The sequence below is a fragment of the Barbatula barbatula genome (assembly GCF_947034865.1).
Source record: "Barbatula barbatula genome assembly, chromosome: 17".
Classification (NCBI taxonomy): Eukaryota; Metazoa; Chordata; class Actinopteri; order Cypriniformes; family Nemacheilidae; genus Barbatula; species Barbatula barbatula.
In genome coordinates, this window is record NC_136780.1 from 11,450,638 (window position 1) to 11,594,816 (window position 144,179).

The 144,179-nt window shown below is 39.2% G+C and overlaps 2 protein-coding genes across 2 annotated transcripts; one reads left to right on the plus strand and one right to left on the minus strand.

Annotated features, from left to right (window-relative positions):
* Positions 1–24,029: 24,029 nt before the first annotated feature.
* Positions 24,030–53,477, plus strand: oprl1 (opiate receptor-like 1). The gene is made up of 4 exons (XM_079479043.1): positions 24,030–24,285; positions 24,663–24,853; positions 46,148–46,500; positions 51,485–53,477. Exons 2-4 carry the CDS (start codon positions 24,666–24,668, stop codon positions 52,003–52,005), a joined length of 1,062 nt encoding a protein of 353 aa, XP_079335169.1. The 5' UTR covers positions 24,030–24,285; positions 24,663–24,665; the 3' UTR covers positions 52,006–53,477.
* A 29,373-nt stretch (positions 53,478–82,850) lies between these two features.
* Positions 82,851–84,893, minus strand: npbwr2b (neuropeptides B/W receptor 2b). The gene is made up of 2 exons (XM_079478775.1): positions 84,846–84,893; positions 82,851–84,573 (listed from the first exon to the last, which is right to left on the minus strand). Exon 2 carries the CDS (start codon positions 84,443–84,445, stop codon positions 83,441–83,443), a length of 1,005 nt encoding a protein of 334 aa, XP_079334901.1. The 5' UTR covers positions 84,446–84,573; positions 84,846–84,893; the 3' UTR covers positions 82,851–83,440.
* Between the last annotated feature and the right edge of the window lie 59,286 nt (positions 84,894–144,179).

The window sequence follows — 144,179 nt, forward strand, 5'->3', positions numbered from 1 at the left end:
AACCAAACCTCAATCCATCAAAGCCTGGTTTGGCTGGGGGCTTTGGATAATAATCGCCTGGTTCAGGTAGGGTGTGTATACAGGGATGTGGTGAGGTATCCTTTAATGCCCGCCATTATACAATTCATTGACAGAATTGGGATGGACCTCATAAGTCCATTAGAGCGATCAGCGAGAGGACATCGATTCGCACTAGCCCTGGTGTATTGTGCAACCAGATAAGCCGTGCCGCTACATATGCGAAACAACACTGTTTCGCATAATCTCCCGCGTGGGGATCCCCGGGAGATCCTCACAGACCAAGGCATGGCGTTCATGTCACATACGATATGCAAACTCTACGAATTATTGGGCATTAAATTGGTTCGTACCAGCATTTTCCAACCCCAAACAGACGTCCTGGTCGAGCAGTTTAATCGCATATTAAAAAACATGATTCCTAAGGTCGTTCACGAGGACACCAAAAATGTATTAATGGTTGGAACCCCTCTCATTCGCTGTGCGCGAGGTCCCCCAAGCCTCCAGGGGGTTTTCCCCCATTTGAGCTTCTCTTTGGATGCCAGCCCCGAGGGGTTTTGGACGTCCTGAGAGAGACTTCGGAGGACGGACTCTCCCACAGCAAGAACAAAATTCAATATGTCCTGGACCTAAGAACAAAACTCCATACACTGGGGCGGCTATCTATGGGGAATTTGTTATAGGCTCAGGACAAGCAAAGACGGCTGTATAACAGGGGAACCCATTTGTGGAGATTTACACCGGGAGAAAAAGTCCTTGTATTACTCCCAACGTCGAGGCTCCAAATTACTTGCGAAGTGGCAAGGACCGTTTGAGGTCACACAGCAAGTCGGTGATCTCAATTATGAGGTAATACAATCAGATAGAAGCAGGGCACGTCAGATTTTCCACCTCAATCTCCTTAAAAAATGTCAGGAGGTGGACTCAGGGATGCTGGTGATGATAGTGAGTGGAGAGCAAGATCTCAGACCAAGTCACAATCACTCGCTCTGGCCCCAAGGGGATATGACCTTTCACCCTTCCAGCTCACTGACATGGCCAAGTTGCAGGCAGAGTTTGCAGACGTGTTCTCGCCCCATCTGGTCAAACGAATTTCATTCAGCACCATATCAAGGCTGTGCCAGGAATTGGAGGCAATGCTGGAAATTAGGCTAATAGAAGAATCCAACAGTGACTGGGCGAGCCCGATAGTTTCGGTCCCCGAAACTGCTGGCTCGGTCAGATTCTGTGTGGATACTGCAAAAAGAATGCAAGTGTCTAAAATCGACGCCTACCCAATGCCTCGGGTTGACGAATTGTTTTAATGGCTAGGCACGGCTAATTTTTATTCGACAATGGACTTAACGTAAGGATATTGGCAGAAACCCTTATCTCCAGTATCTAAGGAAAAAACAGCCTTCACAATGACGTTTCCGCTAACACCAATTCGTAACATTTCTGTTCGGGTTGTTCCGGGCACCGGGCCACCTTTCATCGTCTCATGGACCGTATCCTCGGACCCCATACCGCAAATGACGCTGCCTACCTAGATGATATTATCATTTATAGTGGAGGGTATCAGGGCTTCCACTTGGGTCAGGGACATGTGCGGCCCCAAATTAACAAGACTGCAGCCATTGCGACGTGTCTGAGACCTTACACCAAAAAGGAGGTAAGACTGGCGGGATACTTCAGGCGCTTCACGCCAACTATTTGGACCTCACCAGCCCGCTGACTGATCTTACTAAAAAGGAAGCACCGGATCCCCTGTTTGGACCATGCCAGTGGCTCCACCGCATGAAGGATACTAACGCCCGGATCACCTGTTGGGACCTGGCCTTACAACCTTTTAAGTTCCAGGTGGTCCACAGGCCGGGTGCACAGATGGCTGGGGCCGACTTCCTCTCCAGGAATTAGGGGGGGGTGTGCAGGCCGGCCAGCTCTCCGACCTGAGACGGGCGGTGGGGGTATGTGGCGAGGGGGGCATGGTTTAGCAAGGACCGCAGGGGGGGAGAGACAGCCGAGAGACGAGTGGCGAGTAAGTGGGGCACCTTCAAACAATCAACACCTGTATCTCGTTCCAGTAAGGGCACAGATATAAGGGCAAAGCGGCCCACACCCGAGGAGAGAGAGAAGGACTGACGACAGGCTCTACACCAGGAACTTTAACAGCATAGAAAGCTCTGCCAGGACTTTGCGCCAAAAGTGATTGCTCTCAGCGTGCTGGAGGAACAGCCGCCTGTGTTTGATCAGTTTTGCTACCTCTGTTTTGAATTAACAATAAAAGCCTGTGTCAGTCCAGCAATTGTCGTCCTGTTCCTTCCTGACTACCGAGATTGTTACAAACATGTTTACAGTTAATAGGATGAACTTCAGCTGTGACTGAGGGCTCAAGGAAACGACTTCACACGTCCTTTAAACTTTGACATCAGCTGGTTTCAGGGTGTGAAAATGGCAAGTAAACATAAGATCATTTCTGAAAAATGTATTCATTTGTTTACACCCATCACATTTTTTTAATCCAGTGACAGTTTTTGAATTTTTTTGGGGCACATGTTATGTTATGATATGTTATAAACCTATACAACCAAAACAATAAACAATGTAATGTCAAATTCATAGTTAGAGGCAAATGTCATTGCTGGAATTTGTGATATACCCTTATGAAATACATTTCTCTCTCCCTATCTGTCTATTTATCTGTCTCTCTCACCTTTCCTACACTGACTCACACAGAGGCTGCCTCTTCCTGTGTTAATGTGTCGATCTTGTTATCCTCTGGGGAATGTGTCATCTCGCATTTATCTTGCCACACACATAAATGTATTCATTACCAGTGCCTGAATGGAATATAACACTTATTACTTAACGTAGTGAACATGCACAAAAATACCGTAGCAACAAATGTGCTTAGTTTTACTGTGCAGAGACGTGTATACATTTATTTGTCTAAATAATTTATTGAATAAAATTCAACCAATCGTGTACGCTTTTGGCTCACCGTTTAAAGGTTGAGGGGGAGCACTGATGACATTTCTTGACATGACAAAACATTTTGATATTGTAATATTACAATACAGCGCTCTAATGAGGCTTTTTCAATTCCTAATTAAACTTATCATCTGTCTTTATCTCTTTCTGTCTCCATGGTGATCATCTTGCGCTTCACCTCACCCCCTCCTCCGTCTCTCTCTACCTTCGTGTTTGACAGATCTTTGTCACCTCTAAACCTGACAATCCCAGACCAGTCAATAGCTTACATCTCTTGCAACATCTTTCTCTATAGCTGAAAGCTAAAAGTTCACTGATGTCTCTGTGAGTTTCAGAATGTTGCACTTCGCATGGAACTACACTCAGTATTTTAGAAACAACAGAGGTACCTGTCATTGACAAGTGAAGAACCAGCTTCACCAGGAGGAGAGAGAAATTGGTGCTGCCCGACCCTGCTGATGTGTATCACGGATGTGTTACAAAAGCATTTCTGCCAAGCGGCAGCTCTTGTGGCAAGCTTTTTTATTGGGATACAGTGGAAGATAGAGAAAGAGGCTTTGACTTATGATCTGTCTGATTCTCTCTGTTTCCACCGTCTTTCTTCTGTTACAGATGTGATTACTTCAAGCGATCTCGCTCCCGACAGATTTCAGGTCTGCTGCAGTCGTGATATTGCATGTGCTGCTAGATCAGGCCGTTGCACATTCCCCAGCATATGGTGTGGATGACAAGCCATCATCTAGAGGGTAAGTGACCAATTGATTATGGAAATTTAGAGTAATTTCAACACTTATTTATCAATTAGCTAATATAATATTTAAATTTCCCAATGTGTCGTTTTTTGGAGGATCTATCGATAGAAAATCTATATAATATACATAACTATGTCTTCAGAGGTGAATAAGGACCTTACATAATGAACTGTTGGTTTTGTTAACTTAGAATGAGTTATTTCTATCTACATACACTGCCGGTTCCCATACATGAAATTCCCCATTTTGTTTCTAGAGTAGCCCTAAACGGAAAAGTGCCCAAAAGAGCGCATTTCGTAAATATGTTATCTCCTTTGGCAAAGAAGCATAAGATTCCATACACTCGACCTTTAAGGGTATGTAGATGGTTACTGAAAGGGGTGATTATATTGCATTTATACTACCTCATAGTGTGATTCCCACCTAGTTGTGAATATATATGCTGACCAGAAGGTTTATCATTGCAAACACGTAAAGTATGGACACATGAGAATAGGCCTCTTGCTTTGTAAGGAGAACTGCAAGTCAGTGGTTTGTTTAGGTACAAACATTCTTCAAAATATTAGCTTTTGTGTTCTGCAGAAGAATGAAAGATTGTACAGGCCATAGAGGTTTGGAATGACATGAAAGTGATTTAAAGAGGAAAGTATTTTAACATAGCAACACCTGATGGTCCATATTATCCCAGCATGATTTGACAATGTCCAAAATACCCTCTTGTGTGCTTGAATGAAAATAATCTTGAAAATCATGCAAATTTTATTAGTGGCATAAAGATCATTGGTCACTTTATATTAGTAGTTTACAAATATTCCTACAAGTTAATTTTTTCCAGGTTTAAAATACGTTTTGAATCTCTGATTTCTAATGTGATCTTAGACTTTGAACCCCGCTACAGTATATATTTGCACCTTACAAGCATTATGTCAGTATAAAGACCATTTCAAACCAATGCACTATTTCAAAAAGCTCATTATGACTCAGAAATGATCACCAGTAAATTGCGGAATCACATTCGCTACTTAGAAAGTAATTAAAATTTCCTGGGGGTAAAAACTGACTCTTAACACCCAGACAAAGAAAATACTGTAGACAGAGAAAAGCGTGGGAAAAGGTCTCGTCATGAAAAAACATACTGTGTACATGTAAAGAAAGGTTTCCTTTTTATATATAAGAAACGGTGATGGCAATATAGAGGCAACACGTACATATTGCACCTTTATAAGCTAGAGTATTTATTTTTATAGTGTTTCTGTCTAGGAATAATGATCGAAAAATGAAAGATTTTACTTGCAACTATAAAGGTCTTGTTGAACGGGCAGTTTCTGCTAATCTAATATTAATCTTGAGGACCTATAGAGTAGTTTTGTATACTTGGGGGAATGTATCGAGCACAAAAATACCAGTGGCTCAAGTGATGACCTGATGGATCGGATGGAATGAATCGATAAACACACCATAATCTACAGCCAAATTGATGGTTTCTTCTTTCATTTCCCTCAGCTGCGGTCAACAGTCATTTCCTTTAATCCCTCCTCACCCCTAATAAAGCTGAGTAAATCTCCTGTCATCTTCCAGACACTATGGCATCCAAAGTAAACAGTCATGCAATGTTAGTGTTATTAGAATATACAATAGACACACCCAAAACGAGACATCTGAAGTGAGGCTATATTTAACAACAGATCAAGCACCATATCTGTATGAAGGAACTGAGTGTCGAAGGAACCCACATTTCAAACAGTTGGTAGAAGATAAAGAAAAAAAAGAGAACTGAGCAAGATCAATTTCCACATTCAGCTGTTAAAAGCAAGTCAGCGTTCCGTGGTTTACCAAAATACAAACGACAGATATAGGTTATTTTTGCACAAACAGATGGTGTTGTGTTGGTAAGGGCTGGTTGATCTTAACAAATAAGCACAGTAGCACTTCAGCTAGCATACAGAGTAGAAGCTGATAGATGTCCTGCCTTCTCCTCTGGGATCACTGTTTGTTCTTTGATCGTTGAATCAATCGGGATGCGTGTGCGAACACAAAGACCTGAGGCGTGTGAAGAGTTTTGCATGCCTTGCTTGAAATATTTTTATTCCTTCCACGAAAAAAAGAGGTTTTGATTTGATAACCCATTAGGCCACTGAATCACAAAGCTAACAAATACCATTGTGGTTAGGTAAAAGGACAGTTCACCCAAACATAAAAATTCTGTCATCATTTATTCCCCCACACGTGGTTTAAAACCTGTATTCAAGTCTTTCTTCTGCAGAAAACAAATGAAGATATTTTGAGAAATGTCTTGTGGTTTTGTGGACCTACAGTTGACGACTAATGTAATCTTTTTACTTGGTGTACTGCAGAAGAAAGAAAGTCATACAGGTGTGTAAATGTTGACAGAATGTGTAAAGCTTCACTTTTCTAAAATGGCAGGTCTTTGGAGAAGCCTATAGAAAGACTATGTTGTCTTAAGCGCAGTCTAAATTAAGGTCTGAATCTACAGCTGGCTATGTTCAGGTCCGTGGAACATTCCGTAATTGGGCGCTCTCATTTCACATTCAAGAATGCCCATGCACACCCGTGTCTAGCTGAAATACCCTCAGTTTTGTTTTCTTTGTTTGGCAAGACCACCCAGACAACCGCATGATGACTAACTCTCTCATTTATGTCATATCTTGTGTCCTCTCTGTAAATAAAAGCAAGGTTTGCTCTAATTAGCCACAGTGCTGTTTTTCTGACTATCGCTGTGGCCCTGTTGCCTTCTTCTTCAGATCCTGTTTCTATGCCGTCCTCATTAAAGGTGGGTTTGTGTTCTCCTGCTCTCAGATCTGTTTTTGTTTAAAGCTTCTAGTTATGTTAGAGAATGGGCTTAAGATTGCAACCTCATTTTTCGAGAGTACATTTTCACTTAATGAAGGCAACATCATTAGTTGCTTTTATCATCAGTGATCATGCACTTGCAAGTTCTGAGCTTTGACTACCATTTTAACTTTTACTGCTCTGGAAATCAATGATGTCCCAGAAATGAAAATTGCTAACATTCTTTCAGATATCTTCATTTGTGTTCAGCAGAAAATAGAAATGTATAGAGATTTGGAGCAGCTTAAGGGAGAGTTATTGATGACAGAATTTTCATTTTGGGGTAAACTATCCAATACATTTATATATTTTTTAATGATGACTTTAATCAATTGAAATTTTTAAAAATGTACTGTTTTACAATAATGTCTGTAGGCATTGACAGGGTTGTGTGACTTCTTTTTGAGAATTGTATTATATTTTCCTTCCCGCTTTAGTGTAATATAGAATAATATACTGTTCCTCAAATATACTATTATAGGTTTGCTAAAATAGAGAGCGAGCTGTTCTATCCATTTTCAGTAAAAAGAACTATAATTATTGTTACGTTTTGCAGTTTGCTACAGTGGATCTGATGATTAAGGGAAAGAAAAAGATTCATGCGATTGTGGAGTATTTAGTACAATTCATTCCTCTGGGCAAATGCATAATTTACTAAATGCAATATTCTCATTGTCACGGAAATGGTAAATTAGCTGGCAAGGGAATCTGTGCTACTCTTATTAAGCATGAAAAGAAATCAGGTAATATCAAAGTAAGAGTGTTAGTACCAAACAAACTAATTTGTTTATGTTTGCCTCATTCTTGCATCAGTATCTGTTTTTTTTAGCTTTTCTCAATACTTTTATTGTACAGTCTGTAAAAAAAGCTAAAAAACATTTACAAAATCATATTGAGCATTGTAGACAGAGCTGGGTACATTACTTATGAATTGTGATAATTTACTAATTACAGATTACATGACAAAATTTGTAGTAACGTAATCTCACACTCTCACTATGAAGAAAAGGTTAAAAAAATGAACCTTTTGAGGTCCCTGGAGATTGCAACTGTGGGGAACCTTAAAGGTTCTTGAACCAGGGTTCCTTTTGGAAGCCCTTTCTAGTCACCATTTCCGTAGTATTTGTATTACTATTGTTACTGTTATTATTATTATTATTATTATATTACACATTATAATATAGCAACATTTCATAACACGGACACAACACTACGATTCTTCATTAAAATTTTTTTTTGTGTACAAGCACAAAATTAAAATACATTTTATTAAACATCTGATTGTGATATGTATAACAAACTAAATTTAATAAAGCGGCACCACCTCACTGCATATATACATTTATTTAAACAAACAAAAATGCCCATTTTAATCTGTAATATGTGAACATTTACTCAACATCATATTCCAAATATACATTTCTTTCCTTAGCAGAGCACAAGAGAAAATTTGTTGCTTTAGAATAGTGTTTTTGTATGCAAGTGAATGGTGACTGTCAGTCTGTAACATTCTTCCTAACATCAGCCATAAACCCATAAACAGAGAGAACGCCCATAAACTGATGTTTGCAGTGCAGAGCTGTGTAAATCCCAGCTGTATGATCCTTCAGTACTGCAGAGTGATAGTTTCAGGACCACAGTGTGTTTTTTTCTTTTACAAACTACAATAATAATACAAATACAACACTAAAAAAACATTTAAAATTACCTTTTGCCCATCAGCTGTCACATTGCACTGATGTAGGCTTAACTGACACCGGAGAGAAAGAAAAACAGACAAATTAATAAAATAGGAATTAACGAAGATTTGGACAAATTTTATTTTGACGGTTTAGCATCCTTGTTTCAATAACTACAATAAATATATCCCCTTAAAACTGATCAAAAATACAAAATAGAGAGAGGCAAGAAACCTGAACACAAATAATACGTTACTTACATGTGATGGTAATCCAGATCATCGAGGAAAACTTGCTCAGAGTCTTGCACTGACAAATTCTGCAGCACAGCCAAACCATATAGTGATGGCCTACTTAATGAAAAAGGTCAATTTAAATACACCTTTATACTCATACAGAATAGCAAACCACTTTACTCAGATCGTTACACAAGTTCACTATCGTATTCCATGATGTTTACATAACGTACAGTGGGCTTTAAAAGAGCAGAGCAGCAAAAGGCACAAATGCATAAAATAGGACACAGCTCTGGAAACAGATTACCACAGCTCAGTGAAACTCATTTGTGTTTTTACATGACAATACTGAATATTTAACCGACACCAATGGTTTCTTGTTCAAATTTACTGTGGCATATTATGGTTAAATCATTCAATCGTTTTTTCTGTTGAATTTGTGGATTTCCACAATTTATGCCTAACCACAAGGAACATAGAGGTAACGTTTGATCTAAATCGATGAATGCATCATCTGTGTTTTTAATAATATAATAATTATAAATTTTATCGAGACAGCCTTGTGGCCTGAAGGAGTACTGCAGAGGACACAACATTAATCTTAATTAAGATTAAACAAACGTTCACACTTAAAGCGATACAGTAATTGTGTCATGAATTACTCGGCCTCTGATTGTTCCAAACCTGTATACATTTCTTTGTTCTGCTGGAAGATATTTGGAAGAATGTCAGATCTCGTCCCCTACTGACTCCCATAGCATTTATTTTCCCTACTGCGTCAGTAAATGGAGGATGAGATCTGACATTCTTTCAAATATCTTCCAGCAAAACAAAGAAATGTTTACATGTTTGGAACAATCAGAGGGTGAGTAAATGATGACAGAATTGTTATTTTTTGGGTTAAGTATCCCTTTAAGAAAATAGACTATTGCTGACTTAATCTAGCTGACCGACACACAATGTATTAACATGTTAATATATTATGATGTTTAGTTAGTTAGAATCAATCATAATAGTCACTAAATCAGCAAATAAACATACTGTTTATATCTGCTAGAACAGTATGTTTGTTGTGCCTTGTAGACTTCAGTTATCAATTTTGGTTGTTCAATAAGAAGGCACAATGTTTTTAACGTTAAACACATGACTCTTCATTTACAGTACATTCAGAACTTACAGTGCATTCAGAAAGTATTCACAGCGCTTCACTTTTTCCACATTCTGTCACGTTACAGCCTTATTCCAAAATGGATTCAATTCATTATTGTCCTCAAAATTCTACAAACAATACCCCATAATGACAACGTAAAAGACGTTTTTGGAAATCTTTGCAAATGTATTAAAAATAAAAACAAAAAAGCAGATGGACATAAGTAAGCATCACCATGACACTCAAAACTTAGCTCAGGTGCATCCTGTGTCCAATGATCTTGTTCGAGATGCTTCTACAACTTGATTGGAGTCCACCTGTGGTCAATTCAGTTGACTGGACATGATTTGGAAAGGCACACACCTGTCTATATAAGGTCCTAAAGTTAACAGTGCATGTCAGGAAGAATCAAATATAAAAAAAATTATGTAGTCATATGCGCTGATTCTTTTTCAGCATTATGCAGTTTAAAAAGTGGTAAATCAGAAGCTAGAAAAGACATCCTATTTGACATATTACAGATACTACACAGAATTAATGCGCTATATACATATATTACATTTATATGCGTACCAGCTCACGTAGGAGTGGAAGTGAACGATTCGGTGGATAAAATGGCAAGGGAGGGATTGAAGAAGAATGAAGTTGATATCAAGATACAGTTAAGCAAAGCTGAAGCGAAGTGTATAATAAAGAAAGCTGTTTTAAGAACATGGCAAGAGAAATGGAACAAGGAGTTAAAAGGAAGACACCATTTTAGTATCCAAGACAAAGTAGGGAGTGAAAGGAGTAAATATGGAACCAGAAAAGATGACACTATTATATCCAGGCTACGTATTGGGTGAGAGATTTTCAAAGACGAATGGGAGAAACTGCACGAAAATAAGTGCGACAAGCATGTAGCATCATTCTCAAAAAGACTTGAGGCTGTAATTGGTGTCAAAGGTGCTTCAGCCAAGTATTGACCAAAGGCTGTGAATACTTATGTACATGAGCTTTTTTCGTTTTTTATTTTGAATACATTTGCAAAGATTTCAAACAAACTTCTTTCACGTTGTCATTATGGGGTATTCTTTGTAGAATTTTTATGAAAATAATGAATTGAATCCATTTTGGAATAAGGCTGTAAAATGACAAAATGTGGAAAAAGTGAAGCGCTGTGAATACTTTCCGAATGTATTGTACGCTCTGATTGTTATCCATATTGTGTTGCTAGAAATGCTGTTCATCCATTTTGCAGGTGCCTGCGTCTATTAGCATCTTTCCCCTTTCATTGATATGTTTATCGTTTTCTCTACTTAAAAGAAAGTGAAAGGGGGAAATTCATTCATTCATTCATTCATTTTCTTCCGCTTATCCGGGGCCGGGTCGCGGGGGCAGCAGTCTAAGCAGAGATGCCCAGACATCCCTCACCCTAGACACTTCCTCACGCTCTTCCGGGGGGACACCGAGGCGTTCCCAGGCCAGCCGGGAGACATAGTCCCACCAGCGTGTCCTAGGTCGGACGGGCCCGTCTCCTCCCGGTCGGACGGGCCCGGAGCACCTTCCGGGGAAGGCGTCCAGTAGGCATCCGTAACAGATGCCCAAGCCACCTCAACTGACCCCTCTCGATGTGGAGGAGCAGCGGCTCTACTCCGAGCTCCTCCCGGGTGACCGAGCTTCTCACCCTATCTCTAAGGGATCGCCCAGCCACCATGCGGAGGAAGCTCATTTCAGCCGCCTGTATCCGGGATCTTGTCCTTTCGGTCATGACCCAAAGCTCATGACCATAGGTGAGAGTAGGAACGTAGATTGACCGGTAAATTGAGAGCTTCGCCTTGCGGCTCAGCTCTTTCTTCACCACGACGGACCCTTACATCGACCGAATTACTGCAGAAGCTGCACCGATCCGTCTGTCAATCTCCCGTTCCATCCTTCCCTCACTCGTGAACAAGACCCCGAGATACTTAAACTCCTCCACTTGAGGAAGAAACTCTCCACCAACCTGAAGTGGGCAAGCCACCCTTTTCCGACTGAGGACCATGGCCTCGGATTTGGAGGTACTGATTTTCATTCCAGCCGCTTCACACTCTGCTGTAAACCGTCCCAGTGCATGCTGAAGGTCCTGGTTTGAAGTAGCCAACACGACAACATCATCCGCAAATAGCAGAGACGAGATCGTGTGGTCCCCAAACCTGACACCCTCCGGCCCCTGGCTGCGCCTAGAAATTCTGTCCATAAAAATTACGAACAGAACCGGTGACAAAGGGCAGCCCTGCCGGAGTCCGACATGCACTGGGAACAAGTCCGACTTACTGCCGGCAATGCGAACCAAGCTCCTGCTTCGGCCGTACAGGGACCTGACAGCCCTTAGTAAAGGACCACAGACCCCATACTCCCGAAGCACCCTCCACAGGATGCCACGAGGGACACAGTCGAATGCCTTCTCCAAATCCACAAAACACATGTGGATTGGTTGAGCAAACTCCCATGAACCCTCCAGCACCCTGTAGAGGGTGTAGAGCTGGTCCAGCGTTCCACGCCTAGACGAAAACCACACTGTTACTCCTGAATCCGAGGTTCTACTATCGGCCGTATTCTCCTCTCCAGTACCCTGGCATAGACTTTCCCGGGAAGGCTGATAAGTGTGATCCCCCTGTAGTTGGAACACACCCTCCGGTCCCCCTTCTTAAAAAGAGGGACCACCACCCCGGTCTGCCATCCCAGAGGCACTGTCCCCGACCGCCACGCGATGCTGCAGAGGCGTGTCAGCCAAGACAGCCCCACAACATCCAGAGACTTGAGGTACTCAGGGCGAATCTCATCCACCGCCGGTGCCTTGCCACTGAGGAGTTTCTTGACTACCTCAGTGACTTCGGCTTGGGTGAAGGACGAGTCCACCTCTGAGCCCTAAAATCAAAGGTGTCAAAAATCAAACCCTTTTCCCTTCCTTGAACCGCCACCTTAACGTGGTGGAGGGGTTTGAGTACCCGAGTGACCCTAGGAGCTATGTTGTCGGGGGCTATATGCCCCTGGTAGGGTCTCCCAAGGCAAACAGGTCCTAGGCGACGGGTCAGACTAAGGTGGTTCAAAAACCCTTTATGATGTTCAAAATAAGGGTGAAATAATTAACGCAAATATTGCCGTTGTAGCCCTATGCATCTCTCTCTAAATAGACATAAGGTCACTTTGAAATCTGTTAACTAACAGAGCTTCAGTCTGTATTTCAATGTACAGTTTAAATAGTAACCACGTCTTAACTTTAATGTTACGTTTCATTTGTTTTATTTTCATGTTTTCTTGAAGGTCATAGTCATTCTGTTAAGTTTTACTTCATTTATTCAAGCATTTCTTAATGTTTCGCATTAGTTAGCTCCGGGCAAATGTCACTGCAAATGACTGACTGAATTCATTGGTCATATGTCCGACTATGAGAGCAGTTTCAGATTTTTAGCACTGGCTCTTGAAATCAAAAGTCTATGTCATTTTAGAAACTAGGAAAAAAAAATCCTCAGTTTTTTTTCGTGGAGAAATTTCATGTTTATTGTTTGAGATGGTGGACTCTCAAATTGTTTGTGTATTGTGTAATGTAAATGTAAAGTAAAGCATCAAATTATATTAATAAGAATTAAAATAACAGCAACAACAAAACATAATAAATCTAGTCCGTATATCCTAGTCCATCTTAGAGAAGGCTTAAAAAGGAACCTTGGTAACAGATTCTAAAAAGGTTCTAAAAATAACTTCTCACAGTATACCAAATAACAAGTAACAAACAACTATTAGGGGTGTGACAAATTCTTGTGCCACAAAATCTCGCAAGATTAATGGGATTACTCACCCAAAACTGGAAATTGCATCATCATTTACTCACCTTCGAGTTGTTCCAAATCTGTTTACATTTAGTTTTTCTCATGAATACAAAGATATCTGGAAGAAAGATTTTGCCCACCATTGATAATAGTAGTAGGAACAAATGCAATGGTATTCAAAAGTGCCCCAGAACTGTTTGCTTTCCTACATCCTTCAAAATGTCTTACTTTGTGTTCAACAGAACAAAAAAATTATAAAGTATTTTTTCCTACTATTGGAGTAAATAATATTAACATCCAAACTGTGTGTCAAAAACGTATTTCCGAATCTCTAAGGGAACATAATGCCTGAAAAACAAACATCCACACAAAGCTATGCCTTTTTGTTTGCTAATCTATCAACAAAAGCACAGGGTGTTATTTTCTCCCATGCTGTTATGTTTTGCTTTTTATCCATCTCTATTTTTGCCTCAGTCTTCTCTCTGTGGGCAGTGAGAGGTAATCAGGCGAGGAATTAGAAATCAGTTCGCTGATATAACACCTCTGGCAACCTTAATCATCCAGCAACCGTTGTTCACAACATTCATGGCTACTGTTTTCTTTCTCTATTCAACCAAATTATCGGCTGTACAAAGCCAGGCCAAGTCTCAGGGAAGCGGACACAGAAGAAACAAATGGAATGTTTTGTCTACCTTTGTGTTGGACAGTCAGTCTTGATAAAGGCCCTCAGAATCATTTCAGTCGAAATCAAAAGCATTTTCTTCCTGTGTGTGTCTAATAGAAAACATCCTTTACAAGCGTAATTTGTTTTTAGAAACCCTGAAATTGGCGTTCACACAAAATGATGACCCATTACTTTAATAATTCAGTTGATCAGTTGGTTGGATGTAAACGATAGTTAATAGTTTAGTCTTGTTGATAGATTGTGCCGTATGATTCTTTTCTTTAGAATGACCAATATTACTCTACGATACAGTAGGCTTTGTTAATGAATTACATAACATGAACTAACATTGTCAATACAGTTGTTCATGTTGGTTCATTGTGCATTAGCATAACATTAAAACGTTTGATTTAAAAATGTATTAGTAAATTCTGAAATGAACATGAACTAAAATGAAATTCTGTAGAAGAATTGTGTTTATTGTGCAATTGTTTACGTTCGCTAATTCATTAATTAATGATAAAAAATTCAACCTAACCTAAGTGTTAAGGGTAGACCACAGACCAGACTGGTTCTCTGAAATGACGGCATATTACAAAAATAATGTATACAAACCCTTGAGAAATGTGTATTATAAATGTAAGCATTAATGTTATATGAGACAATGATTTCTTGGAACTTCCTCTCACATTCTAGAATGCTTTCATTTGCATTGATGATGGATGATGTTCTAAAAACCAGTCACAACACCGCTGAGTGCAGCCTCTGACAAGAGTTACTGAACCAGATTTTGAAGCCGTGCTTCTTGAAAGCATGTTCAAGAGTCTGTTATGCATATTTAGGACGCTAATTTTGTGCTTATGTAAATGTGAGATCTCATTAAATGGGCTTTTCCTTTGGTTATTAGTCCATATTGCAAGCTTTCTTGATTAGAAAGGAAGCATCACCTGGATTTCCTCTTTGATGTTTTTAATTCGCTGCAAGTAGAATTAAATGACACATTATCTCCAATGACTGAGGTGAATGCATTCGCTTTTCCTTTTATGTCTTTTTAACATGTATGCTGTAATTTTGTATAATAATAATAATAATGTATGCTAACTATCAGTTGCTCTCATAATAGAGCAGTAAATTAGACGTTGTTTCAGTCATTGTCTCCTTTGCACACAATGGTTATCAGTGGGCAGTGTTTATGTTAGAGTGGTGTGTTGATGTTCACATCTTACAAAATTTCCTGACCGTTTTCAGAGTCCATTACTTTCTGTTGTATCTCAACTGGCAATAAATATTTATGTAATATCCTACAGTATGTGAACAAAAATAAAAACTTTACATTCATTTAATTTAACTGGTGTCTCAGAAACTTACTGTCCGCTGTATGCATGTCGTATTCGAAACAAGTCCTAAACAACTTCAATAGGTTCTTGGAGTGCATTTAGAGGTTGGGAGAATTGAGAAGCTGATACATGGTTTGTTGTTTAAATAAAGGTCAAAGCAGAATGAATGAATCACTGTTGGAGAAGAGCTAATGATGGTGTAGCATGCGTGAAGGAGGTTGGGAGAAGAGGGAGTAAATGGAGAAACAGGGCCGTATCTGGGCAGACCTTTGTCATATAATTAGATCTTATTGTCTCAGACCCACATCAGAGCAGTAAAACACAATTTGGTGGTATTTCCTCACTATCTCTGGAAGGGATTGTGTTTGTGGGTTAGGTTTTGCTGAAATTTATTTCAAACCTATTTTTTTATAAAGCAGTCAATAGGCCCCACAGAAAAGCAGGGCCAAGAAAAAAAAAACATTAAGAATTATAATATATTTTAAGTTAAATATAAATAAATAGGCTACATGTAAATATTTCCTAACTATGTATACATGTACGTGTTATAGTCAAACACGAAAAAAGGGTTTAAGTATAAAAATAATAAGTGTAATACTGCTTTAAATTGTTGTCGTTAAAAAAAATGCATTTTGTTTTTGTTTTTCTGAGCAATAAAATAAATATCATAATTGTTCCCTTCTTTACAGAAGAAACTCACTAAAATGTAATTCAGTGTAACTATCTTGTCAGGCATATTTACAGCAAAAATCAGTTTATGACATATTAAAAGACTAATAACTTTCACCCCAAATGCTTATTAGTTGTGATTTTACTTTTTTTTATTTGCCACTATCCCAGATTTTGCCCATTTGTCAATAAGATTTTTTACTCATTTAAATCTCAATAAAATCTATACTCCCTTATTCTTTTATATATGTTAATACGTACAAGTCAAAATAAGCATGTTAACACATAAGCATGAAAAATGCCTCTAAATAGTACCAAAAAGGGTTATTCGGCTTGTAGCTATAGCAGAAACTTTCTGTGCTAAATAAAACTTTTTAACAAGGTTCCATTGAGATCCCTGACTTGAAAATTGTTATATAGAACCACAGTGGTGTTCTAAAGAACCCTTTCATTAACAGAATACAGGAGGGGTTCTCATTTAGGTATTTTTATTAATTAATTACTTGATTTATTTTAATATATTTAATCTACTTTTCTATTTCTGCTTTGTCATTTACAAAATAAGCAAGACTTGTAAGGCAAGTACATTCAACATATTTGTACATATTAATACATAATAATAGTATGGAAACCTGTCAGGGCTAGTACCTGTCTGTTTTGTCTGTGTTGTGTGTGAATGCCCCGAGCACGTGGGGATTGTTTTGACAGCTTCAGATGCTCACTGTCTGCATGTGTGGCAGTCCTGCCCTGGCCTGCCCTGCCCTGGTTCTAGGTCTTTTTCTTGCCCTGCCACCTCAGCTCCAACCACGGGCGGCAGCATGGTCTTTAACGGCCTCTGGACTCTCTGCTAGCTGGATCGGCTGCCTCTAATGGTCTTGGGGCTCTCAGGCTTTCCGCGGCTGAAACCGTGGCTATGGGACTCTTTGTCTGCCAGCATCACCATCTCAAACGGTCGCTGGCATCTCTCACAGAAGAGCTCAGGAAGCATAAGAGAGGAGCGACAGGAGTGTATGACGAGAGAGGACCGAGCCCGGACATGTGTTAAGTTTGTGTTTGTTTTATGGCTGGCAGTCTACCATGAGGTGGCTGCCGGTCTTTTACTTCCATGTTTGTTGTTTGTTTATGTAGTTAAAGTTTTGTTGAATGTTCGCCGTTTCCCGTCTCCTTCCTTCCCTTTTATGGAACTGTGTTACAATGTATTATTCTGTAACTCTTGAACAAGCCCCTCTGTGTTAAACTTCAGCAAATACTGTACAGCATGTCATACTGCTAATGTATGTGCTATGGTCATAATACATAACATTTTATTTGGCCCATTATAGTCAGTGCTGCTGTGTTTTGATTGACTTTTTTGGCTGGCAAACAATAAATTGAAGGAATGGGGATGAGCTTGGACAGTATGCAGCTGCCACATTACAGGGCCTTGGTGAACATCCATAACACCCTAGTTACCAGTGAAGGGTCAGTTATGTTGTTGAAGGGTTAAATTGATTGGAAAACAGACAGAATGATGCATTTTGTGAGCTTAAAACATGTTTATTGCAGTGCGCACTGCAGCATGTGACATTCATGAGCTTGAACAGTGGTGTGAGGAACGTCCATCGTGGCAGTCAGGGGGGATTCGTGGAATAAACTCCATTTGAAAGGTCAGTAGTTTATATCACTGCAATAAATTCGGTGGATGAAGTGACTCCCATCACTCTCACTGTCAGACTCACAGCAGCTCTGGTTTTGAGGTCATACAGGTATCACAGAAAGTAATTTGAATAAAATAAGTAAGAAGTAAAATAACATCCAAGGACGCAGTTGGTGGGATGCGTGTGAAAAAATGGATTGAATTGATGTCACCAATTCTTGTCAGACAATTAAAATCAATCATTTTTCCTTGAAGAACTTTTTGTAAGTGTCTGAACGTTTAAGCTAGTAACAAAGAAACCATTTAATCAAAATGACAAGTGAAAATATATCACTTCATTCTTCATGAATATTTTTCACATAATTTAGTCACTCTTAAGCAATATCCAATGTATTGATTCACTTTGTCAGCTGAACAATAACAGAAAACATAAAGAGACCGTTTCAAATTTTCATTCAATCAGCATTTCTAGATGTATTGTGGCCATTGCAGTCCATTGTCTGGTGAATTTCGATAAAATCCAACCTCAAGAGTGACATAAAGTCATCAAACAGCAAATGTGCAGTTTTTTGAAATATGGGAGAAATAAAGTAGTTCACAGAATAACACGATAATCATTTGACCTAAACGGTAAATGGTAAACTCATATCGTAAAATCCATGGCTTTATACATGGTTGTGACACTGCTACCAATAAAAAATTGTTAAAATTTGTTTTACCGAAATGTTAAGGACCACACTAAACTTTGAGCAGTCTGAAACCTTCTAGTAATTTCTCATTTAGTATAAATTCAGTAAATTAATGACTTGGAACAACGCATTGCCAAATGCAGCAATTTCACACACTCTCTTTCCCTTAAGCAAAAAAGCTCCCTTTTTGAATCCTTGTCATTGGAATTACGCTGCTGCTGTGTCAGTTACAAAAACAGGTCCATTTGTAAAGCTCACCATTATTCCATCTCAATCGATCCACGTAAACAAAATATATTTTTCACAACTACCCAGATCAGACATCCCACACAGTTCTCCAAAACTCTTACCATTCTAGACATGCTGTTCTGATCGAGAAAACACAGTCGTCAGTGTGAGCGTGCGTTTTTTGCACATTTGTGTTGCGGATTGGCATTTTGACCTTCACGGCTGTCCATCAAGCTCTGCGTCAGTGTAATTGCCTGTCTGTTCGGTCTCTCTCTCCCTCCACAGTTCTCCAGCAGGTCAGGCAGATGGGCAGGGGCTGACCTACCCACACGAGTGACGTGCGGAGGGTCTGTGCGTGACTGTCCACGTGTCATGCACGGTCATAATAAGCGCACACCCACAGGCTGAACTTCAATTCATTAGAAGAGGACGAGAGGATTTTAAATGCTCATATCTGGTCATCTGCTAATCACACTGTTTATGTGACTCTTTTATGTGTTTCTTTTCAGGAGTATCAATACAAAGATCATTTCCATTTTTTCAGTTTTTCTTAATTTACTATTCTTAAGTGTGTGATGGGGTAAAATTTAAATTTTTGTTTTATTTTGTGAACTACTAACAATATTTCTGCCAAATAAATTTTATTTTTGCTATTTGCCTTTTTTGCAGGAAATGAAAACTGGAGAAACAGCTCAAAATATCAGAAAATATGCGCTGTATTTTTCAGACCTCAAAAGCTGCAAAGAAAATAATGTAATATTCACTTTAAATCAATACAACAGTAATATTCTTGTGGTGCTGTCAGTCTTTCACATTGCTGTTGGATGACTTTATGTCACTCCTGGGTTTAATTTTGGATTGAAATTCAACAGAAACTGGACTGGCATGGCCACAAAACATCTAGAAATACTGATTAAATGAACATTTGGAATGGTCTCTTAATTGTTCTATATTACCCGGAGAAAGCGACTTCCCCATTCATCTTAATGGGAGCTGGCTCTCACGTGATCCCCCCTGAAAGTTCATGGTTTGGATTTTGCCATCCTTCAAAATCATGCATGCTCTGGACACGTGTTCTTTCATCCAATTGCTTTAGCTGTAGCGTTACGTGATGAATCACTATGGGGCAACAGGAAAATCGAATCCTGACATGTCAATAGTGCTAACTGACTGATGGGCAGCACAAGAATGTGTCTCAAGCTTTTCCTAAGCAGCTATGCTAAGCTAATTCACGGCTCTAGCGGTTCCATTATTTTAGATTTTCATTTTATCATTCAACTTCAAAACCAATTCCCTCCTAAACAAAACATTTCTAAAGGGCGATGTTTTGAAACAAATGTTCAGTGTAGCGTATTGGCTAAAATGAGAAGGAAATAATTAGTTATTGCTTTTCAGTCAGTCTCGCTCATGTTCTCATTTATTACAGGTCCTTATAATTGCTCCTCATAGTGCTTCCAGGAAGCTGACACAGACAATTTTCCGTTTCGTTTGTGTTACAAGAGGGACACATGATTTTTGAGTGTTATAATTGCAAAGAATCAGGTGTGTGTGTTTTCAACAGGATCATGGACAAATGAGACTCAGGGCTGCTACTGTAGTTAAGCATTGGTGGTGAGGTGGGACTCATTAGTGTGGAGTCAGACCTCTTTGTGTATGAAAAGGACACCCACTGGCAGGCTGGCTGTTTTGTTTGTCGTGTTTATGACTGGTACGAGTGTGTGTCTGTGCGCATTTGTCTCTGGATGTGTTTGCGTAGGTGTGTATGTAATTGGCTGAAATGGAAAGAAGCAACATTGGCTCGTGCCTATTTATTCCGTCTGACCAGTCAGAGGGAAAATATAATCTGAAAATGAACTCAAAACAATACAAACTCACTGTTTACCTCTGGGTATAAAAGTATACGTGGCTGTAAGGGAAAGTGACCATGGTCCTAAATTGGATTGTAGTAGTTGTTTGTTGTCTTTAAATGAACATATTAACAAAAACAGTAGTTCTAAGCGTATGTGTTTTGTGTTCACAATAAGGTTGAATTTCAACATTAGTTCATGCATAAGGTGACAGGAACTAACAATGAACAAAACTTTTTAAGCATTTACTAATACTTTACATTTATTATTTAAAGTCGGTTAACACTAGTTAATGCACAATGAACCACCATTGTATTAACAAATATTCATAAATGCTTTAAACCTATATTGTTCATTGTTAATTCATGTTAGCTTATGCATTTATTAATTGTTAACAAATACACCCTTATTGAAAATTATTACCATCACATTGCAATTGAAGTGATTCAACTCAGTTTAATGTGTCGTAAGTGCAACATTCTCAGATTGTTGTTATGTAGTCAATAAGGCAGTTTGCAACTTAAATTGAGGATAAAAATCTATACGAACTCAAACAGGTAATTTCTAAAAGAAATGGGTTAATGAAATTAATAAAACGATTAATGTGTAATGATCTTTCTCTCTCAGTGTCTGTCTTTTATTACCTACTTTCTTTTGTTTGTTGGATTGAAATGGAACTTAGGCCACACTTACACTCTGAACTCCAAAATTCTTTATGGTTTTTCAAGAAAATATTGCGTTTTCCCACACAATGTTCACTTGTCCTTGATCTGCTTCTAAGTTGCGATGCTACGGAGCATTTAGAGACATGATCGGTGGTCATTGACAAAATGACTGTTTGCTGTAGGACTAATTCATGACTGGCAGAAGTCAAGAATGCTGAGCTATGGCAAATAGATGATGAGTGCTTTTTTGGCGTTCTTATCCTGTTGTGTTAGTGTAGCATTACGGGATAGAGAATGTTTCTAGAAAATGTTTCTAGAAAACTCGGCAGGGATAAAAAAATGTGTACTGAATATGATGTATTTGGTTGGCTCTTCTTATCATCTACATTATTTGCTATCAGGTAGCATACTTTTCATGTCTTTGGATTTTTTTAATTTAAAAAGATGCTCAATTGTTCTGACTTCAAAACGACTTTATTTTCATCATTTTTATTTTTCAACCTCCAAGCATTCGTCCATGCACTGTCACATTAATGACAACAGAGAAATCCTGTGACAGATCGAAGAAATGTTCCTTCTACCAGGATTTCAGAGGCTTTGAAACTTTTGAAAGAAGCATTGCAATCCCAGCATACTTTCAATGTTCCGTCATCGTTTCTTCATCCTTCAGTGCACTTTACCTCCCCTGGTTCGTCTCATCTAATATTGGTCCTTTTCTGTTCCCACTGTGTTGCTGGCGGCCATTATTGTTATCACTCATCTGCTCCTCGCAGACTTCCACTCGATTCTTCTCATTTCAGCCCTGTAAATGCTCGTCACCCTCTCGTCACATCTAAATACTCCAAAATTATCTGGCTTCTGAGGGCTCTATCACTGTTAAAATTAATTGTCTGTTTTTTTACATTTATTTTAGTTTACTTTTATTTTGAAATATGGTAAAAATTTTGAAATAACATTAGATTTACAAAAAAGAACTCTATCTTGTATCTGTATCTGTTTTGTATTTTAATTTTATTTCTATTTCTGCTTTTATTGAATGTATTCTGCTGTTTTGTTTGTCAGTGCACTGAAGCATTCACTCCCCTAAAATGGCTGAATATCTATTGTGTAATAAAAACCCTTGTGTTAGAGAATGGGTGCAGAAATGATTTTATTGATTGAGGTGTTATAAAATATATGTGTAAAAGGATACATCTTATCTGAAACCTATTAGGTGAATCCTTATCGTATTTAAGGGAACTGATTCAACAGTTGGCATGTTGCCTTGTGTACACATGAGAAGGGAACATAGATATGATAGCTCATGACATCAGATATTACATCAGCACCGGTGAAAGTAGGGTTCCATTAGCAGTTGAATGTAGCAACATTTTTATATTATTAATCACAGAGACATTTATAATGCAAACCAGTAAGATACCCGTGATCAAATGAATCAGAACAGAACGTGCTGTAAATGTCCTGGCTTGTAAATGCACAGCAGGATATTTCATATTTACATTAACTGGTCTAATCCACTGAGATTGAAATAATGTGTGCTGCGCTGCAATTTTGGCGGTCTGGTACGGTTTGAATTATTTCTTGAACCTAAAATAGAAGAGAGGATTAGGGCAAACTTTTCCCAGTGAACTATTCCTTCAAATAGCCCATTACAGGTTGCCTTAACAGAGTGATAATGCACTCTCAGGATAATGTGGTTGAACAGCGAAGACCATTTTCAGTTATCTTATGCAGTATATGGTATTTTTTTTCATTCTTAATGTTTAAATGCTTTGTTTGGACAACTGGGAGCACGTTTGTTTCCAATTTGTAGATTTCAGGACCAAGGACAGCAATCACTCCAACTTCAATTCACTATTAACATTTTTTTAACCAGCATTGATTTTATTAATGTATGGAGCTTTTATTATTCCTCTGGCGTAAACATTGCACTGAAAAATAGCCCAGGAGAGAAATTATTCACAGAACAAAACGTTAACGGGACTACATTAATGCACCAAGTAGCCTAAGCCTTCAATGTTTCCTTTCGGCATAATGATGCACAAGTGAACCGATGCTTGCGCGACTGTTGGGTTTGACACGGTCTGTCAAAGTAATGACGCTGTGATTTATCACCGGTGCGTTTCTACCTGAGCAAGAGCACCCCCTGTAGCCAACACTCCCACTCATACACACATTAAAGTAGTGAATGCCTCAATGCTGAAACAATTAAGAGCACCGCACACACGTGCATTAGTGACCTAGAGTTGATAACGCGTTTATGCACTGGTCTATTCTGTCCCGTGGGACTGTGAAACACACGTGCATGCAAAATCAGCTGCATTGTGCAAATGTGGACTGACCCTTAGGAAATAGAACAACGGTTTTATTATAGCAAAAGCGTAGTTTGTATGTCGTTTGGCAGATTGATAACCTTTTGTCTTACCACGGTTAAGACCAGACCATAGTAAATCTGTTATGACTGGTTTTACTACAAATACAAAAACATGGTTACTACAGTAAACCCGTTTTAGTAAGGGGAGGCACATGTTGCATATCACAGTAATTACTCATTCAAACCAATTATTTAACCATCTGTTGTTCTTCGTTACCCAATGATGTCGTTGAATAACGTCGAATAAAAAAAACTGGAAACGAGAAAAGACCAAGAACTTGACATCTTTGTCAAGAGACAGACAAAAGCAAACATCATTAACACCTGTTCAGGCGCGTGCACACAACAGACACCTGCAGGAGCGCGCCACCGCCGCGTAGTCAACGTTTGGGTTAGCGCGCGTGCCAGGAGAGCGAGAGGAAGAGAGATGGGGAGAGCGAGAGAGGAAAAAGATACCTAGTGGAGATGCAAGTCGCTGCTGAAGATTCGCAACAACAAGCAAGTCCTATACCGCACCTCCCCCTCCCATTGCGCTCGCCCAAAATACGGTTGTGTTATGCCTGCGAGACACAGCGATGTGCGTGTCTCTGCTGTTGAAAACGCAGCTTTGAACAGAGAAGAATAACGGCAACACAGCGATTTGCGCTTGCTTACAGGAGTCTTACAGGACGCGGCGTTGCAAACACGCAAAAACGATCATACGGGATTTGGGGAATTTCTTCAAACAACGGTATGTGGTCTCAGTATATCCAACGCTTTAGTTGTGCTCCCTGAAGCGATGCTGGGAGAACATGATTGCATACTTTTTGCCGTGTCCAGTACCATGAATTTAGAGGTGATGTTTTGGGTTTGTCTCATGCGCAAACTGTTGACAGTACAGTAAACGGTTCACCGTGTGCTCTCGGATGGCATGCAACTTAGCTTTTGCATATCATATCCCATAGCATTAACTGCATCCACAATACATTTGCAATATATAATATAACACATCCTCGATATGAAACCTCGAACAAACGAATTTCTTCGTATGCGTGTTATCATTTTACACAGGTTGAAGTGCGCGCGTTTGTTTATGTGTTGCTGTTTTTGCCGTTTGGCTTTTGGTAGCTCATGGAGTTCCCAAACGACTCCAGCGTCTTCGCTGACCCCAGACACTTCCCTCTGTACAACTTCAGCTCCTTCAACGGGACTGACAGCTTCTTCCCTCGGGGCTTCAAAATCACTATAGTCGTGATCTACATGATCGTCTGCGTGGTGGGGCTCGTGGGAAACTGCTTGGTCATGTACGTCATCATCAGGTAAGTTCACCTGCTAGGTTGAACGTGATGATATTATTGAGCCATAAGGCCGATGAAAAGTATTGTAGAGACTTTGGCAAGGCAGTTTTAACACTAAACTAAGGCAAATATGTACTGGAGAAAGAACCACTGGGCATTCTGACAGCCCAGACAACACTGTATGACTGTAGGCCAGTGGGTCATGACCCCGTGGCACACGGACTGAAGTGTTTGTTTACTGTAGTGGACAAGATAATGACAGTTGTAAATACAACTTTTCTGTTCAATTGTTTATTTTTCCAGATCCTGTGTGTCTAATAACTAATAAATTATAAAATAGAAACGAATTTCAAGAATTTAGCTTCTTGCTCTTAGATAGAATTATTTTTTAGATACAAAATTATGTTGTACTTCCCCGGTTTCATTTAGTACGTCATTGTGGCTTTGTAGCACTATCAACAATGCTACTGTAACAAAACTTTCTATTTGCCATAAGCAGGGCTGATGAAGAATAGTGTTTTGTGGCACAACTAGTGCAACACTGCACCTTTAGGAAACATTGAAAGTGTGTTTCAACACATACTGTAATTATTGGGACGCTCACTTCATATTTATCTATTCCAGTAATTACAATCAAAACAAATATTATATAATACCATACAAACCATATTAAAGTATTTTGTTCCATCTTTATTGCAACAGTTTTGTAATGGCATTTTTCTGTGACTGAAGCTCTGCTTTTGAGTCATTGATAGGTTTGGGTGATAAATGTTTGGCTCAAAGGTGTTCAGCTAGGTTTTCAGGTCTGGACTCTATGCAGACCAGTCAAATTCTTCCACACTAGAGACTGAATCAATAATTTATTTTCAAATCTTGCTTTGTGCACAGAGGCATCGTCATAATGGGAACTAAAAGGGTCCTGCCTAAACTGTTGCTATAAAATTTGAAGCACACAATTCTCTAGAATATCATCAAATGCTGTTGCATTAAGATTTCTACTCACAGAAATAAGTAGTCAAAGCCATTAATTAGAAGGGGGTGCCCCAATACTTTTATCCACACATGTATAGTGTATATGGGAGAAGTTATAAACAAAGTAGGGTAACTATATGTATGTTTTTTTGTCTTTTGCGACCTTATGCTTAAAACGCATGCTGGACATTATAAGAGAAATATATAATGCACACATTTGGGAGAACAGTGCTGATGAATGCAATCGTCATGCTATTGAATATGCATATTTGAATTTTATTAGTAGAATGAAATAATAATTGTGCAGCTGTGAATAAAATAGGGTTGTCGTAGTATACCTGTATTGACAATAATCGTGATTCAAAAAGCCATGATTATCGATATTGTGTTAATTCTATACATATTGTAATATTTGAAGTTCAAGTTCAATTTATTTATATGCTATAGCGCTTTTTATAATGTTGCAATGTTTCAAGGCAGCTTTACGTGATAAAAGAAAACACAGAAGAGTAAAACTAGTGTGAAGAGTCCAAACAGAGAGGACCGTCCCATTAAAAGCTATTAATGGAATTTTCAGAAGTTAATCCAATATCCTAACCAATATCTAATGACTAATAAATGGAGAAAAAAACCCTCGGGAGAAACCAGTCTCAACCGGGAGTGCCAGTTCTCCTCAGACGCATTGCAGCTGCCGTCAGTGACTATTAAGTAAATGTTTATGATTAAGAGGGAGTGCCTTATTATTCATAATTATCTGAATTGACGTTTGTTGAAAACAGTTTTAAAATGATTTTGTTGAGTCTGTACCATTTCAGCAAATATATAAAACAAATTTTATGGTTTAAAGTTCAAAAAACGCGGTATTTTCCACATACCGTGCATGTTTGTATCTACTCTTTGCCCCGCCTCTCTGAAACGCACAGATTGTTTACAAAGCTCATCGCTCTGAAAAGCGCGGTGTGCTATGATTGGCCAGTTAACCAGTGCGTAGTGATTGGTCGAATAATGCAAGCGTGTGACGGAAATGTAACGGCTCTTTACATATTCGCAACATCAGGTTCCAAAGCAATTGTACTGACAGGTGATAAAATGTCTGAATCTGATCCGGAAAAATCAAGATGATACATCAACTTTGCCAGCACGACTTGAGCAGGATGTAAAGCTGTGGTAAGGTTTTATTAAAATAACATTATGTTAAATAGTTCAAAACTATAGCTAAATGTTTTACCTTTTATATATGACGTTATAAAGACTGCAAACAAACAACCATATACATCATACAGAGTTTGTGTGAGAGAGAAACAAGCTCGCATAACAGCAGGGAATAAATAACGTGCACGCTTTGGCCCCTTTTTCAAAGCATTCCATCACATTATCTATTCCAGTTCTTTGTAATATGTTTATATTACGGATGCTAGTTCAAGTTAGTCACTATCTGTTATTGTTAATGATTATCCCACTTATCCCCTATTAGTATGACAATGTCATTTTTTGTATATAATTACATTATAATGTGAGCCAATATGAGGGCAGAAATCCTTAAAAATCAACGTCATGGCAGGGTCACAATTGCGGCAGTTCATTTCATCCCATTTAGTTCTGGTCACCTGACCTGCTTATGTGGTTTGTCTGGTTGTCTTGTAATGACCCTCCACAAGACACATAGTTTCCGGAGTCTTTAGGTCTTCACCCACTCAAACCCAGTTAACCCACCTTCTCCATCTGTTTGCGTGCGTGGGGGCCACAAATTTTTTTACTGCCCCTCTTTCTCTGAAGGGAAGGCTTTAATTATAAACCCAATGTATCATTTCTTCTGCTCAGTTGACTGCTATCCCGTTTGATGAGTTCAGCTGTCAAGGTTGCTTTTTGTTTTCCTCACCGCACACAATACATTGCTCACTCTCCCACTCACATGTTGTGCAGCGTCTATGAATCAATCACACGTTGCATGTAGAAATGTAAATGCAAGCAGTTGACCGCAGCATTACTTCACCACTTGCTAGACCAGCGTTTTCAACAGTCTCAGCCAATCAGAACGATCGACACGCTGTGAGGAATGAAACTGTATGTGAGCTTGTGTTGCTAGAGTTGTTCATATACATGACTGATTACTTAGTTTACTGAGTTAGTCCAGTCCAGTCTGCCATCATTCCATCCATCCATCCATCCATCCACGTATCTGTCCAGCCTTTTGGCACAAGTGTGTGTTTATGAATGGACATTTCGTGCAGATACATTTCTAGTTGACTAAATTGAGGCCTGTTAAGTCGAAGCGTAATGAATACATCCTCTGCCAGTGATCTGCAGACAGTACATTACAAGGAGGAATGAATATGAAGCCACATAACAGCATTAGCACTGCCCTGCTGATCTTTGTGCAAATGCTTCTTGGCTGTTGTTTGTGGTATATTGTGGCCAATGTCAAATCAAAGTGGGCTCTGGTTTTCATGGCGGGCCCTCTTGCCATTATTTCTTTCTGTAAAATGGATTTAATATAAGATCCCTTTATGACTGCCCTGTATCTACTGCATGATCAAATCTTTCTGCAGTTACATCAAAAGAAGGAAACCACTATTGTTCTTCAGCATGACAACTTTAACCTCCCCATATCACATAGACACAATTTCTTTAGTTTTAGCAATCTGCCCTTTCTTTTTTAAGAAAACATGATCTTAAATCCGTTGTGTCTTTTGCAGCTGGCAGCAGTGAATTTGTTTGTTTATGGATTAGGGCTGTCACAATATCCAATGTGCCCGACACAATTATTGTGCCCCGAAAAAATCGTGATAACAATATTATCTCAATATATATACAAATGTTTATCAAAAAGAAATTATAATAGTGAAATTTTGTCTTTAATGTTGTGTTATGTCTGTTATTTGGTCAATGAATCACACTTAAAATAAAGTGTATGAATGCAGAGAGACCGTTGTCACCATTATAACTGTTTGAAATTTGTATTGGGTGCTGAAGTTTACGATATTATAATGTGTGTAGAATTAACACGATTTTGATAATGGAGGGGTTTTAATATGCCGTTTTTTGTCAATACCCTTTTATGGATGCATGCTCAACGCGCTAAGTCTGTACAGTATATGAGTTTATATGCAGATGAATGCTTTTAAACATTTATCCTTATTAAAGTGATAGTTCACCCAAAAATGAAAATTCTGTCATCTTTTACTCAAACTTTCAAACTTTTTTGACTTGCTTTCATCCGCAGAAAACAAAAGAAGATAGAACGTTGATAACCGAACAGCACTGGACCACATTCAGTTCTTTTGTATGGACACAAAACCAATGCAAAGTGAATGGGCTCCAGTTAACAACATTTTTCAAAGACAGAATCTTTGGAGAACTATCATTTTAAAGTTTGTTAACCTTTGAAAACAAATTAGCAGGACTTGCAAAGTCAATAACATACATTTTAGGGACTGAACATTAACTGTACATATGTGCTTATGTAGATAAAGCATTGCATTAGTCACGGGTTCCCAGGGGAAGCCAAAAATATCAATGTAAAGTTTTAAATATTCAAAAATCCTTACCGCTGAGTTATAAAAGGTCCAGTCACTGAAATCTAGCAGCAAGGTTGCGAATTGCAACCCAACGCATACTCCACCCCTCCCCCACACTACAACTGAAGAACATGGCGAATTATGTGCAAGGGGACCCACGGTGTATGTAGATAGAAATAGCTTATTCTAAAGGTAATAAAAAAATAACGCTTCATTGAGTAAGCTCTTTATACACCTGTGAAGACATAGCTATGTATATTATATACATGCATTTCTATCAATTGATCATCCCAAAAATCACACACTGGACCTTTGAGCTCAGAAGAATTCAGCTTTTACACTCTTTTCATAAGTGGGTCACAGCCTTATTATGGTCATTTGTCATCTAGATACACTGCTACAATATAATCTGAAATAAAAAACTGTTTCATTTTAGTTTTGCTCATTCAGGGAATTCAGTCAGGGATCGCAAGGGCGAAGAACCCAAGTGGAGGCAGCGGTGAAGGGGTTAACACAAGGATTTATTAAAACACAAAACAAATACCCACAATAAACACGACTAGAGACACTATAAACAAAACAAGACGCCAAAACAAACCACTTCCCACGAGGGGGCAAATATAGACTAAGACTAAATGAAAACACAGGACAGCAGACATGAGGGCATTAAATAGGGAGACTAAGAAAGGAGATAACAATGGGCAGGTGTGGGTAATGAGACACAGGTGGAAAGCTAACAAGGAAATGAGAAGGGCGGGGCCAGAGACGAGACCGGAGAGAACACATATTATGTTGTGACCGACGATAATATGTTTTTATCCACACAAAACACGTGGCTCTGTCATGATCCTGCCACTAGACTACAAAATCAAGTCATAAGGAGGCAGAACCATGCCAGAATTCATTCAAGTCTGTACATGAAAGGCCATGAGTGAGTTGTGCTCACTTACATGAATCCCAATGAATTTAATACATTTGATACAGAACGTAGAGAAAGTCACATTGTTCCCTTACTGGAGTTGGTTCAAGGCCTGGAGTGCTAATAATTTTCAAAAGTGTTTAAATGAAGCAGGTCTTAAGCCTATAGCAGCGGTTGGCCCGCGGGCCAAGACTGCCTTCAAAATAACAGTATGAGAATGAGATGTTTTATTTTGAAATGAATTGAGAGCTTTTAATTTGATAAGTTCTGAAAGATATTCAAAGGAGTCTGTCGATCGCTAGACACACTTCTAAAATAGCAGTCATGGAATATGGGGTTCAAACAGAGAAGCATTGAAATGTTTGCTTATAACGCGGGGCCTCAGCACCAACACATGAACAATCACAAAGCAAATTCAGCTTCCATTTTTTTTTTTTTTTCGTCTCGGGGTTACCTTCTAATAATATATTGTTTGCAAACAGCAAAAACTTCAATGCAGATAAGACACACTGCGTTCACAAACCTATGCAGGTTGACTGAAAAACTGTCTATATATATTTAATTAACTATATTTTTTAAATTAGGCATTGTTCATTTCTTAAATTATCCTTTGACTATGTTCTGGCCCGCCATCTGGTGCCGAATTCGTTTTTTTGGCCCGATGCCAAACTTATTTGCCGACCCCTGGGATATAGTGTCGACCTTGATTCGTTGCAATTTTGAGTTGTTCAGTTTCGTGCGATCGCTCTCAGTTTTACCGCTCTCGAATAAACTGTTTCTTGTTTTTCACTGACATTTCTCTCAAGTGTTGAGGACTAGTGCTGCTTTGAGCTTACATTCAGTATGAGTAAATTACTCAAGTAGGCCTACTGTTAAAATCATATACTCTAAGACTTTTACTCATGTTGTTTTGAAATTCGTGACTTGTAACTTGTAAGGGAAGGTGTCTGTGCTTTAACTCAGGTGTGGTTTTCAGGTACTCTTTACACCTCTGCCTAAAGACAGAGAGTTGCAACACACTAAAAGTGTGCATCTAATGGAGAGTGAAGAACGATGAAGACCTACAGTACAGAGTGACACCATGAACATCAACACCAGTCATATACATGTACCCTTTTTGAGCCTCATTCATGAAACACAAACGGAATGATTTTTTTGTGTAAATTGTTCGTAAAGTCAATTTGGCATACATTTTCTGATTCATGAAAATGTTCGTAATTTCAAAATATTAGTTGGTACGAAAGAAATGTACACCTGCTCCATTGCACGTGTAAATAGTGCGTAAAACCGCACGTAACGTTCTGTATTGTTTTAGACAAACTGATGACTGCATTTTGATGCACTTTGTATCATAATGATATTTCACAAGTTCTTTTGCCATTTTTTACTTTTTAACTTTGGCTAAAACGCAGAGCTCCTCACTACTCACACTACATTGACCAACCATCATACACAACAGTTGAGACGTTAATATAAATGGTTACAGCATTTTCATAGTCATATTCTTCTAAATAAAATACTAGTAACAAGTAGGCTAACTGTTGCGTATATTCTAAATCACAGCATCCAACGCATCTCCGGAATAAAGCACAGTGCTTCCAAAGCATTCTCAGGCGCCATCAGCTGGTCGTAAGCATATAGCCTATTAGTATTTTAAGCATTTATGCAATATAATATAGCCAAACCAGAGCATGAAGTCCAGTGGATTCCAGCATTCCTAGATATGTAATATGCATAGCTGTCATTCATAGGCAGGAATGATGTTAATGGTGAATGAGCATGCATGCGCGCCTTGCTTACGAATGATTGGAATTCATTAACATACAAACCATTAACTATGACATTTGACATTTACAAAGTATTTGTGAATCTGGAGGATCTTTTTTACTCACAAATTACTTGGAATTTACTCATATATTTACGAATGTTTCATGAATTGGGTGCATTTTTTCTGTGCATATAGTCATACTTCATTGTTATACATGTTGTCTATCTTCCTGCTGTATTCATATGATATAGCCAGAAGATAAATTTAAATAAATAATACATCTCATTATCAGAACCTAATTGGATATCTTTGGTACATTTTCATAACTTGCCTCCATTATAACTATGGAGAACATTCAAATGAACTTTAATAAATAAATACATTTAATTCATCTATGAGGTTGAAGATATATAATTTTAATGGGAGATTGTTACCGTGAAATATATCGTTACTACTCATTCCATGAAATCGATGTTTGGTCATTCCGCCCACCCCTACAACAGAGTATATAAATGCTATTTAATATGACTGAATCGACTTGACTTTATGAGGTTACTCAAGCAAAAGTAATTTGTAATGTTTAGATCATTAAAAATCTGTTCTGAAGGTTACATTTCTAATTGATCTAACCAAAATACATTTGTTGGTGTAACTTAATGTAGCCAGGTTGATTCAGTCAATTGTGGAAAAACATAATGCCATTTTCCTATGAAGCATAAAGGTAACCTGACCATTTTTTTCTTATTTGCTACGAGGAAAGAAATGATGCTTCACCTGAGTAATGTACTTCCAGTCTGAATTCAATGACGTGAGAGAAAAAGAATACAAAAACATCACAGCAACAAACATGCACTGCCAACCTGATTCGTGGATGAATTACGAGTCAATAAACGAGTCAAGAAGACAATAAATAACTTATTTTGAAATACAATCAACTTGATATAATGAGAATCACAGACTTGAAACAGATCGCCTGCATTCTCATTACAATTTCTCAACTGGTTCAGAAATCTTTTGAGTAAAAAGTAGCTTTTTGTGTTCCTCAGACGAAAGATTATACCTATACAGGTTTTAAACCACATTAGGGTGAAAAAAGGTGTTGACTTTGGAACACATTCCTATACATGCCTAATCCTCTACCCCATATATTCCTGATGTGAACCTCCACATACTCTGATAGATATAATGTATAATGCAATTTAAGTCCCTTTGGATAAAAGCGTCTGCCAAATGCGTAAATGTAAAACTCTCCAACCATAGGCCTCCAACACAGATGGTCTGCATGTCATTAATTGACGATTAAAAATTGTTGGCTTGCATAAGAACACTTTATGGCAGTCTTTGTGCAATGCCTCAATGCGATTACATAACAACTTTAATAACAGACCTAATTTCGGAGTGTAGTTCACGTTATTGTCTTTCACCTAGTTAGAAGTAAGGCTTTATTAACATCAAAACAGATATTCTTCTCTATCTGCATGTACCATTATGCAGACGCTTTTATCCAACACAAGTGCTTTTCAACACAAGGTGGATGGTGCTGTCAAAAGGCGTATTACCATTGGCATTATTAGTTCTACTTGATTGCTTCTCGGCGTATCGCGAAAAACAACAGGCTCTATGAGAATTTGAATGGTGTGCTCCTTTCACAACAATTCATTAGCTGTGATCCAGGCCGGAGAGCCAAAAAGGAACGACAGAATTGCTTGCGCGATATAATATTGTCTCAGATCAAACACAATTTTTCAATTCCTCCTGAATAAATCAACATCCTCTGAAATAACAGAAACGCACTTACCTGTGTAAGCACCTGTCACGTGACACTGAACATTTAGAAGAATGTATAATGACTGTGAACGTTTGTGGCTCACCCTGGTGGGAAAGATTTCGCTTAATGTCCGAGCAGCGGAGAGTCATTTCTACAAGAAAATGCAAGTCACTTAACATCTACTCAAGAACTAATTCACCCTTCTATGATAGAGACAGACAGATCAAATTGTGAGCAATGGTTCATCACATAAAAGATGATGACTGTATCAGGACTATTAACAGATGGGTGTGAAAGTGTATGTTATGTGACTAACAGTATGATGTGTTCGGCCTTAAAACTTTGCCAGTCTTTTGTTTATTTTTAAGAAAATGTCAAGCATTTATACAGACTCATTGGGCGTAAATAGTGTTTGTTTTCGTAGCTCGGTTGGTGGAGCATTGTGTTAACAGATCAAAGGTCATGGACATGAATACAGGGTCTATTTTTATTGAAGCAACTCTCACTACGCCACAACATTTTTAAGACCCAAGGATTCTAGTACTTCATATAGTGCGATATAGTATTTTTAAGAGGGTCCAGTGGTCCTAATAGGTGTACAGACAGTGTTTATGGAGGACATGAAGGACATTTCACAGAAAATGGCTGCTGTGAATGTGAAACTAAGCTGATGTTACGTTTTTATCTTCGTAACACACTGAGCCATTTTTGTTAATGCAGCATCAAGGAGCAATTTACCAGTTTTACGTTTTCCTCGAAGGGTGATACCTATTTTTACTTTTTAACAGAATTTTTATTCTATTTCACTGTTTTAACTTCACGCATCAACTACATGTTATATCACACAAACACACGGCCACACAAACACACACACAAAATGGCTTCTTCAGGCAAGCATTATTATAGTGCATTTTGAATAATTCACTATTATTTGTCACCCTTTATGTTGTGACTGGGTTTTGCAAATATGTAACCAATACAAAGTATTAAAAAGTGCATGTAAACTGTCAACACAGAATTTAATCATGCGTTTTTTTATTTCCTGAAAGACACGGAATTTTTTTTCTAATAACAAGACTAAGAAATGATTATAGTCATTATAGCATTGCTTATATATCATTTTCAACACAGAGCTGTATATGCATACTAGATATTACATATACTGTAATATAATATAATGTTTTGTGTTAGTCTAAAATTTATAGAAATAATTGTCACATAATCAAAAAGTTAAATATAATTCATAATGTATTTATATATATTAGTTAAAACATATTTAACAGAGTAAGAAAATGTAATCTACAGTATACATAACATAATATCAAAAAGTACACTTTCAATGTTACCTTCATGCAATAATAAGTGTAAACAGCTTTTAAAAGAAAATCAATCTCTGACGCATAATAGTGTCTGTAGTTGAAGAAATGTCAAAATGTGAATGTTTACGCACTTGCAGTACATACAGTTGATAAGGCAGTCTGATGCAAACACTTCAATAGACTTGGCAGACAGTAAAAAAGGTTTTCCAGAATCTTGCCAAATGAGACACATGTACAATTATCATGCTCTCTTTCTATTTGGATTTGTAAATCATTTATTTTGAACATTAAGGGACTAATTCAATTTATTCCCCTGTATTCGTATTTTCCAGCCTGTTTGTTTTGCAAGTCACTCAAATTGTTTTGCGCGTATTAAGATTCTACAGGTTGCCTTTTTGTTTGCAGTCTGTTTGTTATTGTTATCAAATGTGAACCTCGTGAGACTCGTGAAAAATTATTATTATTCATTATTATTGAAATCAGTTTACTTTGCTAAATTCTGCTACAATTTTGGTTACGGTGACCAGTAACATTATTTCAGAATAAAGACTTTTTGAATGTAACATCCATGAGTTAATACTAGATGTAGTGGTATAATTAAATCACAAACCATTAAAACAGTCGATATTTGCTGTTGCCATTGAGCTTTGCTATTATGTTGCATTGCATTGCTATCCTAAATGGCTTTGTGCAATACTCTCAACAATATTTATTGAATTTCATTTGAAAGCTCCATGCTTGTTTGATTTGTGCCCACGCAGAATGAATTGAGTTGTTTGTTGTAATTGCATTCTCCTGCGGTGCTTTCCCATGTGCTGTAATCCTCTCCGAGTGGCACAGGCTGGCATAAAACAAAATTTTGTTTTTGATTGTATTCAATCAAAACAGAAGCTTTACACAGGCACTGATGGGATTCATCAGGCACGCCACTAAATGTGTTCGAGCGCACTGTGCGAGTTTGGCATGTGATTCATGGTTACAGATTGGATTTGGAATCGTTTTTAGGCTGTGAGTTGGTGTTTCTCGACTGCTCCCTTACAGAAATGTCAGTCTCACCGTTTTTACGAACGTTTAATAGGCCTGAAACATTAAGTATAATGAATGCAGTTAAAAATTTGAGGTATTCAAGGTATTCAAGGTACTTTCAGTTATTTAGATTTTTATTTTTTATACAACAGGTATGACTTTGATCATATATAGTCATTACATTATGTGAGAAGCACCCACCTGAACGCCTGCCTAAAAGGCAGACATTGGTGAACATCTGTTTAGCCCTATGCCAGAGCAACTGACTGGATATTGTTTTTTTAATCAAATTTAAATGAATAAATAAAATAACTGTGAATTTAGAGACTACTATGGGTCTGCTAGGTAATCGATAAAGGTGCTATTTAATCATCTCCCCCAATTTTGTTATTCCGTCCCCCGGAGTTGCCACAACCCTGCATGTCATTATTTTGCTAGTGATGTCAGTCAGAAGATGTGCTTTGCCTTATTTACACATATGTCCCCTTCATGGCAACTAAAGTGAACTGCCAGTCATTGTGTGAATTTCATCCATCTCTGAGGTTTATTTAGTCTGTATTGAGATAATTAATGGGGTCCACAAGGACTGGCCCTCATGTTGCCTCATGTGGGCTCCTCTTCACAGGTAAATTGTCCTTTTTCATTACCTTAAGTATTTAATCTGTATATTTTCAATATATTGTGTCAATAATATTTTTGGATGGCTTCTGCCATCATCTCTATCACTATCTCAGTTTGGGTCCTTATTTGATTTTGAGGTGCGTAGATGTATGTTTTTCTATTATTTGTAGTTCAGATTGTCTTTTTTTCTAGATGACAAATTTACACCCAAATTTACAATATCTATTGTTTTGCTTTTACAAATCAAAAGCCGTTCATCATTTATGAGTCAAGCTGTCTTTTGGCAGCTGTGAGTGAAAGACGGTAATACTATATTTCACTGTCAAAGGGAAGGTTACACACCGATAATCGCATCATTCAAAACACCCTCGTATTTGCAAAGTGCTAACTGGTTTAGAGTGAGAGAAATACTGAGCTTTTGATTGGACAAAACATTTTATGTTTCCACATATGCAAGCAATTTGTATGTTTCCAGTCATTTTCTGGATGAGTAAGAATGAAAAACATTTTAAATTTATACGTCTACTTAAAATTGAGTTCAGTACTATATGTGGATGACTTTAAAGTCCCTGGGAACCGGAAGTAGCAATCAGTTTAACTTCCGTATTCTGACACATTTTTGGGTGAAAAGGAATTTCAAAGGGCGTGGCTTGTGTTTTTCACTGCGAATGGATTGGATGCAAAAACAGCTGATGCATATTTAAATGAAATTTGGCAGCAGACTGACAGTTGAAGGGGAGAGGTTAACGGATGCTCCACCCAGGACATCTAATTTACGTCATTTGAGAAGGATATGGAAATTTCAGGGTGGAAGTGCATTTTCAGATTTTAACTGAATATCATGAGGGTACATGAATTTTAAAAAGAATATGACCCACATTGATAAGCTATTTACAATAAAAGCTACAATTTTTCATGAAAAGATAAGAATTGTCATTTTTAATTTTTCTGGGACTTTAAAGCCAGCGAAAAACACACATACTTTTCTCTTAATTTGTCATGCACAAATAGTGTCTCTACCACTAACTCATCCTTTCACGTCTAATATATTATCCCCTTGCAGTCCTTGAAGAAACCGACAAATCTCTAACGTGTCAAAGTAAGAGTTTCTACACAAACGCTATTTTCTCTGTGTGACTGAAGGTGCGTCCCAAATCGCGCACTTATGCACTATTCTACGTCATTTTCACATTGAAAATGATCAGAAAAGAAGTGCACTTAAAGTACCCAGATGATGCACTTTTTCAACCGAAAATATTAAGTGTGGAACTGTGGACACTTCACGCACTCAGCGGTCGCAGTTTCGCTTACACCGCAGAAGGGAGGCGTCACTATCGGATGCTGCTCGAACAAAACTCTCCTGCAGAGTGATAACGCTTCCGTCTGATGATGACGTGTCATGCGATTAATGTAATTTGCGCTCGTCTGGGAGACCGATATATTTCCGGTTAGTATAAAACGGTTTAGTGTTCAATTTGGGACTATGCCACTCTTCTGAAATTCATTCACTGGGTGGTTGAGTGCAAAGTGCAAAGTTTAAGTGCATAGTGTGCAGTATGTCATTTGGGACACAGCTTGACACACACAACGTTGCTTTTATTAAGATTTGAAATATAACTCACCAGAAGATGAAATTCAATTCTGAAAACCTCCACCCTTCCCCTGGGGACTTTGTGGCTCCAAGACAGAGAAATGATGCAATTAACATAAATATATCATCATACATGGCAGGTCATGTAAAATTCATCCCACAGATCAAGTGATTTTTCATTCCCTTTTTCCGCACGTATATCTAATCTATTGAAAGGCTGTATCATAGACCAAAATTAGACTTGAATCACAGACGAAAACACTACTCTGTCGCTCTCCCTGTCAATCAGAAGAAATATTGTGTGGGCGTTTCTTAGGTTTTGAGAGAAAAATATACTGAAACCTGTTTCATCTAAACATATAATTTCATCCAATACTGTTATACTAACACCGACTGCATTGCATTACTATATTCTCTGCTAATTTTCATTATAAGGACTAAAAACCCAGATGCTCGTTTTGTGCTTATTCTCCCTTGATAATCTTTTCACCGTTTCCCATTATGGCATCAGTTGAAAGACTGAGATTAGCCTATGCTGGAAAAAACTATAGACACTCAAGCCAAAAATCTGTAAATGAGTCAAGATTATATACATAAAGAGAGAGAGATAAAGAGAGAGAGAGAGAGAGAGAGAGAGAGAGATAATGTGTGGGAATGTATTCTCGCTGCAGCTCTTCAGATCTGAACGTCCTGATCTCTCAACCCGCATCACTCTCTCCATCTCTCTACCTTATTGATCTCTCTCTTCTCCTCTACTACATCCCTCTCCAACATTCCAAGAGGGTCAGGGCCTTGTTTCAGCTTTGTATGATCTCAGCCTGTTTTTAAAAAGTAGATGAGATCAACCACAACTCTCTCAAGGCCCTTCCTCAACCGACCAGAACTATCAGAGCAAGCCTTCAGTCTTTACATTTCAAAGTAAACTTTCTGTGTCCATTGAGCTTTAACTTTTCTCATCCAAGTTTATTGATGTTTTGCTATAACCATGCCGCTGTGCAATGTTTCAATGTTTTTGTCTTCTCTGTTCTTTATTATTTGACTTGTCAAGCGATAAAAAAAAGAAATACCAAAATGGCTCAGCTGGAGAAGAGTCTGAATGACCAGACGATACTAAGAAGCAAGGAACTAAAATGCATTCTTTAAATCAGAAGTCCCCAACCACCAAGCCGCGACCCACTACAGGGCCGTCAACAAGTTTCAGTGCTAACATCCACTAAAAAACATGATGCGTGTCCCACTTGTACTACCTGGTGTTCCTCCTCTGCCCACCACCAACCCCCCGGTCCGTGAAAAATAATGTGAAACTGACACCGGTCCGTGGTGTGAAATAGGTTGGGGACCCTTGCTTTGAATTTCAGCCTCGATGAAAAATTTTCATTATGTTTTGCTACGCAAATATACCGGAAAACATGACTGAACATGATTTTCTCTACAAAATGTAGCAGTTCACATCTTATGTTTGGATTTATAAAATGAATGGCTCTTTCGTGTACACAAACTCTATCCTATGATCCTTCAATGTTGCTAATTTATAAATGGCTCTGTCACACAAATGTTTTTTATAATCCACACTCAGGCTTATAACCATGTTTGCTAAAGTGCTTTGCTGCTGTATAAAAAATGGAAGAAAATCTAAAAATGTACTGGTAATTTTCGGCCAGGACATTATCCATTACTTTGACTGGCATTTCCATTAACCCTTAACCACTACACAATGCAGTGCAAAATGCAGGTGAAATAAGTTTAAAAAATCAATAGGGAAAAAGCATTTGATGAATATGGTACATTCTGCCCTATTTTTACATGTTTTTTGCAATGTAATCACTGGCTGGCTGGCTTCAATATGACAATAAAAGCTAATTGGTTTAAGCAATGGCATAGCAATGCTTTTATTAGAATTGGTTTTAGACAAAAATGATATTTTATGGTCTTTATCTGAACAATTTTGTGAAATTTTTTTTTACCTAAGATCAAGGGCCAGATTTACTAAACATGGCAAAATAGCGCAAGAACGAAATTTAAGTGTACTGACAAGGTGCACATTACAAAACACAGGTGCAATATCTCATTCCCAAAAGGACCAACACAATCTACTAAGATGAGCACAAAATAGCACATGGTTTAATGCTTGTTTAATGGGTTGTTAAATAAAGCTGTGAATTCCAGTACAATGAAAATGCGAATCTTAGTTAATCATGTTGCGGGATTCATTTAAATAATCTCCTCCTATAAAATGCATAAGCAATAATGTCAGTCGCAAAAACAGTTGTATCCACATCTTTTCAACGCTAATTTTCAATACGTGTCTTTAGTAAATACCAACAGTAGTTGTTTAACACCAAAAGAGACGTTTGCAGTTTCCCTGGCCTTCGTTGCCACTTATACCCTTCATCGTTCACTCTTAAAAATAAATGTGTCTAAAGGTTCTTCACAGCGATGTCATTGAATGGTTCTTTGTGAAACCATCTCTTTCTTGCTTTTTTATAATCTAAACAAAAAAAAATTTGCCAGACAGAACCTTTTGTAAAACAGAAAAGTTCTTCAGATGTTAAGGTTCTTTATGGAACCAAAAGGTTCTTCTATGGCATTGAAGAACCTTTTGAAGCACCTTTTTAAGAGTTTATCCATTACAATGAATACAAAGAGAGACACTCGTTGACACACAGTAAGAGAATCAAGCTTGTTTAAGAAATCTAAGCACAGTTTGAGATTTATTTTGTCCTTTCTGTTTATCCCTTTACCTTCAGTGGTTTATCTTGAGCTGTGACAAAAATACACTTTTGAAATATTTTAATCAAGAATTATGTAAGTGTTTTTCTTAATTAAATATGTATTGTCTGGCTTGCTGGCAATCAAAACAAGTGTTCCATCATTCATGAGTCTTTTGCTGCTAAGAATGAAAGACACTTATAATGTATTTCACTTCCAGATGGAAGGTTCTTTCATGACATATTGTTTAAAACTCTAAAGTAGACACATGTGATCACTGGCTTCTGGAGACAAATATGAGAAGCGATCTATCTCTTTCGCTTTTCTGACCGTTTCATCGGACATGCTCGGGCCTGACCCCAAGTTAACTTCTGGTTTGTGTTTGGCCAGTGTCTAATAATATAACTATTTGTATTTTATTAATTTTATGTTAATATTAATTTGTATTATTATTTTACTGTATAATAATTGTATTAAATAAACGATTTGTTGAATTTTGTTGTATGTTAATTTTATGAAATAAACAATTTGTTGAATGGGTCCTGTAGTTTGGGCGCATTTTTACAAACCGTTCGGGACATTGACATCGGAGGTATCGGAGTCTAGATTCAAAATATTGGAGAGACAAGTTTAGCCAAGTAACGGTTCTTCTCGATTTCTTTTGATTGTTAACAGAAATAATGTACAGGCACTCCATTGTATGTGAATGTGTACCAGAAGTTAGGTTGGGGCACAAAAGTGTGCATGCGCAGTAACGTTTGTTTATGTTGTTAAGAGGAAATCGTCTATATCTAATTCGTTGATAAATTGTTTCTGCCCACTGATTAATTTTTTCGTTTTTCATTTCATTATCAGGGAAAGTAGCTGTTATTGTTGTGTAATATTGTGATCAAAATGAGGCGTTCTCTGTAATTTTGAGCTCAATAAAACAGAATTACAGTTAGCTTCAACTGAAATATTGTATTTAATAAGCAAAGGGCAGACTTGTAACCACTGACCACTGAGTGTGTTGTTATTACTTGCTGCTTCAACTTGTCACAATAAAGTTATTAAGTCTAATAAAAACATTATTACTTGTGTCAGATCACAGAGGTATTTACCCTATATACTGCTTTGGGTGCATTTATCGCCCTATCATGCTTCTGTAATTATTAAATCTCTGTGTAAGAATGTGATGGAAACGTTTTTTATTTAGGCCTAATCATAATATGCAGCACAGTATCTGTGGAGTTCAAAACTGCACTTGTGAAAATGGCAGTATTTAGCATTTTTTATAGCAATAAATAGTTTTCCATCCATCACAATTTATGCTGACACATCAATTTGAATTGATTTAGGCATTCATTAAATCCGTTTTGTTTTTGGGTGTAGGATGATTAAAATGTCTCTACACCTGTATGACTCACAACTGGAGGAGGGATGTGTTGGTTTCTTTCTTTTTCGTCACCATACTTACTATGTCTGGCTCTCGCTGTCACAGAATGGCCTGAAAGAGACACCAGAGGATGAAGAAAGCATTATAGAATCAACTTATGACAATTTATTAGGAGACATATAGAGAGATCAGTTCTTAACATCCACCATTATTACTGAGAAACATGTAACAGATCAGTACTGCTAAACTAAAACTAAACCAGAATAAATAAAATCATACAAACTAGTAAACAAAAGAGTAAACATCAAAGTAAATCGAAAGGGTATTAGGTCAAAATAAAATATCTGATTTGGCTGTATCTGCAGCATCAGAGATATAAAGCGGGCACAGTTCCCAAATACAGATTTAACACAGTGTAGCTGTGGAGAAAGGCAGACGTGTGGTTTCCAAAAGAAGAAAAGAGTCTAAACCTCACTAATACAGTGACCACAGACTTTTACTTTAATAAGGTTACAGATATAAGAAAGAACCTTCCGAAACTTCCAAAACTCATATGTTTTACTCAATAGAAACACACACACGCACATAAAGACAGGTGCAAGTGAGGAAGAGGGCACAGTTTCATCACAGTCTGCACATATTTGATCTCACAGCCAGACTTCACTCTAAGCTCCTTGTTCATATTTCTCATCGGCTGTAACAATGTCTGTCATAATCCCAATGTATGTATTACGAAAAGTTCATTTTATTTAAACCTTTTCATACAAAGCATGCATGAGTTTGATGGGATAGTTGCACAGTGGATCATCCTATACCTCACTGTCACGAAATGGCTGTGATCAAGCGCACAAAGTATAATCCAAACTAGGACTCCAATCGATGAATAGGAACAAACAAGAGACTCTCAACCAAATGTAACAAAAGCAGACAAAGGACTCGGGAACAGACAAGGCTTAAATACAGAGTGGAACATAATTGGGATAAACAGAAACAGGTGTGGGACTAATTAACTACGACAAAACCAAAACAGAAGATAACTGTGACATGATGCCCCCTCCTAGAAAGGCGCATCGTAAAAGTCCAACTAAGGAGGAAGGGTGGGGGTTCAGGAGACGGCGTGGAGCAGGCAAGGGGCAGGTTACAGGATGGAGTCCAAAGGGAGGGGCCTTGTGCAGGAGGAGCCAGGTGAAGACCCTGAGGCTAGCCAGGGTGACAGCCTCCGGGGGTGTGGATGGAGGAGCCACGGTAGAGGTGGAAGAGCTGGTGACACCAGGGAGCCGACTGACGGAGACACAGCCGGCGGAGAAGGAGGAGCCCAGTGGGGAGAAGAGCTGATAGATAGCCAGGGTGATCTCAAAGAACCGGAGGGACCAAAGATGAAGGTGGAGCCTGATAGAGCCATAGGGGCGGAGTGATGAGGCGTGGCCAAAAGATTGGAGTTCCGAGGCGACGGATGGTCGATGACTGACAAAGAAGGAGGGATGAAGGAGCCTTGTGGAGCTGGTAAGATGACCGGAGCCAAGATGGAGTCTGGATCTCGGAGGCTCGAGGTGGCTGGCAGTTGAAGACCCAACGGCAATGCTGAGTGTGCTGAGGGCTCTTCATCGTTTGCCGTTGGCTCTGGCTGAGAGTCCATGCAGCGGGGTGATGGTTGACTGCTCTCTGGGTTGGGAGTGGGTCTGGAGATGTCCTAAGCTGGGCACACAAAAAGAGTCCATTTCTCTCCAGCATCCTCTCCACAAAGGCGGCAAAATCCTCTTTGGGACCGTCCGCTGGAAGATCGGCCTTTTCCCGCTCGAGCTAGCGATCCGGGAAGTTGGTGAGGCATGCCAGATCTAAAAAGTCCAGAGTGTGATTTTCCAACAGGTCCCTGCTCCAATCTCAGGAGCGGAATGGCACGGGAAGCCATCCGGGAGAGGCAAAAAATGCTCCAATATTTCACGTCTTAGGTCTGCTTTTCTGTCACGGAATGGCATATAATAGCTAAACAGGAACATACACAGGATACTCTCAACCAAACTTAACATAATCAAAAGCAGACAAAGAACTCAGGAACAGACAGAGCTTAAATACATAGAGAAACATAATTAGTATGAACAGAAAAAGGTGTGGGACTAATAAACTAATAATGCACACAGGCAAGGAACACAGAAGACAAAACCAAAACTGAAGATATCTGTGACAGTTGCCTTTAGTGACAAGCCATTGTATGTGGAAAATATATGTAAATATGGGAAAAATTTGTGGAAAAAATCTTAAATCTCTTGCTTCTCATGCCCTGAAGAAAGGATACATTTTATATCGCATTATTATATTATTCGTATTATTGGTACCGTATTTCACTTTTGTCTTTGTTTTTGATGCATTGATAATATTGGAAACAACCATGCCAATAAATTACTTGTTTTAGAAATTTTAAAAAGAATATTTTAAAGACAATTATAAAAATAGATAAATAGCAAGAAAGAGAGGATCAGTGTCAGTCTAAAGATGTTTTGGGACATTTAATGGCAACAGAAATGCTTTACAATACAGCAACAGATGAAACAGAAATGTCTCAAGCAAGCTCTCATTATACTTAATGTTTCACACTCTACTATTCAGCCAAACCAAAATGTATTCAGACACCTTCAACATTCCTCACATTATCACAGTTTACTCGCTATAGTTTAGAAAATGGTAATGAATTATGAAAAGAACTTAAGAGGTAAACTGTGTCCGAACAAATTAATCTTGATGATGTCAGATAACTTTTTTATGTATGTTATAAATGTATGTTTTTTTTTGTTCAGTCTGTGGTGTGAAAATGTTACATTAGCAATTAAAGAGAAAAAACACTTAAGCAAAACATGGTCAGGTCAAAGTGTCTGAATAATTTGGTCCCAAATTATTATAAATCTTACTGGTATTTCACTGCTATTTTGGTGTATAATATTTCACATTTTACTTTATTTTGCTATACTCGCTATCCGCTATAAAAAAACATCAAAAATTATATCTATTTTCTTAATACTTTTTGGTTTGACTGTATATTATTATAATAATTCACACTCGTTTATATATTATTAATAGCCTATATATTATATGAATACTGTATCAAACATGTTTGATTGTGATTATTGTTAAATTTTATGTTAAATTTGGTAAAATTACCATAATTCCAAACAAAACATTAGATTACACCACACAGAGATTTGGACAATCTTTTTATTATATGACACAATTTATATTTATATAATACAGTATTGCCACTGCAATTGCAACCGACACTTCATATAACCGACTAATTTTAGTGTTCGGAATAAGTTCATTCTTATAAGCCATCGAATGTTTTATTTCTCTTTAGACTCAGTGGGAATGAACACTAGCTGTCTGGAGTGATTCGATCATCTCTAGATTCTTTGTTCAAGCATCAAAAAACAGCTGCCAGCCAAATAATTCCTGCTTTTCATGCATTGTCATGATTCCTGTTGCATTCGTGCAGAGTGACTTGTAGGTTCGTGCTTTCAAATAAAAGAAGATTGAAAACATTGAAAAGCAAAGCAGATTTGACATGAAATGTCATTTTAATGCCATTGTTTCAGAGGGCCCGGGGAGCACCTTCGTGCTGAAATGACTAATATGTTTTCTCAGTAATACAGAGTGGATTTTTCAGGATAATGATGTTTAGCTGTTCACCCTGGTTTCATATTTCCATTCTCACACTTTCTTATTCTTTTACTTCCATAGATATACCAAGATGAAGACAGCTACCAACATTTATGTCTTTAACCTGGCGCTGGCTGATGCCTTGGTTTTGGCAACGCTACCTTTCCAGGGAACAGATGTGTTCCTTGGTTTCTGGCCCTTCGGCAATGCCCTGTGCAAGGCTGTTATCTCCATCGACTACTATAACATGTTTACCAGTGTGTTCACCTTGACCGTGATGAGCATGGATCGATACGTGGCCGTGTGCCATCCTGTGAAAGCCCTGGACATGAGGACCCCCCACAAGGCCAAGGTGGTCAATATCTGCGTGTGGGTCTTGGCCTCAGCCATCGGTGTCCCTGCTATGGTTCTTGGAAACGTGGAGGATGACAATGGTGAGTGTGTGTACAGTTATGTGAATAGATATTTTTAATCCAAATTAGTTTTTCTACAAAACAACTTTTATTACATTATTACAGGAAGTCTTGTCAATAGTTCATGTAATACGGTTAAAGGCTAGTTGATCCAAAAATTTAAATTCTGTCTATCATTCATTCACCCTTATGTTGTTCAAAACCTGTGAATGACACTTTTATCTGTGAAACACAATAGAAGATACTTGGAGAAATGTCACAGTGGTGTTCATACAATTGTTTGTGTACCAGCTTTCTTCCAAATGTATTTTTTTGTGTTCTGCAAAAGAAAGATTCAGTTTGGGTGAATAAATGATGACAAAATTATTTTTTTGTGATCTGTCTCTTTACAACCATCCTATTATAATGTCAGCATAATGGTGATCACAGCAATAATAGTAAAAAAGTTCCACGCGGAGTGAATTTCTTCACAAATCACTGCAAATACACATTAGTTTCCACTTTCCAGTAAGTTCCATATGTCCCAACATGATCACATGTCCCAACATGAGTATTCATTCGGAAATACTTCAAAATAACTTTGAAACAGTCCATAAATTCTAAACATTTATGCAGCTTTCAACAGGAGAGCAGTCGTTTTCCCACCACGGGATACCAAAGCACACCGACTAACAAATAACAGCACACTTGGGGTCTGCAGAAAACCATAATATGACAGTGTATATGTGTGTGGGTGTGTATTTTAATAATAGATGTACCATTATAAGGACATCCAGGGCGTATTATTCAGCAGTTATCAGATTGTTTAGACTTAATTGCTCAGTACTCTGTTTTCAAAGCAGAACCGTAGTTGCTCCAGAAAGCCCTTTACTCCCCGTGGCTTTGACTTCTTAATAATCATAACATGTTTTTATTGAATGTGGTGTATTTTCTGTAAGAAATCATGAGAGGGGTGTTAATTGCATCAGCAGAAAACAGCTTTAACACCATAGAGAGGATATGCATTGATGTGTGTTTGTTAGGTAATTCTGATTCGCTTCTCATTACTGTAATGATGATTGTTTAAAGGTCCAATGTGGAATTCTTGGAGGTCTACTGACAGAAATTCAATATAATATACATGACTACAGTATGTCTTCAAAAGTGTATAAATAACTTAGATAATGAATCGTTATGTTTTTTATTACCTTAGAATGAGCTATTTCTATCTACATACAACGCAGATCCCCTTGGGCTACATGGAATTCATCATGTTGTTTCTACAGTAGACCTAAACTACTCTACATAGCGTTTCATAAATACTCAATCTCCTTCTGCAAAGAAGCGAAAAACGTGGCGACATCTTAGTGCTGTGCAGCCACCGTAGTGTTTTGAAAGAGAGGGGCAGTGGTGCAAAAATTGGGTATGCCGTAAAGGTGGTGCATGGGGGCCGCCATTGTGCCAAAATATTACGTGACATTTTTTCATAACATTTTATTATATAATACGTTACTTACATATTAGAAATTCATTACAGAAGACATTCATTACAGAAGAAAATATTTTTTATTGCCCTTTATAGTAATTGTGTGCGTTTTATTGATGTTTTACACATTAATTTAGCAAAAAACACTGCACAGTGCACAATGAACTTTACATCGTATCTGATGTTGTTTGTGAGGACCGTGATAGTGCAGCGCCTCTAAACCAAACTCTTTTGCACTGTGTTTCGCCAACACCTTCAGCTTGAATTGAGGTGTTTTAGATTCAGATTTATTTCTGAAGAGAGAGCTTCAGAAATTGGATCTTTCAGTCGTACCTGACGGCCGATAGGTTAGAATATAGCTTAATATTGGAAGCAAATAATAGCTGTCTGTTACCGCTGAATGTTACTGCTCGCGTGACGTGTCTGCTTCCCCACAAAAACTCCAGTTATAAAAAATTTGTTTAGAATTAATTTTACATGCTGTATATAATAAACTCAAAGTAAGCGTTCAGTGCGCCTACAATTCCTTTCCACGTTATTTTGCTTTCACCTGTAGCATGTAGCATGCTTCTTTGTTACAAACTAAAGTATCAGACGTTGCTTTCAGCAAACAGAAAATACTAAACAAATGTATTCTCATTGGGTGGGCAAGACATTTAGATGGGCTCAGCCCACCCCTGCCCATGCCTATAGCCGACCCTGGTCATATGTGATACTTTGGCCGATCGGCCCTTATCTGGTCAACACGTTTTCACTTCTAAAGTAATCCATTATTCACGATGAGTCTATTAGATGCTGAAGCGTAAAGTCCATAAGCAAATGTCCAGTCAGTGTAGATGGTAATTCCATGTTCTGTTTTTCTTCAACATATCAAAGAAACAAAAAAGCAAATAAATAAAGCACTTAAGAGAAGGATTTACACCCTCTAAGAATGCAGTTAATAATGATGATTATTAACTGCATATGATCAGCAAACTGAATTACATTGTGCGCACTGTTCTTTGCATTGCAGCCAGATAGTTTTTTTATGTTTCATTTTACATTTTTACAAATATACAGATGCCAACCAGTTGGAGGCCTATTTTTGATGTACTGACCTCCAGGAATGCATACAAATCCACGAAGGAGATAAACTGCATTATTTATTAGTTTATCTCTGGGTTTATAGCTCAGGGAACACACTGAAGTTCCACTTATATTTTAAGTATCATTGCTTTTGAAGTTTCTTCCAAAACTGTTATTGCCAAAATAAAATGGACTCAATTGAAATGATTGTTGTTGTTGAGATTCCTCATTACATTGTTAAAAGAGTAAATGGATTGATTTTTCTCCATTTAATCTCACTGCTGTCAAAAAAAGATTTCGTTTTTGCAGTTAGGGCAACTGGTGTATCTCACCGCAGTTGCTCCCAATTGCGTCAGAGAGCACCCTTAGTTTCAGGCCATTGTAATGCAAATTACAAAATTGTACATATTGTAGCTTAATACATGTTATAAAATGGTCAGTTCTGGTGCTTGATTCTGATTGGCTGAGCCGAGTTCCAGGCCATTATAAAAAAAACTATTTATAACGGCTGACCACATTACATAGCCATAATATTACCGTTTCATAAAAGCAATAATTTATTTATAATATTGCTTTAATATTCTACAAAACACAAGAGAAGAAAGCTCAGTTGACAAAGAAAACCCTGTAGAAAGCAGTGCTAATGAGAAAGGGTTAACCATGCATTCCTCCATCTTAAAGGGATAGTTCACCCAAAAATGACAATTCTGTCATAATTTCCTCCTGTCATTTTAAACCTGTATGACTTTCTTTCTTCTGCAGAACCCAAAAGAAAATATCTTGAGGAACGTAACCGAAAAATGGCGCTACCCATTGACTTGCATTAGTGGTGTGGCTATACAATAGAAATGAATGGGTACCGCTGTTGTTTGGTTATCAACATTCTTCAAATATATTCTTTTGTGTTCTGCAGAAGAAAGAAAAACATACAGGTTTGAAATGACATGAGGTTGTTTAAATGATGACAGAATTTGTATTTTTGGGTGAACTAGCCCTTTAATTTTATCCCTTCGTGGTTTGGCAACCGCAAATTTTTATTTATTGTTACTATTTTGCAACATTTATATTAACAAAACCAACAGGACTATAAAACACGAATGGGATCAGTTTGTAAATTGTCTCAGATTATTTTCATTAATATGTTTAGCTTTTGCACAACAAAAGGTCTTAAAAATGTATGTACCTGTACTGTACATGGTTTGCTTTTGATTAATTTATAAAGCCAGGCTATGAAAAAAGAATATTTAAAACGGATTCTGGGATTTCTTCAAAGCGTGGTCAGAGTTTCAGATGAGAACACAGGTATATGTTGAAGCGTCATGCCAACTTAAAACAGGAGTTCTGCTGAGATACAGGTGAGAAAGCACCTCTTGGCACCGGTAATTGACATCTGTTCCATGGGAGTGCAGATAGAGAACTTTCTCAAAGAATGGAAAGGCTTTTAATGTTGTCTGAGGCTGCTGTCAAAAATGTCAAGAGGAGTGGCAGAGAAAAAAATATTAACTGTGAAAACATCATTTTCTCTAAAGGGCATGTTGATAAAAAGCTCTTAGGGCCGATTCACAATTCGCGTCTTAAAAACCCACAGTGTGTCCACGGCACTCTGAAAAGTTGAACTACTTTCATCTTGATGCGGCGCTGACGCGCCTAGAAAAATGTGCGAACCACATGCACGTCACGACCGGGGCACAAAAGATGCGAAATGTGCATCACCCCTTAATAAGCTCAATGTTGTGGACGGACCTCTGCAAGGGATTTATTATTTACAGCATCAGCAGTTGTAGATTTGATAACAGCTTCCTTTTACATGAGTGCAGATATTTTCTGATGAGTTTTTTACGATTTTATTATTTACTGCCCCTTTAGAAATGTGAATGCTTGATAAAAATGTTCACATTCATTTTATAGCGTAAGACACCAATGCACGCTTGAAAATACAGTAGCACTGCAACACATTTCAATAATTTTTCGGCAAAAACACGTGGTGAATCCTCTACAGTACTCAAGTTGTACACAAGAGAAAATAGTTTTCACACAGTTTAGCTAATTTGTGTAAGTTCTTTTGTGAATTAGGTGCTAAAACAATTGGGGACAGCATGTGCAAGTAAATGCTGGGTGCAATATTAGATTCTATCTCAAAGGGATAGTTCTCCCCAAAAATAAAAACATATTTTTATTTAACCTCATGTTCAAAATCTGTATTTGACTCTTTCTTTTGTGGAACACAAAGACGATATTTTGAGAAATTGCTTTTTGTGTCAATACAATGGAAGCATTCTTACGTTTGTGTTCTGCAGAAGAAAAAAAGTCAAACAGGTTTGGAAAGACATGAGGGAGAGTAAATGATGAAAGAATTTTCTTTTTGGGTAAGATCTCACTTTAAAGGAATGCGCCTGGACAGGTTTGAGAGGCACTGACTTACTCCATTGAGCATAATCGCCCATATTTAAAGACATATTTTTTCTTTCTCATCAGGTATCGAGTGCATCTTGGTCCTGCCCGACCCGCGCAGCTACTGGGACCCAGTGTTTGGTATGTGCATCTTCCTCCTCTCCTTTCTTGTTCCCGTGGCGATCATCAGCGTGTGCTACAGCCTGATGTTGAAACGTCTCCGCAGCGTCCGCATCCTTTCAGGGTCCAAGGAGAAAGACCGCAACCTTCGGCGCATCACGCGCATGGTGCTGGTGGTGGTCGCCGCCTTTGTGGTGTGCTGGACGCCCATTCAGATCATGGCCCTGGCGCCGTCGCTGGGCTTCAACCTGGGCAGCGTTCAGGTGGTGTTCATGCATTTCTGCATCGCCCTGGGCTATGTCAACAGCAGCCTGAACCCCGTCCTGTACGCATTCCTCGACGAAAACTTCAAACGTTGCTTTCGTGAATTCTGCCACCCATCGCCGTTTGGCCTTGACATGCAGCAGTCAGGCCGTATGCGCAATATTGCACGCGAGGTGACCTACAACTGCAAGACTTCGGATGGGAAGAGTAACCCTGCATGACTAGGCGTGGAGCTGCCCCTGGTCAGCCCTGAGCCACAACCCAATCCAGGGTCAGGAAACTCAAACTCTGAGCTCACTCAGATTACAAATCTCTAGCACCACTGTTCCCTCCGCCATGGGGCTGAGGGAAAAGGTTGGGCTTGGAGTAAGGGTGGAGTCAAGTTAAATGACACACCCTTTTAGGGACAAAGGGGCTCACTTTACAGTGTCTACATGACTTACTGTATTTTGTTCTTGTTGAAGAATTATTACACTTTGTTGTTAAATGTTGCAGACTTGTATAGATGCTTTTGTGTCGTTCTTTATAACGTTTCTATTGAAAGGTAGGACTGTAGGATTACATGGCCTTATACAATCAAAACCTAATGGTTTCACGTATCTGCCCCTTTTCGTGATATTGCCAAGTGTTGGACTGTACTAAGTACATCATTTAATGTATGTTTTATACTATATATTATGTAACCATATACAGTTATGACACAAAAGCTGAAACTACGGAGACTTGTAAAGCCTGTTTGTTATTTTCAAGAAAGTTGCTATTTTTCTTGATTCCACTGTACAAAAAGCAAAAATATTTGATATTATGTATGTTTGGTAGCACAGATTCAAGTTTAAAGAAAAACATTTGTACAGAAACGAAAAAGTATTGCAAAACAGTTGCTGTGTTGTTCTATAATATACAATATGTGCATACAATGAAGTCAGTCACTTTTGAGGCTTAGCATTGTTGATGTCGGTTAGCATTACCTCCACAAACTTCTTGAATGTTTTGGGCTCGGCTCTACATCTTGCTTGGTATACATACGGACTCTCGGCTAAAGAGACACACGAGAAAGAGCCTGCACTACTGTATCATGGGTTTACGTCAAAGACCATTGAATGTGAAAAGACTACAAATACACCAAATGTAAAAGATATATAAAGTGTCAGTGAAATAATAGAGATATTGTACATTTCAGTGCTACTTGATATTGTGTTTGTTTCTTGACTTGTTTACACGCTGCATTGACTGGCTGATCATTTACCTGCATATTTATTTACTGATGGGATCATATTCTGATGGACTGAAATGAAACCCCATCTTGTGCTGTTGATGTTTACAAAGCAACTATATGGAAATATTGTCTCCTCTATTAAAGAGCAGTTATCAAAATGAGCTTCTGTTGTTTGCTCAGAGTTGAAGTCAAAGGGCAAGATAAAAATAGGTTAAAGCATAAATGTAATCACAAAACAGGGGGTGCCAAAGGTCCGAGTGCACTATTTAGAATGTTTTTATTTCATTCGGATTTCTAATTAAATACACGTTTTGCATTTCCAATTATATTTTTATACTATTGTTATTATTATTTAAAGAGCTACAGTGATGACATGATTGTGTATGCAAAATCCGGAAGCGAGTTATCATATTAGCACTTCTGGTAACATAAATGGGTTTTTAGGTCAAATGTCTAAAATAAAATAAGGTCTGTGGTAAACAAAAACTCATGTTTTATTCTACACAACATTCTAACATAAAACACACCAGTAATGACCCGCCCGTGAAATTTAAAGCTCTACCGTGTCTTAAGATTGCAGTTGCTAAAACAAGTTGCTAAATAGTGTACGGCTACAGATGTTGTCGGGGGCGTTAAAAGTCATCACGCATACAAAATCTCACAAAAATAATCAACATGGACACAAATCTCAAAAACGTGCTTTGTTTGTCATAGGCTTGGTGGTGTTGATTTCGTGTGGCCGTGGTGTAGTCTGTTGTAGCCTCATGTTAGCTTTTTGTTTCGGCCAATTGACCCTTCACAAAGCCCGCCCCCTTTTGCTATGTCCGACATTATAAAAGAATATTTATAGTGAAATAATCATTCGTAAAAAAAAAATGACGTGTAATATAATAAGTCTGCAATATGCATTTGAATATATTAAAGATGTGAAAGTGACTCGGAATAAAGTAAACAAAATAAAGATCGAAGCTCTAGCCTAATGTACTGGGCTTGCTGTAACGACACAACGTCCGGCTGGCGCCATTACTTCCTTACACGCTTAGACAACGGGTGATACTGTGATTATCAAATTTGACCTTCAATACAATTCTGGCAGTGTTGATGAGACACAGTCTTTCAGCGCAGATCATATGACAGTAAGTCTGTGAGGGGAAACTCCGGACAAGTCTTCTTGTATGAGTCTGTTTCAAGAAGTCTTTATTGTTGTACATTATGAAAACTAAGATTACACACCGTGACAAGACTTTTATAAGGGATCATGTCTAGCAACAATCGCGAAGGACTTTTTAAAACTGCAGGTTTATAATATCGCCGTTCTTATTGGTCCGGTCGCCTGTCAATCCAACACCGTGCAAAGGGTCAATTCTATTTAGGCTTTAAAAGTAACAAATGTAGAGTTTATTTGTAGAGATTATTTTGATAGACAAAACGTGTATGTGTCACAAACCCTTATTAATCACAGAGCTTATTTTTTGCAATCATCCAAAAGCCTGGCAAAAATCTGCCTTTGGGTAGAACTGATCCAGGTAAGCCTACAAAAATATGTCATCCCTGCAACGATTCACTTCAACATGAATCTCCAGGTTTTGCAGAAATTTGTTGAGTGCATGTTCCTGATGAACTTCTGTGAACTTAACTTGTTTTTTGGTGAAAGTAAAGGAGTTAACAATGTAACAAAATGTATTATTCTTGTATGTAATCTTATATTTTTATCTTTATGAACTTTATGTTCATTTTCGTTGGGGTTCCACTGTATTTACTGCATAACACTGTAAATTGTGATTTGAAATCCATCCTTCCTACTGGTAGATTATAAATACAATATGCTGTGGATGTTCTCATCTTTAAAAGGATATAATTGGATAATATTGGTTGGGTCATGAATCTCAGCTAATAAACAAAATTACATTTACATTTATTCATTTAGCAGACGCTTTTATCCAAAGCGAATTACAGAGAGTTCAGGGAGCAAAAAGCGATATGTCATAAAAGAGCAATAGTGCAATGGTGCTAATTCAAAGTTACTTGTTTAAAAAAAAGCCAGACAAATACCCGTGGAGAGCAAGAGTTAGTATTTTTTTTTTCATTCGTCTGTCAAGTATTCACAGAAGAGACAAATACTTTGAATGTATACTTGATGCCTTTGCACAGCATGTTACTGACAGGGTTTCATTTCACATATTTTGTATTGGTTTGTTAGAGAGAACAGAGCTACGCATGTGAATGGGTTCTTTAAGGTTTGCAAGAACTAATCTTATACTGGTCACTGGATTGTGTCTTTAGTGCAAAACAATTTGCTTGTGTATACAGTGGTGACAGAACCACTACAATTCTCTGGTTCTCTTACCATAGATAGAAACAACTTCTCTGACAGCCCAGATTCTTAACCATTAACCCTGTTCAGGGTGAAATTCATACATTACTTAACATAAATCCAGTTCAGCTTGTATACAGTGTAACTGCTCTCAGTTTAGCCTGTATGCTTAATACTTAATGCGTATATTAGCTTCAATGCAGCAACAGACTAGGGATAAATAAATAAAGTTTCCCCTTTGAAATTACTTTGCTCTTGCAGGTAAAACAGCTGTTCCAGCTATCTGTGGGTCACAGCCCAAACATGTACCCCGAATACTCCCGACCAAACAAACAATCCCGTTTCTAAAATGAGACACATGCCCAACTCCGGCATGCGGTCTTGTTGCATTTCATCAATATTTTATGTTTTCATTTCCGTTGCCATGGCAACATGACTTCTCATCCCCATCTTATTACCAATTTCGGTATGGACATGGGGAACATTTCTGAAAATTTATGGGTCTATGATATAAGACATAAGAAGTGGGTCTTTACTGTTTTTCTCAAGAATATAATCTCCAAACAAATTTAAACTCATTTTTTATTTGTATTTTACACAGCATATCATTTTCAGTGTAATTACAGACTCCATTTTAGACGCTGCACTACAATATATTATAATATGTTTCAGGTTGCACAAGCACGTGTTATTTAGCTGTCGTATTATTACAGATATGTTGAAACAAGACTAAGGATTTGCCCAAATTCAGGCTTAAGTGCATCAGACAGTTCAGGCACTGATGTTGGGCAATAGAGGTTCCCTTTCTGTCGGTCTCTCGACGTTGTGTCGAATCGACAGATGGGGTTCGCCCCTGAGAACCTATCATCTTCTGACTATTTTGAAAAGGCCAATGAAATTGGCGAATGAAGTTTGCATGCCGGGCTCCGCCTCCGGATATCCGGGTATAAAAGGGGAGCCGGCGTGCAGTACACTCATCGAGGGTGCAGTACACTCATCGAGGACGGGGACGGACACAGTGGTTGCCGCAGGTCTTCGGGGGTCCGACCACTATGGCAGCACTGCGGGCGGATGGCTATTCAGACGTTGCGGCACGGTGGCTATGTTCTGTCAAGATCCAGCCACCACCTCGTTTGCTTCCCGTTCTGTGACCGCAGCGGCTACGTCCCTCCCACGGTGGCTGGGTTGGACGATGTCCACATCAGTGGCCCGGAAAGACGCCTCGGACTCAATCTTGCGCAGGTGGGCGATGTCGAGAAAGGCCACTTTCCCGACTCCCCTCTCGCAAGGTCGGCTGATTGGTGGCGCTGTAAAGGACTGCTTCAGCAGTCTTTTGACAGTGTAGAAACAGACCGGCCTGCTGTGACCGTGCCGCCTTGCGGCTGTCGAGGTCTCGCACGTGGTCTGCCCCGGCCGCCTTTCGGCTGTTGAGGTCTCGCACGTGGTCTGCCACGGCCTTCTCCAGCGTCGACTCCGGTTCTGGTGCCCCGCAGGTGGCCCCCCGGAGGAAGACGTCGAGAGTAGGACCACCTAGAGAGATTGAACCATCGGGCCCGACCCGGCCTTGGTCGCTGGGTGGTCGGACTGGGGCGGTCCCTGCCACGTCCCAACACCTTCTGGGCCCCTCCGGGGGCCTAGTGCCCGCCTTCTCACAAGGAGAGGTCTCTCTCTGGGTCCCACTTGCAGCCGCGCTCACCCTCTGAAAAATGGTGTTCGGCAACTCGACGTTGCGTCGTGGCGGCACGCAATGGCGAGTATAAAGCAGCCCTCAGCACTCTCGCTTCGACGGTGCGTCGAGCTGCGCCATCACCTGGCAGGTGATTTAGCGGAGCTGTTCCCCCCGGGTGGGACCAGCAATGCTAGTCATTGAACCAACCCCCGCGGGTTGATGAAGCAGATCGTAGCCCCCCCTGTGAGGTCCCTGGGTGCTTGGTTAGCATTTCAAACCATCACAGTGGCTGGGAGTGTGGTCCGTCTCGGCAATCGATCCAGTTCGCCAGACCTCCGCCGGACTTCGGGCATCCTCTAACCTCAGCAGAGGCAGGGATGTTCCTGTGCTCCAGGCCGGGGCTGCCACCCCTGTAGCGAAGGCGATCGAACCGTCCCCTCGGCCGAGATGTCCAGTGGCTTCTACAGCTGCACTTTATCATCCCCAAAACCAGGGGTCGCTGCATACCTTGAGCAGCACCTTGAAAGGGTGCCGTTCCGGAGGCGCAGAAGCGTGTCCTGGTGTCTGTCAGACGCCAGTAGTGGTTCATGACAACTGACCGCATACTCTCATGTCCAGTTTCCCTCGGCACTGTCGAGGGGCTGGCATGTCAGTAACGGATCAGCCGGGAAAAAGAGCAGCTCTCCCTGGAGCAGAGCTCCCCTTTTCCTGGTAGAGAACTCAACACTGTCTCCATGACGGCGTGCTCGCTCTCGAGCACGCACAGTCAGTGCTGAGCTGCTTGAACTTTCAGGCAGCAGCCAGCGGTCCCCTGAAATCAGTTTCAGAGGCTCCTGGGCATGGTGTCCTCGGGGGTGGCCTGTCCCCCTCGGGTTGACGCACATGGGACCGCGACAGCACTGACTACAGAGATGAGTTCCCTGGAGAGCGTGGCGCACTGGCAGTAGGCGTATCATCATTACGCCTGCTGCCGTCGCATCCTAACCCTCGGCAGGTCTTGAGGCCGGTCGTGGTAACGACAGACGCCTCCCTACGGGGTGCGGGTGCGGTGTGCATCGGGCGCGCAGTGTCGGGTTGCTGGACGGGCCCCCGCCTGCGTTGGCATATCACTGCCCTCAAGTTGCTAGCTGTCCTGCTTGCACTGATAAGGCTCCGGCCTCTCGTGCAGAGCCAGCATACTGGCTCGGACAGCACGACCGGCGTAGCGTACTAAACCTCAGGGTGGCATTCGCTCACTGCAGTCATCGCAACTTGCCCAAACGCCTCCTCCCGTGGAGACAGCAGGTGGCAAAGCCCCTGCATGTCACACGCCCACAGGGTGTCCTGAACCAGACAGCCAAGCGCTCTCTCGTCAGTTGACACCTCGTGGGAAGTGACGACTCCACCCCTGGTGGAGATAGCAGGTGGAAAAGCCCCTGAATGTCACACACTCACCGGGTGTCCTGAACCAGACAGCCAAGCAATCTCTCCTCAGTTGACACCTCGTGGGAAGTGACGACTCCACCCCTGCGGGCCGGCTTGGGTGTGGTTTGGGCGGGCACAGGGGGACCTGTTGCCTCCCTGAACACCACCCAGTACCGCTGGGCACTCCCTGGACGAGCCCCCCCCCTCGACACGGAGGCCCTAGCGCGCAGCTGGCCGTGGGACAAGCGGAAGTACGCTTCCCCCCAGTGAGCCTCATTGCGCAGGTCCTGTGCAAGGTCTGGGAAGGGAGTATCAAGTGCTGCTAGTTGCGCCTTACTGGCCCAACTACACTTGGTCCTCGGAGCTAATACTCCTGACGACAACTCCCCCTGGCCAAATCCTCTGGCGAAGGGCCTACTCGCAGGGGATGGGCACGTTGTGGCATTCGAGCCGGACCTTTGGGTCTGGCTCCTGGATGGGACGAGGAGTTCCTGGATGATCTACCCCCCACAGTGGTGGAGACTATCACTCAGGCAAGGGCCATGCCCACAAGGCTGGATGCCTTTAAAGTGGCGCCCCTTCTCGTCCTGGTGCTCTTCTCGAGGAGAAGACCCGCGGAATTGCCGGGTATCAAGCTGAGTTATTACATATAGCTCCAACCGGACCTAGTGCCCCACACGTAGTAACCCCCCACTAGGGTGGTTCCGTCTGAGATGTCGTCATGAGGTCGTTCCCCGTGTGGCAACCCATGACCTCCCCCAGGTGACATCCACCTTGCGGCATTCCGCACATACCTCCCATGAGTTCTCCCCTATTTGGTGAGACCATGCTGGTGTCTCCACTGTATTCCCCCCTATGGTGGGAAGTGGTCTCCGTAGCGCACGTCCACATTGAGGGAACAGCGCTTACCCAGTAGCCCTACGGTACTGGACGGCTTCTCGTTTAGAGAACAAGGCCTCCGTCTGTGGTGGCCGAGGGCAGGGGCTACTCATCTTTGCCAAAAACTCTGGGAGCCCCTGCCTGCCCACTGGAAGGTTACAAATTTCGCGATAGCGCTCACGTGTGGCTCGCCCAGGCCGGTCAACGTCGCTTCGCTAGAGATTGTGACGCGGCTTAGTGCTGTGGCGTTTTCAATAGGAACCCCATCTGTCGGTTCGACACAACGTCGAGAGACCGAAAGAAAGGGAACGTCTCGGTTACGTATGTAACCTCTGTTCCCTGATGGAGGGAACGAGACGTTGTGTCCCTCATGCCACAACACTAGCCGTCCGCTGCAGCGATCGTGAGATGCTCCCAGGCTCGTCAGCACAAAAGGTGAATGAATGAGCACGCCGACTCCCCTTTTATACCCGGATATCCGGGGGCGGAGCCCGGTATGCAAATTTCATTCGCCAATTTCATTGGCCTTTTCAAAATAGTCAGAAGATGATAGGTTCCCAGGGGCGAACCCCATCTGTCGGTTCGACACAACGTCTCGTTCCCTCCATCAGGGAACAGAGGTTACATACGTAACCGAGACGTTTGGTTCACAAGTTGAGTTCAAATTCCTCCCAAAGGGTGTTTGACGGGGTTCAGGTCTGACCAGCCAAGGTTTGTGCAGACCAACTAAGGTTCTCCACACTAGGCTTTGTTCATTATTTCTTTATGACTTTGCACAGGGATGTGGGCAGTGTCTGTTGAATTTATTATTTTAATCAGTTTGCTCTCTTTCGAGTTTCTACGAATAAATGCAAATATTAAACAAAGATTAGAAAAGATTTTAATTTGGAATGTGGAGGAAACAGTTACCACAAAGTTTGGAGCACACAATTTTCCACAATGTCATTTTTATGCAGCAGCATTATGGTTTAGAATTTAAGGACATTTAAAGTGGGCGTGCACAAACCTTTCACATGTTAGATTCCCTGCTCAAAGTGTCTACAAGGCTAAATCTTCCATGGGACTTGTACGTGCGTGTTGAAAATCACCACCCCTCAAATTTGAGACTTAATTAGACTCTAGTTTATTTATGGCCCCTTTTTATGACCTGTTCAAGCTCTCTTGATCTCTCCGAATCATTACGGTGGTAACAAGCAACCTTCACGAATGCTTTAATTAGAAGCTTGGATCTGGCCACCTGCCTCACTAGGTAATGATTTCACATTTACTCAAGTTTGCTTTCTTGTGTATGATGATGGTTGCGTGCAATACGTAAAATCATGGCTGTATGATGATATACATACAATCTCAGTATATACAATTTCAAAATCTACCAGCTGCTTGCATTATTCTCTCCTCTCTGTCTCTTTTTGTTTCACTTTATCTCTCTGGTGTGCTTTGATGATGTGTAGATCGTTCCCCCCCAGGGTTACATTCCAAACGTCAACATCAAAGCTGTCATGATTCTGCCGCATCATGTCATGTATCTCTTGGTTTAGTGGCAGGATCATGACAGAATCTCATGTTTTGTGTGGAGAGAGGTATTTATGGCCCTTTTGGCCTTCCATTTCCGCCCGGTGCATCATTCCCAGTGGAGCCAGGTATTTTCGTTCGGTGGAGCTGGGCATCCCGCCCGGTGCAGCCGGCCATTCCAGCCCGCGCTACCCAGTTCGTGTCTGCCGGCGCTACCCAGTTTGTGTCTGCCGGCGCTACCCAGTCCGTGTCTGCCGGCGCTACCCAGTCCTTGTCTGCCGGCGCTACCCAGTCCGTGTCTGCCCTTGTTTGGACTTACCCTGTTTGGACTGTTGTGGGCCCCTTCCCTTGGACTCTTGTGCTTCCCCGTTTGGTTTATTGGATTGTCATGTTTCCTTGTTGTTGCAGTTGTCACATTCTGTCTTGACTTGTTTGTGCCTTGTGGAGCATCAGGTTGCTGCTCCTTAAGGAGGGGCTTCTGTCATGATTCTGCCGGATACTGTCATGTTTCTGGTTTAGTGGCAGGATCATGACAGAATCTCATGTTTTGTGTGGAGAGAGGTATTTATGGCCCTTTTGGCCTTCCATACGCTCTCTCCGGTATCGTGTCTGTTCCCATCCTCGTTACCTCGTAAATGCATCATGCCCTACACCTGTTCCCCTCTTGATTTGGTTCCTTATTTAGTGATGTGCCTGCTGTCTTGAGCTGGTTCATTTTTATTCGTGTGGTGAGTTCCTGTTCGGTGTAGTTTAGTCTAGTCCAGTTATATGTATTTAACTCATGTGTTGTCTTGTTTAGATAGTTTATCCTGTTTCTATGTGATTGTTACGTCTCCCTATTAAAAATGTCTAGGAGAAGAAACAGGGTCAGTAACATGTGTATTGAAAAATAAATTGAAATGAAATAAATGAACGGGTTCAGTTACTGAAGAATTATGTGATGCGATGAAACAGGCAGAGACAGATTTGAATTAATAATTATTTTAGTAAAAAAATAATATTTACGGAAAGTATACTCAAATAGTAAACAAAGACATGGAACACAAAGCGAGGGACTAAGAGCGGAGCTAAAGCAAAGAAATCAACAAAACAAAACATCAACTAACTTATTGAAATAAAGTTCTTAACTATCTTAAAAATAAAGACAGAAATAAACACCTTACGCAACTAAGCTACGCTAACTAACAAACATAAATACATGAGGTAGCATCCGCTCCTTACCTGGTGTGTATTTACAAACTTAGATTCTAACGTGTTGTGTTATGTAGGTCACGTGACATGCTACTGTCCCATAACTCTGAGCCCAAGGTTGTGAATGATCAGTAGATGCACGTCCTAACAAATCCAAACTTAAGATTGTAATCAAAAGGAAACCCTCAAAACAAAGTGTCATCAAACAAAACATCAATCTGAGAGGCTAGCAACAAAACAACAAGAATGCCAAAGTAAACGAAATAAATCTATTTCCCCCCTCTCCCATTCTTTGGTCACTTCCGGGTCTTTATACAGGGAAGGTGAGCTCCGATTGGTTCTTTGGCAGGGATGTTTGATGATGATTGATGTGAAGACCAACCAATCGTGAACCTAAGAATTAATGACAGCTGAGAATGATAAAGAGAACGAAAAAGAAAACAACCAACATACATAGCGGACGTAACAGTGATGTTTATGTAACCCCCTGTGGGTTTTTGTTTTCTCTTATTATTAAATATCTGTTAACCCCTTACCCGCTGTCTGCACCTGGGTCCTCTGTCCGTGTCTCACCTTCCCGTGATCATGACACTATGCTGTAGCAAGCAGCAAACACCATTAAGCTTGTGAGCCCTGTGCGTGCCCAAATAAGAATATGCTTATCAATGCACGGTCATGTGCTTATGTCCTGTTTTGTACAATATGCCCTGTGTCAGTTAGCATTGAAATCTGATAATTCCATGCCATGAACCACCATCACACACACTGTAAATGTACTGTAGATTTAATTACTGCTTGATACTGCTTTAATAAAAATTAAAACACTTTTGAGATTCAAAATGAGCAAGAAGAGACTGGCATTTGCACAGCAAAAGCATTTTTGTCCTGTTTTCTATTAAAAATACTTAAAACTTCTTAAATTACGATACATTCACATTACAAAAAAGTGACCTAAGACATTTAATCTTGTTTTTTGAAAGAAAAATATGTAAACTGTAAAGTTTGCTTAAAACAAAATTGATAATTAAATCTACAGTACAAAACTACAGTTCCTGGCAACCCTGCCGCGAAATACAGCAAAGTATTACAGTACAGTTGTCTTTGGTGTTTTTATACCCTTTTTGACTGAACATTGAGGTTTAATAATGAGTCTTTTGGGTTATATTATTATGCATGCACACATACAAATACAAAATGTCTCGTCTAAAGTAATATTTCCTCTGTTGCTCCGTAATGTGCTGCATCTCTCTCTGTCTCTCTCTCTCTCTTCTCTCTCTCAATCTCACAAACACACATACTGTATACTCCAATATTGCAATTTTTTTTCATTTAAAAGGTTAATCTCATTTAAATTCACTGCACACACACAGATTTCACTGTTTTATTCAGGGTAATTTTAATACATTTCAATTCAATAGATATATGATTGATGTTCGTCCTGTTAAAAACAGCATATGATGGATAGGTATGTTATGAAGCATTGTAGCTGGTTTGATTGATTTAATCATTTTTAGAACTTTCTTTTTTCTTCTTTCGACCAATGTTTGCAGCGTATCCTGTCGTATGTAGTTGTTTTAACCCTGCTATTCCCTCTCTTTATCTAGCTGAGAGGATTTTAGACCCTTGGTGAAGGAGAGAACATCTCTCACAAACACATTCATTGTGGTGATTATTTATTTTCCCTTCTGTTTAGGTTTCCAGCTGTTGACTATTTACTAGTTACTGTACGTTTGGCTCAGACCTTTCAAGCGACCACTCACGCAGAGACGTAAAAGCCACCACTTTGTCTCCTGCAAGCAAACATTGATGGCAGTCAATTTTTCTCTCCTTTTCCTGTTTGCACTATGTCTGTCTAATGTCAAATTACTGTCAATGAGGACCCCGTCTCACTCCACCTCTGAATGCTTTTCCACCTCAGGTGTTACTGCTTTACAATTGCCAAGTGAGTGAAATATCAAAGCAGTAGGTCAGAGAGCCAGTCTCCTTCATTTTGACATGCTTTAACAACCTGTTTTTCAGTTTGTTAATTTTCTCTGGCTCAAGAGTTCTTCAGTCTTCACCTACATTTCCTCTTGAAATCAAAATATTCCTTTCATAAATTCAGTAAACTACCAAATTCTTGATTATTAATGACCTATGTATTAGATATTTGCTTGGTAGTTTTACTGGAATATGACAAACATTCTAAAAGATTCATTTCGAATTTTAATAATAATTTGGAAATTAGGGCTCTTTATTTTTGATGCATTCTTATTTTCTTGTTTCTTATTTTTTCTTAGTTGCTTATTGTTAGAGCTCAAGCACCAATGGTGCATGGATCCTATATTGGAATTGCTCTATTTTTTGTTGTTCCATGAAATGAATAGCATTTTAAGGGCCTAAACATCGCAACACTTTGCTAACTGTCAGTCCTAGTAATTTACATTTGATAATACAGGTTTTTTAATTTGGTAGTTTCCATTTAGCCTGTACACAGTTTTGAGGTACATATTTCAAATTACAGAAACAGAATGCAGATTTACATGAAATCTTTATATTTTATTATACGTAAAGGTTATTTTTACCATTTTTGCAGTGTGGGGAATTTGGTAGGTCTCCTATAGTAAAAGCCTAAACAGGAGGTCAGCCATTTTACTCTGCAGTTTTTGCCTTCAACAGGCATTGTACTAAGTATCTTTTCTAGCATTTTAATCAGATCTACATCATATTTGGTCAGTGTAATCTAAAGGCTTTGCAATGCACTGAGGTCTTGAGTTGTTGTTAAAAGGCTATTTGTCCATAGCAGCATTACAAATTTCATTTTCTTGCTATGAAACAGGATCTCAAACATACATGTTCAATCTGCATCAAACATCGCACCTGATTAAAATCCGGACTTGATTTACATTAAACAAAAGAAACGCAAAAGGGAGTGTAAGAATGATCTCTAATGAAATCTAAACAAATGATATATTTTGCTATATTTTAGCATCTTCAGAGCCAGCTTTTGCCAAGATTGTGCACATCTTGGCGCCTTGTGACATTTACCATTTCCACCTTGAGGTCTCACCCTGACCCAACAAAAGTTAAACAAAAGTAAAGGAGACCCTATCTTTTCTAGTATTCCATCAAAGACATTTTAATAAATACAATTTTAGTTTGTAATTAAAATGTTTTGCACAATTGTATTTCTGTCTATCAAACTAATTTTACACATTTAAGCATACATATTCATTTATCTGCTTAAACGCATTCATTGTTTTCCTGAAGCCATCAGATGGTGGTTGCACCACCAGGCTTTTATTTGCCTTTGGATCCTTTATTTCCAGTAGTTCCAGTTGGAGTCCTATACACATTGCTTTAGGATTGTTTTGAATACACTGCTGTTTCTACTGTAGTTCTGCTGTCAGTTTCACGTAATACCAAAAACCCAGATTGGCCTCGTGTATGAGTGCAGAGTACACAGTATAATCTGTATAATAAACATTTTGAATAATGAGCACGTTATAAGGAAACCACAAAATCACAAACAATTATTGCCATCCAGCCAGACGTTTATACCAAATGTATTTTATCTTCTCTCCAAAGCAGCTTAGATGTCTCCCTATGGCCTGCGTCATGTAAATGCAGCTCTATCAGTCACAGATCAGTGAGTTTAAATGCTTCCGTTACAGTATCGCTCCACCAAGGAAACACGCGCCGCATGTGCTTAATGATCCATAACAGAACGCTCTCTGTACTTTTATAGAGATTTTATACCACCCCAATACAGTATATCAACATATCAATCCCAAAATGTTCTCAAAAAAGCACATGCAACCATAATAAATGTAATATGAAAAAATATACAGCACTTTACAAACCAAAAAAAACAGCACAACAATCAAATATCGTATATCAATATCGTATCAAATATTGTGAGTAATTTTGAATCTTATGAATTCTTGTGTGTCTCTTGATTAGTCGTCATTTGATATTTTTACATGAGTCATCGTCACCATATTTCAAATTAAAGGGATATTTCCCCCAAAATGAAAATTCGGTCATAATTTACTTACCCTCAGGATGTTCCGAACCTGTTGAAATGTCTTTGTTCAGCGGAACACAAAGGAAGATATTTGGAAGAATGTCTGTTACCAAACACATCTTGACGCCAATAATAATATATCAATAAATAATCAAAAAATGAATAAATTTCTCATACACACAGATCTTTCCATATCAGAGGACAATTATTAACTCACGGATACACAGATTATGAAATCATCACTATTAGTCATTGTAACATCACTGTCGGTCATTACGACACAGCTTAAGATACTTAACAGATGGTAATTATCAACAACACGCAAAACCAACATGTCTCTGGCTTTATTTTTTAATAATGGTTGAAATACATGTGAGAAACACTTTAATCCGTTCAAAATTTGGTCTCATTTTAAATTCAACTGTCAAGTTGATTGTGTTCACTGCCTGTCTAGCAATGTGTTTATACATCAAATAAAATAAACGTTTGTCTTTTCAAAAGTTCTGTTGTGTTTCATTACGTTTAAGAAGTTGGCTCGTGCAATTTCGGTTAAACGTATTGAACACATGTCATGTGATTTCCGATAAGGGAACATCGCTCCCTGAATTTTGTGTTGTTGCATTTTGGGATATTTTAGGGAATGAACGTAATCAATGCACTGGAAGGATTTTGCGTATGAGACCCTCAAAATTGCCGACTCCCTGATCAGTGCCCTGACTACAGAACAAGCGGATTAAGAAACACCATTGTCTTTTTCATTTATTGTTTCATCATCACTGTTGCCGGTAACTTTGTCATAAACTGTAATGATTTGAAAAAGGCTCAATAATACAATATAGTATTATTAATATTCAAAATTAAACAATCTACATTATTAACATTAAGAGCTGATTTTGTATGTTTAATTTTTTTACCGGTAATTTTAGAACTGTATTGTTATTTCTTATAATGATTACATTTACAATTTCTGTTTTTATTTACTATCCTAAGGGGCTTGAGCCCCCATTGCACCCACATGAACACCAATGTTATGCACAATTTACTCAGCCCATGTAAAAATGTTTGATCCACAACAGAAACTTCCTGATAATCGAGTGTGTCAGTGTTATACAAATCTTTTAATCATATAGCTCAACAGTTTTTCGTTTCCTGTTCTCTCAACTGATTAGCATATTAACAGATTGTTTTGACATCAGTGTTTGCAGTCCCTATACGAACATCTATGTTTGCTTGAATGTTTGAGCATGTGTCCCTCTGTATACTCCATTATGGTTATGTTTGCTCCAGCAAACTCAAACACAGATCGTCATCATTCAGATTTAGTTCACACAGCCAGTCAAAACAGGAGTGAAAGAGAAAGAGAGATAGCATGAATAAATGTAGTTCAGATCTACTGGTACAGCACCTAAATCTCATAAAAATTCTGGACTGAACACAGTTCAAGCATTCCAATGAATAAAACATGGGAGAGTCTCGGTGTGAAAGTGGAAAGTGTTCATCTTTATGGATAGTATTGTGGACTTCATCATCTCACACTCTACCTGGCATTAAACTTTTGGAAGAATTTGTGTGATGCAGTGGAGAGGAAGGGAGGAGAATAAAATACACAGACATATAATGTCTGTTTAACCTTGATTTACCACTGCAGCTTGTTTCTTACACAGAATTAAGAGCATATAGAATTCATTGTTTACTTTTTCAGAAATTCTATAAAAAGTTATATAATGTAATGGTGAAGAGATCAGTGATGAACAAAGAACAAACCCTGCGTTCCATTCCGAAATGATCATCCCTATGCCCTATACACGCTTCAAAGAATAAAGCTCTTTGTAAACTCTAGAGGGAAAAACACAATTCTATCTCTTAAGGAGCCTTAAAAACAATATCATTTCTTTATTCGGAGTGACGTTTTGTACGGTGTCCCCTTCCCGAAGTGCCCTTCATAGGGCAATATATCCCATCCCATTTGGAATGCTCCGAAGTTTTAGGAGGTGAACGTTCACCTACATATAGTACAACTTTGATTTTGCATTTGTTGATCAGGATAAAAGGACTAATGCTTCATATGCATACAATGTATTATGTAAAAATTTTTGCAACGTGAGTAAGTTGTGTGAGTCATTATGCATTTAACACAATTGAATATCACATGTGATACAAAACACACACAGCTATGAACACTAATCTGCATTAAATTATTGTATAATTTTTACCGACGTAAACATTGACAAAAATAGGCTTGAGTACTTCATTTCTGTCTTTGAGCTGCACTTCTCTTAACCATCATGTTGTATGAATGATGCCACTCATGTCTCTCACCTCAATCTATCTACGTGTCATCTCTCTCTCTGGCTCTCTTTTTCTCAGCGATCACCTGAAAAGTCTTCTTCAGAGACCAGATTTATTTTCTGCCGACGTGGACACAAGAAAGTCCTGCTTGACACTTATTGAAACTGGCAGTGTTTAGAAACACCACATCTGCTTCTCCTCCACACACAATGCTTCCAAATTATGGAGAGGGAATCAATTTGCAATTTTATTTGCTTGACCTCTGCAGATGTGGACAGATATGTCAGGCATGAATAAATTGCTTTCGCCTTTGTCGGCAATCCCTACACCCATGCCAAAGTGGATGATATCTATTTCTCGGCAGGGGTAAATTAATTTTCATCAGATGGATACTGTGTGTGCATCTTCAATTAGCATATATGCATAAGCCTCTTAAAATTGCAAAAGTTGAGATGTACACCTTGAAATGCACTGTCCAGGGAGGTAGAGGAGATTATGTCCTTTTTACGCTCAACATTTTAGTTTATCACCTGCTGTAACAGAGGAGATTATGTGCCTGTGTGCGTGTACAGCTTTAACTACATCTCACTGTCGAATTCTACTTTTTGTTTACTAAAATGACAATGTCAGTTTATTGAAATCAAATAAATTATAGGCCTAAAAATTATAATAATAAACAAAAACTCAAATAAAACTAATAATAAATAAAATTTTCTTATAACAACATAAAAAAATAAAATAAAATGACAAAAGCACTTAACAAAACTGCTAAGAAAAGAACTAAAATGAACATAAAACAAATCCAATAAAGTAAAATACCAACTGTAAACATTATATACAAAAAATAGAGTTAAAAAAACTGAAAACCCCTTGATAAATATTTTATTATTATAATTTTTGTTGTCTTTATAAAAGTTATTTTAATGTTAATAAAAATACAGCTTTTGGTGGGGGTTGGGTCAAGAACTTCAAAATATAAAATGGTGAATATAAATAAAGATATAAAATAGCATATAAAATAAAATAGCTAGGAGAGGAATAGTCTAAAGGAAGCAATATATGCCTCACATCAGTAAAGAACAGCAGTCTCAGCAGCCTCTCTCAGATAGTTCAGCCGGTGATGTAATTATGAATATTGACTATATGAATATTTGTGTGATGAATTGTGGGCAAGAAATTAATTCTGGTGTATGGCATGATGCAGAGAAAGAAAATATATTTAGACTGTCTCACAGAAATGTGGTGTGTGAATGACATATGGTCTCGCTGTGACCGTTGCTGTGTAAAAGACAGTCATTACTCTACAGCGACTGACAGGTGAGTTACAGCAACATTGACTGTGCATCATGCGTCTTATGAAAATGGTCTGTCAGAGTTACTCACGTGTGATAAATATAACTGAGGTCGCAGGTAAATATCGCTGACACTGACCACCATTACTCACACTTGGGCAGTCAATAAACAGTATGCATAAATATAACATATATTCTCGGACGTGGTCATTAAATATTACTGGGTACATAAAACAGCTAAGAGTAAAAATAGGTCTGCAAAGGAAGTGTTTTAGGAGATTTGGACATGATGGGAACTTAATATAACCTATTGTTATATGTGACTTAAAAAATATTTCTTTAATTTCCTGGAAGCTGGGGTTGACAGTGACAACGGCGAAGGGTCTGGAGCCAGTGAATGACTCATCGTCGCCATGGTGAACAGCTTAATAAGTCTGCAAGTGGCATTTGTGTGACACACAACAGAAATCACATCTCCTCAGTTGTGTGTGTGTGCGTGTAAAAATATGTGTTTTCTGGTCCTACAGATCTGAATGGGATTATATTCACGGTGTTTCATAGTAAGTTACTTTGGATAAAAGTGTCTGTCAAATGTAAATGAAAGGGATTCACCCAAAAATAAAAATACTTTCATTTACTCACCTTCTTTCTATTTCAAACTTTTATGGCTTTTCTCTTCCGCAGAACACAAAAGAAGATCTTTTGAAGAATGTTGTTAACAAGCACCCATTCACTTGCATTGGTTTTGTGACCACAATGTGTGTTTGGTTACTAACCTATAACTTTAAGAATTGTCAGTTTTGAAATAATGGTGACTTTATTCATTATTTGTAACTATTTCATGAATAGAGAAGCTGTTTGACTTCCCTTATTCGTTCACACAGACATAATTTAGTTTGCGTATGTACAGGATGGTGATTCTTAGTGTTTCAGGGTATTTCATGTCTCTCCCCTCTCAAAGGTACTTCCTGTCATCTGCAGGCAGCCATCGTTTTCATTAGCACAACTGCACCAAGGCAATGACATTAACCAGTGTCCGGATGTCATCTGTTCCCTCTGTGAGGGGAAGATGGTCAGTGAGAGCTGATTGGATCAGACTGGTATGGGATGAAAATTAATCTTTACTCTCTCTCTTTGGGCCTAAGATGCATCTCTACAGCAAGACCACTGGGGAAAGGGCTACTTGTAGTTCCCCGGAGCTTCCAGTAAGTTTGGTGTCTGACAGAGGAGTGTAAAGATGTGCTGTTTAGAGTTTCTCTGTCACTTTTGTTTTATGTGCACGTAAATACGCCATTTATAGTGTAGAGCTGTTGAGTTTATTGAAATTATGCAGCATGGGATCTTGGTGAGGTTGGCTAAAAAATTTAAGATGGGGTGGGACTGGAGGGGCACCGGGAGTGTAAGGTTTTCAAAAACTGTGTTGTAAATTCTTTTTTATTTTATTGTAGATTTTGAATTAGCTTTTATTTTTATATATGTCGTTTTCAAGTAAATGTTTTACATTCTTTATTCATTTATCATATTGCTAAACAAGTTTATTTTAAATTTACTTTTATTTCAGATTTAGTTTGTCTAGTTTTTAAATAATATCTAGGCAGATATTTAATTTGAATTTAATTAACAGAACTGTTTTAGTTCTAGTAAAATATAATAAACTTAGTTTGGAAGCAACCATTATTTCTGCAATACCATTAAGTGTCACTAGTGGCACAGAACCCTCTGCAGGTTTAATAACCGAAGGCTAAAACGCTAAGCATTATATTATATATTATACATATAAAGTCATTTTTTTATTAAAAATAACCTGTTGTTGTATCTGATGAAGGTAATGGGGCCGAAACATTGTATGTATAAAAATATTTTGATATGTTTACAAGACTGATAGTGTAGATGATTGTATTTTCTATATTTTGGATGTGATTTAGACCATTTCCTTTGCACCCATCGATAACCTCCAGGTGTGCAAAGGTGATTTTTGGTGAATTTTCTTTAATTAAAAAAAGAATAAACTCTTTGTGGATTCATAGGGAACGTTTTTCTCTCGGTCGTTTCAAGATGCCCAGATTACAGATAGTGACATCATACACGGACAACCGACAAAGAGAAGTGCTTCAGGCTATCTGTTTTAAGCTACATTAACAAATATGCAAAAAAGCTAGTAGTCTAAACTTTTGCACTTACTCAAGGCTAAATCACAGAGATGCTTAACAATGGTGTAAAATCCCCAAATATATAACAAAAGAAATTGCATAAATCATAATTTAATTATTATTTATTTTGCTTTTTCCATAATTTGTTATCCTATTCTAAAATGTGGCCACTGTTTTCATTTTGTACATGGAACCTCATATGTTTAAATCGTATTCTTTTGTATTTGCATTTAGATGTTATGTTATACAGAAAAACAGAAACGGAGAAGTATAACCCATTAAGACCTCAAATATGCACTAAAGTACACATCTGCAATGTGCCTTAAAGGTTTACTGTGTAATGTTCAGCCTCTAAATAAATCAGGTTTTCAGAAGATCTTACTACCCATTGGTTGGGGCTATTGCTGCTGCTTTTGTGGTTGTAACATTTATTGTTGTATTCTCGATGCGGTAAACTGATGTGGGATGTAGAAATGTATTAAAGGGTTTGAGCTGTGGTTAGAGAGGGGGATTGGGGTTTGATGGAGAGAGATGTTGGGACTACTGCAGAGACTGCCTCCGCACTGCAGTAAAGAGAGAGAGAGAGAGAGAGAGAGAGAGACAGAGAGAGAGAGAGAGAGAGACAGATTGATGAATAATAAAGGAGTAAGTGATTCATTGAGCGCTTGTTATTAAAGTTTCTGTTTGAAGTGAGTGGCAATAGCCCTTAGCTTGCAGTGTGTGTGCGTGTGTGTGTGTGCACGTCTGTGTGTCTGAAGTGTGTGATGTGTGATGAAGACTGTCGCTAGCTTTAAAAACCTTGACAGCAGGCTGACATTTCGCATCACATCTATTCAAATGTAGAGCAAAATAGATCTCAGTAGTCTCTGCAGTGAGGGAATGTTATTTTAGTTAAACATATCCACATTTATTTCTAAAGATTGTAATAGACACCAGCGGGCAACTCACCCTGAGGGTGAATTCTTTATATGTTACCTGCTAATAATAATAAAAACCCACTTGTAGTCCTTGTTTTATTTCTAGTGTCGTTTGTCTCTCAGTATTTTGGTTAGCCTTCAAAACGCATACATTTCACATGTTTTAATCGAATTAATGTTGAAAATATCATTACTGTATATCTGTTTATTAAATTGTCACAATAAAAGGCAGTGCATATGCAAATCGTTTCTATAGTATTTTATAAAATGAATGACTATTTGCATAACTTATGAACACTTTTAAGGATCCCCAAGAGAATGCCTGTTTAGAAATGGTCTTTTGTGTCCCTCCACATGACCAGCATACGCAGCTTTGTAGAATGGATATGACAGACCCTAAATACAGAACTCAAATTTGTAACTATTATTCATTGTATGTGATAAAAATAGTTTAAGATGTCATTTGTAATTTACCTCAGTGCCACCCCCGCCGATAGCGCATCATTAAATCTGTACATTGTGGAGCACAAAACGACACGTTTATGGTATCATTTGAATGCTTACCATCAGCTTACCTGCCAGTCCCAGCGTTTACATTAAATAATAGAAAATTATATAATAAGGTCCGAATTTGTCTCCACATTTATAGTTTGTGTTGAATCTCTGCGCTTTGTGTGTTCTGATGGAAAGAAGGACGCTGCTTTCTTCTTTAAACACGGCACTAAAGTGTTGTGTCAACAGCTCATATTTCTCTTCTCCTTTAAGAATAAACAGGTGGTTTTCTGCTATGTTCACAAATGACTCTTATAGCCTTTACCTAACCACATCGGCATCAAACCGTTTTGTGTCCAAAAAATGCACTAGATTTAAACTCTATTGCCAGGAGGATGATCTAGAACCCATTTCTATCAGAGCCAGAAGTTTATGGATTGGTACGAAAGAAGGCTTTGTATTCCGAGTTGATATATATATTGAGATAAAGCAAAGATTTTTCTTTCTAGAAAGAGAGCAGGTGTGTAAAGAGGGGGGGATAGCCAGCAGGTACTAGATTTCTAAATCCTATAATAAGAGGGAAGCATGAATCCGAGTGAGAGGGAGATGAGTGCAGGCTGCCTGCTGCTTGGCCGATTGGCTCTACTCTCCTTCAGCATTGTGATTGCTGTGTTATTCATCCTCGCATGTCAAATTGAGTCGCTAGAACTTTCCAAGCATTCTTATAACTTTGCTTTGTATTTGTTTGTTATTATACAAGGTTTTGATATATGAAGAAAGATATATTCAGTGATCGATTTGAATCGACTTAAGGGGTCCCCACCATTTTTGGGCGCACAGGAACTAGACTTGTTTTATATAATTAATTCACTATATTTAAAGTATCTTGTCTGCACAACATTTTTATTTTTCTCATTATGAATTTTCTAAATATATAAAGGACCCCCTGTCTATTTTTTACCTCTTATAGGGGATTCCTATGCAGGGGCGGCGTTTCCGTATGCCATAGCATTCAGAGAAAACAAAGTGTGCATAATGATTCTCATTAAAGATCAACATATTTGAGACTACTGTATATTCTGTGCTGCTGGTCGTCGGAAGCATGTGTAAAAATGTTACTCATTCACCAACAGCTTCAATGTTATAGTGAGTAACACATGTGACTAGTAATTTAGAAACTATTGCGACGCAGGTTCGAATCCACCTTTCGCATATCTACATTGTCACATCACATAGTAAATCATGCAGGCATTTATGTTTAACAAAACTATAAAAAAATGGCATCATACAGTGTATGGTAAGGTAATAGTGAGGTCTTTAATGTCGACATTTTTTTTTTGTTTATGTATAAATATTGCAAGATGAAAAATATTTGTTACGTTATCTGTGAAAAAAAAATGTACCCCATGTGCCATGTACTTATCTGCAAGTCTTTTTGGATTTCGGAGAGTTACAGCTTTTTTTGAAAGGCACATTTTAAGCGATAAATGCAGGTAGGGTTTGTTTTCTGTAAGTCTCTGTGCATTTTAGTGCATTCTTTCAGTTACATGGATTCTTGAACACATTTTGTTTATATATGATGTGGTATAATTTATGGTTCCATTACTTTGGAATGTCGTTGTTGTATGGCCAGAGGAAATTTCGCCATTCCTTAGGTTTTGGTGAAAGGCCACCACTGCCCTAATGGGTTTTAGGGTTCCCCTAAATTCGAGTACTGGATATATTTTATATATTTTTATTTTATGATCTATTTATTTTTAAAACGATCTGAATTTTATTACATTGTATTGTTTGTGAGGCTGTGGGAGATATTTTAAATCCCCCCTGTAGGAGCAGCGACTGTTGCTGACATAAATTGTCATATTTCTCCACTAATGGGAAGGAGAGGGAAAATAAATATAGTTTTTCCTAATTTAGTATAGGTAAATTACATTTATATTGTTACTGGAACAGAATGTACTGAGAATATATTACCCCAAAGCTGTAACACTTTGCCTAAATAATAACAGTAAGCATGATCCGAATACATTTACTTATTTATGGTTTACATTAAATTTGTTGTCAGTTTGCCAATAATAATCAATAAATAATATTTATAAATTGTTATAGCACAATTGATGTTTTTTAATAGTGATTAATAGTCATTTTATTTCACCCCATATCAGAACGTTACAGACAGTTGATTTAGTTTTATTCACAAAAAAATATAACAAAATTCATTAAAACCGGCTTTTAAGAATTTATAATCAGTTCAGCTCAACTGGTATAGCATTGCAATATAAGTTCAAAGATCATTGGTTTGATTCAGGAAACATTAGTTCTATGTATATGCATGCATACATTTTATCCTATAATTTAGGTTTGACTCTTTTACTTTTAAAACCACTATAGACCAAACCAGGGAAAGTCTCTAGGCACAGTAATAACCATACCATCAATCAGTCTTTATAGCAATCGGCACATCATGTGTAGAGAAACCAAAAGTAGTGAAAGTTACGTGCAAGATTTACAATTGTTGCAATACTACACGTAACATTATTCAGACAGGTAATAAAAACGAACATGCTTTCAGTCACATCATTACCTGCCTTTGTAATAATCGTGTCCTTAACGGCACACAATAATCCATGGAACTCTTTTTTTCCAAGAACTTTCAAAGGTCACGGCAACAACATAATGTATATTCTATATCCTTCATGATTCAGTGCAGCCCAGAACAGATGAAGGTAGCTGACATCATTAGAGAAAACAAAGGAAGACCTGAGGACAACTAAATGCTACTGTTTTCATTATTTTGCTGTATAAAGAAATGTAATGTGTCCTTTAGAAAAAGGGATATTTAAAGATTTTAGTTTGTTATACATTATTAAGATTTAAGAATTAATTATCTGGATTTAAGGTTTTGTATGTCTATCATATATCAGAAAGATTGTTTGCTTTGATAAGTACTTTCGTTTTTTTCTTGATGATGCCATAAGATGCACTGTGAATTACATTTGTAGGAGATAAAGACACTTCATTTGACTCACTGATGCTGCTGCTGGGGAAAAAAGTAGACTGACTGAAACCAAACGTAGAATGCAGTGAAACGTAAAATGAACTTGCCTTTGAAGTTGCCTTTGCGACTAATAATTTAAAATCACATTCATGGACATTGTAAGAAACAAATGACAGCTGGAGTAAATTCATTTTCAATTGTTACCTCAGTATGCAGTTCAATGCTTTTGTTGATTCCATTGAATGTTCATTGTTCATTCATTGCTCAGCTGTGGTTTGATAACACTGAAACTGAAAAAGAACAATAAGATTTGGTTTCTTTTTGTATGAAAGCAATACATATGTAGACCCAGACTAGGTTAAATTCATCCACTTCTTTCCTTTCGCATTGTAAAATTGAATGTGATTTGACAGAGGGTGGGGTGGAGTGAAGCGGCAACTGAGCTGAGATCCATACATGCATTTTAAAGTTTGATTATCTGGAACTGATGAAATTGCATTACTGAAATAAGTACAGAAACTGTAAGAGCTATCGAAATCAAAACCAAAAGATTGAGAAGCATGCTGAAGTGCTTATGAATTTACTTGTTCTTTCACTATATCCATTTCGTTTCATTTACTCCATTATTGTTTCATACGTTTCATTTACCCCATTATGTATGACTTTATTTCTACTGCAGAACACAAAATAAAATATTATGAAGGATGTTGATAACCAAACAACATCAGCCCCCATTCACAATGGACAGAAAACTGAGATGATTTTCAAAATATATTTTGTTTTACATGGAAGAGATAATCATTTACAGGGTTTGAATGACACAAGCGTGAATAAATGACGACACAATTTTTACATTTTATGGGTGAACTATCCCTCTATTCAGTTTTCAAAGTCATAACTCCAAATGCATTAAGAAGTGTAAAAGAGTTTGAATGAGACTTTGAGTTTCTGAACCATGTACACAGCTTGAAAAAGTAATGAAAGCCAAATTATTGTACGATCTTCCGCTGTATTGTCATACAGTACTGTAGTTCGTGTTGCTCAGTGGTGCAAATGATGTCATTGTGATGGATTCGATTGCCAGAACACACAGACAACATGTTTAGCTTGAATGCCCTGTGTTTTGGATAACAGTGTCTGCCAAGTGAATAAATGTAATTTACGAGTAAGCATCTGCAAAACCAAATATTAATTTGTGTGTCGATGTTAAAAGATGTATTCACCTGGCTGAGAAGTGACAATAAATAACATAGAGCTGCATCCCTGCTTGATATGCACAACCAGCAGAGAAGTCCCACATTACCAGATTGAAGAAAAGTTTCACCTTCATCCTACTAGAAGATATTGTATTCAAGTGGCACCCTCAGCCAATCACATGAGGCCATTTCATTAGTGCACTAGCACACTTGACTCCTCTCATTAGCAGATGCTACGGTTTGGTGGTGCAACCTTTGCCTCCGCACGGATCCCTCCCTATTCCTCATTCCCATCACTCAGCAAACTTGACCCAATCATCTAAACTATGTTTTAATATTTCAGTTTGTGACTACTGCTTTGGTATGCCAGAATATCGACCGAGGATCGTGGGGGTCTGGATACCATCAGCCATTGAAGTGCATGCACGGATGGATAGGCTGATGTAAATCTTACTTGTGTTTGAGATGTTTGCGTGTGTGGGTGTGTGTGTCATACAGCGCCTCTAGCCAAATGTCTTTATGTCAGCTATGCGGTGACAGCGAGAAGACATGTGGGGTAATAAAATGCATTGCAGACTAATGCTTTTGTGGCCTCTCACACAAGTACTCACACACACGTTCATGTCCCAGAGCAAAGCAGAGGGAGACAACCACCATTACTCAGAGGTCAGCGTAGAGACATATTTCTTCTCTCTGGTGTGGAGGTATTTGTTGCATCTAGGGTCTACACACAGGTCAGGAGGGTATGTAAAGGGAAGGAATTCCCACGATTATGGAAAACCTGGTAGTAGAAGGGGATTTAAAGTTTGGCTTCCGTGGCAAAATAATAGAAATCAATAACATCTTGAAATTCATGGATATTTTAGCTATTTGAGTGCAAATTTTATTCGCCCCGTGAAAAAGTACTAAACGCACAAAGTCAAGACTGTTAAAAAGTACAGGAACCATGCACCTATTCAGATCAGATATCAGTTATCCCTTTATCATTCTATAGTCTCTTTTATTTTCACCTTACCTGAGGGCGGACGAGTTTCTATAGCTGTGTGTTCCTGTGTGTTTGTGTTTGCATGCGTGTGCAGGTTTTAAATGCCCCTACTCCCTACAATGAAAAGTGCTTAGGTATGGGGAGAGAGTGTTTACAGTATAAAATGCATTATCTCTATAATATCCCTGCAGTGTATAGAAACAATCCGTGTTGATCCACCACAAACAGACATTGTAAACTGTAAACACACATGCAAAACGAAAATATCCACCAGAAATAAAAGTTTAAAAATGTGTGTTAAATAAAATGTATTTTATTTTATTTTAAACCCGATCTGCAGTCTATTTCTATAATTTGACAGTTTTCATGCATTTCACAATATATGTCAAATTCCAAACATTACCGTTTTTACAGTGTATACGCAGTAACATAGTCATGGTTTCTCCAATTTGATAAGCAAACGTGGAGTGAAAAAAACATGAACCGCAATTGGGTTCCATGGCAACACTGTAATCCTTATGCATTATGGAAATACCTGCAAGCTCATTTGTCTTCTTTGGAGAAGGGCAAACTGCCTCGCCATTGAACAGTTTGTAAGTTGGTAATCAATTTTGCTTTTAAATAAGTTGTCCCTGATCAATAGACGGAAGGCAGAAGCAAATGTTACACCAAGAGACGAGAAAGGTCTCTATCAGTCTTTAAAATGAAGTGCATATGAGTTGTTGACACACGGGTTTGTTTTTAACCTTTCGGAATGATTATTCCCTGAGATGTGGCATTTTTCTGCTGAAAGGAGAATTTGCTTTGTTTGGAGCCGAATCAATGCCACATTACTGCTGAGTTGTTAATTGCTCTGAATGGATTTGAGCCAGACAGACTGGACGCTTGTTAAACCGCATCTGCATGTGGGCAGTGTGAGTCAGTCCAGACATCAGAGAAATGCGCAATTGATTTTAGAGTCTCTGTTGGGCACAACCAGTTTCACTTAGGCTCATAATTGGCCAGTGATGGTTTGCATACTTGAGAACATTTGTCAGCTCTGCTCACGGAGTGAGGACATTTGGCACTCAAAGTTATGTTTTCTCTTTAAATGCTATATTTCTTTCACTTTTTATTCATTAAATGGCCTTCGTCTTTAAATGGGTAAAAAGATTACCTCAGTTGGTCTGTTTAGTTGCAGCTCCATGCAACTTCCAGGAACTATTGAGAGCCTGTGTCACCTGATTCCTGGAGCCTTCAGATAGTTACGTTTTCTCTTTAAATGCTTTATTTCTAGTAACTTCCGGAAACTGTTGAAACTGTGAAAAAACTGTTCCATTGGAGTCAACGGAGAAGACACGACTCTCTCTCTCAATGGCTATGATCGCTCTGAAAAGCGAGGTGTGCTATGTTTGGCCAGTTAACCAGTGATTGGTCGAATACTGCAAGTGTGTGACTGAAAATGTAATGCTTCTTACCATATTTGGAGGTTCCAAAGCATTTGTACTGACAGGTACGCCCACCTTACTTGCGTAAACATTTGGGTGGTCTACAGATTTGAGGGGGTATGGTTACACAAGACGTTTCAGGCAAGTCTGGGTGAGCATTCGCTTTTAGATGGAATGCATCTTTTGTTACGACACTTTAATCTTAGCAATATTTTGTGTCTAATATATGCATGGACAACTTAAAACACACCAAGGACACAGAAAAGCACATATTCGTGCCATATTACCCCTTTAATTGGAATGCACAATAAAAAATACATGATTTTTGAACATATATATAATAGTAGTTTTATCTTATAAGGGACAAAGAAATGTTGTTACGAAACAAATTTTCATGTTCTAATAAAACTTTCCGAAACCTATACAAATGCTGGGGGAGTGTATCAAGCACAAAAATACTACGTTATATGTCTGACTAGTTTTCTTACAAGTTGACTATGTCAAGCATGAGATGCCAGCACGTTTAAAGGGCTCATCGCATGGGTTTGATTTATTAGGGTCTTTATGAAATGTCTGTAACATATTTAGCTTAAAAACACTCGATGGCTTTGTAAACAAAACCCCTTTTGCTGACCTGTTTTGATGAATGTCTCTTTAAATGATAATGAGTCACGACGCATCCCACCCCCCTTCCATCCAGCGTGTCAACACAACACACGTGTAGTACTGCCACGGCAGTCATTTAGCTAAATGATATTTCGTCTCAAATCATTCGTCCTGAGACTCCCCATCCCATTACATTTTGCATGTTGTCCACGAACTTTAGATATGGCATCACGTACACCACGGTCGCTTGTGAAAACAGCAATGGCGGCAGCACCGTGGCAGGAATTGAGTAGATTAATGGGGCAGTAACATTACAGGAGCAAAAAAAGTTACATTTTCATCCGATGAGCCTTTAACATTAAAAACAAGTCATAATGCATGAAACAATGTGGCACCCAACCTATAAAATAAAACTTGCTGCAAGCTGCTTTAACCAGCTGTTTTCTATTTGTCAAGTTTCAAATAGGAAATAATTTTGCCATGCTCTCAGGAGGTTAAGAGGTTTACCTTTTGGTTTCTGGTCTCTGCGGTTCACCTCTTTGCTCAAAATCTGTGTAACTCTCACTGCTCCATCTGCATTGTTTTTTGTGCCCAAATCCAATACTTTCACTGCAACATGATCTTCATGAAATGCCAAATATCTTGCATGTTAAAGCTATTTCTGTGTTTCATGTTACACAAGGAAACATTACTTTCAGCCATTTTTTAACACATCATTCTGCAATAAATATTTTAAACAGATCTTAACACAGAGAACTGTAATGAGATCACATTGGTGATGGCTTTCCATTTCTTTATCGCAGACAGACGCATTCCCCCCCAGGATAGGCATCTCCCCAACAGCACGTCTATGCCATTGATTTGATGGGCTGCAGAGGATGGGGACATAATCGAAGTTTCTGTCTGGGCGTCCCTACCCGTGTTTGACTTGTGGACACGTGATGCGGGAGAGGCTTCAATCTCAGATTAAGGTGACAGGCAAATCAAAGGCCAGCAGCCCCAGTGTTGGCACCAAAACTCGACCGAGTGTCACAAAGACAATTGCAGCAATGTGTCTTGATCACTATCACAATGTAACACGAGAGGCAACAGAAAAGCTTTTAATCTTTAACGTGTTGGAGACGTCTAAATTATAAGGATACTGGATCAGTCTTGGGGGTGATTAATGCTTGTCAGTCTGCTCAACCGCAGTGACACTTTTTAATATACGTGGTTGTTTGTCGTTGGAAAACATCAAACGGGACAACCGGGTGTTCAAGGGTGCAAGCAACAAGATGGCGATGAACGAGCGCCATCTAGCGTCGTTAAGAACTGTTGACAACTACACGAAGTGGTATAGGCTTATGGCTTTTCAGGGAATGGGCAAGACAAATTTTGTGACCTAAATGCTTTTTTAATGTTATTTAAGAAAGCTTACATTAGTTATAAAAGGCGGCAATTTTCCTCAAAGCATTGTCATTGCGCAAAAATAAAGATAACAGCCTAATATATGCAGGCTAGGTATATAATACCTTATGGTTATTGCAAACCTTGGTAATGTCACGAGTAATTGACATTAGAAGCGCCATATATTGGAAAAGATGTGATCGCGCATTGCCCTCTGCTGTCTGTCGCGCGCAGTTACCGAGAGAACGCGTCTCCTTGTTTCATGCATTGGTGAAGTTGATCACAGTCGTCGAATTTGCTTTACCATAGTACCATAGTAATCCACGAATATCAGCTTAATCAACTGCTTTCAAAATATTGTTGTAATATTTTTTACATTTGACCTTCGAACTGCCGACTGCCCGGTGAGAAAAACGAGCACGAACGCGCACAAATCCAGTGATCCAGTACCATCAAATCTGTGTCATAGGAGGAACCATTTTTGCGACAAGTAGTCTAAAAACAGCACCTCGTTCCTTCGCGGAATCTCTAGAATTTACTTTTGATAATTGATGACATGTAAAATCAAGGTTAATCGCAATTCGCAAAGTTGATTCAACGTTAAATCAATTTGCTTACTGGGAATGTCTGTTTGGATACCAGTTGCCAAGACGCTGGTAGGTCGACCACGTGACCAAGCTACAATCAATAACTTCCTCCGTGAAAGTGTGTTTACAGAGGGCTGTATCATATTGTCCCACTTAAATTCTTATTGAAGGTTCGGGAGGAACTTAGTCATCTAGTCCTGGCAATGACATCATAAGAGTACTTCACTAAAGTGCTTGTGTCATCTTACCGTAAGCTCCACATTTAATTCTATGAACAGATGAGAAGTCATCCGTTTAGAGGTGTGAAGGTCCTAGACATTTTTCCATTTACATTTTTCCAGTGATTTTGCTCATACACAAGGCCATAGCATTATTAATACAAATACTAATGTGAATAGCCTACAGTGTCATCATTTGAGGCCATGCGAATGTGAGCTACAGTCACTGTTTTATCATCTCCATGCTGAATGCTCAAGCTGATGCTTAAAACTTTGACGACTTGCTGGAGTAACAGTTTAAAAAAAACACCCTCCAAGTTAAAGAAAAGAGAGCTGATTAAGTTCATTTTATTGACAACATCTATTGAAAAAGCAATGTTACATGTATGCTTCATTGTGTTGATCTGCATGATGTCAAATGTGCGTCGACAGCAAGCAAAGCTCGCTTCACAGCATCTAGGCGTCTTAAAAGTATTATTAAGCAACACCTCTTCGTAAACACAAACATAAATGCTTTACATTGTATTCATTCCAAACGAGAACAACTGATACAAAAGCAGGACTATACAAATATATGCACAACCCCTGATTGAGAACACGAAGCGGTGACGTCAGCTGTGTCTTAATAGTTCGCCAGTTGCAGTTTCTAAGGACCTTAATGTTTCATCGTTGCTACAGTCCATTTCTAAACATGTCAGTCCCATTATTTAAGAAATCACAGGCGAGTGAGAAGCACAAGAGGGAGACAAACGCTCACACTTGAATTTACAGCCAGGATAATAATGTTCTTTTTGTGTAAGAAGAGAAGATAAGTGGCTGATACAAGAGCGCGTACACGAGCTGCTCACTAGACACTGGCGAATTTTCAAATACGCGGAACCCATTGAAATGTGTTTGTAAGTTGATTAAAAGTTGGTTACATTCAGGCAGGTCTACATTCTAACATTTTCTTGAAGGCTTTTCTGAAGCTGTCGTCTAGGAATGCGTAAAGGAACGGGTTTAAACAAGAGTTGGCGTAGCTCAGGCTAGTGATAAAATACGAAATTCCGATGAGAAGCGGTGTGGTCCGGAGGTCCGTGGTTAGCGCTACGATGGTGCTCAGGTGGAAAGGCGTCCAACAGAACAGGCACACGGCCAGCACGATGAACACCATTATAGTCACTTTTTTCTTCGCTTTGTCTAGCGCTTTGGCGTTGGTGTTCAGGCGCATGTTTCTTAATTTGTACAGCATCATGGTGTAAAGAATGCAAATTGTAGACACAGGGATGGCGAAGCCCAAAATGAGGGTATATATCCGGCTCGCTTTGAACCATAAACTTTCAGGGCTGGGGAAACTCAGCACGCAGCTTTTCCTCTCGGGACTGATGTACACTCCTGCGAACACCGTGAAGGGCATGACAATGAGGATCACCAGCAGCCACACGCACAGACTGACTATTTTAGCAGCCCGGTATGTGCGGTATGGCATGCGCTTGGAGCGCACCGTCGACAGCACCACCAGGTACCTGTCTACGCTCATTACGGTCAGAAAGTAGATGCTTGAAAAGATATTATAATGGTCAATGCTTAAAATGATTTTGCAAAGCACGTCGCCGAATGGCCAGTAGTGTAACAGGTGCTCGGCTATGTTGATCGGCAAAACTAAAGTGAAGAGGTCATCTGCGATCGCCAAGTTGAGAATAAACATGTTGGTCACCGTCTTCATTTTGGGTGCCTTCAGGATCACATAGATGACCGCCGTGTTGCCCGTCAGACCTACTGCACATATCACGGAGTAAATAACCGGGAGGACCACATACAGATCTGCGTAAAAGTAGTCAGCGGGAGGCGTACAGTTCAAATCGCTCCGATTCGGAGAGGCATAATATAAGTACATGCTAAAGTTGCATGTTGGATTTGGGTCGAACATGCTTGTGATGTTTTCCATATTGTTTCAGTTGCACATCCAATGGTAACTTTCTTGACTTCGCCAAGCTGCGCTCTGGCTATCGCAGGTATCTCCACAAATCTATGGTGGTCGGTTTCTCTCATCAGTCTCTTTGCACATCACGAAATCTGAGGATGATACAAAATATTGACTGAGGACTGCATAAACAAATCCACGTTCTGATGAGCTTTTCATTTGATAAAATAACGTAGAGCGCATTTTGTAGAGAGAAAAACATGTATTCTTCCCAAACATCGTTACGCACACATACATTCGTATAAAGTAACGTTTCTTTAATGATCTTTCTCCCTTTACCCTCATGTTAAACTCAAATGTATATTATTAAAAAGTTAGAAATAGGCTTCCAGAGGTAACATTGAAAAAGGTTGCGAGTGCTTACCGTGTACGGATTTATTTCTCCGTGCGCTCTCTCCTCTCTGTGGCAAGCAGCTCGCCTCGTTCTTTTCCCGACAAGTTAACGGAACGAAGTGCGACTGGTGACGTCACCGTCACATCACCCTCCTCCAGTGTACAGATTTCTGAAAGAGTCGCCCATTATTCTGCTTGTTTTGATACATTATTAATTAATCAATAAACAAGGAAGCTGAACCGTGGTGAATGTTTTCCCGGCAGTTACCACGGCAAAAATGAGAAAGGTCTTCCTCTTTTCCATGCATACAGAAAGCATTAAGATGGTAGACTAGGCCTACATCTAACATTGTACATATAACACTGTTTTATTTAATTCACTTGAATTCTTGAAAATGCAAGTGTTTATAGATAAATGCAAATTTGAACCTTTATCAAAGCCATGCAAGTAATGTCCAAGCTTACCTATGTGATAGTGCAGGGGTCTTAAACGTTTTTCGGGGCAAGGATCCCTTAGATGAGAGCTACATGGAGCAGGGACCCCCTTATCCTAAATGTGTAAACATAACTATTTAAATAGGAACAACCCTTATTGTCACAACAATATTATGTATTGTTAACACATTGCCTTAGCACTATTATGCATGTTATTGTTGCACATACACACTTTGATGTACATTATTTTTATTATTAATATAGATGATGATTATGTAAAGGGATTTGCACCATCATACATTTTAATTTTACTGTGAGATGGACAATTTACTTGTCCTGGACCGTAGTTTTTTTTATTAAGGCTTCAATGAGATGACTGACCCTGGTTAATGGCACAAATACTATTCTAGTGGAGGTAGAGGTTGTCTCTGGATGTGAAAGAAATCAGTGCAGATGTTATGCATTCTGTTGAAAAAGCAGGTTGTTGTATTAAGTGTTATTCTTTTTTCTCTCTCTCGCTTCTCTGTGTGTTGCAGAACACGTGTACATCTTATAATTCAGCTCTGTTGTCTCTCTCGTGGACAGCCCATGGATCAGCATTGTCCACTTTATGTTTGGGGCAACTTGTTTGATGTGCACCATCAGTACACGGTGTTCATTTGTCATAGTTTACAATGCAGAATCGGTGTTATTTGCCTTTCAAATTTGCGCTTTACAGCTTTAACATATTTGAACGGAAGTTCAGAAACATATTTGAGAATACACTTTATTAGGGAGAAGATGAAGCATATGAAACGTTTCTTCTCGCTTCCGCTGCCTTTATGGATGTTTTTGTCTGCACGCTGAAATTGCAATAAGCGGGAGCTTCAATGAGTCCATGTGGCCACGCACCTGCGTAGCTTAAAGAGAACATTGGTAATATATATATATTTAAAATTGCCTGTGAGTAAACGGTAATTAGCGGACCCCTTGCAGTTCCACCGAGGACCCCCTATGTGCCGCGAACCCCCGGTTGAAGACCCCTGTGATATTGTGTTGTTCATGGCATTTTGGAGGTTTGTCAGAATATACATTTTTGCTGAGGAATGCATATATGCATATGTAGATACATAAAGTTGAAGACGTATGAATCGTTTGAATGTAAAACCTATAACGTGTGTTTCAGAAAAAAATAAATCTAAACCCTGCGTGTTGTCGCTGTTGTAAAGCTGGACACATCATAAATCAATCTCTGAAAGCTTTATTTGATCAAATGATGTTAAAAACTTCACCTTTCAGGTGAGAATTCATTCACGCTTGTCGTTCTTCAATTTCCTCTCCAATGAAATGGGGTATATGCAGGTGATGAGGTACTTCTGTGCATATCCCAGCCAGCAAAGCCACTTCCGCTCTCATTGCCCTGAGGTAATTTTCCATCAAGCAATAACAATGTTTAGTAAGAAAATATTCAAATTTCAGCTAAATGACAGCACTACCGAACATCGCTTTATGCTTTGTGATCATGCCTCGACTAAGTGCAAAAGTTTACTAAACCTTTTTATATTTGTGAATGTAGCTTGAAACGGATAGCCTGAAGCGCATCTCCTCTTTGTCTGTCAATGTAAGACGTAGTATTTAGATCATTTGACTCTTGAGCGACCGAGTGAAAAACGCCATTGTTTTCTATGGAAGCAATGTGTGCGGATGTAACAGAGCTGGCTGAGATTTTAGCAGACAAACGCAATCACTCCGTGTGCGTATACCCCAGTGGGTTGGGATCATATCCTGCCAATCACAGTGACAGCTTCAGGTCTTTTCACTGTGACCTCAAGCTGAACACATGCAGTAGGTCTATTGCTTATTGCTAATCTGGAAAAATGAATCAAACGCTGAGCGCTGCGGTATCTCTCAAGAAACTAGAATGGTTCATTAGTGAGTTGAATGAGCTAATAATCCATGTGATGCTTCCTAGTTTCTGTTCTCATTTCAGATCTGTGATAAAAAAAGACACATTCTTTGTGAACCAGCGCTCCTTATCTGTGTTCCCCAATGATGAGCTTAATGAGCTGCACTAACAAGACTGTTTCAGAGGGACTCGTGCCTGGTTGGCCCTATTTATGACAATCAAAGTTAATTGACTTCTGATATGCCCATGTTTCAGGGAGCTAATAACTCGCACATACGGATAGAGGAAGATGCCAGATTTTAAAATGCTTTAAGACCTGTGGGCATCACGGTGCCAAATAGATGTAATCTAGGTGATACAAATCTATACAAATCTATATATTATTTTAATTTTAGATTATATATACTAATTCACTTACAAAATAAAGTTTAAAAAAGTAATTCAGCAGCCCCGGGGAGGCGTTGAGCTATAACAGCCGAAAAACCCTGTTCTACAATTATTTTAACAGTCTCACAACGGCACTTCAATTCATTGACAATGTACACAAAAGTTATGCAAGTAGGAATCATCATTCATTTAGTACACAGTTTTAAAAGACGGTCATCATCATGCGTAAACACAAATGTGTACTCATATAAAGTATACTCACGTGTATAGCGATTTAAAGCTTTGATTTATTTTGTTTATACCCGCTTTGCTCCACCATGTGAGCTGCATATCATCAGCATCAAAATATCAATCGATAACCAGCTATACAGTTAGGTAAATATTTGGACAGAAGCACATTTTGTTTTATTTTAGCTGTGTATAAAAATGTATTCAATAGTTTTATAATGGATATCGTGTTAAAGTGCACACTCTCGGGTTTATTTAGAGTGTATTCACATCCAGATTAGCTGAAGGCTTTAATTACAGCTCTTTAATATAAAGCTCCCCCCTTTTTCAAGGGAACAAACGTAATTGGACACTTAAAGCAAAAGCTGTGGGCTTCACAGGTGTGGACTTTTCCTGCAATAATGTCTTCATAAATTAAGCATGTTAAAGGTTTGGAGTTGATTCTACGTGTGGTGTTTGCATTTGGAAGCTGTTGCTGTGAAGAATGTCATCATGCACCACTTTTGTCTTATAGAGATGTTTCTGAGCTCACCAGTGTATTGTTTTTTTTTTCAGAATGTATCAAATTGTTGATTTGTCCGCTCTTATTGTTCCTGGCATTTTCTTGATGGATTTGTTGGGTTTTTGAAACCTAACTATGGTCTGTTTCACTTGTATGTTTCACTCCCTGAACCACATGATATGCTTTGCCTAGTAGCAGTGTTGACCAATAAATTATGTCGAACGTTCTTAGTAAGCTAGTTAGTTACATACATGCTTCTACTACTGTTTCTGTGGAGACATAATTAGCTTGAATTCATGGTTCATGAGCACAGAGAAGTGGTCAGAGGAGAAAATTGTCCCAAGTCGGTGACTTAAATTATTTATCACTTGAAGCAAAACAATTGATTCTATGAGATGCTAAGGGAATGTGCCACATTATTTTTTAAGAACTGTAAAGTGATGTCTGGGGAAGCATATTTGTACAATGTTTGCTTTTATGCTCCATCAGGTTGGATTAAACGATCAAGATATAAGGTGCTTATTGGACTATGCACAGACAAACCAAAAGCTTGTAGGAAAAAAAGCATACATTTGCTACAGTTTTATATTATATTAATATTTGTTGATACTCTTATTTGGTCATTATTTGAAGTCATTCTTCTGGGCCTTGACTTTAATTTGGAGTTGCAGCAGTTTGGCTCATGTGCTATTCTCATTCAATTCTTCTCAAATCTGAGCTTCAGTTGACTTTTAGATAGGGTCAATTGTGGATGGAGGAATTGGTGAGATGGCAATAAGTAGGATTTGCTGGAGTAACAGCATGGTTTTATGAGGGTTTGAAGGTAGAAAGGCAGGCTTTTATCTCCGCCAATGGCAGCTATAGACAGATCAAATAAAGCATGGATTAATTACATGCAAAATGTGAAACTTATATCATATTTGACTGTAAACATCAGTAGGTCGTACCCTTAACTTATAGATAAAAAACGTATTGATATCCTAAACATCCTCAATTATATCTTAATCATAATTCTCTAATCCTACGTTTATTCTATCCATTTATCTGTAAAATCAAGTCAACTTTATCTACAGTATATAGTGCTTTTTACAATTTTACAAAGCAGCTGTACACGAAAACATAAGCAAAACATATAAGGTTATGCAAGTCAAAACACAGGTAAAATATCAGACAGACTATAAATTCCTATATGCGGTGTTAAAACTATAAAATTCTAGAAGCCCCCCCGGCCCGTATGCAAACGGTGGCTAGGAACCCAAAACTACAGTGGAGGAAAAAAACCTAGTGGGAAACCAGGCCTAACCAGGGGATTCCAGTTCCCCCCTGGCAAAAGCTGCAGCCTCTCGACAGTGCTTGCATAACAAGGCAAAATAAAAATAAATTAGATTTAAGATTATCATTAATAATCTTATAGCAGCTGAAATTTTGTAGGGAGGCGTGTTAAGTCACCGCATCATTCTTTATCCAGCTCTACCATCAGGGAATTCTATCATTTTGAAATTATAAGTATTACCAACTGACCGGACGCCTGAGAGCGTAGTTCACGTGAAGGACTGTAATACAAGAGAAGTTCACTCAAGTAGTGAGCAGCTAAACCATGAAGGGCTTTATAGGCAATAAGCAAGATTTTAAAGTGAATGCGATGCATTATAGGTAACCAGTGCAAGTTTGACCGAACCGGGCTAATATGCTCATACTTTTTTGTACGTGAAAAACTTTAGCTCTCGCATTTTAGACCAGTTGGAGTTTTTGTAATAGACCTGCAGGGCAACCACCTAATAGTGCATTACAGTAATCTAGTCTTGATGTTATAAATGCATGAATTAACTTCTCTGCATCTGATGGTGACAGCATATGACGTAATTTATATGTGCCGCGTGTTATAATGTCCTCCACCTTGAAAATTAAAAGGTGCTGGTGATGTGTGGGTTGATGGAGTCTACTATATACAGTAACATATAGAAATCAAAGAACGCAAGGTGCCCACCAGCACATAAATTCTGATTGCAGGTGATTGCTCATTTTTTGTTCTCGACACACATCAGGTATTAAGACAAGGCAGGTGGTCTCAAGACAATTTCAGGTTGTGTATGTCTTTCCTGTGCACTCACTCAAGAAATATTTGCAATATAAATATTGTCTTGTTTACCTATTTGTAATTGGATGTTTATTTAATGGAGGGGTATTGTCTCAGGCTATAAAATCAAAGCACCTTTCTGTCATCCAGTGCTGTGCTGTCTTTGTGAAACCCAATTAAACATGTTTTTAAAAACACAGTGAGCAAAGCTTTGGATCAAAATATATACTGCTGGTTTTATCTTTTAAAACAGTTTTCTGACAGTACTGTATCTCTAGTTTGTGTAATGCAGCACTTTTGAATATTTTAGTCAACATTGTCTGTGTCTCGGATTATGCAGATATAGAATGTTAAATTAAGAATAAGAGCATATAGGCATGAATATATCAATGCTGAACATCATTGCACAATGGTTGGGCAAATCCATAGAAATGTCAATGTTACCATAAAAAAAATTGAGTTTTTCCTAAAGGTTTTTACCATTCTGATAATACAAATTCAACATTTGGTGCCAACCAGCTTTATTTTTAGTGCATGATCAAGTGCCATTTTCCGGATTGTCACACCTATAACAGTCAATAATCCTCATGAATGGACACATGAAAATTAAAAAAGTAACTCTGTTATGTTCTGTAAAGAGCCACCCCTCCTGCATTTGTTGGGTATTGTTGCTCCTGGTTTGTGAATTTTAGTTCACAGAAATTCAACAAAGTTTGTCATCTCTCAGAAACGTGTAGTTTTTTGTCACACCCATAACCCATGTTTATTTGTTTTTCCCTTTTTTAAAGTGCTAAACTAATGCTCAGATTGATATTTTTCTGGTGTTTAGACTCTATTAAGCGTTTATTAAAATATTAACATATGTTTCAGTATTTTGGTAACAAATACATTTCGGAGCTTTTATTTGTTACATCCCTAACACAAAATGTTTTTTGATCCACCAAATGTTGAATCTGTGTTATCAGAATAGTAAAAATATTTTCCCATAATACTGGAATTGCCGGTTTATAACTTACAGTGTAACTATGAACTCTGAAGGCATCTGTAAAAAAGCAATTGAACTAAAACGTGTATTTGGAAAATTAGAGAGCGTTTTTACAACATCGCTCCTAATCTTTCTCGTTGCTTAACCGTTCCACCCCGTACCGATCTATGCCAGCCGGTATGTAAATGGTTTCATTTTCCATGGAGAACAGTTTCTGATCGTGCCGTCTCGAACCAGGCTCATGTGAAAACATAACTGTCACCGTTTCAGACTGTGCTCGGGCGCGATTGTGGAAAAGCGCTCATAGATACATCCCTAAATGAAATTTCACAGATGTTCTTTGAATTGAAAGCTGTTATTCTCTGAATTTTATAGGGTGAAAAACAGGCTTCTTCAACATTCTTTGATGTATTAATATTGCTTTTACTAGTGAAAAACAATGCCATGACAACCTTGTTTAAAAAAATGCTTTTTTATGCCTGTGAGTGTAGAACCTACTGTACTATAGTAATTTCTATGTGCGTGTCATGGAGAAATGATGTTTTCAGTGTTACACCTATAGACTCTGGTCTTTGAGGTGGAACTGTGAATAGCGTACTTGGGAACAAAGTAAATCAAAAACGTCTTTTAAAAATGACATTCCTTTGATGTCTCTCAACCTGGAAATGGACTCTAAGTGAGCCCACCTTTAGGGTTTGTACAAAACATCCTTTCCTCTGGTACAGGGCACGCACATTTTCCTGTTTCTGTAATTTCCAGATGAGTCTTTATAGAACATTACAATTTTTCACTGAAATTCAAACAAATGAATATTTTTCATTTCAGCTTAGATATCTAGGCAGGAAGATCAAAATGATATTGAAAATGAAATGATGATGATCAAAACTACACAAACAATAAAAAAATTTCCTCATGCCTTGATAGCAACAGAAACCAATGCTCTTCAAAGGTTCACTCTTGAGTATACAAAAACATATTGACATAGGATTCAGCGGCAAATGAAGTGTCTATTTATGTCTATGTGTGAACCCTCAAGCTTTTATTTTTTTGGAAACTGAGGAAAGATCTTATAATTTCACTGACAGCAGTAGGCCTACATGTCTAATAAAAGTCTAGTTTAATTTATAAGATCTTTTACAATCTGTGAATATGAAAATAATTTAAACCTGCTACATTTTGCTCTGAGAAGGCTGGAAGTGACTTTTCTATCAAACTGATGGAAATAAGATTTCATTCATCTCTTAGAAATAGATATGTTTTTCAGTCATGCTTTTTGGAACTTCTTGTGAAGATGATCATCTGTAGCCATTTACTTTAATTGATGGAAACGGTACATAGCTTTCATTTAATCAGAAAATAAATGCTTGTTGCTTTTGCAGAAAACAAGAGTGAGAGTTATTTTTTAACACAAATTGGCATATCCGAACAGGGACAGACACAGAGGCTCAAGTGGAAAAAGGGCACTTCTCATATTTGTTACAAATTTTATCAAACAAAATGTTAAATAAAATAAAAAACGATTTTTTAAATCCTTCACACTCGCACAATTGTTTCATATTGTTTCATTTTCCAACAATGTCTACAAAATAACCAGTTCACATAGAGCACATGGTGTACTTTAGAATGCACTCGTTTTTATCACAAGAACAGGCAACAACAAACTAAGCCACAATGTGTATGTTTTATTATACATTTAGAATAAATGACTGCACAAAGGAAAAGGACAGATTTTCACTAATAATTTGTTTATTTTGCACAAGCCAATAAACTCTTTTAATTATTTGGGTGTTATTGGGACACGAACCCCTTCCTTGAACCGCCACCTTAACGTGGTGGAGGGGTTTGAGTACCCGAGTGACCCTAGGAGCTATGTTGTCGGGGGCTATATGCCCCTGGTAGGGTCTCCCAAGGCAAACAGGTCCTAGGCGACGGGTCAGACTAAGAGTGGTTCAAAAACCCCATATGATGTTTACAAAAACAAGGACCGTGACGTCGCCCGGTATGGCGCAACCGGGGCACCACCCTGGAGCCAGGCCCGGGGTCGGTGCTCGTATGCGAGCGCCTGGTGGCCGGGCCTTTCCCCACGGGGTCCGGCCGGGCTAGGCCCGAAGGAGCGACGTGGGGCCGCCTTCCCGTGGGCTCACCACGTGCGGGAGGGACCATAGGGGGTCGGTGCATTGTGGATCGGGCGGCAGTCGGAGGAGAGTGCCTCGACAGCCCGATCCCTGGACACGGAAGCTAGCTCTAGGGACGTGGAATGTCACCTCGCTGGCGGGGAAGGAGCCTGAGATGGTGCGGGAGGTTGAGAGGTTCCGACTAGAGATAGTCGGGATTACCTCTACGCATGGCTTGGGCTCTGGAACCACACTCCTCGAGAGAGGATGGACACTTCATCACTCTGGAGTTGCCCATGGTGAGAGGCGGCGGGCTGGTGTGGGTCTGCTTATAGCGCCCCAGCTCTCCCGCCATGTGTTGGAGTTTACCCCGGTGAACGAGAGGGTCGTTTCCCCTGCGCCTACGGGTCGGGGTTAGGTCTCTCACTGTTGTTTGTGCCTACGGGCCGAACGGCAGTGCAGAGTACCCGACCTTCTTGGAGTCTCTGGGAGGGGTGCTGGAAAGTGCTCCGACTGGGGACTCCGTCGTCCTACTGGGGGACTTCAACGCCCATGTCGGCAACGACAGTGACACCTGGAGGGGCGTGATTGGGAGGAACGGCCCCCCTGATCTGAACCCGAGCGGTGTTCAGTTATTGGACTTCTGTGCTAGTCACAGTTTGTCTATAACGAACACCATGTTCAAGCATAAGGGTGTCCATCAGTGCACGTGGCACCAGGACACCCTAGGCCGCAGGTCGATGATCGACTTTGTGGTCGTTTCATCTGACCTGCGACCATATGTTTTGGACACTCGGGTTAAGAGAGGGGCGGAGCTGTCAACTGATCACCACCTGGTGGTGAGTTGGATCCGATGGCAGGAGAGGAAGCTGGACAGACTCGGCAGACCCAAACGTACTGTAAGGGTCTGCTTGGAACGCCTTGCCGAGTCTCCTGTCAGAGAGATCTTTAACTCCCACCTCCGGCAGAGCTTCAACCAGATCCCGAGGGAGGCTGGAGACATTGAGTCCGAGTGGACCATGTTCTCCGCCTCCATTGTCGAAGCGGCCACTCGGAGCTGTGGCCGTAAGGTATCCGGTGCCTGTCGAGGCGGGATTCCCCGAACCCGGTGGTGGACACCGGAAGTAAGGGAAACCGTCAAGCTGAAGAAGGAGTCTTATCGGGCCTGGTTGGCTTGTGGGACTCCTGAGGCAGCTGACAGGTACCGGCAGGCCAAGCGGACTGCTGCCCGGGTGGTTGTGGAGGCAAAAACTCGGGCCTGGGAGGAGTTTGGTGAGGCCATGGAGAAGGACTATCGACTGGCCTCGAAGAGATTCTGGCAAACCGTCCGGCGCCTCAGGAGAGGGAAACAGTGCCCTACCAACGCTGTTTACAGTGGAGGTGGGAGGCTGTTGACCTCAACTGGGGATGTCGTCGGTCGGTGGAAGGAGTACTTCGAGGATCTCCTCAATCCCACCGTCACGTCCTCCATTGAGGAAGCAGAGGCTGAGGGCTCAGAGGTGGACTCGTCCATCACCCAAGCCGAAGTCACTGAGGTAGTCAAGAAACTCCTCAGTGGCAGGGCACCGGGGGTGGACGAGATTCGCCCTGAGTACCTCAAGTCTCTGGCTGTTGTGGGGCTGTCTTGGCTGACACGCCTCTGCAGCATCGCGTGGCGGTCGGGGACAGTGCCTCTGGGATGGCAGACCGGGGTGGTGGTCCCTCTTTTTAAGAAGGGGGACCGGAGGGTGTGTTCCAACTACAGGGGGATCACACTTCTCAGCCTTCCCGGGAAAGTCTATGCCAGGGTACTGGAGAGGAGAATACGGCCGATAGTAGAACCTCGGATTCAGGAGGAACAGTGTGGTTTTCGTCCAGGCCGTGGAACGCTGGACCAGCTCTACACCCTCTACAGGGTGCTGGAGGGTGCATGGGAGTTTGCTCAACCAATCCACATGTGTTTTGTGGATTTGGAGAAAGCATTCGACTGTGTCCCTCGCGGCATCCTGTGGAGGGTGCTTCGGGAGTATGGGGTCTGTGGTCCTTTGCTAAGGGCTGTCAGGTCCCTGTACGACCGAAGCAGGAGCTTGGTTCGCATTGCCGGCAGTAAGTCGGACCTGTTCCCAGTGCATGTCGGACTCCGGCAGGGCTGCCCTTTGTCACCGGTTCTGTTCGTAATTTTTATGGACAGAATTTCTAGGCGCAGCCAGGGGCCGGAGGGTGTCAGGTTTGGGGACCACACGATCTCGTCTCTGCTATTTGCGGATGATGTCGTCGTGTTGGCCCCTTCAAACCAGGACCTTCAGCATGCACTGGGACGGTTTACAGCAGAGTGTGAAGCGGCTGGAATGAAAATCAGTACCTCCAAATCCGAGGCCATGGTCCTCAGTCGGAAAAGGGTGGCTTGCCCACTTCAGGTTGGTGGAGAGTTCCTTCCTCAAGTGGAGGAGTTTAAGTATCTCGGGGTCTTGTTCACGAGTGAGGGGAGGAGGGAACGGGAGATTGACAGACGGATCGGTGCAGCTTCTGCAGTAATGCGGTCGATGTACCGGTCCGTCGTGGTGAAGAAAGAGCTGAGCCGCAAGGCGAAGCTCTCAATTTACCGGTCAATCTACGTTCCTACTCTCACCTATGGTCATGAGCTTTGGGTCATGACCGAAAGGACAAGATCCCGGATACAGGCGGCTGAAATGAGCTTCCTCCGCAGGGTGGCTGGGCGATCCCTTAGAGATAGGGTGAGAAGCTCGGTCAGCCGCTGCTCCTCCACATCGAGAGGGGTCAGCTGAGGTGGCTTGGGCATCTGTTACGGATGCCTACTGGACGCCTTCCTCGGAAGGTGTTCCGGGCCCGTCCGACCGGGAGGAGACCCCGGGGAAGACCTAGGACACGCTGGTGGGACTATGTCTCCCGGCTGGCCTGGGAACGCCTCGGTGTCCCCCCGGAAGAGCTGGAGGAAGTGTCTAGGGTGAGGGATGTCTGGGCATCTCTGCTTAGACTGCTGCCCCCGCGACCCGGTCCCGGATAAGCGGAAGAAAATGGATGGATGGATGGATGGGACACGAACAATGACCTTCACGCTAAACTGAAAAAGGCATCTGGTACTCATTTGTTATTTAATAGGACAAAAACCTGCAAAAATAATTAAAACACACAGCAAAAAATTATTGATAAAATACACCAGCTTCACTAATTATTATTATTATAATGATTGTTGCTTTAATTACACTTACAGTATGGTGCACGCGCACACACTAATGGTAACAATAACTTTTTTTCACATTTGAGGAAGGGATGTTTAGATCTATCAGCATACACAACATATATAAAATGGATAGTTATTAGATGAGGAATCTGACATCAAACTTATCAAGTTATTGTTTAAGGCAGGACACTTAATGTGCTGTTCAATTTTGAGATGTTGTTCTATTTTGCTTTCATGTCTTCTTTTGGTCTAATGGAAGGGAAATTTCCAAAAAAAACACATTAAGGTATTTGTTTAAAGCCTTCTCCACTTGTTTGTTATATTTCTTCTAAATGAACCTAAACAAGCTGCATATATATCTTCATATTTAAACATAACATATCGAAGGAAAAGGCTCTTGATGTAAGTCATATTAACTAATAACTGGTGATATGCTTTAGTTATTTTGTTTATCATTTTCATATACATTGCCTGACAAATGTATGCAAGTTAGCACATTCTAATTACTTAATGCCTGGTTTACATATCAATGAGGAAATTCTGATGATGTTATTCATTTTTCTGTATTCAGCTGTCGTTTCTCGATTAAGTTAGCATGTATGCCAATGATATACTGCCTTAGCGGAACTTTATCTAACTCATAAGTGATGGATGTTAGCAAAACAATATTTGCGGTTTGTCTTTTGGATATTCAGCTGTGAATTTCGAGGCACAGGAAGCTCGTCTGTTCATCACCGCTCACCTCCACACCAAGACAAACACTACTGGAAAGGAGGGTGGGCTTCACTTCTTCCGCTCTCTGGCTGATGTGTCAAACATGCTACGCACACTGCTGTGCTCAGTGTGCTGCACGGCTGCGTGGAGATGCGGATGGGAGAAAGGCATCGCAACCCTCAACATTTCCCGACCTGATCTGAAATATTCTAATTGTTTGACAGGGAAAGCTGTGTGCAAACAGAATAAACATTTGCGTGCACACACATATATTCATAAAAAAAATACCAGTAAAAAGAGCACTTTTACTCGAGGAAGAAAAAGGGCCTTTGCTCATTCACTTCTACTGTCTATGTTTTAAGATGAAACCGTCTATAGAATGTTTCTGAATGCCTGGCCTGCCTATATGATTCCTATTGTCTGGTTTGAATGGCGGTGCTTTTGTCTAATACAGATCTATTTATCCATAGAATATATCTTATCAGCCACGTGGCAGTGAGTAGGCCTACTATCTAAACACCGAAATTAATGTGAAACATTCAGCCTTGGGTGTCATTTATGTTGTGTTTTATTCAAGCCAGCAGTAAAAAGGTTCACATTCAAATATATTGCTTTGTTCTTTTCTTTTTTTACAAGGTGGCAGGTGGTGGGGACCCTCGCTGTGCCCCTTTTATTTTCACTTGTCCTCTGCATGTGTGCGCATCTTTCATGTTTAGCCGGAAGGAGAGTTGCTACAGTAATGATTGCACATGACTGTTCCATTCAGGTTTCACTGATTCTGAAGATGAATACGGAAAATGAACGGAACAGGGGGTTTTCAGGGATCTGATGTTTTGAAGTAGGGAATTGACAGAAGCTGACAGCTGCATCGGCTTCTCTTTAAGCTCTAGGAAGTAATGACAGTATAACCTTTAACCGTGATGCAGGTTGACCGGAGGAGGTTGTGACAGCAGCGGAAGGCTGTTCGGTCTTGTTAATGGTAGACTTCAGGTGATGAATCGCCATACATGTTGAGGTCAGAGAGAAGGGTTGAGTTATTCTTCAGAGCAGAAAGATGATGTTATAACACGGAGAACCAAAGGATTTGTTTTGTATGGTGTAGTTGCCCAAGTCTAGATTCCCATGATGCAATGGTAGGCGGAGGGCAAATCATTCCAGCTGACTTCATAGGACCGCTTCTCCAGGCACAATATGAACCAAAATGCACTGATCTAGAAATGCCCATCTCTACCTTTACCCTTCTTAGAGAAGATACACTGGTCGGAGGACATTGTGTTAACTGACAGCCAACATAAAACAACATGAAGAGTGATTGAACAGTGTACTGGGAATATTTTTTTCCCTATTGCCGACTCAAACATATAGCATTTTATTTGTGTTATGAATAAACACCAGGAAGAGGTGCAGGCTGTGCAAATTATGCAGAAAATCACCGTTTTGTGTTTTATATTAAAACAAAAGTTTATTTAAACTGTACACGAGAATCACTAAAGTTACGCAATATATTTTGAGATATAGGTCTTGTTAATGATTTATGTTTATTAAAGCAACTATTTTTCAATAACAGAAAAATATCTGAAAGTAAGTGTTGTTGGGGCTAAAGATACACTAAATTAACCTGATAATAAACTGCTGGCGGATGTTTCCATTTGTTGGCATGACATGGTTAGATTCAGAAGGTAAATATCTTATATTAGATTGAATGTCCACCTTAGAGATAATCACCATTTTTATAATGAAACCATTATATTTCAAATATATTAATATATTTATCAGATAATATCATTGTAGAGAGCAGGGCGGGACGTCAGCTGTGCGTGCACCGGTCTCGCATCTCTCACAGAGGAGCTTCGGGAGCATAAAAGGATGAGCGACAGGAGTGTATGACGAGAGAGGACCAGGCCTGGAGTTTATGTTGTGTTTTGTTATGTTTTATGGCCGGTAGTCGACCGTGAGGAAGCTGCCGGCATTTTAATTTTTTTTTATTGTTTGTTTATTTAATTAAAGATGGCTTTACGGGTTCCCGCCTCCTTTTCTGTCATGAGTTTCTGTCTCATGATCGGATATTTTCATTAACAAGCCGGTCTGTAGGTGAACCTGAAAATGTAGCAAGGGATTTTATCTTTTCTATCTTCGCAGCGACCCTGCTGTTTTGCTACAAGGCTCATAATGGCGCAAAATATTTAAAAGGATCAGAATATTAATGAATCTTTTGGTGTGCTTCTCTTCCCCCACACATCCTTCATGGGTCACAGAGACATCTAGAAGTCCTTGTTTTAATTAACTTCATGTGACTGAGGTTTACTCGAGTGAATTCTCCTCATATATGTGGGTTAATTACGTGCCCCAATCTGTAACGTAGCCGGTCTGGTAGTACTGAACCTGCCAAAGCGGTGGACATATAAAGCAAATGCTTTTAATGTGTGTGCGTGTGTGTGGTTGTGTGGTCTGGGCTCTGGTAGATTTTGAGTGCTTTAATTAAAGATGTATTTGAGCGGTTGTCATGGACACACGCTGTGGTCTAATGGCATATAAACTGATCTTGCAGTTATGGCATTGCAGTTATCGCTTAAAAACATTGGTTTGTGGAGCTCTTTTACCTCAATTTACCTCAACCTAACACAGATACAGGCATTCACACATCAACAAAGGCGAAAACACACATCTCCATTCACAGGAAAAACAATGAAAGTCTATTTTTTTGTGGAAAAATACACAGTACATGGCATACGAATTTGCCTGTTGAGTTTTGTAACATTCATTTGCAGTATTATATGAACGCTTATGAATTTAATATGAATTTACACCAATGGACACCAATATCCAAATTGTTTCGTGTCAGTGAACACAACCTTTTTTTAATGTCACTCAGCACGACTTTCAATACACAGACTGTGTATGTATTTACATTTAAATATTTATAACCTGATATCGAAAGAAGTTGTAAGAATTTTGGGATGTGGCTAACTAACACCGTACATCACCTCAAACCCTAAAACCACAGCAGCAAAGGCCAATTTTAATAAAAATGCTAGTTTCACAAAGGCAAAACATGGGTCTCCTCACCCCGCCCCTAAACCCAACTTCACAGGGGAAAAGTCACATCATAAGAAAACATACCAATGAGAACCAATGAGAAATAGGACTTCACATGAATGAGCCAGGTATTTATACATATGAAAGATACAGCGTATTAAAATACCATAGATGGAAAATCTTGCTGAGTGGCACCAAAAAAGTAGTGCTGACTAGTACGATTTATTTATGTTTATTTAAAAAGTTTGGGAGGGCAGACTTTTTCATGCCCTACGCCCCACCAGCCTCTAGCCTTGCGTCTTTATGGTGGCATGCGCTACCCGGTTGCTGTCTGGCTTCTAATGCTAGTTTTGGGATGCACTCTGGGTTCGGGCTGGTTCAGAGCTTGGTGCACTCCCCTCGACAGGGAGAGAGTGTTCCGGGTTCGATAGACCGGCGAGCTCGGAACCCACTCCCAGGACAGCACGCCAAATAAGCATTCCTTTTCCACTCTTGCTACTATTATTATCTGCATAGGTGAACTCGTGAATAGATAACAGTTTGTCACTGTTCGATGTCACAAATTCCTGTGAGACGGTGTTACAATGTGGAGTGTCAGGGTTCCTGTCTAGTCTAGTGTGTCTTTTTTTTCACTTGAGCACATGGTAGGGGTTACAGCCTGCCATGTGCTTTCCTGTAATTGGTTTATTTCCCTCGTTATTGTTTCATTATTTCACCTGCCTCTCATTTGCCTTAAGACTCTTACCTAGTTCTCTGTCTTTCTCTTTCTCTCTCATGGGTTTTGGTTTCCTTCCTTTACTATTCCCTTCTGTTCTACAGTCCTTTGTCAGATCGTTGTACATTACAAGTAGATGTTATTCTGTAGTTTATCTCAGCCCTGACTGCTCTCAAGCTTCTTGTCTAGTTGTATCTTAGTCAAAGTCATATAGTCTTGATTTGGTTTTGTTAGTTTTATATTTTTGCCATTTCCCTTGTTTAGTTACCCGGGTTACCTCTAGTTTATGTTTTGGTTTCTCAATCCCTCGTCTTTCACAGTACCCATCAACATCCTGGACCTCCTCTACTCCATCTACCACCTGGCACTGCCTCTACAGCGGAGAACGATACCTCCGTAGGGTTCACAGTTCTCCCTCTCCTGGTGAGAGTCGTTCGGGTCGAGTGATCTCCCCGCTGCTCTTCCTCCTTCATGGTCTTCTCTCCAGGAAGGTTCCTGCGATTCTCATCTCTGCGCTGATCATTTCTCTGGTGAGTCGAGCTTCTTCTCGCCCGTAGTTGGGCCGCTGGTGGTACCTGGCTGGGGACTTATTATCAACGTATGAACTTATTCTTTGTTCACCAATAAACCGTGTTTACCCCGCAATTGAGTCCTTGAGAATCATGAAAGTGGAGATATGAGGTTTCAGAAGGACAGCAGCGAATGTATGTGAATATTGTCCACACCACAACTAAGCTAAAAGATACAGAGACACAATTTGTGTTTTCCAATTGATGAACTATTAAACGTTGACTACGTTTACATGCTCACCAATAAATGTGATTATTTCCAATAATCAGTAAGGACGTAAAGAGAATTTTGTTATGAAATATCCAAAAATCACTTGATATATTTCATGCAGTGGTGTTCTAACATCATGCCAAATGTTCCCAAGAAAGTGGAATCTGGGACACAACATCTATTGTTCTGTTATTCTGGATCACGATTACTCTTTGGCGAGTAAAGGAAACCTAAACGTAGTTTACTTTTTAAACAACGATTGTATAACTGTTTTAAACATGTAAAACTGTGTAGCATTATTCTACCAAATCAATTGATAAAGTCTAATATCATTTGCAGGCTAACGTAGCATTTCATTCCACGTTTCTTGCAAGCTAATTCATAATGACATTCCACCCATAATCCCACTCTCCTTCATAACTTCATTTAGCTTCGCCTTTTGTTGTTGTTGTTTCGAAAGTGCACCAACTATCGGTCCAAATTGACGTATTGTGGAATTAAATGTAAACAGTAACATGTTTACATGACATGAGAACACCTCTTTGCTCCAGTTTACATTAAAGTTTTATTATTATGATTATTTGCTATAACGTATGTAACCGCCAGATCCCTGCGCTCTGCAAATGAATGACATCATGTACCTTCTCTGGATTGATTCCACTTATATGGAATGATCTGCCCGCTGCTACAAGATCGGCAGATTCTGTAGCCATCGTTAAGAATAGCTGAAAACGCATCTCTTCCTTCAATACCTGACTGATCACTTCAACAAATCTCTTTTCTACTTAAAAAAAACCTTCCAACTTAGCTTGATATACTGTGGTAGGCTATATGAGACCAGTTTTTGATTGCACTTAGTTTATGCTTTTTGTTGTCCTTTTGTTGTTCCAATTCCTTCCAGTGTTTTACCTCATATGTAAGTCGCTTTGGATGAAAACACCTGCTAAATGACTACTAGGGTGAGCAGGGCGGGACAAGACCTGTGAGGAAAAGGTGCGAGGCCGGTCACGTGAGTGATAACGAGCACACAGCACAAATAGTATAAATGGTACTACTCGCCAAGGATCCGGGACGCCAACTGGAGATAGCTTGCCAGGGACCAAGCTAACGGGAACTAAGGCTCTAGGGTAGTAAAACAACAGTCAAAAAGGCAAAACTATAAAGGCAAGGCAGATAAATAAGGCTTTGGTTGCTGTGGCTAAGGCAGACAATACTAGCGAAATAACACATACAAGATAGAACAACGATCTGACAAAGGACAGGAGAGCAGAAGGGAATAAAAAGGGAAAGAAATCCGAACCTAAAAGAGAAACAGGAGGGGAGAGAGATAAGACATTGATGCGAAGAATGAAACCGTAACGAAGAGATTAACAGGGTAACTCGGGGTTGGGGTCAAACCAAAATTACAAGAAAGCACACGGCAGGCTGTCAATCACACCATGTGCTCACAAGAAACAAAACCTCAAGATAAGAGAGTTAACAAAGACACACTAAACAGGAACCCTGACAGTTTCTTTATGAAGGTAAGGAGCAGAGACTGCAAACAGCAAGTTGTGTTGATGGTTAAACTTCAGACTGTCATGTTTACCATGCATTTGTGCTTACGATGCGTGACCGAAGCACATGCGCACCTTGGTCAGAGCAGCATAAATTGGATTAAGGTGTTAAATTGCCTTTTTATTGTGATTAAAATCGGCGTTCTCCACATATGTTACTTTGATTATGAGCTTAATCGCATTATTTAGATAGAATTATTGTGTTTACATGGGGTAAAGTGTAATCGCAATATTGCCAAAATCCTATTGTGATTGCGTTATGAGGGTGCCTGTAAACGCAGTCAATGACAAATTCCATTCAATCTACTCAAATTTAAAGGGGTTGCAAATTTAAAATGTGGGACTGCAGCACGTAAGCTTAGAATAAAAAATCTTTCATCATTTACTCACCATTAATTTGTTTCAAATCTGTATAAATGTATTTGTTCACTTGAACACAAAAGAAGATATTTTTTAAAAATGTGGGAAACTACACAGTTCTGGGGGACCATTAAACTACCATAGATGATTTCCTACTATGGTAGTCAATAGTGCCCCAGAACTGTTTGATTTTTGTGTTCAGCACAGCAAGGAAGTTTTCATTATCTTTTAATCTTTTTGTTTTCATTATCACATTTTGTATTATTAGGGTAACCAATGCCTTTAGTATTTAATAAAAACATAAACTTGACAAGGAGATAGTCTAATTGAAACAGACCCTTTGGTAAATCTTTATCTTGAATGAATGATGAAACATAACAATTACATCTATGGTAACTAAGGAGACCATTTCTCTGGCTAAGCAGTGCAAAGACTTCAGCCCTGAACACATCCCCAGTCTTATGAGTAATTTCTGGTCATTAACTTTTAAAACATATTTACAAAGAATATGTCATTGTGTTAAGACATTTACTAGAATAGTACCTGTATTTGCACAGCACTGATGAAATAACTTTTCGTGAGAAATACACAAGAGTGTAGTTTGTTGCTGTTCTATTCATTGAGATTTTGAAAAGCGTCCTTGTCCACTTTTATATGTTTTCTTCCAACAGAAACTTAAATGTCAAATGTGTCATTATGTTTTTCTGGTCATGAGAGTGAGCTAGAACATTTCGTTCTCTATATTTGTATTTGTGTGACTATGGTTTGATTCTACTTCTATGCTGTGTTCTCTGGTTTTAATTTTAGAAACGTTCATGGTTGTTTTTGTTTGCACGAGGCGCTGATAATGACTCGTAGTTAGAAATTGCAACAAACGTCAATTAGAGACAATGACTCATCACAGCATTCGTACTGTATAAACAAGACATTTTACAGATGAAATGTTGCCACTTGCAATGAATGTAAATTCTAATTGAAGTCACAAATGACAGAAATAAACAAAGTATTACTGAAACGGAGGTTTTCATTATATTTTCTAAACCAACTAACAACTAACCAATAATTAGATTTCCAGAATTAGAATCCTGATAGAATGGAGGAAAGCTTTGATTTTTGATGATCTGCACACATGACTGATTGAAATAAAAATGCAATGAGAATGAAAAGAAACTATTGAAATGACTAACACAATTGCTTCTAATTTATTCATCAGTCCATTTTCTTCCACTGTGTTTTGTTTTGTTTCTATTCCCAAAGCATCAGTGTGCCAATGCGATTTAGCTTCAGACGTGGTATTGATTGTTGAACTGTGAAACCGTGTCTGTGCTGTGCGACTCCTGCAATGCCAATAGTCCCTTGACCCCCATAGACTATTTTTCCAACCTACTGTCCTCATATCGACAGGTTTTTTCAGCTTAGCCTCACATGCCCTGCTATAGGATTTTCTGTCCCTGTGATGGAGTTGAAGGGACTTGTGATGACTTGTGATGTTATTTCAGAACAATCTGTTGGGTGTAATCTGAACATAATCTTTACAGTTCCTAAAGCAGTTTGATTCCAAAAATAGTTTGGTAGCACTTTACAATAAGGTTGTATTTGTTCACGATTAAGCTAACATTAGCTAACATACAAAATAGCATTGTAGCTCTTAACATTTATTAATCTTTGTTAACATCAGCTAATGCCAAAAATGTTTTTCGTGTTAGTTCATTAGTTAATGCATAATGTTAACAATTACAAACTTTACAAATTACAAATAAGGATATTTAAGATGACGACGTATTTTAGAATATGTTATGCATATCAACCAAATTCATTCCAAGCCTTTATTCTGCGACCTTCATCTCACCATCCTGAGCAGCCACTGTTATCAGCAATACCGGATCTGACACGCCGCCAGCACGTCACAGCACTTTGCGGCAGGTTTTATGGCATAAAACTTGAACGCTCATGTTCGTCACAGATTGCAACATGCCATGTTTCTGGTGATGTGTGTATGAAGGAGAAATGCATGCTTTCACAGAGTAGATCATCTGGATGATATTTTTAGCTATTAATAACTTAAATTCTGCTCTGTTCCTTACACAAAACCTCTGTATTCCATCAGATTTCAATTAAATTTTATTTATATAGCGCTTTTTATTTATATAGTGCATTGTTCCAAAGCAGCTTTACAGGGGATAATAAGAAACGCAGAAAAACACAAAAAAGGTAAAACACAGTACATGGTGTTTATATACAAGTTAGATTATTCTAGTAAATAATATCTAATGTCAGCATCTCCCAGTGGTTTATTTAGCATATTTTGCATTAAGTGAATGCTTGGCTGAAAACATGTGTCTTTAATCTAGATTTAAATTGGGCGAGTGTGTCTGATCCTCGAATAATATCAGAAAGGCTATTCCAGAGTGTTGGTGCTACATATGAGAAAGCTCGACCCCCCCCCCCCCCCCCAATACGATACTTAATGGGTAGTGAAAGGTTGATAACATTGGGGTTATGTGATCGTATTTTCTGGACCTGGTTAGAACTCTGACAACGCATCGTCATTTTGATACTTTAGTTTTTTTGAAATAAATGACTTAATTATCTGTCAGTCATGTTTTTCTTTATACTGTACATATTTTAAGAAGGTTTTAGAGGTAGAAGTCATTTTTGAGGTGTTATTTTGAGGGGACAGCAAATTGACACTGTTATACAAGCTGTACACTCACTACTTTACATTGTAGCAAAGTGTCATTTCTTCAGTGTTGTCGCATGAAAAGATATGTACACCCCTCACATTTTTGTAAATATTTTATTATATCTTTATAATGAAATAGATTATAAAGATTCTATCTTTATAATAATCTACAGCACCTTTAACTAATGTTAACAAATGAAGAGTTTATTTGCAGAAACAGATAACTATTTCTATAGTTTTTCAACAGTTTGAAGGAAACAAATCAATGGAATTACTAGACAATTTACAAGTATGTATTTTGCAGATGCTTTTATACAATGTGACTTCAGGTGCATTCGGTTTTTATCATAGGTGTCCTGGGATTGAACCCATGGCATTTACATTACGAATGTAATGCTCTGCCAGTTGAATTAAATGTGTTTTTCACTAAAAAGGCCATTTTGTTCTCTTGAGTTTCAGTTCCCCAAACTTCTTGTATGCCACTCCGACTTACGCAATGTACTGCAAACTTTTTTAAAGTTAGAACTTAAGTTTTGGCTTGTAGCTCAGATTAATTTTTCTCACCTATAGTGTTGTTGTTGTTTGTTGTTGTTGTTGTTGTTGTTGTTGTTGTTTGTTTGACCTCTGAAATTGATTGGGTCTTTCATGCCTTTAATTTGAATTGTTAGTTTTAGTCATTGTCCATGATCTTTGTAGTCTTTTGAGTAGCCCTGCCCTTATTATTTCATTGTCATCAGGTGTGCCTTGTTAGTCTTTAATCCTTGTGTGTGTGTGTGTGTGTGTGTGTATATATATATATATATATACACACACACACACACACAGTGTTTCTTGTGTCTAGTGCTGGTTATTGAATGTATGTAATGTATTGTCTATGCATGATTTCTGGTTATTGGTTCATGTCATTGATTATTGTTCACTTCATTAAATACTTTATCTGCACTTGGATCCTGCTCTCAGTTTCATGTTTTGGGACAACATTACAGACACAAACAAATTATAGAATGAGTTTGTTTGTTTGTTTGTTTGTTTGTTTGTTTGTTTTTGAATGTATGTCAGAATAGAAATAGTGGATTAAGATTTTATTGAAGTGTTCAGATGAGAGACCTATGGTTGTGGGGCCTCGATCAGCTACTGTATGTGTCTAGAGGATAAGATAATACTGTTAAAACTTTAAAGTAGGCTATACAGTACTGTATAAGGGGAGGGACGTGTGAAATAAAATCAGATTGTTTACTGCAGCAACTATTTCAAGCAAACCTTAAGAGAGTCACTTTATCACAGATGTTTAAGGGGGTTGAGATGAATGCCAATGGCTACAGCAAAGAACACTCTGAACCAGCACTTTCTGTGCGTTGAGTGGCATTATGAAACGGCTTTGTTAGATTTCTTCCCCCTGTGATTGTCCAATGGATTGCACAGTCATCTGGGGCCCGTTCTTCGTACGTCGCTAACTCGGTTAGCTGGATTTGATTGTTGACGATTTGGCATGATCTTGGATTGTTCGGTTCTTGGACGCTCATCCTGGACTTGCTGTCATAGCAACAGGTCCGTAAGCTTGAACCTGCTCGGGAGCAGGCTAACTTCATGTAAACAGGATTAGATTGCGGCTTTATAAGCGGAGGAGATAGGTAAGTCTGTCGCAGCCATGTCTTGTCCATTTGTACGACAGCAACCTGTTGCGGAAGGTGCAAGAATAATTCGCAGAGCTTTTCGAATGAATAGATAGGATCATTTAGCGCAGCGCGATAGCGTCATTGTTGAGAGATACCGTTTTTCTCGTAAGGGTGTTATTTACATCATTCATTTGTTGGAACCACACATTACGTGTTTAACACGGAGGAGCCGGGCTTTAACAACAGCACAGACTGTGTGCATTCGCAAACTTTACCTGGCGCTCAAGCAGTTTTTAGGGGTTTTTGTTGTATTTCTAAGCCACTTAAAACCGCAGGATTTTTTAGCTATTGCAAGTACATTTATAATTGTTAATGACATGCAATCATGACCATGCCAATAAGTATGAATAACAGTTTGTGTCCTTCAGGCTTCCCTAACGTGATTGGTGCCATAGACTGCACACAGGTCCCCATCAAGGCCCCCTCAGGCAAAATATAATTTTATAATTATAAAATATAAATATAATGAGGGGGATTTTGTGAAGCGAAAGGGCGTTCATAGTGTAAATGTGCAGGTAAATTACTATTACAATTTATAATATTCCAGATTATTTCATGGAAAAAAGTAATGAAATCAAAAAGTATGCAGTTGACTGACTAAAATCTCTTCGATGGTGTGTAACTCTATGCTCCACGTCACCAATGTGGAAGCAAAATGGCCAGGATCAGTACATGACTCAAGAATTTTCAGAGAGTCACATTTATGCACATTATATGAACGTGGTAAGGGAACAAACATTTCAAGCTCACAGTATTATACACAGTATTATGCTGAGCCTAACAGAACTGCATTTTCCATTATACAGGGGATTGTGACGGGATCCTGCTTGGAGACAGGGGCTATGCCTGCAGGCAGTATTTTATAACGCCCTTCCGTGAGCCAAACCCTGGACCACAAACCCGTTACAATGCAGCGCTAGCCAGGACGAGCATTGAAATGACCTTTGGGCAACTAAAGGGAAGATTTCAGTGTCTGAAAAGTCTGAGGGTTGCACCTGACAGGGCCTGTGACATAATTGTTCCATATGCCATATTGCATAACATTGCCACCATCAGAAAGGAGAGGAGCCCTGTGGTGGGGGTGAAGCCTGATGTTGACCTCCAGCCAGTGCACTTGAACCAACCTAGTGGCAGAGCTGCACGGGACAGAATTGTGGAACACCATTTTTTTACTGAATAAAAGACAAGACAAATATGCTTAGTTTCTTGAGTTTTATTTAAAAGATTATTTATAAAGAAAAGCCAGCAAGTCATATTTTGCCTGCAATAAGAGATAGTTATGGAAAGTCAGCAATACTACTATGTGTGAAATAGTGTATTAGCACTTACTCTGAAGCAACTCTATCTCCAGTGAAATTTTTCTCTCTTTCAAGTTGTCAAGTTCAATTTCTCCTCTAATTTCTCTTTTTTCACCTTAAAATACTCTATTTTTGGTTAAAGATGTCGTTTATATAGGGAACGGATGTCACCCTGTGTAATTTTGTGAAAAAAAGGGTCAAAACATGCCTCATGCAACAAAAGACAAATGTAAAAGTACAACACTGCCCACCTCTGTATCAGTTCTTTGTGCAGACTGTTCTGTGAGCATTTCTGTAGACCTTTCTCTAGGTGTGGACTCCTGCAACTCATGTTGCAGACAGAAAGAATAGGTACACAAGTATATACAAATTATAGTTAAGTTATTTATGCACTTACAGGTTCTTCCTCCAAAGGACAGTCATCTGAGAGGATTTCTTCACAGGACGTGCAATGGAAATAAATGGGTATTACAATGTGTTGCACTCTTGGGGGGGGGAAATAATGTCATTACAATTAACTACACTGTAAAAAAATAATGTGATCAATTACTCATGGCAACATATTTTATATGAACAAAGTTTATTAGTTTTCACTTTCACAAACATTTGAAATGACTGTACCAAATTCATTTAATGCAGCAACAAACCATTTTACAGTATACTAAGAGAAATAAAAGCTCATTTAGCCTAACAGTAATGTAGGTGTTGCTGCTACTGGTCCCTGGCTTTGGGTATAAGGAAGAGCTGCCCCCAGGGATGCCCTCCACACTGGGTCGGTTTGAATTCAACCCAATGGCCAGCTCTTCTGCTGGGGTATATTGTGGGGGTGCAGGACCACCACCTGTAATCTTTCAGCCTTTATCTTTGTGGCTGTCATAAATAGACACATCATTTAACAGTGGCTTTTTACATAAGGACTGTATAAGAAGTAAAGGCTACCATTTTGTAGAATATTCTTGTACCTCACATTTACTTGTTCCCATGTTCTAGTGGGTTCCGTGGTGGCTCTGACATAAGTAAATATGAAATAAATAAAAAATGCAAAAATACATACTGTAGAAAGTGATAGAAAAATCTGACATGGACACCATTTATGCATTTAATTTGTTTGAATTAAATGTTCAAATTGGGCATAACCTTCCATTAAAAGCTCTTGTTCTGCTTGAGAGGAAAACTGGGCGTTTTCTTTAGCCATGCTGAACAGCCAATCACAGCGTTGCTGATCATTGTTTCTACTATCGATACATATCCCCTTTTAAACCAACGCAAGAACGCGCAATGATCTCAGATAACTCAATCCAGCGATACTTATCATAAACAACAGGTGTGTTCGAAGAACCCAATTAGCCGGATCATGATTAGCACGATGATGTCATCTTGGATTTGTCTTTTGATCTCGGATGTAATAAGCGACGTACGAAGAACGGGCCCCAGGAGTGAGTCATCGTGAAAACAATGCTTGTCTGCCGGTGGGCAGTCCACAGTGTGCGCCGTCTCTTTAAATATGACTGTAGATAAGTACATTTAACAATTATCACCAATGAGCCGCCAAGAAAATTATTGGTCAAAGGTGAGTGGAAATGACTGGAATTTTAAACTTTTTTTTCCTTTTTAGGACAAATGATGAATATCATCAAAGAGGCAGTCATTTTTAAAGGCCCTTTAGAAAACCTTGTGCTTTTCATTTTTCTTCTCTGGTTTATTTCTTGTTATTGAATTAAAAAAAGGCTTGACATTACAAGACATTTGCAACATGGACAACCAACTATTTTGCCAGAATTTTTTTTTCCTTCAAACGTGTTCTTTAAAGGAAAGTGTGAGTGAGGAGGATACAAAATTTGAGACATATGATGGGCAAATCAAAATCAAATGCAAAAGGAAACATTGTCTGGACAAAACCTAACCAAGCAAAATTTTTATCAAAGTATTCACAAGTTTTGCCTTCAATACAGTATTACATAATGAAAATGACAGAGGTCTCTTGTGATGTGTTTATTTATGGTTGGACACTGTTAATGGACAAATTAAAGCAAGAATTAAAAAGTGTTTAATGTGACAGTAATGTTTAATAAACAGTTTTTTTACCAAATGTAATAGCAACAGCCCTGAGCACGCCCACCACACATACTGTATATTCACCAGGAAAGATCTGAGCATCTGGTCGCCTAAGGTCAGTTTTTGCTTCAGTGATCTGACCAGTGTCAGTTTGTACTCCTAGTGAAGGTCGTTCAGATCACTAATGAAACCATCTGAAACCGGAGACCATATGCCATACAGCGAAGGCCATCAAGCCCACTGATCAAATCATTTAGCTCACATGTTAATGGGACAAGCTCTCACCCAAAAATGAATATTCAACACCCTCGTGTTGTTTCAAGTCTGTATAAATTTTTTTGTTCTGTTGAACACACAAAAACGACACGGAGTGGATTGAAAGCAAACAGTTGCAATTTTTTTTTGAAATATCTTCTTTTGTTTAAAGTATAACAAGAAAATGTATAGAGGTTTGAAGCAACTCGAGTAAATGATTGCAGAATATTAATTTTTGGGCGAACTATTCCTTTAATAAAATCCTAGTCTAAACACGTCGCAAGTTGTTTTGTGGCAATTAAATATGTTGCTAAGTGATAAATGCATTTCCACAAGCTTAGGTCAGTCTTTAATGGTCTTAAATGTTGTTGATTTTTTCAAAGTTCATTGAGGTGTGTGTGAAAACTGCTGTAATGAAGTTTTCCTGGGATGGTCAATTAGTTGGCAAATGGTGTTTTGTCTGAAAAATTAGTGTAGGCAGAAGTAATGCTAATGAAGCTTCAGGGCTGTGGAATAAATCTGCATAGATTAAACATTTTGCTTCCGTGTAACCTGGAGAGGGTGAGAATAAATAAAACTCCACATTTCCACATAACTAAAATGTGTGAATTCTTTAAAATCAAATTAACAAAATAACAAACAACCGATCCTGAGAGAATAATTGATCCATGTAAATCTATATTGAATACTGTTCACCCAAAAAAAAATATTCTGTCATCATCTTCTCACCCTTTTATCATTTCAAAGATGTTTGAATTTCATTCTTTCTGCGACACACAACAGAAGACATTTTCAAGAATGTTGGTAACCAAACAACGACGGAAACCATTTACTTCTATTGTATGGACACAAAACCAATCCAAGTCCACTGTTGTTCGGTTGCAAACATTCTTTACATTATATATTCTTTTGTATCCTGCATAGGTTTGAAATGACAAGATGATAAATACATGATGACAGAATTTTCGTTTTTGGTGAATTATCCCTTTATGGCAGTGTTGCGTGTTTTTCTTATTATACAGTACAGTTTGAACTCCATGCTCTGCCTCTTAAGATCAATTCTCCCTGCGTCCCTTATCACTACAATGTTAAACCGAACCAGATGTCCCAGCTTATGGCAATCACAGCTTTATATAACTGGAAATAACTACTGCCACTTACAAGCCAAATCTCATGCAAAACAGTGCTATCAACACGTTGATTCTCCATATGGCATCAGTATTTTCACATACTGAGAAACAGTTTGTATCTGTCTTTGCTCTGACATCAGGCAGTGCTGAGAGGCTTTTGGCAAAGAGGGCACATTTCCTTTGCTGTCAAAATGGGCTCTTCTCAAATGCTGTAGGAGGAACACTTAAGTGTGTAATGTGACACATTTGTAGTGTTTAAACTCAATCAGTATAACCTCCCCGCTGACAGAACAATCAGTAGGGAGCTTATTAGGTGGCATGAAACTGGGTTCTCTTTCTGCGCAGAAATAAGCTTTTTGGATTTTTTCCTGACCTTTACAGTTCGATCACTTGCTTTTATTAACAGGGATAATTACACATTCATTATAACAACCATAGCCATTGGCTGCAGCCTGTTCGTCTGAGCTAATTTGGTTTTTGTGGCATGCAGCAAATTTATCAGGAATCCAACGTATGCCAAGCAACTGTGATGTAAGACTGAACCCCAGCCAAGACGCTGTTCAAATTATTGTGTGGCTGTTGATGTATAGAACGAATATAACTGTATAAAAATAAAACTTGTTTTTAGCATATAGCTTTCAGACCTTAACGTATTGTTGCCTTGGAATTATAAAGGTCTATGGGCATTCTGAGAAGGTTGGCAATAACAAGCTTCAAAGTTTCTACATTACATTTGACTTTGTGGATAAAACCTGATTCTGCCACATCATTTCATGTTTCTCTTGGTCTAGTGGCAGGATCATGACAGAACCTCATGTTTAATGTGGAGAGAGGCATTTATTGTTGATTTGGCTTGCCATACACTCTCTCCGGTCTCGTCTCTGTTCCTGCCCTCTCGTCTCCCTGTTATTGATTCATGCTGATATTCAAAATATCAGATTTATACTACACGGTTATCGTAGCCAAATAACTCAGGACAACAACTAAATAACTGATAACATTTTATTACATTTATCCTTTATTTTGTGTTTGATAAAAGAGACAGTTTGTAACCAAATTGACTTCACCTTTAGAATGGAAATTCTGTCATTATTTACTCCCCATGAAGTCATTTTAAACCTCTGTGATGTTCTTTCTTCTGCAAAACACAAAAGAAGATATTTTAATAAAATGTTTTGTCAATGCCGGTATTTTGTGACACCCCTTTGTTAAATTCAAGGTCAGAAATTAGCTACAAAGTAGGCATGGAAAATACAAATTATAACACAAAACTAACATTAGTATTGGAAGAAAAACTAATATATAAGAATTTAATATGTTTTATATCGAAATTGATTTATAAATTGTCACATTTCTAGAGCTACCTAATTTCTATTTTAGATAATGGATGAATTGCTCCCATCATCGTGTTTCCAGCAGATGCGTTTGAGGACAGTTAGGACAAGATGTATGTGTTTTAACCCTCTCATCGTCTTCAGCATCAGGCTTCTGGCATAACCACCTCCAAACACAGATGACACATACATGTAATCGTTTTGGAGGGTCCTTTTCTGTTCTGAAATGACCGTACACCTGTTTACTTGATGGGTTTGGGTGATGAGTGTTTGGCTCAAAGGGGTTCAGGTCTGGGCTGTCATGTTCTTCCACACAAGACTAAATCAATCATTTCTTTCTTAATCTTGCTTTGTGCACAGTGGCATTGTCATGATGGAAAAGAAAACGGGCTTGCACCAACTGAAAATTAGAAACACATAATTCTCTAGAATATTATTATGCTGTAAGAGTGCTTTCACACCTTACTCATTTAGTATGGTTGAATCGCACTAGAGTTTGTTTTTCTTCTTGCTGCGGTTCGTATGACATGTCCGTATGAGCGAACGCTAGTATCTCTTCTGCGGTTCCAGAACTGTCCAGTCAATGCAAGCCTAATTGGACACTTTAGACAGCCCGAGTGTCACAACTCGAGTCTCAGGTGTGGTGGGTTGAGAGATCTACCACTGAGTCACAGAGCAGATAGTGTTGGATCCAAGTGAAACACTCAAGGCAATACTACAGGTGAAGTTAATTTATTATAAAAAAAAAGGTACTTTGCAAGTCCATAAAAAGTCCAACAAAAGTTCTTCTCAGAAAGAGGTATTTACAAAAAAAAACTCCACGAGGGGAGAAAAGCAAAAGCAGAATCAAACAACTAAGAACAGCTTACTTAGGATAACTATGCTTACTGTGAAAGACTCAATGGGAGGCAGCTGGAGAAGCATAGTCAAGACTCAAAAACCGAGTGAGAAATAAGGGGAAAAAACACAGCTTAAATATTCTAGGGGAAACAAGGCACAGGTGACCTAGATAACACTAACAAGGACACAAGAGGAAGAACTAAGACCTGGGGCAATACAGGTGACCTCTAGAGGCCTGGAGACAAACAGCAGGAGGCAGGATGCTGACAGGACCCCCTCCTCTAGGAACGGCTCCTGACGTTCCTTCCGGAACACCCTGGCCTCATGGAGCGAAACTCTCGTATCAAACTTGGGTCCAGGATGTCCTTGGCTGGAACCCAGGAGCGCTCCTCCGGCCCGTAGCCCTCCCAGTCCACCAGATATTGAATAGAGTTCTGGACCCTCCGGCAGTCCAGTATCCGGCGCACTGTGAAGGCTGGCTGGCCGTCAATGATCCTGGGAGGTGGAGGGGGTCTGTGTGGGGGGGCAAAAGGAGAAGACAAGACAGGTTTTAGTAACGAAACATGAAAAGTGGGGTTAATTCTAAGGGAGCGAGGGAGAAACAAACGATAAGAAACAGGGTTAACTTTCCTTGCTATGCGAAAAGGGCCAATGTATTTCTGGGAAAGCTTCTTGGATTCGACCCGGAGGGGCAGGTTCTTAGTGGCTAACCAAACTCTTTGACCAGCTCGGAAATTAGGGGCCGTCCGGCGGCGGCGATTAGCCTGGCTTTGGTATCTCTTGGAAGTCCGAAGGAGGGTACGCCTGACCTTCTTCCAGGTCTGCCTACAGCGTAGGACAAAACGCTGGGCTGAGGGAACACCAACTTGCACCTCTTCTTCTGGAAACAATGGAGGGGTGTATCCGAACTGGCATTCGAAAGGGGACAAACCAGTGGACGAGGACTGGAGGGTGTTGTGGGCATATTCAGCCCAAATGATATAGGTGGCCCAAGATGTGGGATTGCTGGCCGCCATACACCGCAAGGTGGTCTCCAGATCCTGATTAATCCGTTCCGTCTGGCCATTAGACTCTGGATGGAACCCAGACGATAGGCTGGCTGTAGCCCCAATAAGCCTGCAGAAGGCCCCCCAGAACCGGGACGAGAATTGGGGACCTCGGTCTGAGACAATATCCAGGGGAATTCCAAATATCCGGAACACATGGTTCACCACAAGCTCAGCAGTCTCCTTGGCCGAAGGCAGCTTGGGCAGGGGAATAAACCGGGCAGCCTTAGAGAACCGGTCTACAACCACCAGGATGACTGTGTTACCCTGAGACGGAGGAAGTCCCGTAACAAAGTCCAGAGAAAGGTGTGACCATGGCCTGCGAGGAACAGGTAAGGGATGGAGCAGCCCCTGGGGTCGCTGACGTGTAGACTTTCCCTGGTTGCACACAGAGCAGGCCTCCACATAGACCTGAACGTCTTTCTTGATCGACGGCCACCAAAACCTCCGTTGGAGGAAGTCCAGTGTACGAGCACTACCTGGATGGCACGTCAAGGGTGACTCATGACCCCACTGCAAGACCCGGGCCCGAACAGATAGAGGAACATACAGGCGTCCGGTGGGACCACCACCTGGATCGGGCTCACGGACAAGAGCCTCTCGTACCCCTTTTTCCAGCTCCCACTGAAGAGGCGCGACTATCCTAGAACTCGGAATAATCGATGCCATGGGCGTATCTTGTATTTCAGGAGAGTAGGCTCGAGACAGGGCATCCGGCTTGACATTCTTGGTACCGGGTCTGTAAGACAGGAGAAACTGGAATCGGTTAAAAAACAGGGACCATCGCGCTTGCCGAGGGTTCAACCGCTTTGCCTGCTGGAGATATTCCAGGTTCTTGTGGTCCGTGAGAACCTGGAAAGGATGCTGAGCCCCCTCAAGCCAATGGCGCCACTCCTCCAAGGCCAGTTTTACTGCAAGCAACTCTCGATCACCCACGTGGTAGTTGCGCTCGGCCTCAGATAATCGGCGATACATGAAGGCACAAGGGTGTAATCTTCCATCATCGCCCCTCTGTGACAGGATGGCCCCTACCCCCACCTCTGAGGCATCCACTTCCACCACGAATGGTCTTTCTGGGTCAGGAATCACAAGAATTGGAGCGGAAGTGAAGCGGCCCTTGAGATCCTCGAAGGCCCCCGCTGCCTTCGGACCCCAGTGAATCTTGGTTCCTCCTCCCTTGGTAAGCGCTGTCAAGGGGGCTACCACAGAGCTGAAATTCTTAATGAACTTCCTATAGAAGTTTGCAAAGCCAATAAAACGTTGAACTTCCTTGACTGTGGTAGGTGTAGGCCAATTGTGGACCGATTTAACCTTCTTGGGATCCATCTCCAGGTGGCCAGGAGTGATGATAAATCCGAGAAACTGAGTCTGGGAAACATGAAACTCACACTTCTCAGGTTTTACATATAGATGATTGTCAAGGAGTCTCTGGAGAACCCTGCTTACATGCTCCTCATGCTCCTTCAGTGACCGAGAGAAGATGAGGATATCGTCAAGGTATACGAAGACAAACAGGTTAAGCATGTCCCGGAGAACATCATTAATCAGGGCTTGGAATACTGCTGGGGCGTTGGTGAGTCCGAACGGCATCACCAGATATTCATAGTGACCTGTGGGAGTGTTGAAGGCCGTTTTCCATTCGTCTCCTTGCCTGATGCGCACAAGATGGTAAGCATTGCGGAGATCAAGCTTAGTAAAGATGGAAGCCCCCTGAAGCAGCTCAAAAGCTGTGGCCATGAGAGGAAGGGGATATCGATTCCGAACCGTGATCTTGTTGAGGTCCCGGTAATCAATACAAGGCCTTAGACCCCCATCTTTCTTCTCTACAAAAAAGAAGCCCGCCCCAGCTGGGGAGGTAGAGGCACGGATGATGCCGGCTGCCAAGGACTCCTTAATGTAGGTATCCATAGCAGAGCGCTCGGGGGACGACAAGGAGAATATCCGACCCCTGGGAGGGCAGGAACCAGGGAGTAGCTCAATGGCACAGTCATAAGTGCGGTGCGGTGGTAAGGAGATAGCCCGGGACTTGCTGAACACCGTCTTGAACCGATGGTAAACACTGGGGACTCTGGAGAGGTCGACAGAATCTTGAAACTCGATACTAGGGACTGAGGGAATCTGAAGCAGGCAGGTGAGTTGGCAAGTGGAGCCCCAGCTTAGAATGGTGCCAGTTGGCCAGTCGATCTGGGGATTATGTCTGCACAGCCAAGGGTAACCCAGGATAATGGGATACTCGGGAGAGTCAATGAGATAGAATGTCTCCTCCTGCTGGTGTTGAAAGATGGTAAGTCGTAGGGACTGAGTCACCTCTGTTACTTTGCCTGGTTCCAGAGGTCTGCCATCCAAGGCTGTCACTGCCTGGGGTTGAGGAAGTAGTTGGGTAGGGATCTTAAGTTCCTTAGCCAAGGTTAGATCCAGGAAGTCACCAGCGGCGCCGGAATCAATCATAACCTGGACCCGATGGTGGTGGCCTTCCCAGGACAGAGTGGCTGGAATAGCTAGGACAGCGTTAGTAGGAGGAGCTCTAATTTTCCCCATCACAGCCCTCCTGTAGCCGGGCGGGGACAGGCGTTTCCCGAAAGCTCAGGGCACGTGGAGCGGAAGTGGCCAGTAACACCACAGTAGAGGCATCGACGCTCCCTCATGCGGCGTTCCCTCTCGTTGGGAGAAAGCCTGGAACGGCCTAACTGCATGTCCTCTGGAGAATCTTGGAGGTGTTCAGGGGCCGGGGAAGTTCTGAATGAAGGAGCACAAACTGGAGACACAGAACTGCTCAGAGGACCATGGGACTGAGACACTTGGCGGCGAGACGTTTTCCTCTCTCTCAGACGATTGTCCAGGCAGATGGCCATTGTTATGAGGGACTCGAGATCCTCAGCTGGTTCTCAGGTGGCTAACTCATCTTGAAGGGGCTCAGACAACCCTCCCTGAAAACAGACTCTCAGCGCTTCGTCATTCCATCCGCTCCTTGCTGCTATGGTCCGAAACTCAATGGCGAAATCTGCGGTGCTGTGAGAGGGATCACAACATGCCTCCTGTGATTGCCACACCGCGGAGGCCCAGGAGAGCGCCTTGTCTGAAAGAAGGGTAATGATGTAAGCAATCTTGGAACGGTCTGTAGGAAAACTTGAGGGTTGGAGCTCGAAGGTGAGAGAGCACTGAGTGAGGAAGCCCTGGCAGGAACTTGGATCTCCAGCGAAGGGCTTGGGAGGTGGTAGTCTGGGCTCCGCCACTGGAGAAGGCCTGTCGACACTCGGGGGAGATCCGGAGGCAGATGGAAAACCAGGTTGACGTTCAAAGAGCTGGCGAATGGAACTCATCATATCAGCCAGGAGTTGGGAATGACTTGCCATCAGCTGCTCTTGTCTGCTAAGAACGGCTTCATGGCGCTGGAAAGATGCCTCATGTTGAGAGACCACCGCCAACAGGTCTTTGGAACTGAGTGTTTCTGGGTCCATGACTGACTCGGTTTTTCTGTCACAACTCGAGTCTCAGGTGTGGTGGGTTGAGAGATCTACCACTGAGTCACAGAGCAGATAGTGTTGGATCCAAGTGAAACACTCAAGGCAATACTACAGGTGAAGTTAATTTATTATAAAAAAAAGGTACTTTGCAAGTCCATAAAAAGTCCAACAAAAGTTCTTCTCAGAAAGAGGTATTTACAAAAAAAAACTCCACGAGGGGAGAAAAGCAAAAGCAGAATCAAACAACTAAGAACAGCTTTCTTAGGATAACTATGCTTACTGTGAAAGACTCAATGGGAGGCAGCTGGAGAAGCATAGTCAAGACTCAAAAACCGAGTGAGAAATAAGGGGAAAAAACACAGCTTAAATATTCTAGGGGAAACAAGGCACAGGTGACCTAGATAACACTAACAAGGACACAAGAGGAAGAACTAAGACCTGGGGCAATACAGGTGACCTCTAGAGGCCTGGAGACAAACAGCAGGAGGCAGGATGCTGACACCGAGTCACTTAATTCAGCATTGACAAAGGAAGGCTTTGCTTTGGAGACACACATCATTTATTGTGGTCTGAAAATAAATGTCGATGACTATTTGAGGCATTTTTTTCAGTGCCTAGTTAACAGCATTCAAGGTTTATTACTGAACGCTTCGAGCTTCGGCACTTGCGATTGGCAGCGTTGTTTTAGGAAAACAATATGGCATCAATCAGTATGTCCAGGGAGGTTGAGCAAAGATGAGAAGGTTTCGAGGATACTCACATCCCTGCGATCTCTTTGAACACTTCAATAAAGCCTCAATCTGGCAAGATATCACTTTACCCCAAAAGAGAGCTTTGAATGGCTCTTTACCTTTACAAAGCCTTTATTTCTGTATTAACACACATGCGTCGAGACACTTCTGTTTTAATGCTCTTTGTGCTTGTCAAGAACACAAGCTTCAAATCAAAAGAGGTTTATGGAGAGCTAACTGTGCGTAATCGCTCATGAATATAAATACATATATTTTTTATAAAAAAGCTGTTGAAAGAACTTAATTAAATTAAGGAAAACTTTTCCACAAAATTGAATTACATATAATTTGTTTGAAACTATTCTTTATAATCACGAGGACTTTTTAGTATTAATTTTTTTAGTATTCTTGATTAAATTAATACGTGTCACATATATATATATATATATATAAATATATATATATATATATATATATATAAGAAGATATTTAGTTAATAGAGCTCAACAGAAATGCAAATAAGGGATTGTTACCGCCAACGACCTGACCAAAAGGAAATGTTTTTCTGAACAATGGTAACCAAAACAAATATAACAAACTCTTTAAAACCTTAAAGATAAATGAACATTAAACACCAACAAGTGTGCACAAAACAAAATGCACTTATTTAAGAGAATAACTCTCAAAATGCAGTTTTACGCAAAGCATGCTGGGAAATATAAGTCCTCTGCCCAATTGCAACTCTTCTAACACAAAACAACTCCTTTATGTTGTCCCAACATGAAGCGATTGAGTTATATGACTAAACATAAAAAATGTATGTTGTCAGCAAACTTTCCAAAAGCGGTGTTGATTTAACTTAATCAAGTTAAGTAAATTGAACAAAGAGCAAAAATCTTTTTGGAGTGCACTGTGGTTTTAATCAAAAACGTTTTATGGCACTATGCAAATGATCACGAGGACTTACAATGTACACTTATTCTTAAGATGGCATTTAAAGTTCATTAAGTTGGTCAGGGTTTCTTCACTTGGATCCTCAGATATGACTAATGACATTAGAACAAGATTATTTGTCAAATCTTTCTTGCAGTTTTATAGGCCTCTTTGACATGACCTTTCTCAGTCAATATTAAAAGAAGGTTATGTTTTTACAGAATGTTTATGTAGAAGACAGTGGATCACAAAAATACTTCACCTGGATTTTCATAGACTGGGTCAGTCAAAGGTAAAATAATGTGGTGGTTAAGTATTTTGCGTCAGACGTCAAGAGGTGTTCCTTACTTTGTACCAATCAGGTAATTTCCTGTTATCTCTTTCTCCTTTGGTTCACCTTTCATCCATTTCTTATGGTGGTAAACCAATCTTCATGTATTTTTTTAATATATCCTCGCTTACCACAATTATGTCATGGAAATCATGAAACTGTGTCCTTGCTCAATGTAGATTGTAGTCATAGTAAGGGGGCAGAACATACCCAGATTTGGTCATACTGCAGGGTTGGGGCCGTAAAAAGTGGCCAGATTTCATAAAAACTACCAAACATCAAAGACACAGCTGTGCAGGGTGCTTTTCTGAATCTCATACAAATTGGTTCAAAACAGAGAGCAATACACAGTGAATAATGTGCATACCCAATTCATGCATATTGTTTTGCTCTGTTATATACTTTTCCATAACAAAAACACTACATCCTGTTAGGGCATAGTATACTGTAAGTAGACAAACTGGGATGCAGCATGAGTCTGCAAATAACAGTAATTCTGACTCAGATTTGACATATTGTACTCTTCATGCTTAAACTTTTAAGCAGTTGGATAAGTAAATATGAGGACCAGATTTTCTTAGTTCTTAGTTCTGACACAGTAATTGCATTCAGAATGCATTCCTGGCCACGCTGTGAGACAGAGCAGCATGTGACTGCGCGAGCGTGCTGCAGGTGGAGCAGCAGGTGCCATGTGTGGAAAGAGCATCAGGTCGAGCCACTAAAGCACAGATGGCAGCCACCCGAGCAATTAAAATCCCAAAGTTCATTGTTAAAATTTAACACAAAGAAAGGCTTGACTTCAGCAGTCAAGATTGTCAGAAAACTGCCTCTTGTTCCAAAAAGAAATAAGAGTGAAATCTTATTTTTGGGAGCTGTTTGAGAGCGCTATTAAATCAACCGCTGTCTGAAAAACAATTTCCGCTGCTCCAGGCGAAGTGGAAAATGGTCTGATATGTGTCCTGCATCAAAGTGATTTCTCAAAACGCAAAATGTATCAGCTTTCGGAAATAGAACCGTTGGATAATGACCACCCATCTTTTCCTTTCATTAATGTTGACAGGGTGCATGGACAGCTTACCTCAATGAGAGGCTAATTTTTTATTAAGGAAAGATCGCTTTACGTTATCTTTTTACGTAACAGTATATTTCGGTGTACTATTACAATGAAAATCATTTTATTACTATTAAGGCAGCAAATGAAAATGTGCTTTTGGGTTCACTTCATGCATTCATCAACATTCAAATAATGAAATCTGTCCCTTGTGAAAAATAAAACCATAAAAAATAAATAGCATGTATTTTGTGTTTAGCATGTATGTGCAGAATACAGTACATCAGTGCACACAGCACAGACACAAAGCAGTGCATTAAGCCATCTTTATCTAGCATGACAAATTAAGTGGAAGTTATTTCAGCTGCGGTTTTAACATCTCCATCTCGAGTCATCATTAGATCTGATTGCCAAGAGGTCATGTCACAAAAATGCAGCACAGTTCTGTTTGAAATGTTAATGGATGCATAATTTTCACTTGAAACAAAACAGTCTATAGTATTCACTGTACACTGCTTACTGTTTCAGCGTCAACAACGTAAACAACCGTTATGTGGCCCAAATGTAACTTCCGGAAGACCTCCGAAAGAATCACTAACTGTTGAGTAGTTTTAATTTAATTTAATACAATAATATGCAATAAAATATCCAAATATTTTATAATAATATCAATGAGTTATGAAATAAAGATTATGGGAGGAGAGTATTTTAATGAATGCGATTTACCAGCATGTGCGTCCAAATTTCTGGTTTATTAGATCTGGCCTCAGGTTTTGATTTGGTTGTTACATGAATATACCCTGTGTTCTTCCTCTGTGTCTAGTTATACTAAGCGTCAGGAACAAGAAGGTTATATGTGGGGCGTATTATGCTGAGAAACGTGGGAAAAAGAGCAATGAGACATTAAATGAGAAAGAAAATAATATTTTTAGGGAGCAAAATGAGCAAGAAATCAGGAGACGACATCTTAATCGCACTGTTTTTTTTTTTTTAAAGCTTTGATCTGTCTCGTGGCTCTCGTGTCTAAATGCGAGAGTGATTCCCCTTTATTATTTCATAATTCATCCACGCATGTCTTCTGATCATTACTGCATTTGAAGCTCTGTTAGCCTGAATGGAGCACAATGATTTTCACAATAACAGAGTACATGAGAACCGTCATTTATAGGTCTTTAGCCTGATCCACTTATGTATGGTTTTATACGAATGGTTTATATTCAAAAATATCACAGTGCGATGACAGTAACAGTGATTAAAAAGATAAGCCGTTTTGTGTAAATCTGTCAGAATTAGTTAAGATGGCCCCCCTGCTCCGCTAAGAGCTTTTAAAAGCGTCTGTTCAGCTCTGCCATTATCACAGGTGGTTAATGCCAGCAGTGAGGCACACAAAAATGATCGCCAACACCGATGGGAAACTTTCAGGTGTTTCCTCGGCAACCATTCTGAAATGTGCAGTTGCCTGGAGATGTGTCTTTTCTCTCTCAGCTGAGTGTGGCGAGGTCACGTACCGGTTTTACGGACCTCAGCTTCGACAACATGGAAAACACTTAACACTGTCGCCAGCAAGAGCAACAAATAAAAATAACTGATTTAGGTAATTAGCATCAGACCTGGCAATAAGATGATAATGTGCAATAATCAATGCAATCAAATGCAGTAAAAATACCCGTCTCTCCATAGCCCACTATACTGTAGATACCTACAGCTTTGTTCCCACTGCCATAACTAATACCGCTTTGTCCTATACCTTGTAACTCAAAACCTCCGTCCGGAGGAAAGAAACTGAGACTCACTGTGCAAAGGGTGAGAGTCGTCATTTAAAATAGAAGTAGCTATTCGCTGTAACTGTTTGGTATACAGGGATGCTAGATCCACATGTGATTCACCAACCAATCTGGTTTACAGAGTTAGCTTTTAAGGATATGTGACCAAACCATGCGACTAAAGAGAAAGACAAGACTGATTCAAAAAAAGCATGGTAAAACATAATCATTAACGTTCGGTCAATATGAAAGTGTTATATCTTCCTTAAGCAATACAAGCTCTGGTGACCTTTTTTACACATAGCTGCACAATTACCTTTAAATAAAATAAAATCTGTCATGATCCTGCTCACTTGGAGGCTTGTGGTCTGTCGTGTGTGTATGTGTTTGTCTTGTTGAGCGCATGGCACATTGTTTTGACAGCTCGCCATGCACTCAGAGTCTGCGTCATTCACCCCGCCCTCGTGTTTCCCAGTCAGGCATTCCCTCTCTCCGGTTTCACATCACTACATCATTCTTTCACCTGTAGATCATTCCCCGGCCATTAGCACCCCTGCTATCTCACTATCCTCTCACCTCCAGCCCCTTCCCATTTATTTGGTTTCTCTATGTTATCCTTCTTATTCTCTCGTCTTGTGTAAGACCGTTGCATGTTTTTTGCCAGCTCTGACTGCCAAAGTCTAGCACGTCTAGTCTTTTTGCTTTAGCATAGTCTTAGTCATTTCCATAGCCACAGTTACCCTCAGCCTTAGTTTAGCTTTTTCTCCCTGCTGCCCATTGCCGCTGTGCCCCTGTTGCTTCTCTCCTCTACCTCTCCTCAGTACCTGTTGGCATCCCGGACCTCTCTGCATCCAGCCAGATTAGCCCCGGGCGGAGGACGCTTGCCATGACGGGACCACACTCTCTCTCTCTTTGTGAGTTGTCGACGGGTCGAGACTTCTCCTCGCACCCAGTTCTCCCACTGTGGTCGCACCTCCCCGTGTGGGTCCAATTCTCCCTCTGTGGTCACACCTCCCCATGTGGGTCCAGCTCTCCCCCCGTGAGTTTGTCTTTTCTCAAGCGGGTCGAGCTTCTCCCCGCCAGTCATCGTGCCGCTGTTAGTACCTGCATCTGGCCTTTGTTTTCTTTTTAACTTTTATTTAATACGATCTGTTATCCCTGCACTTGAGTTTCCAGCCTCATGTGTCATCACATTTTCAACAATAATAGTCCCAGGGTATAGGATTGCACCCGCTCAAAGGTCTGACCTGTAATGAAGGTAGCTTTGCGCATATGCGTATTCCTCATATAGTCAATGAGCATATCTTTAGTTTTTTAAATATTAAGCTGTGGGTAAGACACCTCACTGGGGGTTGAATGACCTTAGATTTTTTGAGGTAGACTATTATGTGATAAAGGTCACGTCGACTAGTTGATGACGTCATTAATAAATAAAATAATAGCTAGGAAATGTGTTGCAACAAGATTAGATGGGTGTGGGCCGTAAGAAACTTGTGTGTGTAGGGGGCTGCTGGAAAATGATGGGACCTCTAAATATATAGTATGTGAATACATATAAACTGTTGTTCATCTATTGCACAAGAACAACAACAACTAAACTAAAATAAAACTATTTTAAAGCGTGAGGTACCGTGTCTTGTGTCGGTTCGTTTGCTTTACCATACCTGTGTCTGCGTCATCATCATCGTACCCTGTGGAAATTACCCTTCTTTTTCAAAGATCTTCATTAAATCTGAAGTCATAGTGAACGGCCTGAAATCATTAATGATTTTTGGACCACTGCATTTTGGAACTGGGACAACTACTTATCGTTATCTGTAAAAATAAGAAAGGGATGCCGCGATGCCATTTTTTAAAGACTGAGTACGAGTATAGATATTTTTTTCCGGTACTCGCCGATAACGATGCCTGTGTCTGATGCGTGTCGCTTTTCATCATCAGTCAGATAAAACGATGTGTTTATATCCTTATGCATAAAGAAGAAAGGGTGCTCTGGGCATAATAATCATTATAATCATAATCAGTCATAATCACCTCTGCTGTCTGCTGGAGAAGAGAGATGATCTCACAGTCTTTTCTGCCTCGGGTGATAAATGAGTGAGTTCAGTGCCATGGCAAAAACAAAAGACACTTTAAAACAAGAGGTGTCAACAACATCTTAGTAAAGGGCAGAGTAAAAAAGAGAGAGAGGTTGATTGAAAGAAACGAGGTGTGAATGAGGAGCAAAAATCAATTTTCCTCTTCAAATGAAGAGATGTATGATGTCATTTTTGCAAATGTATGCAAAATGAGATTATGAAGGGGTAATTTGAGCACTTACGGTGGCTACAGAAGAGCATCTGTGTGTGTTTACGTGTTTCTGTGGCACAGGTGTCTGTGGTCTAGTCTGTGTATAAATAAAGCAAGACATGGCTCAAGGGAAGGGCACAGTGTTAATAATCATCACACACATGCAACGTTCATTTCACAGCAGCGCTCCGTGAGATAAATGGTATTTCGTGCAGCACATGCACGTTTTAATGAGCAATTAAATTCAAAGAGCTGCTGTGAGGAGCCAGCATGCTTGCTATATCTTTTTTTTACAACATGCTTGCATCCAAAAAGATTCTTACTTTTTGAGACCCCATAAAAAGCTTTTTGATGTCAATCCCACAGCTGTTGTTTCTGCTTAAAAGATTCTCTCCTCTTCTTCTTTCTTCTTTCTAAAGAAAAATACTTTCATGGGTTGGTGGCCTTTAAGGCACGGCTCATGAGAAGCTGTATGACCACCTGAAAATGATGAGTCCAATCAGCCGTGTTTGTGCCCTTTCCAGCCTCTTTCGTGGCAAGAGATAGAAACGATTTGTGAAACACACACTCACATTTATCTCTCTCTTTTCGGCACACACTCACACACACACTAAAATAGGCCCCTGAGATAAGTTTGAATGATCAGAGGATATGTCTGTATTACACACACACACACACACACTGAACTGAAATAGGCTCCTAAGATAAGTTTTAATGCTCAGAGGATATGTCTGTGTTGTATCATCAGGGCTTTGCACTATTTAGAATTCAATTTTTTATTCCTGAAACTGTGAATGGATTTTCTTGTAGGTATTTTCACACAACAGATGGGAAACATCAGATTCCCAGAAACATCAGATAATATTAGTAATAAGCTATGGTATGAGAGGAAGTGTTACAGTTAGTCATGATCAGATCATAGTCACTATTTCTTCTAAAGATTATTGTTAGGCACGGTTCTAAAATTGCTTTCCATTTTATCTGACACCAATTTCTCTATTTTTCATTTCCTTGGCTCCAACCTGCCATGTAAAGACTTAAATATCCTTGAAAATATGTCATTGCAGAAGTTATTTTTAATGCAGTGTATCTTCGTCTACTCGGTTATTGATGTCAGAAATGCGTAATATTTATAGACATTTGAGTTAATGCTTTGATGTTCTGGCAGAAGAACTGAGAGATGTTCTAACAAGATGTTTCACTGAGGTTCCTGAATTTGAGACCTAAATAAAATGTGGCATTGCCTCTCTATCTCGCTCTCTCTCGCTCTCTCTCTCTCTCTCTCGCTCTCTCTCTCTCTCTCTCTCTCGCTCTCTCTCTCTCTCTCTCTCTCTCTCTCTCTCTCTCTCTCTCTCGCTCTCTCTCTCTCTCTCTCTCTCTCTCTCTCTCTCTCTCTCTCTCTCTCTCTCTCTCTCTCTCTCTCTCTCTCTCTCTCTCTCTCATCTCTTTCTTTTCGTATTCTATTTTGTTACCTTTGAATTCTCTGTTTGCCGCTTTCTCTGTATGTCTGCAGGTATTATGGAAATGTTTAGATGAGAGTGATAGACCAGGCTGAGCGGTCTGCATGCATAATGCTTCCACAGTGTGCCATCCACTCACACATCCAAACCAACACAGACATTTACAAGTTTATCAAGACCTCTGCCTAATTTGACGTAGATGTGAACGTAGAACTTCATACTCAAACTAAGAATAAACACAAAAGTAGCATGGTTTGTAAAGTACTATTCATCAAGGACTTTGGAGTACCATAATCTGGCCCTTGTAAGTATTTGAACACTTAAAGGTGAGGTCTGTCTATGTGAGTTTTAAGAACATAGTATTATGTAATAAATTACCCGTAATATCCACAAAGTGTTTTAACATCCCAGGAGAAAAAAGGTACACTATAAAACACTTCAATGTACTTGTGGGAAGATCAGTTATAAGTGTAGGCGTACTCAACTATTTTGAGACACCATGAAAGTACAAAAAACCCCAGAAAAAACGAATTTGTGACCATATAGCACTTTTGGTACATTATGGAAGTGTACTTCCATGAAGAACACTTTTTACCTGGGATCACAGTAAGAAGAAAGCACAGGTTTAAAGTCTTGCTTGTTTTCTTGCTGTTACTGTAAAGAGGGGCTTTGAAAAACTCAATGTTTAAGAATGATGCATGCAGCGTCCGAACACCTGGAAAAATGCCAATCGGTCATGCATCCTTAAAATCAGGGTGATACCAGAGCACCTTCTCTAAAAGCCTGACAGGAAAGACATGTACGGCTGTTTCACTCCCAGCTTAATTTTAAGAATGTTTAAAAAAAAAAAACTTTTGGAATTGGCTGTTTCGAACTTTGATTTTAATGTGCTTGATCAATAACTGACAAGTTACAGATCACAGCTTTAGAAAGTGAAAAAGGCTTGTGTCAGGAACTAAATAAAACATGACGCTATATCTACCACCATACAGTACGCAAGCAATCAATTTAGTCAATCATTGAAGTCAAAATGGTGGCTTCCTTTGTTAAACGTGTGTCTGAAATCAGTGTAAAAGCCATTCAATCAACTGTCACTTACAGGAAAGAATTAATCATTGTGTATTAATGTGTGGGAGCTTGATTTGTGTAATTATTTATTCATGTATGGCACGTTAGCATGCTAGTGCTTGTACAAACAAACAAACTTACACAGACTGCTTTTCAAAAACTAATTGAAAAGCAAAGGAAAGCTTTATAAAGATTGTGTGTACCGGTGCATATTTATAACTGAGGCTGAATCACAGGGGTAGATTTTTTTGCACTTACTGTAGTTATCTTCATGTTTTTCAGCCCACTTGCTGAAATTTCCATTTTCGATTAGCACACACTGGCTTGGACTTGGAAATGTGTATGCGAAACATGTACTGTACAATACATAGCATTAAATACATATTAAATAGGTGTATTGTGTAGCATATTTAGATCTATTTAATAAACCCAAGCTGTGGATTCCCTAATGAAGTGTATGTGTCAGGTGGTGACATTGTATATTAACATTTTCTCATATTCATTCTAATTAGCTTTGAACAAACTGACATTTTTATTCGACAAGAATGATGCTTTATATTTGCATTTCAACATTCAAAAATACTGTTAAATATACAGTAAGTAACCGCATGTGTTTATTCATGGGACTAAAACAACAGTTTTGTACTGTGGTCACTGCACTAATGATGTCAAAGAGGTTTGAGTAGTGCAGAAACAGGTCACCTCTGTTTTCTTTGTGTGGTTTTTGTAACGGAAAGAGTCATCAAACATTTTTTGTAACATTGCTTCATAATGCAATAAAGGGTTAAATGTGAATTTTGACATTCAGTAGATTTTATTTTGTTGTTTCTGAAGTCTGACATCATGGTTTTTTAAACAACTCTTACGTTAAATACAATAGCTGTTTGACTGCATGTTGTTATGAAGGATGTTCTGAAGTAATGTGATAAACAGTAATTACTTTTCCTTTGGGCTTGATGAGGAAATTATCATTTAGTGGGATCATGCTGTGATTTTACATTTCAGGGCTAACCAGCCTTTGGCATTCCAAACATGTTAAGCGCAATATTTTATTCAAGCCAAATGAGTTTGAGATCAAGAACGACACACAGAGATTTGATTATGTTGGAACCGTGAGCTCTGCGATGCTTGAATTGAAGCAAACACTCTTACCAATAAGCCTTTGTGTGCCATCACTTCACCTCTAAGAAGTGAAATATACAGTGGCTTCCATTTTCAATTGTTTATGCACTTTCAGTTGAATACAAATTATATTACAGGCATTCATTTAAATTGGAAAATATACAAAATATACATTTTGTAGTAACTTAATGAGAGCAGACACTGGAGCTGGTAATACACATCACATTTTTGAAAAACCTGATGATCTTAGCATGATTTGAGAATTCTCTACATCTTCTCGTGTGCTTAATTGAAAGAAATAATGTGATATGATTACAACAGTTAACATGATTGAAATCTAACATTTGATAAGGGACCCATGGAAATTGTGCAGTGTATTACATTTCTATGCTTTAAAAATTAATTTTTAATATTATTAATTAATATTAATAAATTTCATATGATCTTTTGTAGCCCACTGTGCATTTGAGTGAATATTTAGATAATTATTAATAATATGAATCAAATAATAATTCTTACTATGATATGAATTATTGACAACAACTGCACTATTGACCCTCAAGAACATAACACACAACCAGTTTCTGCTAACATCTCACCTTCACCTCAAAGCTTCATAAACCTAAACTAAGTCAAATACTCTTTTTGTCAATTTAATTTGAAATTGTGAATAGATAAAATAAATTCCTGTATGTAATAAGAAAGTTATGTAAATCTAACATAAAAAATACTTACACCTGTTCCCCTCTTGATTTCATCCCTTATTTAATGCCCTGGTGGTTTCTAATTCCTGTTAATGGCTACCCGATTTTTGTCTTGATATCTTGTTCCTATCCCGTCCCGAAGTTTATTTTTATTTTTTTTTGTTATATATTAAAGTCTCTCGTTAAGCATTTCATTGTCTGCTTTGGATTCTGTCCACATATCCTGACACATATTTTTTTTGTAAATCTTTCTCTATGTTTTTGTAAAAAGTGAAATTTTTGCTCGCATGTATTGTATTTATATATAAGTTAAACAATTTCCTGATTGGATTACATTAAATTAAAATCATATAAATATACTTCCATTGTTGTTGATGATAAAACAATTATTTGACTTGACTGTATCAAACTATTTAATAAATGCTTAATAAAATATGATTGCAGCATTTAATTAGTTTTAAATGTAGCAATAAAATGCTAAACCATATAAAAACAATTACAAACAAACAACATCAAGAATGGTGGCTATTAAAGCAAAATCATGTTACCATTTGGCAAAGGTATGCTATATGAGGAAAACCGGGTCCGGTGAGAGGAGCTGGAGTGGTGGAGGGATGTTGAGTGACTTTAGAGATGATGCAGGTAAGACTGCTACCTTATTTATTGGATAACTCGCTTGAGCTGATAGAGTAGAAGCTGTGATTGCTGATGCGGATCAGCTGGGCTTGACTATATGCTCCGGCTGCTTCCGAACTTTGTTAAAATATTATTTCATGGGTTCGCCTCAGATAAAAATAAAAGTGGGATGAGTGGCAAAGTTCATTTGGCGTGCTGTCCGGGGAGCTGGCCCCGAGCTCGCAGGTTCCTATCGAACCCAGAGCACCTGTCGAGGCGAGTACGCCGAGCTCTGAACCGGCCCGAACCCAGAGCACCCCCTTAAAAGGCACATTACAAGCTGTGTAGCAGAGCATGGGCCAGTGTGAGCAGCGGCATAGCGTGGTGTCTGCTGCGGCAGAGCATGAAGATTTGGCAAAAGAAGATTTGGGCTGTGATCTTCTGAAGCGAAGGTAGGCTAGAAGGGTTTGGTCCTGCCGGAGTAGAGCGTCGCCTCACGACGGTGGTGTTCAAAAAGGCTCCTGTGGCGACCGCTGCCTTGTTTTTAATGTGAGCGGTAGACAGATCAGTCAAGTTCAGAAATATGGCAGAATATGCCTACATGCAGGTATACTGAATTTCACAGACTGGGTCACATAAAGTATAACATATTATAATAGAATAGAAAAGTTAAACATAACATAAAACAATGTTTTGAATTCCTGCCCATTCTGCATATACAATAACGGTTAAATTGCATGCAAAGGTTTTATACTTTATGTTCAAGGCATTTATTTACATTTCATCGGTTGTGTGTATCCTGAGCAGGCTAATCTTTCATTATTCCTTTTTCAGACGGTTTTGTGGGTGTGTACATGGTGGGAGATAAGGAAGATGAACTTTGAAACTTTCTAGAAAATTCAAATAAACATTCAATAGAAAAATGTTTATTAGAGAAAAAGATTAAAAACTTCAGTTTAAGAGCTTCAGTATGCAAATCAAACAGCTTTTGCAAAAAATTTGTAAAAAGGGAAGATTTTATAATAATACATTGATTAAAAATAATAGTTCACATTTTGGTTAAATAGAGGAGAGCCAAGCCATTTAGACAGCATTATCAAACAGATTTGAGAATGGCTCCTCTGCACTTGCATAGAAACTACTTTGCATCACTTAAAACAGCCTATCAATCTGAAACTGCATATTCAAGTCCAAACAAGACAAACATTTACAAAATAACCATTTTGGTAAATGTGATAATAAGCAACAGCAACACTTTGGCAACCACTCACAATAACCTGGCAGCAAGTTTTGTACAAGTGCATACTTTTTTCGGAAAATTCAAAACTCATATGATTGTAGAATTTGTCTTAATGTCCAAATCAGTGGTGCGTTGTGAAAAAGATGAAAGCTATTTGATTGATTTGTCACTTTTTCCACAAATGTTCATAGCATCACGTCTTTATAGATAAATTCACAGTATTACTCACTTCATTCCGATTGCATCTCATAGATTCTCCATGCCTGCTGGAGTTGGATTATAGTCATTGATTCTGAGCTGAAGAAAAGCTTCTCAGCATTTATTTTCAAATGTGGTTGTGTCAAGTGTGGGAGGCAGAATGTGGATAGGGATGCTACTGCTTCAGTAATTTTCTTACATCGACCTCAGCCAAACCTTCACCCAGACATTTCTCCTCATGTCTCGAATGCTCACAGAGCTTATGAGATTGTCATTTATCTAAACCACCTGTCTTGCCACTGTTATTAGAATCTTGATCAGAAACATGAATGCCAGGGTGATGCGGGCTTAATTTCATTCATTTCAAGTGACAGATTATAACAAGGCTTTTGTTTACATATTTATTTGGTTTTCAATGCAATTTTAATACTTGTTAGTTGTTGCGTTTAACATGCTGGGTTATTTTCAACCCAGCATTGGGTCAAAAAGGGACAAACCTTATTGATGGGTTTACCCAGAAAAGGTTCATTTGCAACCCAACGGTTGGGTTTGTTCCTTTTCTTAAAACAACCCAGCATTTTTTGAGTGTACAGCAATAGGTCTTCAATCCCTATAAACATTATAACATTATTAGTCAATTCTGTTATTTACTTACCTTTATATAGTTCCAAACGTGTAATCATTTTTTCTTTCATTAAATATTATGAAGGAAAAAACTAAACCAGTCTCGAGGTTCAAAATTGAGACCTGACTAAACAAGCTTTCCATTGATATATGGTTTGTTAGGATCAGACACTATTTGGCTGATATATAACTTTGAAAATCTGGAATCTGGAGGGTGCAAAAAAATCTAAATCTTGAGAAAATCCCCTTTAAAGTAGTTCATCAGATGCAGGCGGTTGCTAAGAAGAAAGTTTTCATCCACTTTCATACGTTTTCATCCACGAACTGTAAATCAGATACTGAACGCATAAGAAATTTGACAAAGATATCTATGGCAGCTATCTGTATATTTTGTATGTATTTTTATTCTGTGGAGTGTTATTTGTATGCACTATGGGTCTGAGAGTAACACACTTTCAACCCTCCATATGTATTTACTTAACATGTGGCAGAATTGACAATAAAGCAGACTTTGCCTTTTTGACTTTGAAAGGTTTGTTTAATTATTCACTATGAAGCGCTTCATCGGATGTGTACATGCCTGACCCCCAGTTAACTTCTGGCAAGTGTCAAATAATATAAATATTTATATTTTATTTTATTTATTTTAAGATTTATTTGTATTATTATACATACTTAGTGCATATTTTAATTTTGTTGAATGTTGTTGTATGTTCATTTTATTAAATAAGTAATTTGTTGAATGGGTCCTATAGTTCGGTCTCATTTATTCAAACCGTATGGTACATTGACATCTGGCGGTTGAGCTTGGAGTCTAAATTCAAAATATTGTTCTACAGTAATCTACAGGCATTGTATGTGAAGGTGTACCGGAAGTGCAGTTGGGGTCACAAAGGTGCGCATGCGCAGTAACGTTTGTTTATGTTGTTAAGAAGAAACTGTCTATTTGGCTTACCGCTGTAATGATGGTGTGGAGAGTGTACCCAAGTATTATCATGGGAGGGTAATATAAAACCGATCATTTTGATCCATACAGTGTATTAAGAACGGTTTTCATCCACAAACCGAACATTAGATACTGAACTCAAAATTAAAATGTGACAAAGGTATCTATGGCAGCTGACAAAATTGTAATTTGGATATTGGTAAACACAGCAGGAGTACTGATTTAATTTTACACGCTCAGTAGCATTAGTGGTGCTTTGACATGCTGTATTCTAACACAGAATTCCTAAATTAAAACATTTTTGAAGAGAGAGAGAGAGATTATAATCAGAATTTACCAAGCAGTCTGAAGGTGCATGATAGGTCTGGTGAACCCATCATATCCTCTATTTATTGCCTCAATGCTTACAGGATTATGGATAAAATGACATCAGGCAGCAGAATGGACATCCAGCACGACATGTCTCTACTACAATATGCTCTCATTCTCTGGCTTTAAATCATGACTAACCTCAAAGGTTTTTCTACACGTTGTAAAATGACATTTATTGGTATGCATATTTGAGAATGACAAATAATTTGAGACAAAATAATTTGTCTAATAAGATTTGTTTATTCTGGATTTCCTGCTGGTAATCAATTGTAAGTTTGGTAAAGAATGTACAGAAAAAAGTAAAACACTGCTGGTCTTCACTCTCACACTGTAAGTCTATTTATGTTAACTATATTCATGATCTATCATGAAACTCATCAAACGTATATATAAGTAAGATCAGGTGGTGATGTTGCACACCTGCTGAGAGCAAGATTAAAAGACTGTTGCACAAAGGAAGGGCTTAGGGCAGTGATGCCAGTAAATTAATTTTGCACAGGGTCCAGCCGGTGCTTTAATACAGTAACCTTACTATTCATAGAACACATCGGACAGCAAGAGAAGCCCCCACCGCGTGATGACGTCAGACTCGAAGCACCAAGGATTTACTGTGAGCCTTAACTGCATACCCTCTATACCGAATACCCTCTATACCGAAGCCCATCCCCTGAATTTAAAGTCACTGGTAAATCATTCAAATTCATGCAAATAAGCCCCCTCATAAAATAGTTACAAATTCCTGTGAGGGTGTGTTGTTTATATGTTTATATTAAATGTACTTTCACTCTGGACTGATGATACTTCTCTGATGACATCAGTTTGGGCAGAATCTCTGTTAACTCCTCCCCTACAATTGTTACTCTACTGCCAGCTCCATTTCATGAATCCATCCACTATTCTGGAGCCAGTCTTACAGGAAAAACAAGCAAAGCCATCTATTTTTTGAATTTAGCATTCAGTTTAATTTAGAAAAACATTAGAGTATGGAAGTCGATCACAGCTACGGGTTCACTATGACTTTAGGAGATTACATACCTACAATATAGTAGTGGCTGGGTTTAGGTGTACTTCAGACCCACAAAGCTATTCCTTAAATGCTTCAATTACTGTATTCACCAGTGAAAAGGGCATGATGCTCTGTTCATTTTTAATAAATGCAAGTAATAGCATATTCTTCCTGTCTATATGCAGACTACAATGACTTTGTGGTACAGTAGATAGAGATTATTCAGGGAGTTGCTGTTAAGGGCAGTGGTAATTACAGATGAGCCCTTGGTCTCAGTGGGTGGGTCTTGAGCATGACATTTCTAAGATGAGGTATATGAACAGGAAGCCATATCTGACATCTCCCAGATCTGTCTCTAACGTTCCACATCATTGCCTGCAGCAAAACTGTCAAAATCTGTTTCGAAAGTGGTTTATTATCCCATTTCTGGCCTTGAATCAGTACAGACAAAGGTGATTTATTATCAGAAGATTCATGTTGTGTGAACTCACCTCAATTGTATTTATACAAAGTGAGGATTTTTGTGGACCTGTGTGCTCCACATGTTGATCAACTGCGACCCCGGTTGCAAACAGATTCCTGAGCCAAATCATTGATGGAGGATTACAGAAAAATACATTTTGTATGTGTTAGTATTGGAATTACATCTACAAACAGCAAGAACCAAGAGCTCATCTTGCTACATTTCTGCATGATGCCCTCATAGACTTGCAAATGTTAAATAATTCTCCATCCTAAATAATCATGATTGCAAAATTTCCAAAGAGGAACATGGGACTATTAGAGTTTGACTCACAACAGCCATGTTTTCTTTAGTAGCAAAGTTACATGTTGGCCTAAAGTTTAATGTTCACTGACTTTTGGAAACAGAAAGTTATGACACTTCATACACTTCTCTCACTCCCTGAAGTTTCAGCATTTCATTCTTACAATTTACGGAGGATTTGATTTCTGCCAGACTGATCACTGAACACAGTAATTCGATTCTTATTAAGAATTAGACCTCCAGGCCTGATTACCGTCACTCTATTCCGGAAATTTGGCAATACCGTAACGCTTTAGTTACATCACCTACCACGATTGCTACTCAGACGGATGACTGCAGGTCTGTATTAGCATACTAAATGCTTTATATAAGACATTAAAGTACGCAGTTTATCCACTGAGCTAGTGGACCACCAAATACTGAGTGGGTTCCTTTGGTGGTCCAAAGAAATTCAATCCTCCACTGTGTCATTTATTTCTGTAGCACTCTCCAGAGAGATAATGTAGCCAGGCGTGTAAAGTCATTTGAGTAATTATTCTTCATTATTACAGTATAAGTGATATTTGGGGGAGTTAATATAATTATGTTCCCTTGCGTAACTACAGTACATGTTTTATAAGGAAACTTTGTGAGACTTTTGACTAATTGTATTCATTTTCAAAGTGCAAATTTATTGAACATATGGACATTCTTTCTGATGCTCATATTAACATCTCATCTAACAGACTAATCAAATTAGACTAAAAATATTGCTCAAGTAAAAATTTGTTGAGGTTTATGCTGTAATTTACCTCATTTATCCTTGTTAGGTGACATCTCATCAGTCATCACGACATGAGTTTTGAACCTAAAGCAACGCGTTTAAATGATATCCATTCAGTGTAGAGAAACTCAGGTCATGGATGGTGATCAGTCTATAAACAAATTTATTCAAATAGCAATTTGATATCAGCATAATATGAGTTACCGTTCAAAGGCTTTTGAAATCTCTGACTCGTCATTGCAAACTTTGAGATCTAAGAAGCAGAGATTAAGCAAAAGTCTGTATTTTATCTCTGTCTGATCTTGTGGCTGTTTACAAAACACATTTTAAATATTCAAGAGATCCATCTTCTCTTGCAAGGTTGCTATGCTGTGAATGAAAACTTTTATACTTTCAACCAATATGTACTAAAACAAGTACTTTGATTTATATTATATTTTTCCTGTACTTTTTACACCTCTGCTATATTTCACCTCACATATTTTTTAATCTGTATAGCACTCGATTAACCTTTCCCTAATTTTTTGCTTATTCACAGTTGTACTATAATTTAGTTTTTCAATGTAACCGCTCATCAATGCCTTCAACCTTTAAACCGAAGCCTCATAACAAGTTTTGATTAATTTCAACCATGGCACTGATATTAGCACAGCGTACTGAAACTCTGTATTGATCCATGATGACTAAACGGACTCTGCAGGCTCTTATAACAGAGAGAAACGACTGTATTGGACAGAGGTGATAAAATATTGGTATTGTGACATGAATTGCCCCAGTGCGCAACGATTTCACATGAATCTGATCATTTATGAAACACTTGCTTGAGCATGCAGCATCCAGGCACATTATCATCAATTTTAAGTAATAAAGAAGTGACGGATGGACTTTCTGTCTGTTGACCTTTATGTCAGTATGCTTAAAGATAATGTCCTTCAACAACCAGAGGACTGGGTCGCATACACAATCTGCGCCAACATTTCTTGAACACAGGTGACCTTGAGCGACACGTGAAGGTTGCAAAGTCTTTTATAGTCCTGGGAGGTTTAGATATATGAGAGCTGTAATGCTGATGATGAAGGAATATGTGGTAGATGGACAAAAGTGAATTGGAGGATTTTTTTAAGGTCAGTTATTCTCAGGGCTTTATTTCTTACAAGTTATCCAAAAAATTTGAGGATTCTGATTGGGCTGTCACAATTATTAAATAATCATCTCATTTTAATTATTTGACATAATCGCAATAATTTCAGATAATTGCAATTATTATAAATCCAGTGGTCAGTGAGTGATCTGCAGTTTTTGGAGCATTCTTCATCCACTACCCTTGATCTGCACTCACTGGTTCATTCATATGACATTTCTCCATCATTTGCGTATCAGCTTTGTATGTTTTTGTGTTAAAGAGTTTGTATTGAAGTGATTCCAGACTTAATGCATCTAGACAGTCTTTTCTGTTATGGTCACTCCAAAGTGAATGTTTTAGTTATTTACAGAATTTTCACATTTCTAAAGGATATATTTACTTTACTGAATAAATTAATTGTAATGAATCGTTACAATTGTCAAAGCCTTTAACAGACAGTTAAGCACAATATTTGACCCTTTGCAAAACCCCGCCCCCTTCTTTCCGGTATCAGCCATGCACTCCCTCTGGAAATAGTGAAGATTTTCTGGCAAAAATGACATGCTGATTTCAGACAGAGAGGTCTGCAATATGCATTCGAGGGATACATTCTGGATTTCAGATAACTGTAACAATAATTGTACCCATATTTCCGTCCACACCAGCAGACAATGATGTTACGTTAAAGCTGTACGACACACATTTGAGATATGACTATCAAACAACATACTGCTATCTAGCAACATACCCAACGACACATCCGAACAACCATCAAAGAAAATGTTGCACTCTACTTTTTTATGTTTAGTGGTATTTTATGGTTTGGTATAATAATTAACAACTCTGTCTTGTTAGAGTTTAGCTTGAGAAAGTCGTTGGCGATGTCATTAACACAGTCAGTTAGATTTTGAAAACTCAATAACATTGAATTGAATTTAATTGAGCTCTACTACGCCAGGTTTGTTGGACTGGTTTGTTTGTCATACAAAATGGCGGTCAATCACGGAGGCACATAATATCGATGTTATGATTGGTCAGATCGCCTGTCAATCAAACTGTTTGTGAATGGTCAATTGCAATTGTTTAATAGATAATTAATCGTCAGCAGAATTTCATAATCATGACTTTATTTATCAAGAACCTTAATTCTTAAAGTTGTGATTGAACACAATTTCATGTTTTGCTTTTGATTTAGTGTGATATATAACCGTTTGTGTCAAAGTTTTGCACAAAATTATTTATTCTAACTAAAAGAAGTCGGATCCAGATCTGCCCAAAACGCCTTGATAAATCACGGCCCCACATTTCTACGTCAGTTTGTGGTAATAGGCTTCAGCAATGGAATAGATCGCGTTCCAGTTTATCACATTTTTCTTGGGCCAACTGAGTTTAAAAGTGAGAAATGTGCTAAAACTTATATATTTGACAATAAAATGTGAAAAAATATCTAATAAATTTATTCTTAGAAACAAAAAGAATTTAGATCCTTTCTTTGACAAAGGAATGCTTAAACATATCAGAACCTCTAATTTAAAGTTTCCAGTTCATACCAAAAATCTAAGAAATTGATTTTAAAACTCATTTCCAGAAAACACAGAGCATATTTTTCTTTCATTCCTGGACAAAATGCAATAATTGTGGTTAAATGAGTAAAATGTGTTTAACATGTCGTTTTGAAAAAATCTTATATGGAAACTGTGAAAACGGAGGTGAATTTTTTTTTTAATTAATAATGTACTTTTGTTAGCTAAGAATTGTATTCCCAGATGTTAAATCACCCTGTTCGTATTTAAGAATAATTTAGGACAATGTTAAAAAACGCTGTCAAAAGCCAATAATAAAAAGCTGGACTTATTTGATAATATAAATTAAATTTCTTGTTTTGATTTTATTAATATGGATGGATTGAAAATTTAGATTTTTTTTTCTTTTCTCTCTTTTTTGTCCTCTTTGTAGTTTGGTTTACATCTCGTTTCATCCTGACGATACCAGATGGATGAAAGAGCATCACCCGGCCAAGACAGAACGACTCGTGTTTCCGGCACACCCAACTGTGCAACAAAATGCAATTCCACAATCACTCCCTCAAGGTTGGACTACTGCAATGCTCTCCTTGCTGGTCTTCCTGCAAAGGCTATCAAACCGCTACAGCTGGTTCAAAACACAGCAGCATGTAGTGGTCTAGCTTTTGTTGAAACTAGTAACTTTGTATTAGCACCTATTGTACTATTGCTCTTGTATGACGTATCGCTTATTGCTCCCTGAACCTTTGTAAGTCGCTTTGGATAAAAGCGTCTGCTACATGACAATGTGAATGTAGTATTGTATTCAGAACACAGCCCTAGAATGATCCTGCAGGCTCAAAGTGTCATTTTTGATCATATTCATGTGTACATTACTGTCTAAAATAACATTTGTTAAATTCAGATCGGAGCTCAATAGTTCAGTTGTTAGTGCCCAGACCAACTTCCATGGTGATGTTCCTCACATCCCAAACAAGCCAGGCGGTCTCTGTTTTTTCATCTAGTTAACTAAAATGTCAACTTAAGCCTCTCAGGGACACACGCTTACACAGGCTGTCACATACTGCACAGTGTGCGAGTGGATGGGGGGCACTCCACTGACCTTCGGGGAAGCGCTCAGGCGAAATCAAATGAGCACCGAATTACGAGGCTGGCAGGATGTGGTAGATACATCGGGATTGTTTTTCATGAGGTGAAGGCAGCTTGTCAGAAGGGGTTTTCTAGCACAGTTTTGTGCTGTGGAATCGTGAGGTTTTCGGACTGGGGATATTTGTTTAAAACAGATTGAGAAATGGGGATGCATGTGTTTATTTTGGTTGAGAACATGACGTGTTTGATCTGGAGAAAGTTAATCTTTGATGAAAATGCTGAAATTATGAGGGGACAAGTTTGCAGAAATCTGGATGGGACACGCCCCTTTAGAAGGAGGAGATTTTTATGACAGGGATATTTGATTAACTTCGATCACATGCAAAGATGCAGATTTAAAGAGTTTTAAACTATTATTTATATAGCTCTCACAACTTTTTCCAAATAGCAACTTCACACAAACCTTGTTTTCTGCAACACAATTATTAGCAACAGGTTTTGACCTGAGTTTGTCCCATACCCCAATTTCAATACAATCTACTGCAGCTAAAAGTTCACAAAATCACTTCCTGTACTTTGTTTGATGGGTAACAGGATAGATGTTACTAATAAATACATAATGGTTTTGTTTTAGCGCTTGTGAATAAACACTACAATAACTTAATACTCATAAGAGCCAATATTTGGATAGCTTTCAGGATGGCCTGTGTTTGTCCTTGCCTATGATCGCCGAGACATAACTCGGTTTTATGTTAACTGGAACATTTGTGCTGGCAGCAAAGAAGCACTAAAGACCTGTTAGTCGACTGTTAAATGCCTCTTAAGTCATTATAATGCATCCTGTGTAATAAGAATTATGGCAGTGATTTCCCACCAGGGGTTCACGTATACTAGGAAAGGTTTTTTAAAAATGCATTCTAAACATGAGGGCTATGACAAGATTATAATAATTGAAAAAATGAATCACATTAAAGTTAAGAAATTCAGGCACTTGTAAATGAACCAGTGTGTGGCTGTTATGTCAGGATTGTCGGGACAAAATGAAAGTGAATAAATAATAGCATTTTTTATTGATGCACATGTATGAAGATCAAATGTTACATACTGTTTTATAGACCCAAACATTAGAATTAATAAATTAAAACAATACAACAAGAATTTGTAGTAAAGGATTGTTAACAAAAAATTGCTTCACTAAAATTGTGTTCCTCCCTGGATCGCAACCAAATCAAGCACACAATATGATTGCCCATCCCCTTTCAACAGAAGAAAGTCTTTTTTAAAGTGCTGACTATAAAATCACCAAAATATGATGCTGACCGCACCGTAAATGTCGTCTGTGATAAGATCTGAACAATTGCCTGCAGCTAGATTGACCCACACCATGATATGATACACTGGAGGACCTATATTGTATTTTTCAGGTGTATGTGTGTTCATTCTCAGCTAGATATGGTACCAACATTACCTGAAAGAAGACAGCTCTGAAATCAAAAAGAGAACCGATAAAGAAGGATGGAGAGAAGTGTGAGGAGAAAGAGATATAACAATCTAGAATTGAGCTAGGACAGAACTCAAACAGTAAAGATTTTGATATCCTCTGAGATCGATCCTCTGAACAACACAATTCTTTTTTGGAAAGGGTTTTGTCTCTGAAGTTATATGTATTTAAGACAGAGCCTGAAGCACAAACTACGAGGAAGGCTTCGGCAGACGCTATATACACTGACTGCAAGAATGACATCAGATAATTCGCATCTCCAGTGGCATAGAGAGTAAAGCCTATGTTCACCTCTTCTTATCATCGCAGATTTGAATCTGCCTCCTGCTGACTTTCCCCAATAAAATGAAAAAAAATTGAAAAGTCACATGCGTTTGTTTGGGTGAACGACTGGCAACGTAACTAAACAGACCTGATGGGCATATCGTCCCTCCAACCAATGATGAATAGTCCCACTGATATTTTTTATACATATTTTATTTCTTAAAATATTATTACTATTTTGATTTTAATATAATCACATACAAGCAGATAACATCCAAAATCAATAAAAAATATTTAACGTTTTGATTAATCTGCACCACTACGATATTTTTAAGAAGCTGTTCTCTATTTAAAAAGCAACATTGCATGTTGTCTAGCAAAGGCATTTATCAATTTTTTTATTTTTTAAGCCTGTTAGGTTCCGCTTTAACACCCCCAAGAAAAGAGTCCTGGCACTACCCCTGTTATTCTTCTATGTTTAAAAGCATGATGGAATCTTCCTTTTATTCTTTCTATTCAGGTTTGTTTCTCTGAAGAGTTTTTCAATTGGCAGAACAGTTTATGTTGCCTCATATGTTTCAGCACATCAAAAGGAAAATATAATTTCTATTGTATCTGAAGCAATTCCATGACTCTAGAGTTCCACAGACCTTGTTGTGCTGGCCTGATTTTGTTGTAATACATTATTCTGAAGACATGGTACCCTTGTGCCCGCTGTGGTCCACAACAGAAGTAAGTAGGTCAGGCCAGTCCAGCTGTCAGACCCTGGGGCAGAAATAAAGTTTCAAAGTAGGCTTCAAACGTGACTCGTCACACACCTGGGGTTGTTCAAAAGCATTAGTATCACTGTACAGCTCCGGCAGCTGCACACTACACACTCTGGGCTGGTATCACAACACACAGCCTTTAATAAAATATTGCCACCACTGCTGAGACTGTAGAGACTTTTGCTCCTACATACACTACACAAAATAAAGGTGCTTTAAAGGTTCTTAAAAGCAATGCCATAGAAAAACTTGGGTTCCACAAAAAAACATTCAGTCAAAGGTAAAAACCTTTTCATAATCTAAGGACACTTTTTGCCACAAATAACTGTTTGTTAAACAGAACGGTTCTTTGGATGTTAAAGGTTCTATTTGGATCCACT

Bases quoted from the DNA above. Each gene is read 5' to 3' on its own strand.
- oprl1 (XM_079479043.1), top strand. From the start codon at position 24,666: ATGGAGTTCCCAAACGACTCCAGCGTCTTCGCTGACCCCAGACACTTC. The intron at 24,854-46,147 runs GTAAGTTCACCT...TTACTTCCATAG, and splicing joins GTCATGTACGTCATCATCAG to ATATACCAAGATGAAGACAG. The intron at 46,501-51,484 runs GTGAGTGTGTGT...CTTTCTCATCAG, and splicing joins AAACGTGGAGGATGACAATG to GTATCGAGTGCATCTTGGTC.
- npbwr2b (XM_079478775.1), bottom strand. From the start codon at position 84,445: ATGGAAAACATCACAAGCATGTTCGACCCAAATCCAACATGCAACTTT.